At 37.6% G+C, this 144179-nt stretch overlaps 2 protein-coding genes across 8 annotated transcripts; both read left to right on the top strand.

Moving 5' to 3' along the window:
• The first annotated feature begins 33215 nt into the window (after positions 1-33215).
• On the top strand, positions 33216-81417 carry htt (huntingtin). Of its 4 annotated transcripts, none has more exons than XM_084402017.1 (66): positions 33216-33621; positions 36725-36808; positions 38381-38501; positions 38850-38909; positions 39406-39485; positions 39686-39824; positions 41227-41368; positions 41463-41641; positions 42662-42866; positions 44130-44207; positions 44888-45255; positions 46382-46505; positions 46599-46717; positions 46836-46947; positions 47117-47254; positions 48164-48322; positions 48407-48504; positions 48607-48746; positions 48900-48963; positions 49966-50066; positions 50141-50287; positions 51081-51201; positions 51557-51702; positions 51853-52004; positions 53086-53288; positions 53411-53537; positions 53684-53808; positions 54993-55103; positions 55207-55284; positions 55363-55586; positions 55690-55768; positions 56499-56660; positions 56819-56874; positions 57497-57645; positions 58468-58604; positions 58705-58821; positions 59259-59381; positions 59744-59994; positions 61255-61397; positions 61545-61755; positions 63110-63245; positions 64993-65172; positions 65262-65438; positions 66498-66574; positions 66682-66820; positions 66903-67025; positions 67104-67314; positions 68068-68213; positions 69250-69427; positions 70244-70333; positions 70407-70591; positions 70679-70805; positions 71708-71811; positions 71907-72061; positions 72136-72275; positions 72369-72451; positions 72810-72940; positions 73036-73168; positions 74095-74250; positions 74345-74535; positions 76009-76123; positions 77075-77306; positions 77610-77715; positions 77829-77991; positions 79460-79620; positions 79741-81417. In XM_084402017.1, exons 1-66 carry the CDS (start codon positions 33524-33526, stop codon positions 79952-79954), a joined length of 9324 nt encoding a protein of 3107 aa, XP_084258143.1. In that variant the 5' UTR covers positions 33216-33523; the 3' UTR covers positions 79955-81417. The 4 variants fall into 4 exon arrangements, with proteins under 4 accessions (XP_084258143.1, XP_084258144.1, XP_084258142.1 ...); XM_084402018.1 differs by having other exon boundaries at positions 47114-47254; positions 77075-77288; XM_084402016.1 differs by having other exon boundaries at positions 47114-47254.
• A 2831-nt stretch (positions 81418-84248) lies between these two features.
• On the top strand, positions 84249-130620 carry rgs12b (regulator of G protein signaling 12b). 4 transcript variants are annotated; one of them, XR_014625504.1, is made up of 17 exons: positions 84275-84371; positions 85933-88006; positions 96139-96249; positions 117555-117576; positions 121310-121479; positions 121894-121986; positions 123011-123154; positions 124192-124371; positions 125413-125563; positions 125766-125860; positions 126127-126321; positions 126599-126672; positions 126880-127006; positions 127417-127513; positions 127711-127778; positions 128578-128688; positions 128818-128929. XR_014625504.1 is itself a non-coding variant. In XM_084390101.1 (17 exons), exons 2-17 carry the CDS (start codon positions 85997-85999, stop codon positions 129393-129395), a joined length of 4212 nt encoding a protein of 1403 aa, XP_084246227.1. In that variant the 5' UTR covers positions 84275-84371; positions 85933-85996; the 3' UTR covers positions 129396-130620. The 4 variants fall into 4 exon arrangements, 3 of the variants coding, with proteins under 3 accessions (XP_084246229.1, XP_084246227.1, XP_084246228.1); XM_084390101.1 differs by lacking the exon at positions 128578-128688 and adding an exon at positions 128426-128522 and having other exon boundaries at positions 128818-130620; XM_084390102.1 differs by lacking the exons at positions 84275-84371; positions 128578-128688 and adding exons at positions 84536-84558; positions 128426-128522 and having other exon boundaries at positions 128818-130620.
• Positions 130621-144179: the final 13559 nt, after the last annotated feature.

The raw sequence follows: 144179 nt of genomic DNA, 5'->3' as shown, positions 1-144179 counted from the left end.
ATAATTCAGAGCGTGTCAACCCCAAGGGTGCATCCAAAATGACTCATATAGACTGTATATTGGCTTCACTCCCTAAGCCAATATATTCCAATAATAGGAGAAGTTACCCAATCTTCTATGCTCTATAGCAAGGGAAATCCCAGTCTTTAAAACTTTCCTCCCTTCCTTGCAGGACAGGTGTCAGCCTTATAAGGCCCCAAGAGCAGAGCTCAACGAAAAAATGGCTCAGCAATGCAAGCTTCTTCCTTAAGGGGTGTTGATGGACTCAATCTACTCCATCTATGTTTTGATCATCATTCTGAATCCGATCTGGATGTAGTCAGTTGTCAGGTTCTTTGAACATGGATCATACTAGAGAGACTTTACATAGAACCCAACCAAAGGAGAGCAAAAATACCCTACTTAGGGGCCAAAGAACAGATGGGGAGGGAGGGAAATTAAACACAGGAATACAAATAGTCCGCCATACTTAAGGTCACCTTACTCAACCCTAAGGGGTACCCTGAAAAGCAGCTTACCAAAGGGAGCATGCAAGGCGCTAAAACTCAATAGTTAGCAATACTTCAGACAACAACGTTCGATTTTACTGCTCCTCCAAGAGGAGCCTACATCCTTACTCATACTCAAACAAGGATGGAAAATGAAAGCAACACTGTAAAAAATTATCGTAATTTTAACGGTAAAAGACTGTAAAAATGCTACAGTGAAAAACTGTTAATTGGTTAACAGAAAGTTTCCGTACTAAATACGGTAAATAACTGTGATAGATCTAACGGTACATTTAATGTAATTTTACTGTAACATACCGTTAAATTTACAGTTTTTGAAAGTGAAAAAACAACTCATTGTATCATTTACAGTGAAAAAACGTAAATTGACATTCCCACAATTCCCTGTGACACTTCACATTTGATGTATTTTTGTTGAAATAACTATGTTTGTTTCTTCATAGTTTTCTTAGTTTTTTCTAATCAGTTATGTACATTAGGGGTTTATGTTACATTTAATGTTGTTAAATTAATGTTTATTGCATTTTTTAAATTTCATGTGTTACCATGATGGTGTTTAATGTTTGTGTGAATGACACTGTGCAGCTTCTATATATATTAGTATTAACTCTCTTGTGGAAGAACTGCTTGTGTTGAGCTTTGATTGATCATGTGACTCTCATCACTGCTGTGATTGATGGTTATCAGTGTACAAAACAGATATTAATACTTCAATAGGACGGTAAATTAACATTATATCATATTACCAAAATCAAATGGTAAATATACATTTTTTTTCCGTAAAAACAACGGGAAAAAATTACCATTTTTTTACAGTATTTTTCCGTTTTTTAACAGAAATTTTCTGGCGCCCCTGCTGCCAGAAAATTACCGTTTTTTTACGGGTTTTTTTTTTACAGTGAAGGTAATGCAGTGTGCCTAGAAGCTTTCATCACCCTGACTCTAAATCCCAAGGAAGCAACAGGGGAGGGAAGCTTAGGCCCTACCTAAACACCACAGAATACTTGGTGAGAGATGCTCATACACTGCCTTGAGTAATGGCACTCTACCTAAGATCTGCTATAGCTAGTGCTTCGTCTTTTCCTTCTAGCACTAGACCATAGTATGTGACCAATAACAAGGAGGGACACCCCAAAGGCGAACTTCCTCTGCTTGTCTGCATTGTCAAAACAGACCACAGTAGAGCACCCATCAAAGGTGAGTGACCCTTCTTGAAAACCAGACAGCAGTTGGGGAGGGAGGTAAATGAGGTAGAGGAAATCCCTACCTCAAAGTGGCCCTGCATAACTCCATTCACCTAGCATCGATCCTTAGGGCCATCCAAATGGGAGTCCCAGACAAGAGCAAGGCAGTCTGCTCCTTCTTTAGTTTGCCAATAACTCTCATCCAACATAAGCCAACCCCAAGGAGGCCGCAGGGGAGCTTATGCTCTACTTAAAAAAAAAAAAAAACTGTATACTGGGGGAGAGATACAATGTGCACAATATGAAACAAGTGACAGAGAGATTTTAGATTCCTGTTTTTCTTTTAAAGATTCAGCAATGGTTGCTTTTAACTCCTCCCTCAGGAGGGGGGCGATGAATGATAATGTAGAGTCTGCATAGTGAGGTCCTCTACATTCTATCAATCTGACCCTGGACCTAGGCCCCAGAGGAGCAAGCTGAACCTTTATGCTCTTAACGTTAGTCCATACTCTGTGCCAATCACACAGGCCCATGAAGGCAGACCCATCCTCAGCGTAAATTGGAGGGGGCAGGAACACAAACTTCCAGCAGCACTGCTGAGTGTAATTCATGGTGTGCAGGGCCCCACAGGCCTGTCTTTACTCTGCATGTGCCTTGCCATGAGCCACATTGAAAAAGGATGCAGCAGCAGGGGAGAGATGGCTTGCAAGCAGCTCTTCAACTGGGACAACCTTGTTTATTGCTGTTCACATAGCCTCTCCACATGAGAATAGTTTGACTACATGGGAGAGACTGTACGAGCTGAATACAAATTTCTCCATTATCTCGACACCTCGGTGTGGATATCCAGGATTAATAAAAGACTCACAATCTTATATGCGGAACAGCAGAGGAGGCAGATTATCAATAATACCCTCCTCAACTCTCTCTGCATCTCGTTCCTTAAAATGAGAAATGCCACATTAATTAGTTGGAAGCAGCCACACAGTGGTTTTCTGAACCGACATGATAACACCAGAGCTAGCAGGAGAAGCCCAAAAAGTGAAAAACTTCCCATCAGGCTCCTCCCACGCTCTGCCTACAATCCTCAAGATCAATCCCATCCTGCCACTTTGGTGGTCGTGGGACCCGCTTAACTCTCATTCCTCAAGAGAGAGTCAAGCATGCGTTGAGATTCCCACAGCGAACAATCACAAAGAATACATTCAATCTCCCTCGAGAGCGGAACGCGCTCCATGCAAATGCTAGATTCTTATCACTCTATTGAGAATCAAGCGAGAACAGAGCCTCTTACCACAAATGCATCGTCATGAGTGCTTCCAAATCCATCAAGAGCCGAACGTGCTTGTGCAAATAATAGATTTCAAGTCGAACACGCTCCAACAGTATTTATCTCTCACGGGCATACAAATAAGTGGCTTCTGAAGACAAAAAAGCTGATGACGTGTATTACATGCGCCCATTTAGGCCCTGTTTACACGATGGGAAAACGCAGATATTTCCCTGCGTTTTGGCCTGTCATTTACACGAAAACGCCGTTTTTATCCCAGAAAACGAAGATTTCTGAAAACGCCGGTTATGTGTTGCCGTGTCAACTGGGAGAAACGGGGTTTTAGGTTCTCAAACGTCACATTATGCGCCAGAAAACGCTTACGTCATGTGAGCGCCCTATGTTTAGAGTTTGTTTGGCTACTATTTGATCATGGATGCTGTTAAGGTGGTACTCATTTTTACTTTTGTGCAAACGTTTTTGGCCTGTTTGCATTTGCTTCGCTGTCTGTCCACACAAACGAATCTCGCGCCATGTCTGTTGTTTTGAAAGGAACTGGAAGTCGCTCGTGCTATTCGTTGTTGTCGATTTTGAGGATTCTGATTGGCTTGCATGGCTTTATCCTTCTCCCTACACTGCCGCCCATAGGTTTGGCATAGTTATGATGGCGCTCGACGGCGTATTTATGCGGGATGATGTAAACGACAACTTTTTTGAAAACGATGTTGTGTGCACGATGTTATTTTTGAAAACGGAGGGGGAGAAATATTCGTTTCTCTAAATACCCGGCTATGTGTAAATGTGGCCTTATACTTATGGGCGCTCCACTTTCATGGACTGTCGTCAGCCAATAATTTGGAGTGTTTGTCACTCGTGCTTCAGACACCGGTCATGCTGATGGTGTTCCCCATAGCGTCAATCCAAAACACAGTGTCGAAGTTCTACTTTAAAAAGTGAACTTGTTTTTACAACAACAAATTTTTTTTACTTGAACAAATTGATGTTTTCAGGCCACTGGGAGAATGTGTGGTTTCAGTTGGTTCTAGTAATAACTTTCTGAGTGAAAGTGTTCACACACAGTTGGTTTTACATACAAATATGTGATTTAGCATAGTGAATAAGGTCTAATGTCTGTCTCTACAATAACTATCAACAAGGTTACAAGTATTGTTTATTACAGCAGTTTATTACCATGATGTTCTATTCAAATATGGAACTAAGATTTGTTTGAACCAGCTGATAAATATTATGTACACACATTCATGAAGTGAAGTAAAACAACAGATACAACACTATTCAAACACAATATGAGCACTTGTACATGTTTAGTTCCCTATGAATAGATGAAACATGGTGGATGAGGTGCTTCTCTAGTTTGATTTTCATAGTTACAGTATATGCACTTCATAGAACATTTTCTTGACTGATTTTTTTATTTCAAGAATCAAGGTTTTGGTGTGCTAAAACTCTCACTTGACATTTATTTTGAGTTTATTGTCAGTATGGGGTCAGTGTTCATGCAAATAGTCTATTTTGCATGTATGTATTAATATTACAAAAAGGCCATTTATGGCCCAAGACAACCCCTGTTTTGGTCATGTTGTTGTCTCGCAGCTGAAGTTGCAACTGATCCAAATAATGTGGCAATGGTGTTAAATTGAAGATGGCCTGAGAATGTCCTGGAGCTTCATTTTCAGGCATTCCAGCCCTTGAACAAGCACATATTAATGTTCCCTATGACATGAGCTAAAAAACAACAACAACAAAAAACATACTGTAGGCAAACAAATCAGGAGAAAGCACATCTATATTCACCGTTCCTTATGAACAGATGAAACAAAGTGAATGGGGCACTTGTTACTGCTGGCATCAAATGTAACAATTCTTTAGTATATTTTGCAGGTTTTACCATCAGTCCAGGCATGACAATCCCTTCAATCATGTTTCATATACCTTAGTTTTAAGAGTAAAATAACACAGATAGCGCAGTATAACACAATTTGATCCAGAACAATGGGGCCAGGAGGCTAAACCCGCCTCGCCCCAACATCACTTAGGCGTCCCACTCCACCAGAAGAATGGCCTCCTCCTGGGCCTGGTCTAGCAGAATTTCCATGGCTGACATTTGTGCGGCGGTCGGCATGTCCTTGCCGTCCATCTTTATCAGGTTAACCTAGGCATCCTGGTCCTTCAGGCACGGGTTCTGTCTGCCTAAATCAGCCTCTGCCCTCAGGGTTTTTTTCTAAGAGATAGGCTACAATACCATACCATTTCAGGGCATTCTAAGTCCTTGACTCTAGTAGCCTACCTGGGGCCCTCATCACTGAGCGCCCCCCGGGCTACGGCTTCATGGGACGGCTTCTGTTCTGTGCTGGTAGCATGGCGTTTTGCAGTGCGTTCCCCATACGAGTCAGGAACTGACGCAACGAGAGTGAACCGTATCAAAAGGGAACGCTCCGGTTACTGACGTAACCCTGAGATAACGGGAACGAGCAGCATGCTAAAAAGCTATTTGTCTGTGAAAAGCACAGATTTGAACCAATCAGGCTTCAGTATTTGGAGTTTCCCAAACTATATTCCACTATACAATTAAATAGTATTTAATGTTTTGCACAACCCACTGAAAATAATTTGTAATTTAATCTTTGTTTCAACTCTCAAATAGTCAAGATTACTTTAAGTTTATGATTTGAAAACTTGTACTTGATTAAAAATCCAAAACTTGTCACGACAATTCGAGTTAAACAATAGGAATAAGTTCAAATATCTTAATAGGGCTATCATGTTTAACAGGTGAGTTATTCTTGTTTACCGCCCGGTCGTAATCATCTCATGAAGTCTGTGTCTCTACTTTTTTTTTTTCTCAGCTTTGTTTGACGTTCTATCAGTATCTGGTTCTGGGTTTCATTTTATATCCCTTTTGTTTCACTGGCTTAGGTTCACTGAATTCTTGACATATGCCATTAAAAAAATCGGTTTAACTTCAAGTTGGGTTTATTCATACTATTTGAGTTTACTCATGTTACCGGAAATGTTCAGGTTAAAACTTTTTATTCATTTTACATAAAATACATAAATTACACACAGTTGGTTTCTGCTCTGTTAACAAAAGGAAACATGTAAACAGGTAGGGAGGGGGAAAAGACAACAGCTTTCAAAAGAAAAGTAAAATTGTAAAAAAAACAAAAACAAAAAAAACATGAGTTATATGGAAAATAATCAAAAACTTTACAATAGCCTAGCCTTGAACTATTTTAATGTAAGGAATTTATTTTTAAGATGATATAGTGACACATTACTACATACAGTAAGTACATGTAGTAAATTAATATTATTATTTTAGTAAGTACAATGTAACTACGTCACCTTAAAAGAAAGAGTAACCAAAAATTACTATTATATTTGAAAAATACTGAAAATACTACAGCTTTCTTCTAAAATGGTCCAGCCATGAATGCATTCATGAACTGTTAAGTTAAAAAAGTAATATAAAAAAGTATGTCATCAATAAGGCCAGAATACAGGTGTTTTTGTAAATGCACATCATGATTTTCTATTCAAATGTTGCACCAACATTTGTTTGGACCTTCCCATAAGCTGTTGAAAAACAACATTATTTTTAAGAACACATTAATGAAATGACAATTCAATGAAAAAAAACAAAAAAAACAGCACGAGTGGACATTTTTCTTGAAAATGCCATTTAGTATTAGCAGGTATTTAATCAGATCAGGCATAACACAAGATAGCATTAGTCTATTAGGCTACTTTAATTATTAAGGGTCAAGCACTGAAGATGCGTAGGGACCTATTGTAATAGTTGGCGTTCTTATTATTATTCTTCCGCTCTTGGAGTCTATGGCGGCCCATAGAACTACTACTAAAAGTAATTAAATTTGGCACACAGATAGAGGACAGTCTGAACAGTCACCAGAGCAAATTTGGAGTCTCTAACTCAGTCCCTCTAGCGCCACCAACTGTCTAAATTTTTACTTACGTTTATATGATTGCAACCTATGACGTCATTAAAAACTTTCTGCCATTTAGAATTTTCAAACTCCTCGTAGGCCTTTCTCCGATTTTTACAGAAATTGAACCAGATCATCTTCAGAAAATGCAGACAAAATGCTATGGAATTCAAGTTGATTTGTCAAACCATTCTCGAATAACGTGCAAACGAATTTGACGTAGAGCATACAAAAAATGAACTTGAGGCTATATCTCTGCCACGCTTTAATGTATTCTGACCAAACTTGGTGTATGTTATGTCAACCATGGCCTGTGGCCATCTGCACAGTTTAGGCGCAGTGCCACCTAGTGGTCAGGAGATATGAAAAATTGACATTTTTGCTTATAACTTCTAAACTGTCTGGCCAAAAATCCATAAAACTTGTCTCTTTTGATTCTGTGCATCATACCGAGTCAAACGATACCCAATTTTCCCATTTGCCATTTTGGGCATTAGACAAATTGAATTTTGTCATAAAATGCTATATTTTATGAATGTATTGGGGTATCGTTATGAAACTCGGTATTGTCAGGGTTCTGTCACCTCGGTCTAGTGTCTGTATCTGATTATTGGTTCAGTTTCCACACCTGTCCTCCCTCATTACCTGCCTTGTTTGCTGTCTTATTTATTCCCCTTGTGTTTGCTGTCCTGAGTCAGATTGTTGTCGCACGCGGTTGTTACCCTGCCTCTCTGATGATTCCTGTCGTGTATGTTTTCTATCTAGTCAAGTCTAGCCTGTAGTGTTTCCCCCACAGCGGCTCGGGTGAGTTCAAATCTAATTGGACGGCTTGTTTCATCGTGGGGCTACGGTGGAAAAAATGGACACACTGGTTGCTTTGTACATTCTCGCCGTTTAATCGCGCTCAGTGTGAAAGGGCCTTTAGTGTCAGCATTCACACCATGTCGAAGTGACTGACAGATAGAGAAGGCCATTTGCCCAAGACAAACCAAAACAAGTCATGTCACATCGGATGTCGCAACTGATCCAGATAATGTGGCGTTGGAGTTAAATTGAAGATGGACTGAAAATATCCTGGAGCTTAATTTTCATGCTTTGCAGCCCTTGAACAAGCACATATTAATGTTCCCTATGACATGAGCTAAAAAAAACATGGGGCCAAACATACTGTATGCAAAAATAGGAGTGAGCACATATATATTTACAGTTGCTTATGAACAGATGAAACAAAGTGAATGGGGCACTTCTGCTGGCATCAAATATAACAATTATTCAGTATATTTTGCTGGTTGTACCATCAGCCCAGGTAGGACAATCCCTTCAATCAATTTCATATAGCTTAGTTTTAAGAGTAAAATTACACACATAATGCAATATTTATTACAAGATTTGATCCAGAAGTCATTACTACAGTAGGCTATAGAAAGTGCTGATAATTTGAACGAATTTTGCTATTTTTGTAGCTCATAAAATGAAAGAAAACATTATAACAAGTCTTGTGCACACATTCTTTTCTGTTTTCTCAGCTCTCTAGAACCATGTGCAATTCATCCTTCATTATCAACGGTTCAACCGTATTAATCGGTCAGGGTATAAGTTGGTTCTGCATGTGTCAGGACCATTTTGGCCCTTATGTCGTTGTTTCCCTTTCAATATTGTGCTTTATTGTGGGAACGCCGATCCATTGCTGGTCTCTCTGGGTGTTTCTTCGTGGGAATATTAAACCAAACATGGTGTTTCCATTGAACATCACTGTACTGGAGCTACTTTTTTGCATCCAGTGCTTTGCAGACTTCATTGATTTCAAGTATTCAACTATGGCGAGCTACAACTTATCTACATTTCTCATTGGTCTCACCTGGACTTTCAGACCTCTTATCCAGATCTGCATGTGTATGGAACAATATTTGGCAGTGATTCATCCACTAACATTCCTGAGATATAAGGGCATCCAGTACAGGATTGCATCGGTAGCAGTAGCTTGGATTACTGCAGTTGGCAACGGTTTGAGGCTTGTTTCCATCAGGATGACCTATTTTCGAGATCATGTATACTTTGTCATTTTTTGCATTGCAGCGATGATAACCTCATTTTGCTGTGTGTCTGTCCTATGTGCCCTAGAGAGTCCAGGACCAGGTAAACAAAAGAATGTAGAGATGACAGAGAAAGACAGACACAATAAAACTGACAGAGGCAGAGCTGCTGAGAACCAGCAGAAAAGGAAGGCCTTCAGAATCATCTCTCATATTTTAGTGTATATCCTGGTTTGTTATTTACCTAACGTAGTAGCTTATTTCATGTGCATAGCTGAAGTCAGTACACGTATATTTGTGTGTGAAGCTGTTCCATCTGCTCTGTTCATCACTACGATTACTGTATTAATTTCACCACTAGTCAGAATGTATAATGATGGCCAGCTGAAGCACATGTGCTTTTCAAAGCTTAGAGGACAAATAAAAGGAAACTGAAAATCTATTTATTATTTTAGATCTCTTATGTGACGTTATAGAATGTAATATCAATGTTTGTGCGCTCAACCTGAAAATACAATCTTTCGACATAATTGGTATGGTGTGTCTTTTGTGAATTTTAATAGAATAACTAATTTAGTTAAAAGCCCATGTTCTTGTACATTGGAAAATATGTGTTTAATCACTATGCAGTTGATCAATTTAAATTGATTAACAAAGACAACTGTAAATAGTAGGCTAATTTAAATAGTTTTTTTAGCAGATTTATAAACTATTGTTAAGGGGAAACAATCTGGAAGCCTTTTTGATGTCTGCCATACATCTAGTGAAATGAAACAGCACAAATATATTTGAAGAAAGCACACTAACGTAAAATTGCTATAGCACATACTGAACCTTATTCAAATCATTATGTGGACATTTATCAAATGTATTTATCCAATGTACTGTATATGGCATATATATGATATGAGCAAATATGAAAATAAACAGCTTGAATTTAGAACTAAGACTGCTTTAAAGAAAGGAAGCATCAAATATATTCTAAAAGTCAATAACTGAAATTAACGGCACATTTTAATATACGCTGTTCTGCTAAAAAGGCCAAGAATATATATACACTAAGATTTTTAATGTTTAAAAAAAAAGTATCTTCTGAGTTTGATTAAAAATACAAACAAAAACAGTCATATTGTTAAATATTATTACAATTTAAAACAGCTGTTTTCTATGTGAATATATAGTTAAGTGTAATTTATTCTTGTGATTAAAGCTGAATTTTCAGCATCATTACTCCAGTCTTCAGTGTCACATGATTAGGGTTGGGTACCGAAACTCGGTTCCAATAGGGAACCGGTTCCGACGTAAACGGTAGTAACCAGACCGAATAAGAACGAAACTTTCGGTGCCTGATTTCGGTGCCTGACGTTTTTTACCGCCCCCTATAAAACATCTCGCGGCACGAATGATCCAATAATAAAACATCTCCAGTTAACCAGCAGAGCATTCATTTAGTTCGTTTGTTAAATAAGAGATCTAGCGCTGAAATGTGTTTTTTAAATCAAGTGATCAAAGTGCTCGTTGCCGCTGCGATCAGTGGCGCGGATACAGTGTTTTCTCGTGGCTCGCGCACACACCCAACATTCGATCTATTTATGAGGCGCCGTCTATATGATTATGTGCGCGGAGAGTTTGTGTGTGTGTGTGCTCGCGTCTCAGATGAGTAGGCCTATGTGCGCGGAGAGTTTGTGTGTGTGTGTGTGTGTGTGTGTGTGTGTGCGTGCTCGCGTCTCAGATGAGTATGTGCGCGGAGAGTTTGTGTGTGTGTGTGTGTGTGTGTGCTCGCGTCTCAGATGAGTATGTGCGCGGAGAGTTCCGCGCGTCTCATGTGTGTAGAGTTTGCGTGTGTGTGCGTGAGCGACTTTAGAAGTTGTGCATTTCATATGTATTAGTTTGAGCATTCAGTAGTATAGGCTACATGTATGTGTGAGTGACTACCTAGTACATGTGCAAGGGTTTCATATGTGCGTGAATGAAGTTTGATTTAAGCCCTATACGGCGCCTCATATCTATTCGTTCTGGTGAAATCTCAAAATATAATGGACACAAAGTGTCCCTGCTTGATATACAACCATTGATGAGCATAATCGGTTTAAAAAAAAAAAAAAAAAAAAAACTACGAATGCGGATTAGAACCCAAAACCTCTGACACGCTTGACTAAAGTTCAAGTTCAGCTGCCAGTGTTCCTCTTCGGGTAAGTCAAGTATTTTAATGCCAACTGCAAATCTTGAATATCAAGTATGAAGGATCCCAGATAGCAAACTGACATTGAACCAACATGGAAACGACGTCTCTCCTGACATTGAAACAACATCACTTTGCTCATCGAATTAACATTGAATCAACGTCAGACACGCCATTCAACCGCATTTCAACATTGAATCAATGTTTTATTTTCAACGTAATAAATAGTAAAGATTGATCCAACGTTGAAATTTGATTGATGATTGATACTAACCTTTACAACTAAGAATCAACGTTGAATCGACGTCTGCCTGCTATCTGGGATATCAATATCAAGTAGGCCTATATTTATATGGCTATACTGTGTGTTAAATATTTCTGCTCAGTGTCAGATATTTCTCTGTTTTGTAAAAGTCATAATATGAGAAGACAAAATTTTGATCTTAACTCAAGTGTTTTGTGCTACATCAGTAGCCTTTTAAAGGGCACAATTTTTCATTTAATCAGAAATCAGAAAATCTTTTTCAGAAAATCACACACACACACACACACACACACACACACACACACACACACACACACACACACACACACACACACACACAGGTATTATTTTTTTGATAAAGTGTGTGCGGTTTAGTTTTCTTAAGTACCGTTTCAAGAACCGTTTAAGCACCGGAACCGTTTGAAAAATAACGAGTAGGTACTGGTATCGGATAAAACCTAACCAATACCCAACCCTACACATGATCCTTCAGAAATCATTCTAATATGACGATTTGATGCTCAAGAAACATTTATGATTGTTATCAATGTTGAAAACAGTTGTGTACAATTTTTTTTCAAAATTCTTTGATAGAAAGTTCAAAAGTAATTTTAAACAGTAATTTTAAATTGTCTTAATATTTCACAATATTACTGTTTTTTTTTATTATTATTGTTTTTTATCAAATAAATGCAGCCTTGGTGAGCAGAAGAGACTTCTTTTAAAAACATAAAAAACGTACCGATCTAAAACTTTTGACCAGTAGTGTATATATATATATATATATATGTATATTTCCATTGATTTATTGGGGCCGCTTTGCAAAACTTTTTTTTATGGAGACCAAATGATATGTTACTGTTCATTAAAACATTTGTCGAAAACATGCAAAACTCTAAAGCTGCTGAAAGTTTGTGTTAAAATATGTCTGTCTACAATAACATTCAACAAGGTCAGAATTGTATATAATACTACTCCAAGATTGGTGTTTGGACCATTTCACATGTTGAATGTACCAACAATCATAAACACCCAGCTAAAACAACAGGGTCAGTTTTATGCAAACACTAGAGCATTCATAGTTTCCAACGAACATAACATGGTGGATGAGGGGCTTTCTGTTGCTTCGGTATCCTGATTTTCATTTTATGAGGGAAATAGTAAATTCATAGCATTTGTCATATAGAGAGTGTGATTAACTTCCAATTTAACAAAATGTTATGTTACTAATTAAAAATAACATTAAACGCAACCACATTTACTTGCTTTGTTAAATTGTAATTCAAGTCTTAAAGTCAACAGAAGCACTAGGGGACATGTAAAGGAGTTTGATGGGTTTAGATATAGGGTTTAATGCTCAGGTAGTTGGGGAATGCATATAGATAATTGTCTTAAATTTTGTCCCTTTTGTCTCAAAATGTATTGTGCCCCTCTCTGATAAATGTAAATAATTATTATTATCAAAATAAATATTATAATAAATAACAATACACTTATACACCATTGCCACTAACAATAATAATACAAAGATTTTTTAAATACATGTTTTTTTTGGCGGAAGCATTTGGCGGAGGTGAAGTGGTAGGCGGGGTTTCCTTTGCAGCGCTATGTCCGCAGCAGTTCGCCGCGAGTCTTCAAACTGCACCGGCAGCAGGTAACATTAAGCTAATACGGAAAAGTTAAATTTATCCTACCATGGTAGGCCTACTGTTAAAGTTACGGCAGCATGTGAGTTATGCTTAACAATCATAAAAGTATAACTTATTTGCAGCCGCATTCTGAGTCTGACAATGTCATTCGTTTTTGTCCAAGGCCATAGCAAGTGTTATTAGCTTGGGGAAATACATCTAGTGAAAGGAAATTTTAAGTCCATGTCTAGCTCTAAATTGTAAGGAATTTGTATCTTTGATTTCAAAGTACACTTTACAATAAGGTTCATTTGTTTATTATTTATATTAACTAACATTAATCATGAGCAAAACATTCGTTAGGCTATTTTAATCTTAGTTAATAATAATACAACTTTTAATTGTTTGTTCATGTTATGTCACAGTCAGTGCATTAACTAATGTTAACAAATACAACTTTTGATTTTAATAATGTTTTAGTAAATGCTGAAATTAATATTAACTAAGATTAATAAATGGTGTAGAAGTGCAGTTCATTATTAGTTCATGTTAACAAATTTAACTAATGAAACCTTATTGTAAAGTGTTACTGATTTCATGATAGCTAACACTTTAAATACATAGCCTACATACAATTTATAACATCAACATAACTAAACATGAATTCCTCATAATTAGGCTACCTACTTGATTCTCTGTTTTGTTTGGTAAAGTAAATCATATTTAGTAGCCTAATATTATCATAATTTCCCTATTTTTGTTTGATGTGTTATGCATTCTAATTGTATCAACATCTTTTCATTGGTAATGAAGAGAGGCTCTCTGACCTACTGCTGCTCTCCATCGAGCGAGATATTCCAAATAATTGTGAGAAATAATAATGATTAATTGAAATCATTAAAATATATAAAAACACAACAGACAGACGGGTACTACTTTAAATACAGTTTTTAACGTTTTTTAAAAAAGTGCCCTTTTTGGTCCTTCCGCCCCTGCCCTGGAGGAGGTCTGTGCACGCCACTGCTTGTGCGTCAATTAAACAAAGTTACAAAGAGGTCCATAGAGGACAAAAATGTCCATGTCCAAAAACTGTCATAAAAATGTGAAGCTTGGGAGCACAGACTTAAGTTTGGTCTCATTTTTAAAGAAGACCCTTGGTAGATTATTGTTGAAGTTAAAAACTAAACAAAAAAAAAGTTATAGATGTTTAAGTTTATGAAAATGATTTATTAACATTATTATATATAATTATATATATTATATATTTTATAAAACATGTTGAACTCTAAAACTGCTAGAAAATCAAAGCCATAAATCTAAAGTTGTGTTCCAAATTTGAGGTTGATATCTAAAAAATATCCACATTTTCCCAGTAAGGCGATTGGCATCTAGCTCCACTGGTACACACAGGTTTGTGATTTGCAGTATGTTTTTCTCTCTCAAATAGGCCTATTACACACACACAATTTTAATTTAATTTTTTTATTACACACATACAAACCACACTCTGACATCCATACCAACACACCTACAAAATTTTAGCTGCATCATTTCCCCAATTGGCTCAAAAATATGCATAAGCAGAAAACAGGAATAAAGCGAATATTTTTGCTTTATATGCCAGACCTGAGAAAATGGCACCATCTGGTAAAAAACGTAATTTTGAAGCCTTGCCAAATGAATGAAAAGCTATTAACAACGATTGCATAATTTTATAGTTAAATGGCCCTGGGATTAAAAATTTCAGTTTTAATGGGTTTCAATGGGGACATTTTTGCCTTTGAGGACCTGAGTGGAACTATTTTGTGTAGCTAGTGTAAAATAGATTTATTAAAGGAAATGGGGTTGAAATAGTACAATTCCAATAAAAATACACAATTGTGGCAACATTTATAAAAAAATAAAAATAAAAAAAAACACTACTGAAAAAGACAAAAGGGTTTTTCAGTTGTCACACAAGGGTTAAAGGGATAGTTCACTTTTTTTTTCCATGTTGGTGGTGAAAATATGCAAAGCCTTGAAGCTATATGAATCACCATCAACAAAGTTTGGATTGTGTCAAGATTTGTTTGGAATATTTCACAATATGCATATCTTTTGATATAAGCACATGGCAATGACACAAGTAGCCTAATAAAAAACTGTGACGATATGCAAATACAGCAGGCAAGTACATTTATAGTTGCCTAAATGGACAAAACCTGAAGGGACGAGGCATTTTTGGTACGTTTTCACTGCAGGAAACATTTCTTGAAACAATTCTGTATAATTTGCATATCAATCGAAGTATGACATTTCTTTAAATAATTTCTCAATTCAATGAGTACTTCAGTTTTACTTGTATATAACATGCTTTCTGACTTGTTCAGACTCATTTGTTCCTTTTCTTTCTCTAGATCTCTACAACCATGTGCAATTCATCCTTCCAAATGAATGATTCAATCTCTGCATTCGACCTGTCTGTAATGATAGGCTGTCTTTGTAAGGGGCATTTTGGCAGCAGTGTCATTTTAGTTACTTTAGCACTGTACTTCACTGTGGGAACGCCGATCCATTGCTGGTCCCTCTGGGTGTTTCTTCATGGGAACATCAAACCCAACTTGGTCTTTCCACTGAACATCACTATAGCGGAGCTGTTTGTTTGCATCCTTTGTTTTATTGACTTCATTGTTAGAAGCTATCCCACTGTGGCAGGTAAAAATTTCCTTGTCTTTTTCATTGGTCTCTGCTGGACTGTCAGACCTCTTCTCCAGATCTGCATGTCTATTGACCATTACATGGCAGTGATTCATCCACTGACATTCCTGAGATATAAGGGCATCCAGTACAGGATTGCATCGGCAGCGGCAGCTTGGCTAATTGCAACGGGCAACAGCGTGAGGCTCATTCTCATTGGATTGGAATATTTCCCAGATCATGTATTCTTTCTGGTTTTTTACATTGCAGTGATGATAATCTCATTTTGCTGTGTGTCTGTCCTTTATGCCCTGAAGCGTCCAGGACCAGGTGAACAAACGAATGTAGAGAGACACAATAAAACTGACAGAGGCAGAGCTGTTGCGAACCAGCAGAAAAATAGGGCCTTCAAAATAATCTCTCATAGTTTACTATTTATCATGATTTTCTATCTTCCTCAAGGAGGAGCTTATTTTATGCGCATAGCTAAAATCAGTAAACATGCATATATTTGCAATGTTTCTCCGCTGATTCTGTCATTTAGTATGACTGCTATATTAATTTCACCACTGGTCAAGATGTATAATGAAAGCCAGATAAAACAAATAATGTGCTTTTCAAAGCTTAGTGAATAACTAACAGGAAAACTGAAATAATATTTATTGAAGTTTTAATGTTTATTCCATTTAGATTTCTAAATCTATGATGATGATGCATAGATGAGCTATGACATCTAAACCATTTGTCATTTGTAAATTAAGACCAAGAACAAAACATTCTCCTTAATGAATGTTCATAAGAATAAATTCAGTGCACAGCATATTTTTGCAACATAATGTTGTCAGCATAATATTTTGCACAAAAGATTTTTTTCTGTGTGAAACAACACAAAAAATGGATTTACTTCTGAGCATTATTAGGTTTTAAATTGTTTATTTTGAAAACAATTATATGTTTTTGATCAAGACAATTGTGAAGGTTGTGATTAATGTTTTATTTTATTAAAAACAAAAAGCAAGCTTCATTATAGCTTCATTCAAATAGGATTTCAAGAACATTTGCTTCATGATTGTGATTTTGCTTTTGCTTAGATTGCTGGTCTGTTGTCCTGCCCTAATATTTCTTTATGAATTATGATTTTTTTTATGTAACCTGTACATATCTTGAAAACTCCCTTGACCTGCAGCATATAAACAACCAATAATAAAAAAACATTTGGGAGTTTGAATTTGAAACTTAACTTAGGCTTGGCCTTGGAAGACTTGACTCAGACTCATCACAAATTAGTTGCGACTTGACTGTGTGAAAATGCTAGCATATATAGTGCTTATTACACGGCTTGGTTGAATTCTAATAAAGAATGCGGTCTGTTATTTCTTGATTAAGCTGCTAAGTATAACACACCATTGCCATGAAAAACAGAGCGTTGCTACAGTATGGACGCAGGATTCTAACCGTAGAGAGACGGAACGGACTATTTTCTTTAGCGGAAGCAATACAATCGTTTTTAAATCAATAAACTCCTTTTTAAATCAATATTTTGTGTCAAATTATTGATTTATTTGGTAGGTAGCCATGTAATAAGCGGGATAATGTAGAGCGAGGCGGTTGTTATAGCGAATACAACCCCTTCGGGCTGATTCAAGACCCCTCCGCTTTGCATCCGTCCTGATCAGCCTGTCGGGTATATTCGCTATAACAAGCACCTCGCTCTACATTATCCCTTATATGTCTAATGAAAAGTGTTAGTATCTATTGCATTAGTTACTAGTATCTAATGAACTAGCCATTTGAAATACTTGTAACTAAAACTAGATACGTTTTAGCCGGGATAAATGTTTAAACAGCTTGCAGTTTATATTGCACTAGCCTACTCAACAACAGTGGGCGATTTGGTATCTATGAATTATTGGATACAGTCAATAAAACATTTTATAATGTTGTAGTGAGTGAGAGAAAACAAAAGTTACCACAGTTACTAATTATTCCAGTGGGAAGGAAGTGAAGAGAGATTTCCAGTAGATTTCGGTATCAAAGGCAAGTTGTCCAGCATAGCATTAGCAACACCTGCCTGAAGACCACACAGTGAGTATAATTGATTTGTCTACAAGGCTTTAGTCAATTATTATATTTTGTTTTACAGTAGTATACTGAAAAACATGTAGTGAGTTTGTTACACTCAGTTTTAATATGAAATAAAGGTGGAACGGCCAAGACTACAGACGAGTAATTTTAAATCATGATTATTTCTGCTCATTGTACATCTGTTATGTACGTTTTTCTGCTATTTTAAATGTTATCACATTACATTAACATTCATCTAATATTATGCTTTACCAAGCCATAAAAGTGTGAAACCATGTGCTGTTTATCAGTGGCAGGCTGCTTAAATGGATTGAAACTGTGAGAAAATATCTATGAAGATAGTGAAATGAACAGAGCAAATTCAGTCAACTGTATAGCACATCTGTGGCTACATGCAATCAAGAATTCACCAGCAGGATTCCAAAGTCTCAAATCAAGCAGACTGAGTCTCAGGAATCAGGTAAAGGCTGCGAATACAGTAAATTAAATAAATAGGGCATTAATACTACATATCCTATTATGTTTTCTTTTCTATTTAGGTCACCAACATTCTATAAACTCATTCTCATATCTGCAAACATGTATACATAAATTTTGCACTAATAAATTATTATTATTATTTTTAAAACCCTTTGTCTGTCTGTTTTGAGCACATTTTGAGTCACTATATTTTATTGAGAGGAGTAGCCTACCTAACTTAACTCAAGCTGATTGAGCCATCTCTACCATCTGGTTGAGGTATGTTATGCCAAAAAAATCCACTAGATGTCACAGTGTCAATCAATAGCACTAGTTACAACACTTCCTCAAACATGGATTTCAGAAAAAAAGAAAAGAAAAAAATCACTCCTGCCATGTGAACTGTTTTTGGTGAAATCTTGCAAGGTAAGCATATTTTTTTGACATATTACACAGTAAGAGCCCTAACTTTACAAAATTATGTTACTTGGTGCCATGAAAAAACTTTAGTATGTTTTTAATAGATTTTCAAAAACATGCTCAACCAATCGGTTGATTTGTCACATAACGGTTAACTGTCACCCCCCTTTTTGAGAATGGGCATTAAAATGCACTATTAAAACTTGGTTTAAAACACTTGCAGTTGGCAACGGTTTGAGGCTTGTTTCCATCAGGATGACCTATTTTCGAGATCATGTATACTTTTACATTTTTTGCATTGCAGCGATGATAACGTCTCGGTTACTAACGTAACCTCGGTTCCCTGAGAAGAGGGAACGACTATTGCGTAAGTAGCTTACGCTATGGGAAAACTCCTTTTCTCGAGAATATGAAGCCAAATTTTTTTAAACGCAGTGCAGCTGCACGGCATACACAGATGAGCGGCTAGCGCGGTCATTGGCTGCCCAGATAGCAAAATTGGTGTGGCCCAGATCTGGCCCACACTTGACACTTTCATCTGGCCCACATACCGCGCGGAATGATGGCACTTGGGCGGTCCGCTCCTGTTTGCCGGATATGGGACACAATTAAGCCATAGCACTGCCGCATGTCAGCCGTAAACAAAACAAATGAAGCAGAACTGGCCCATATCTGGCCCAGACACCAAAGTTGCTGTGGCCCAGATCCGGCCCACACTTGACACTTTCATCTGGCCCACATACCGCGCGGAATGATGGCACTTGGGCGGTCCGCTCCTGTTTGCCAGATTTGGGCCACAATTAAGCCATAACAATGCCGCATGTCAGCCGTAAACAAAACAAATGAAGCCGAATTGGCCCACATCAGGCCCACACTTGACTGTGGCCCATATCCGGCAAACAGGAGCGGACCGCCCAAGTGCCATCATTCCACACGGTATGTGGGCCAGATGAAAGTGTCAAGTGTGGGCCGGATCTGGGCCATAGCAATGCCACATGTTAACTAATGTTAACAAATACAACTTTTGATTTTAGTAATGCATTAGTAAGCATCACAATTAGCATTAATTACGATTAATAAATACTAGGGGTGAAACGGTACACAGAAGTCATGGTTCGGTTCATGCCTCAGTTCGGACATCACGGTTCGGTACGAGTTCTGTACAATGGAGGGAAAAGCAAAACAAAAATGTAGAAGGCAATTTTTTTTTTTTTCTTGTGCATGTCTGTAGGCTGTACCACCAAAGGAAAATAAATGTCTTAAAGGAGAACTCCGGTCAATTTTAACATTGAGCTCATTTTTTTGTAAATTTGGAGTGCTGTCAATACAGAGAACAACGACAAAAATCGGTGTTGCCTACACCGTGTTATCCTCTTTTTAAAATTTGCACCCTGTTGACTTCAATGGGGCAAGTTTTAAGCCTGCTTTTAGCCTCTACTGTGAGTGATTCTTTCAGAGTGAACACGGTGAATCTGACAGCAGTAGATGTGAAAGATATGAATAAAAGTGATGTAAATTCAGCCAGCGCACATTTATTTACTTCCTGTTTTCGGTCGAAGTCCACAGTAGACGATTCTCCACTGTTTCTTAGTTACCTATGATCACGCGCGTGAACTGGACAATCGACTACTGTGGACTTCGACCGAAAACAGGAAGTAAATACAGGTATGTGCGCTGGCTGAATTAACATCACTTTTATTCATATCTTTCACATCTACTGCAGTCAGATTCACCGTGTTCACTCTGAATAAAATCACTCACATGGCTGGTGCACTTGTAATGACACATCAAGGATGTTAAGAGGCTAAAAGCAGGTTTAAAACTTGCCCCATTGAAGTCAACAGGGTGCAAATTTTAAAGAGGATAACACGGTGTAGGCAACACCGATTTTTGTCGTTGTTCTCTGTACTGACAGCACTCCAAATTTACAAAAAAATGAGCTCAATGTTAAAATTGACCGGAGTTCTCCTTTATTTTTTTTTAAAGTTTTATTAATAAAGTAAAGGCATAGAACCAGTTTATTTGTAGTGCATTGACAATAGTTTTATATAATTAGTTTATTAATTAAATTAATAAAAATACAAAAAGACCTTGAGATGTGTTTTGTAATTGTACCTGAATGAATTTAAAATAAATTTGCTACATTTCAGATCAATATATTTGTTTTCCTTAAAATTTTAATGAACACTAACTTTATTCTCATGTTAATTATACATAATTTATTTCTGTATAAAATAATACTACCATTAAAAACACATTTGATTTTCTTTTTTAATCAATGTAGAATGTGTAACTTAAAAATAAACAAATTAGTGCTCTGTTTATTTTTAGGACAAGAAATGAAAACCAATGCAATATGATGAATGTCCAAAAGATGGCACCCACAGACTGTTTTTAAATGGGGTTGGATAAATATTTTTTGCTTTTAAACAGTGTGTGTGTGTGTGTGTGTGTGTGAGAGAGAGAGAGAGAGAGAGAGAGAGAGAGAGAGAGAGAGAGAGAGAGAGAGAGAGATTTTGGTTGGGTGACAGTTGTAGGTTATAGTTTGACAAGAGTTTACAGTTTGACAAAAGCACAATGTTGTGTTTTATTGCAAGTGTACACAAATATAAGTAAACACTTTTCAGTTTGAATGATGTCCTGTATGAACAAAATGATGGAGTATGTTTTTATGTTTCCACTGTTCGATCGTGCCCGCGCCTCGATCTCTCTCTCACACACGCACGCACACAACATATTCCAGCATTGCAATCTTGACATCGCAGCCTGTTCATTATAGACACAGAGCTTCAGAGCTAAGGCGGAGCTACAGATTAGGTGTCCCTAAAGAACCTGCGTATTTAACAGTAGTCCCGCTTTACATTAATTAATTTGCACGCAAGTTTTATTTATTTTTATACCGTGTATTCTCCGTGTATATTCATGCACCGAACCGTGACACCTGTACCGTTTCGGTTCAATACGAATACATGTACCGTTCCACCCCTAATAAATACTGAAGAAGAATTGTTCATGCCACATGTTAACTAAAGTAGTTAACTAATGTTAACTTGTAAAGTGTTACAAATGGCTAGGCTACACCTTGCAGCCAATCAGAATAAAGTATTCAGACAGACCATGGTATTATACACATCTAGCAAAAACGCAATGTAACTGACTTACTGGTGTCTTGGACCCTCCTCCGTTTCTCTTTCTCTTCTCCCTCCGTCTCGGTCACTTGCAAGATGAAGCCATTTTTTAATAAAAGATTCGATCTCTTGATCGGTGGCCGCAGCTGTCTGTTGTTTCTGACAGTTCCTAAAAAAATATAACATTGTAAATGCAAGGATAGACTACACAACTTTTAAAATCTTAGGACCCAATTAGGTAACACAAGCATTAGCGCATAGTTAATGCATAGTTAGCCAGCGCCAATGTAAAGAACATTTTGGCCATGGCCAAGGACACTCTTTGCTTCCAGATGCCCAAAAGGAATAAGTTTGATGCCTGCTAGGAAGATCGGACTGCGTCAAAAAATGGAAATCACATTATGAAATAAATGTTTATCTCTAAAACACATTGGCCACAATTATTGGCACCTCTAGATTTTGTTTACGAGTAAAATATCTCAGAAGTATATTCCCATTAATATTTATCTTTTTTAGCACACCAGGGTGACTAGGAACATGAAATTGTCCAGCTATGACTTCTTGTTTCACAGGAGTTTAAATATGAGGAAACACAGGCCAAATTCCCTGAATCATCCATCACAATGAGTAAAACCAAAGAATATAGTTCTGATGTGCAGCAAAAGATTGTTGAACATCACAAAATAGAAAAATTTTGACCATCAGGGCAATAATTAAGAAGTTATAATCAACTAATAATGTTACGAATCTGCCAGGAAGAGGACGTGTGTCTATATTGTCTTAATGGACGGTGAGGAGGAGAGTTTGAGTGGCCAAAGACTCTCCAAGGATCACAGATGGAGAATTGCAGAGATTACTGGAGTCTTGGGGTCAGAAAGTCAGACACGAGTGGAACTTGAAAAGGGACCAGATTCTATGGTCAGATGAAACAAAAAAAGGGGCTTTTTGGCAGCAAACCCACTAGATGTGTTTTAAACTGTAGGCTATTTTATTCCCACCAGCAGTTTTCTGTAGCAAATCACATTGACACATGTTATTGAGGTGAAAACATCCTGACTCAAAACAGACCAAAAAAAAAAAAAAAAAAACATAAAGCAGGCCAACTAACGTTAATTTTATAATTACTAGGGTATAATAAAAATGTGAAATACATAGAGGAATAGCCTAATACCTGACCCAACTTTTAAATAGTCTACCTGAACCCAAAACATCTATTATTGTTACTTTGTAATCATCTCATAAAAGCTTTTATTGTAAGAAAAAGCATGTAGTTTTTTTTATTTATTTGTGCATTATTCCTAGGGTTAATGAAACATTGCTGTCACAAAGTAATACAACTAGTGCAGTATTATGTCCAATGTATATAAACATGAATGTCAAATTACACTATATATATATATATATATATATATATATATATATTTTTTTTTTTTTCATTGTTGTGCCAAAATAAGACACGAGTTAAATACTTTAACCGTGCAGAACTGACTAAAGGTTGGGAGAGGGATAGGGAGCAACATGAGCAAATCTAAATGTAACATTAATGGCGCGCCGAGCAATCGATACTTGTTCATTTCGCATTCGTGACAACCATAATAGATCTAGCTTAGAGTTGAACTGCCAAAATAATGTAACTTAGAATAGAAATGATTCCATCGACTCTATATAACACAACATGCAGACTCCAACTTGATATAACGCAGCAATCGCTAACAAAAAGAAACATTTATCGATTATGTCTTACTTACCTTGACTTTTTGCAGTACCGGTATCCGTCCTCCTGACAATCCTCTGACGTTTTGGTTTTGAGCGCCTTTTTCGCGCTTTCCGGCAACGTTTAAATTTAAAGGGCCATGAACTTGAAAATCGTCAGTTAGATTTTTTTTTTTTTTTTTTTCACAGACAACTACAAATGCAGTAAATATTATATTTAAACATAATAGATCTTATCTCTAATCAGCAAAAAAGTGGGAACATTTTGTCATGAATGCAGGGCTTTGAAAAAGTCTTCAAGAAAACATATCAAAATAATATTTTCTCATAGCAGGTTCTGCTGATTTGTCATCTTAATTGTATTTCATCAATTATAGTGTCAATTAGTATTATAATTTTTTAATCTTTAATAAAGATTGTTTATAGCCTAAAGATGACAGTTGTATAAATGTCAATTATATTTAGCCAGAAATGTAAGAAAAATTTAAGGTTTATTTAGAATAAAATATTGTTTATATATATATATATATATATATATATATATATATATATATATATATATATATATATATATATATAATATTTTACATATTTAAATATTCTAAGGGAGTTTAAAATATTACCCTTTGTGGGGTCACTTTGACACACCTAGGAACAGTGAATCGCAACCTTTTTGACTTCAATGTCCCCTTATATTCTCCACAACAAATCCTGTACATTTGTTATAAAAATAGCCAAATAATGAGAAATATCTTGATTTTTGGTGGATTTAGTTTTGTCATAATTTTAAGTCATCTTGAGGCCCCAGTGGAAGTTTGTCCAGGTCTGCTCTAGAAGTTAGATGACACTGCTAGCAAGATAAGCAAGGTTACACCGAGTAGGCTACAACATGTTCCTGGCTCAACATCTTTGTTGATCCTGGAACAGCATTCGACCAATTAGATTTGAAGTTTGCAGTTGTGTCAAGTTTAGGCTTACAACCATGCTTTTAGATCAATGTTATTATCATTTCCCTCTAATTGTAGGTTTAGGGTTAGGGTTAGGGTTAGGGTTAGGACTATTTTTATGGACAGGAATGTTGTTCCAAGATCAACAAAATATATTGATACAGGAGCATGTACTTGGCAAAATCACTGTGCCCCTAGCTTTGCACAAACAGCAACTAAAGTATCTTCTTGCACATCCCAAAACCATAAAAAGTCTTCATAAGTTTGAACCTAGACACTTGAACTTTTCTAGACACTGTACCTACAAAACATATGTTTGCAATAGCATATATGTCATAGATGTAAGTACATGTAGCCTCACATCCAGCCTAAGTGTCTACTCCATCCATACCAAAAAATATTGTTAAATGTTGTTAAAAAAAAGTTTAAAAAAATATTCAGGCCATTACAGGTTCAATCTTTGTCCCTTTTAAGCTAAATTAGCCATTTTCAGAAGTGTGGCATCCAATCCAGAAATGGACTTACCACGTAGGTTTTAATTTTTGGGAAACACAAAGAATATTTGCCACGTCGAATGTGAGCCAAGTTAGACTTACACCCTGCAATATGCTGACTGTGCCGTATATATTTCCCAAACGTGGCCCAAATTGTAATTAATTATTTGGGCAATATTTGCCATGTCAAATGGGGGCCACTTTTGCCTCACATCGAGATGAGATAGTGCTCACTGAGCCATATCTTTGCCAAAACTGGCCCAGATATGTTTTAAGATAAATGGGTCACATTTGCAGCATTATATGTGGGCCACTTTTGGCTCACACCCAGATGAGCCAGTGCTCACTGAGCCATATCTTTGCCCAAACTGGCCCAGATATGTTTTAAGATAACTGGGCCACATTTGGAGCATCATATGTGGGCCACTTTTGGCTCACACCCAGATGAGCCAGTGCTCACTGAGCCATATCTTTGCCCAAACTGGCCCAGATATGTTTTAAGATAACTGGGCCACATTTGGAGCATCATATGTGGGCCACTTTTGGCTCACACCCAGATGAGCCAGTGCTCACAGAGCCATATCTTTGCCAAATCTGGCCCAGATATGTTTTAAGAAAACTGGGCCACATTTGCTGAAACATATGTGGGCCATTTTTGGTTTACATCCAGATCAGTCATTGTCGATTGTGCCACGTTTTTGCCATAGGTGGCCCACATTTGGCTTGTGATATTTGGGCCATATTCATTATTTATCATATGGGCCACTTTAGGCTCACATCCATATGAGCCAGTGCTCACTGAGCCATATCTTTGCCCAAACTGGCCCAGATATGTTTTAAGATAACTGGGCCACATTTGGAGCATCATATGTGGGCCACTTTTGGCTCAAATCCAGATGAGCCAGTGCTCACTGAGCCACATCTTTGCCCAAACTGGCCCAGATATGTTTTAAGATAACTGGGCCACATTTGCTGAAACATATGTGGGCCACTTTTGGTTTACACCCAGATGAGCCAGAGCTCACTGAACCATATCATTGCCAAAACTGGCCCAGATGTGTTTTAAGATAACAGGGCCACATTTGCAGCATTATATGTGGGCCACTTTTGGCTCACATCCAAATGAGACAGTGCCACTGAGCCATATCTTTGCCAAAACTGGCCCAGATGTGTTTTAAGATAAATGGGCCACATTTGCTGAAACATATGTGGGCCACTTTTGGCTCACACCCAAATGAGACAGTGCCACTGAGCCATATCTTTGCCAAAACTGGCCCAGATGTGTTTTAAGATAACTGGGCCACATTTACTGAAACATATGTGGGCCACTTTTGGCTCACACCCAAATGAGCCAGTGCTCACTGAGCCATATCATTGCCAAATCTGACCCAGATGTGTTTTAAGATAACTGGGCCACATTTGCAGCATTATATGTGGGCCACTTTTGGCTCACATCCAGATGAGACAGTGCCACTGAGCCATATCTTTGCCAAAACTGGCCCAGATGTGTTTTAAGATAACTGGGCCACATTTGCTGAAACATATGTGGGCCACTTTTGGCTCACACTCAAATGAGCCAGTGCTCACTGAGCCATGTCATTGCCAAAACTGGCCCAGATGTGTTTTAAGATAACTGGGCCACATTTGGATCATCACATGTGGGCCACTTTTGGCTCACATCCAGATGAGCCAGAGCTCACTGAGCCATATCATTGCCAAAACTGGCCCAGATGTGTTTTAAGATAACTGGGCCACATTTGCAGCATCATATGTGGGCCACTTTTGGTTCACACCCAGATGAGCCAGAGCTCACTGAGCCATATCATTGCCAAAACTGGCCCAGATGTGTTTTAAGATAACTGGGCCACATTTGGATCATCATATGTGGGCCACTTTTGGTTCACACCCAGATGAGCAAGTGCTCACTGAGCCATATCATTGCCAAAACTGGCCCAGATGTGTTTTAAGATATCTGGGCCACATTTGCAACATTATATGTGGGCCACTTTTGGCTCACATCCAGATGAGCCAGTGCCACTGAGCCATGTCTTTGCCAAAACTGGCCCAGATGTGTTTTAAGATAACTGGGCCACATTTGCTGAAACATATGTGGGCCACTTTTGGCTCACACCCAAATGAGCCAGTGCTCACTGAGCCATATCTTTGCCAAAACTGGCCCAGATGTGATTTAAGATAACTGGGCCACATTTGCAGCATCATATGTGGGCCACTTTTGGTTCACACCCAGATGAGACAGTGCCACTGAGCCGTATCTTTGCCAAAACTGGCCCAGATGTGTTTTAAGATAACTGGGCCACATTTGCTGAAACATATGTGGGCCACTTTTGGTTCACACCCAGATGAGCAAGAGCTCACTGAGCCATATCTTTGCCAAAACTGGCCCAGATGTGTTTTAAGATAACTGGGCCACATTTGCTGAAACATATGTGGGCCACTTTTGGTTCACACCCAGATGAGCAAGAGCTCACTGAGCCATATCTTTGCCAAAACTGGCCCAGATGTGTTTTAAGATAACTGGGCCACATTTGGATCATCATATGTGGGCCACTTTTGGCTCACACCCAGATGAGCAAGTGCTCACTGAGCCGTATCTTTGCCAAAACTGGCCCAGATGTGTTTTAAGATAACTGGGCCACATTTGGATCATCATATGTGGGCCACTTTTGGTTCACACCCAGATGAGCAAGAGCTCACTGAGCCATATCTTTGCCAAAACTGGCCCAGATGTGTTTTAAGATAACTGGGCCACATTTGGATCATCATATGTGGGCCACTTTTGGCTCACACCCAGATGAGACAGTGCCACTGAGCCATATCTTTGCCAAAACTGGCCCAGATGTGTTTTAAGATAAATGGGCCACATTTGCTGAAACATATGTGGGCCACTTTTGGCTCACACCCAAATGAGCCAGTGCTCACTGAGCCATATCATTGCCAAAACTGGCCCAGATGTGTTTTAAGATAACTGGGCCACATTTGCAGCATTATATGTGGGCCACTTTTGGCTCACATCCAGATGAGCCAGTGCCACTGAGCCATATCTTTGCCCAAGCTGGCCCAGATGTGTTTTAAGATAACTGGGCCACATTTGGAGAATCAAATGTGGGCCACTTTTGGCTCACACCCAGATGAGCCAGTGCTGACTAAGCCATATCATTGCCAAAACTGGCCCAGATGTGTTTTAAGATAACTGGGCCACATTTGAAGCATCATATGTGGGCCACTTTTGGCTCACATCCAGATGAGACAGTGCCACTGTGCCATATCATTGCCAAAACTGGCCCAGATATGTTTTAAGAAAACTGGGCCACATTTGCTGAAACATATGTGGGCCATTTTTGGTTTACATCCAGATTAGTCATTGGTGAATGTGCCAATTTTTTGCCATAGGTGGCCCACATTTGGTTTGTGATATTTGGGCCATATTCATTATTTATCATATGGGCCACTTTAGGCTCACATTCAGATTACACATTGCCATAAGTGCCGCATCTTTGCCTAAAAAGGCCCACATGTGATTTAAAATATTTGGGCCATATTTGCCATTTTACATGTGGGCCACTTCAGGCTCAGACACATTTCGTCCGGGCCATAAGTAGGCCTGAAGTGCCGCATCATTGCCTGAAGTGGCCCACATCCGTCTGCTATCTGCGGCAGCTGCACAAACCTATGACGGGGCTGCTCAGACGCGCAGTCCAATCAGGGCAATTCGCGCCCTGCTGCGTCAGAGCCCGCCAGAATGGCCGTGGCCAGAGGCTATAAATTCAGCCCATCGAGCTGTCATAGACTAGGTTAAATTGACTGAAGTGATACACCGATTAATGCACAAGCACGGCGGTTTACGCAACAGTCGTTCCCTCTCTTCAGGGAACCGAGGTTACGTTAGTAACTGAGACGTTCCCTTTCGAGAGGTCTCTCCTAATTGCGTAAGTAGCTTACGCTATGGTAACCCCCTTCAAAACGCCATGCGTGCTTGACTTCGCTGTAATTGTTTGAAGCAATTAGTGTGAGAACTTGCTGCTGGTTGTCCTTCATTTTAGTAGCAAGGTTAGTAATCTGGTCACAGTGCTGGGAAGAAGTTACTCTCAGCCCCTGGGTAAGTTCAGAGACTGCTTTCTCCTGTTTCTTTATGAAATCCATCAGTGTATCCCAATTACCTTGAACTTGTGAAGTAAGATGTTGTATTTCTCTACCAGGAGTGGGAAGTACACCGGGCAAATCCTGCTGTGCCACAGAAGAGGGAGTAGAGAGTTCAGTTGATGTGCATAGCTGCATAGGGCCTGGTCCCTGGTCCCAGGTAAGGGTTTGCACTGGAGTGCTTCCAGCCAGTGCTGAAGTGAACTGCACCTGGGCTCCTGGATAGATGGAGCTGGAAGGCGTTTGGATGTATGGGCCATGGAAGACATGAGGTGAAGGAGGTCCAGGGGTAAACCGAGGATGTGATGCAATGGGCCAAATTGGGGTTGCAACATCTGGAGGAGCTTCAATATCCACACACGTGGACAGAGGAGATGGTGTTGTGGTCATGATTCAATAGTATCTCTGGAGATTCAATGAAGTGTGTAAAATGTTATGTAAATGTAATGCGTGTCAGTAACTGGAGAAAAATAAATAAATAAATAATTAGGAAAAATAACAAAATACAATGTTGTTTTGGTGTTCAATAAACAAATTTACCCACTGTTGGGAACTTTTTCCTTCTTCAAAGAAGAGACCAGGAGATGTTGGGATCGCGTTCAAACAGAAGTTATTCTTTATTGAGCGTGGCTGTAGTTCGTCCAACAAAATCTAAAGTACATAACTTTTCATGGTGTCTTATAGGCATTTTAGGAGGAGGGACTTTTGAAGGTGGAGACAAATTCAAACAAAGCATGTAAATGACCCAGACTCCAGCGTGTTACCAGTCTCAATCCAATCAGCATAACCATTCAAACGCATATGTGCTAATCTAATCAGCCTAACGATTCAACGTCTGGAGCTGGGACTTTGGCTCCAAGAGCCATCAAAGACAAAAGGTTAGAGTCTCTGTGATCTGACTCATTTAGAATCATCATAACAGCTGCTAAACTTTCTCAGTTTATATTGGAATCTAAATGAAAACCTCAAATGCTAAAATCAGAATTCTTCACCATGAGGTTTATGTAAGGAAGCATATCTGAAATAGATTCTTAAAATGTGTTATTCTTCACCACAAACACCAATTTACAATTTCTGTTCGAACAAGTATTCAAATACCAAGTCTCATCCTTTAATGACAGTTTGATCAAATTTTTTTTTTTTTTTTTTTTTTTTTAAGAGTTCAAGTTCAGTTCGGGCGCCTTTTTCTGTGACGGTGGTAATCATGAAATTAACCTATCACTCGTTACAGAACTGCACACAGTTATGACATAAAAAATAAAATGATTTATTTAAGTCTTGTAGACTCTTTCAGGTGTTTTTTTTTTCTCTAAAGCACTTAGTCTACCTCAGTAGTGAGTATAAAGACAAATTCAATTTATATTTTGCTGCAAGTCAAGAGAGCCATTTTGTAGTATCATGCTCTGATGATATTTAAGTTTAAATATACCCAGGGGCGGTTCTAGAGGCGGGGCCACAGGGGCCCTGGCCCCTGCTGAAATCTGATTGGCCCCTGATTGGCCCTCGTTCCTAGGGGTGGGGAAAAAAAATCGATTCTTAGATGCATCGCGATGCGGACGTGGACGATTCTGAATCGATTCACAAATGTCAAAAATCGATTTTCTAAAAAAATATATAATTTTTTTTCCTAATAATGTAATATTGACGGAACACAAAAGTCTGAACTCTAAAGCGGACGTGCAGTGCGCGGACAGTCTGTGGCATGCACATAACAGAGACGCGCACATAACAGACGCATGATGGCTGAGCACCAAATTCGAACGGCACCCTCTTCGTTAAAAGCTAACATATGGAAAATTGCCAATTTCATTGTTACCTATTTAGTATTTTTTGTATTAGAGCTGCTTTCTGTATTGTTTAGTTTTCACATCAATATACTGTAAACCGATCTATTATACTGCCCTGCAATATGTGCAATGCCAGTCACAAAAATTACATTTTGACTGTGCTCTCTGCAGATGTTCATTCACTTTTTTTGTATAAGCTGTTTTTCATTGTGGTATACAGCAAACATTTCAAGTCATAACTCTTTATTATTTAGTTGTGTATAAGAGCGGCTTTGTATGTTACTAATTATTCCGAATATGCGTAAGCATATGTTTGAATGAGAGCTGCTGGTTCATAATTCTATATTTTTTAACGAAAACTGTTTGTGAATTTGCTACAGCAAAATGTTTTTTGTTTGTTTTTTTGTCTGAAGGATTATATTGCTCATTGGAAATAACAGGAGGATGTTGGTTAGAAGTCTATTATTAAATGCTAGAGATTCAGAATATGCTGAAGTTTGTATTCATTTACTACAAGTATGCTGCTAGTACAGGCACACATTTATTTTCCTGTTGGTTCTTTGCAATGTTGGGACAAATGCTGGCAAATGTATCCTTACAGTTGACTTGCCAAATCACTTCCATTTGTTTTATTAATAAAATTAATATAGGAAGTATTGGAAGTAAGTTCGTTATGGGTCATCATAAATACTTTGCTTTAAAAGTACCAAGTAGTAAAAAAAAATAATCGATAATCGCTACCCTCTGAATCGAATCGAATCGTGAGGTGCCTAGACTAGATATTCCCACCCATCAATCGTCGACGAGAAGAGCAACTGGAGAATTCTTCACAACGATCACAGATGCAATTCCACCCCCAAACAATTAACAATAATTTACTGTTTATAAGCGACGACATGAATATGAAACTTAAAAGGTGGAATTCAGAAAGAAGTGCATTGTGTCCTTTATGCACAGTATAAATAAATGAAAAAAATCATTAAGAACTTTACTGGCTCATAATTTTTTATTAGAGCGTTTGAAAAAGGAATGACTGCCGAAATGTATTTGCACCATGTGGTGTGCTTGAATGTACCCTGTATTTGGCCCCTGAATGTAACGTGGCCCCTTAATGGCCCCTGTTACAGAAAAATCCTAGAACCGCCACTGAATATACCTCTTTTTAATTTGACATAATTAACTGAGACAACATTCAAAATCATGAATCATTCATTTAAAATTATATGAACAATTTTGTATGTGACTTTTTGTGATTTTTATTTTATTCATGAATACAAATATTCACATGACATCACACCTGCTATATTTACTGAACAAAATTATATATATTTATTTTGTAAATATATATTTTACATTTTTTTTTTTTTACAAAAAATGTATTTTGTAAATATATACATTTTTATATTTGTATTATTTATATATAATTATACACATTTTAAATGCACAGAGATACCGTGACAAGATCACGAGGCCCATTGTTGTGCCATTCATCCATGACCATCACCTTATGTTGCAGCATGATAATGCATGGCCCCATGTTGCAACGATCTGTACACAATTCCTGGAGGCTGAAAACATCCCAGTTCTTGCATGGCCAACATACTCACCGGACATGTCACCCATTGAGCATGTTTGGGATGCTCTGGATCGGCGTATACGACAGCGTGTTCCAAGTCCTGCCAATATCCAGTAACTTCGCACAGCCATTGAAGGAGTGGACCAACATTCCACAGGCCACAATCAACAATCTGATCAACTCTATGCGAAGGAGATGTGTTGCACAGCGTGAGGCAAATGGTGGTCACACCAGATACTGACTGGTTTTCGGATACAACTTTTTTAAAAATGAAAGTGTCCGAGAGCTACTCATGTTATACAGTATTTAAATCTCTTAAATGCTCCTCTTATGGACCTATTGTGAATATGTGTTCCATGTTTTTATGATTCACATTCAAACAATTAAAAAAAAATCTTTGATTTTGCTTTTGAAACTCAATGTATATAAAGTGAGTAAAGTTTCAAGAAACGTCCTTTTTTTTTGTCTTTTTTTTTTTTTACAAACTTTTAGAAGTTATTTATAGACATACATTATGCACAGAATAAAGCATGCAGCGAAGGCAATGACATGTAGCCTAGTTATTGCAGAAAAAGAGATCACACCAGTCAGAACTTAAAATAGCTACATTAATAATGGATCTGGCTTGAGTCAAAATGCATGTCACTCAAAACCCTTATAGATATACATCTTCACAGATTTTATTGTGAATTAGAGGACTTTAATTTTGACAGGAGTTTTATTACCCGGAAATACAGCAGAACCGTTGCTCCCCGAACCCTGCATTAAGATGGCTTTCAGAACTGGACATGTTATCAACTACCTTCTGAACATTTTGTTTGAATACTGGTCATAATCGAATGGTGTGTGGAAATTAAGTCGAATTTTAGGGGGGTTTGGACACTGAAAGCGGTGTCCGAACTCGACGACACCTTCAGTTTCCCTTCGGCATTCTGCACAGCAGCGCTCGCTATCAGCGCTGCTACACTGGCTGAAGTGTTGAGTTTGTAAATATTATCAGCTCTCCTATCAGACTCCATCTAGACCAGTGCTTCTGTTAAAATGGCCACCATGGAGAAATTGATGAAAGCGTTTGAGTCGCTTAAATCATTCCAGCAGCAGCAAGGCCCGCTGTCGGCCGAGGAGCTCGTCCAGAAACAGTGAGTGCTGAACAATCAGTTCAATCAGTTGTTAATGCAGTTTAACGCTTTGATGCTTCATCATTATCATCATCATCAGGGTGCTGACATCACCTGACACAGTCGCCATACTAATGTTATTATCACATGCATGAAGGCTGAGTGTTTTCTCGTATAAGGATGATTGTTGTTGTTGTCTTGGGTTTAAAAATCACATGGTGCTCAACTCGTTAGAAGTGTCACACAGCCTTTTGATAGATTCTGCGCCCATTTCGAGATAAACAGTGCGCACTCCTTTAGAAAACGTAGGAAAAATGCTATTGTATATAAAGGAACCAAGAAATAACTCCTTATTTCTTGAGTACTGTTACAAAACCAGAGACTGAAAAGTGTTTATAAAATATTTATTTTGTATGAAGCTGTAAATCTGTGTTTGAATGCAGCCTCTTGGTTTTTCCATCTTCTTGTCTGTCACTCATTATGAGTCAGCTCCCCAAAATATGCCAGATATTTATTATACACTTTTGACTAATCCACCACAGTCACACTGAATATCTCGCAAAAGCACAATATTTTGTGCCTCACACATGTATAAGATGCAAGAGCCATTTTATTTTTCTGGTGTTGCTAGCTCTTAAGTCGAATATATGTTTTAAATGTTGTGAAGTGTTGAATTATATGGTCTCAGCACAGTTGGTTTTGAAGTGTTGAGGATTAATATGTTGTAATTCTGATAAAGAGAAAATCAAATGAAGAACATTCTAGTGATTATCACTGGTTCATTTCAAAGTGGAAATGCTATTTTAATTAGAAGAGCTTTTTAAAATCATATTTCGAAGTATATTAAACATTGTAAATAACAAACTCTAGGCCTAACGTTACATAAATACTGTGAAAAGTCGTTGGATGGGAATTATTTGTAAATTGAGTGATTTCTTCATTTAGGACACACGAAGCATTGGGATTGTTCACTTTGCATTTTATCAGCACTGAGCATTTGTTAATTAATGAGAATTAATAAATTATTGTTCTGTTAAAGCGAAAATATGTTATTTTTTTCGCTGCTAGGGGTCGCCAACCTCTTTACAGTAACAAAGGCGTAGGTTGATGACGCATAAGCGGAATTATGGAACTTGTCGTCATGCTGATGGATCTAATAATGTTTATGGATGAATGAATACATTGACGTTTTTAACATGACTGTGGTATGAAGAAGGTCGCGATTGCTAATGAGAGACAGATATCAGCGCCACACGCGAGTCCCGCGGATATAAAGGAATAATGACATTTCATTCTACCGAACTACCCGCAAGTGCAGAATTACTACTCACACAGGTCAGTTTATTAGACGAATGAAACTTGTGAGGTAACGCAGCGCTGTTTCACTTGGTCTAACGTTACACTATCACACTATACTGCATTTGGGGTGTTGAAAGTTATAATATTTTTCTATGTGTTAGTTTGTTGGCTGTATGAGACTAGCAGTAAGCTAGATCAACATTAGAATAACATACTGATCATATTCTGACATTTCATCATGTTGAGCTATATAACTATTGATTAGTTTTATGTACATTTGCTCACCTGTCTAAGAAAGTACAAGTTGAAGTTAGTCATGGACGTGGAGCTCTCTCCTCGTTTTAGTTCTCCTTTTGTCCCAAAGTCTGCTTGCCATGGTCCATAATGTTTGAACGAAACAACAACAGTGTGAGTGTGCCGCTAGACGTAACGCAGTTGTCCATGTCTGTCGCCATGGTTACTATGGCAGTACAAGTGGAAACCAGGGATAACGCGTATATTACGTCATTGAGGCGACAATGACCAGGGATGAGCCCAAAAAAGTACATCCATCCATCATAAAAGTAGTCCATACGGCTCCAGGGGGTTAACAAATGGCCTTCTGAAGTGAATCAATGCGTTTTTGTAAGAAAAATATCCATATATAACTTTAGAAACTGGCTTCTAGTAACATCTGTCCGCACATTAACCTAGAGTCTAGTTCTGGCGGAAGAGTGACCTCTGACCCGACGTATGACGTAGGTGTAGCGTAAGCTAGGAGAGAACAGACGCCTCTCACGGTTGGGGCTGGGCAACAAACTCAAGCTCCTCAGACATTTCTCTTTAAAATAGTTTAGACTTCTAATTCATGGTCTGTGTTTTTTGCTCTTTCCCCTGCACTTCCGTGTTCAATATGTCATGCGTCGGGGGGTCAGAGGTCACTCTTCCACCGGAACTCGACTTGTGTACATCCTTTACCGGAAGCCAGTAATTAGTTTATAAAGTAATAAATATAGATATTTTTCTGACAAAAAACGAATCACTTCACTTCAGAAGGTCGTTATAAACCTCCTTGAGCCGTATGGATTATTTTTATGATGGATGGATGCGCTTTTCTGGGCTTCAAAATCTAAGGTACCATTCACTCCCATTATAAAGCTGGGAAGAGCCAGGCTATTTTTTAATATATAACTCTGATTGTGTTTGGCTGAAAAAAGAAAGTCATATAGCCTACACCTAGGATGGCTTGAGGCCGAGTAAATTATGGGATATGTTTTCATTTTTGGGTGAACTATCCCTTTAAGAGCAGCCAAGTGATCAACCACTGTAATATTTGACCTATTACATCGTTTTTAGTGGTTGAAGAACGCTCATCTACTGAAGTCATTTGTTTGTGTTTAAATAAATTCAGATTTGTTGTGGATCACCACCAGTGAAAAGTGATTGATTTAAATGTGCTGCATTCTTGAAGGACATCTTTATTGCTGCTATGTTAGCAAGACTACATTAACCTAATGTATTTAGGTAATCAGCATTGCTGATAAATTTAAACACTCTTTGGCTGACTACTGTGGCCCAACATAATGTACTCCCTTACAGATTAATGTTCGATTTTCAGCTCAATTTCTTCTGTTTAGGTTGAGTTGCATATTATATCTGTGCTGAAGATGTTGTGTTTACATAGGCATTTAATTAATAATACTATATTAATTATTGTTCATCTATCCAAAATGATCTGTTTTACCTTGTAGACAAATAGTGATTCAGATAATGTGATCACATTATTCATGAAATGTTCTTATTCATTTTATTTGGTTTTCATGACTAACACTGTGTTTTCTTACAGAAAAAAAGACCTTGCTACAACCAAAAAGGACAGAGTGACTCATTGCTTGACGATATGTGAAAACATCGTGGCACAGTCGCTGAGGTATGCAACAGTCAATGGACGGGCACGTCAGATTAAGGATAATCAGATTTGGTCACGTCTTATGAGTCATTTGCAAAAGCTTATTGGTGCTGAGGCTAGGTTGGCTTTTTTCATCTTTGGAATGCAAATTCAGTGAAGGTATTTAAAGGGATACTCCACTTTTTTTGGAAATAGGCTCATTTTACAACTCCCCCAGAGTTTAATAGTTTACTTTTACCGTTTTCGAATCCATTCAGCCGATCCCCCGGTCTGGCTGTACCACTTTTAGCATAGCTTAGCATAGATCATTGAATCGGACAGGACCATTAGCATCTCTCTCAAAAAAATGACCAAAGAGTTTCGATATTTTTCCTATTTAAAACTTGACTCTTCTGTAGTTACATCGTGTACTAAGACCGACGGAAAATTTAAAATTGCGATTTTCTAGGCTGATATTGCTAGGAACTATACTCTCATTCCTGCGTAATAATCAAGAAACTTTGCTGCCGTACCATGAGTGCAGCAGGCGTAATGATATGACGCAGCGTCTGAAAATAGTCCCCAGCTCGGTAACTTCCAACGTGACCGGGACTAAGTTTGTCTAACCTATTAGACCTATTTTCAGACACTGCGTCATATCATTACGCCTGCTGCACTCATGGTATGGCAGCAAAGTTTATTGATTATTACGCAGGAATGAGAGTATAGTTCCTAGCCATATCAGCCTAGAAAATCGCAACTTTTCATTTTCCGTCGGTCTTAGTACACGATGTAACTACAGAAGAGTCAAGTTTTAAATAGGAAAAATATCGAAACTCTTTGGTCATTTTTTTGAGAGAGATGCTAATGGTCTTGTCCGATTCAATGATCTATACTAAGCTATGCTAAAAGTGGTACCGCCAGACCTGGGGATCGGCTGAATGGATTCGAAAACGGTAAAACTCAACTGTTTAACTCTGGGGGAGTTGTAAAATGAGCCTATTTCCAAAAAAAGTGGAGTATCCCTTTAAGATGAAAAACCCTCTTTTATCACAGGTCACCTAGCAAAGTTTAACGTGAATGCTAGCAGTTTTCAAAGCCCAGTTCTTTCAGCTTGAATGCACTTGTAAAAACAGCAAAAAATATTGGATTATTGTATACTTTTAAAAAGCCAAATCAGACGTGTTTGAGTCGCATTAGAAATGTGCTGTCATTCACGTCAGCATGTGTTTAAAAGTCTCTTATGCTCACCAAGGCTGCATTTATTTGATCAAAAACATATTAAAACCAGTAATATAGTGAAATATTATTACAATTTATAATAACTCTTTTCTATTTGAATATATTTTAAAATGTAATTTAACCCTGTGATGGCAATTCAAAATTTTCAGCTGCCATTATTCCAGTCTTCAGTGTCACATGATCCTTCTAATATGCTGATTTGCTATAAACTCAATCAAATGGCTAAAATAAATGGACAAATTGGGACCTAATGTACATAATGACCATATTTTAACCAGGCCAGTGCTAATTTAAGAGCTTTAGCCCATCATGTTTAGCACACTAGTATTGTTAGCTGTGTGTGTAATGTATGTTATTGCCTTTTGTTATTAGGACGTCTCCAGAGTTCCAGAAACTGCTCGGAATTGCTATGGAAATGTTCTTGCTGTGCAGCGATGACAAGGAGTCTGACGTCAGGATGGTGGCAGATGAGTGCCTAAACAAAATCATCAAAGTAAGTCATGCATTGTTTGAACGTCATATATTTGTATTTAATTATAATATCATTTCTTTTTGTTTTTCAATTCACTTCAGTTCAATTCATGTTTATTTGTATAGCGCTTTTCACAATACACATCATTTCAAAGCAGCTTTACAGAAAAAAGAAAGTCCATATTACAATTTAGTGTTCTGTTATCAGAGGTAACTTGCTAAGTTATGTATTTCAGAAATGTACATATACAAAAATCACAGTTAGCTAAAATTTTTATAATTTTAAAAATGTAGTAATTGAATGCAGATACAATGAGTTTGTTAACAAATGATTATGACATTTAGAAAATATATATGTTTTTCTTTTCAGGCATTGATGGATTCCAACTTGCCTAGACTGCAGCTTGAACTGTACAAAGAGATTAAAAAGGTGAATCAGATTGCATTCTCTTTATGGGTTTGGATGTATTCTCACCTGGAACAAAAGTTTGTCTGGCTTTTTTTAGGGATGCACTGAAATTTCGGCTGCGGAAAATGGTGTTTTTGGCTCAAAGAGAAAACTGCTGAAAATATGAGCAGCAATAATAACATAACACTAATAATAATTTATAAATGAGCACTAAATCGGCATGTTATGAATTCTGACAGATCATGTGACACTGAAGACTGATGTAACAGCTGCAGAAAATTCAGCTCACATAAATTCAAATAGAAAACATTTATTTTAAATGGTAATATTTCACAATATTACTGTTTTTTGATCAAATAAATTCAGCCTTGGTGAGCAGAAGAAACTTGATTCAGAAACATTAAAGTCTTAACTATTCCAAACTTTTGACTGGCAGAGTAGACTTTATAGATAGTCTTGTTCTCTCTAATGACCTGTACTGATCGCTAACCGAGCATTACTCTGTCTATTGTCACAGAACGCTGCCTCTCGGAGTCTGCGGGCAGCCCTGTGGAGGTTTGCTGAGCTTGCTCACCTGGTGCGTCCACAGAAATGCAGGTATGCTTATTGACTTAAAGTCAGTTACTTCCATTGGTCTGTTCAGAAACAAGTGAAACTGATCCTGGGTTATTCATTACAAAGTGAAATTCAGATTTAGAATAAGCTGTAACATGCTTCTAATTGTATCGATCAGCAAATATACAGGAATGTATCCTCAGTCACTCTTATCTTTATCTTTCGTTTCTTTCTTTTTTTAGGCCGTACCTTGTGAATCTGCTGCCATGTCTGACACGGATCACAAAACGTCAGGAGGAGACTGTGCAGGAAACTCTTTCTTCTTCAATTCCTAAAATCATGTCTGCCCTTGGACACTTCGCCAATGACGGAGAGATCAAGGTATTTAATGCGGTCTGTGAGTTCAGTACTAATGAAACATTGTGCTAGTTTTTTTAAAAAACCCAAAGGAAACCACTGTAACCTAAGCCCAAACATGTTTGTCAAAGTAAAAGGTTTCCAAAGAGCACATCACCTGATTTTCAGGTAGAAATGTACCTTCAAAGGTCATGCCACAGCAAAATGAACCATTCAGGGTGGCCTCATTCATTTGACATGTCAGTTAGATTCCCCTGGCCTGAATTCTGTGATTTGGCACTTCAGTGCGGGATTTCCCTCACTGTTATCTCCTCTCACTGTCTGAAGCTGTAAATGCGCAGTGGTGACATCATCTTCTCAATATGGAATGTGACTCAGTCAGATTGGATTTAATTATCCATGAGCCTCCGCTTCCTCACATCAGTAAGAGCCAGAAACTGTCTGTTCCCTTTCCAAGAACAAATTCACATTTAAAGATAGGGGAATTGTCATTTTAGTGCTGTTTTCTGATGTTCTCATTTCATATGCAAGGACGTGTGAAGGTCCTTGGGAAGACAGGAAACAAAGACAAATCAATTTGCGTAGCTATGCAAACACTTTAGGCGTGCTTAAACGGTTAACCACAGTTTAAAAATGATACAGAATACACAACTATTGACAAGTTTAGATGTTTTTGAAAGAAAAGGTTCTTGTGCTCACCAAGGCTGCATTTATTTGATCAAAAATACAGTAAATAACAGTAACATTGTGAAATATTGTCATCGTTTAAAATATAATTTATTCCTGTGATGGCAAAGCTGATTTTTCATCAGCCATTACTCCAATCTTCAGTGTCACATGATCTTTCAGATATCATTCTAAAATGCTCAATTATTATTGGTGCTTAATTATTAATAATGATTATTATAATTCTCAATGTAAACAGCATTTAATTGAAATAGAAACTGAGTCCAGGGAGTGAATTTGGAGGTGGGACAGAGTTCCAGTTAAAAAAAATAGAGGAATTCCATCTTTTATCCATGTAATACTGTAGCCTCCAGATGCAAATAATTGAATACATAAATATAGTGGGATTTTCTGCATCTATTAAAAATAATAAATATGTCCTCAACTAAGGTCCCCCCAATGAATCTCGGCCACTTCCACCACTGATTATATCCTTATAATGCAATCTTTTGCAGAAGAGGGATCACAAATTCACAAGGGAACACACGAATAAAAAATTCAAAGTGTGTGCGTAAGCAATCGTGTTCCTAGACTTGCATAAAAACCTAAACTATATTTGAAGTATTATTTATATATAAAGCAGTGTTATAATTAATAAAGCAATTTAATAGGATTTCAGAAATGTATAAATCTCACTTTTTAAATTACTCTTATTCATATGCAGTCATTTTAAATGTTGCACTTATGAATATGTATTTAGATGCTGCTGAAGGCCTTTGTTGCCAACCTGAAGTCCAGTTCTCCCACTATTCGCCGAACGGCGGCCAGCTCGGCTGTCAGCGTGTGTCAGCACTCACGCAGAACACACTACTTCTACACCTGGCTCCTCAACGTGCTGCTCGGTAGGACCTCCCACACACCGGACAAACAGACTCCGGCAAAACCGCGTGCTTCAAATGTCTTCATTCAGTCGCCTGTTTTCTTCCTCTCTCTCAGGTTTGGTAGTGCCGGTGGATGAGGAGCATTCCAGTCACCTGATTCTGGGTGTGTTACTGACGTTGCGCTACCTGATGCCCCTTGTTCAGCAGCAGTCTCCTAACAGCAGTCTGAAGGGCAGCTTTGGGCTCGTTCGTAAAGAGGCAGACATCACTCCTGCACCTGAGCAACTCATACAGGTACCAGAGCTGATAAACGTCATTGTATCTTTGTGATTTAACATATTGATATAATGGAAAACAGGATTTTCCTTTCTCCCCCTTAACCATTTATTGAAAATTATATACTACCGTTCAAAAGTTTGGAGCCTGTGAGATTTTTTACAAATGTTTTTGATAAAAAATACTGTAGTTTTGTGAAATAATATTTTAAATATTAACTTTTTATTTGAATATTTTTTTAAATGTAATTTATTCCTGTGATGGTAAGGCTGAATTTTCAACATTACTCCATTCTTCAGTGTCACACTATCCTTCAAAAATCAATCTAATATGCTGATTTGTTGCTCAAGAAACATTTTTTAGAATGAATGTATAATCCTATTATTATATAAAAACAGTTGCGCTGCTTATATTTTTATGGAAACAATCATACAATTATAAATTTTTTTCTTTGCTGTAGAATCCTCAAAATATTAACTACTTTTATTTGAAATAGAAATCTTTTGTAACAACTTAAATGTCTTTTGGATCAATTTAATGTATCCTTGCTGAATAAAAGTATTAATTTCTTTGAAAAACCTTACTGACCCCAATCTTTTGGTACTGTATGTAAAAACATGTAGTTCAGAAATCATGTTTGTGATAATGTCATAACTGTTATGACATGACCACCAACATTTATATATCATGCCCATTCAGTAACTTAGCAGGGTTGCCGTTATTTTTTTTTTTAGGCAATCAAGACATTTACAATAATGAGTCACTTACATATTAACATTTTTAAGGTACAATAGCAAAAGCACGCTTTTTAATTCTTAGGGTTTATAGAGAGGGTTAAAATTATTATGTAACTAAATTCGAACTGTTTTTAATGCACAAAACCCAACATTATAATTGGAAAATTTTTATGATAACTTCTAGTTGTACAGATAAGTTTAGATTTTGTTGTTTTATTATGTTTATCTATGTGTGTTGGAGTGATTTATTGTATGTGGCTGTGTATTTGTGCACGTGTAAAGCCTTATCTCGTGTTCTTAGGTCTATGAACTGACCCTGCACTACACGCAACACTGGGATCATAATGTGGTGACGGCATCTCTGGAGCTTCTGCAGCAGGTGTTTCGCACTCCTCCCCCTGAGCTCCTAAACGCACTCATCACACGCGGCAAAATCACACACACCAGTGTCTTCAGAGAAGAGACAGAGTGCCGCGCGCGCAGTGGCAGCATCCTCGAGCTTATAGGTAAATATTGCATCATACAGACCGTTGCGTTTATCCTATTAGTGGTCATGCCACAATAGTTTGGACAGTCGTCTTTGTTAAACTGTCAGTGGAAAAGCATCTTGTGGGAAAATAAGGGTTGCTTTGGGTATATAAGGGACTTTAATAAGTAGTAGTCGACCAATATTGGATTTTGTTTATACCGATAACTAAAATCGGAGAACATGGCTGATAACCGATTAATCAGCCAATAGTTTTTAAAATCAATAATATGAAAGAAATCTTTCCACTTCATGTAAAATGTTACTGAATCTTATTATAAAATAAACAATGATGACAGAACCATAATAATTTTTGTAGTTATTAGAATAAATTAAAATTGGTGACTACTGACACAGACACTTTTTTTTAACTTATATAACTTATATGCTTATATAAATAATGTACAAGGAAGGGAGAGAGGAAAAAATTGAACGGAAATGGATGGAAAAATATTATGAAATTTTACATATTGCATATCACATGAAAGTTATACCGTGCTCACATTTTAGATGTATATATTTTACCTTGTTCGCACGTTATTTTGTGCATAACCACTTCATAAACTTTATTTTGTAAGAACAGCACAGAGGAACGTGGAGCAGTTAAAAACTCTTTCAAACTATTGCATACATTTTTACTGATAACCGATAGTTCAGTGCAGATTAATTGGTAAAAACGATATAAACGAGTTATCTTTATAAGTTGTTAAATTGTTAAAGTTTTCTTTTTTCAGTTAAATTGATTTTACCTGGTAAAGTTATTTGCTACTCACTATTACTAATAACAACTCTTAATAATTCAGCTCTTAATATTTCTCACACTGCTTATTAATATTTTCTATCCTGTTTGATAACTAATCATGAATCTGTATCTTCAAGATTGAGTGCACCACTGCAATCCAATTTTTCACCATGCATGTGCTTTTCATTCTCTGCTTATTCCTTCCTCTAACCCTCCAAATGACTTTTTGGGCGTTTTCTTCTCTCTTCGCTTCCTGTTTCCTGCATACAGCCGGTGGGTCAACATGCAGTCCTCTCCTCCTCAGGAAGCAGAAAGGTGACTTCTTGTCTGCCCTTCTTTTGCGTCTAACCTACTGACATATTTCTCGGCTGTCTGTGGCATGTTGGTAGAACTTCACTAGTTTTAATAATGAATGTGTAATCTGAGTTTTAGGAATGTGCTTGGAATAGAAAATGTTTATTGTATTATAATGATATGCCTTGAATCTTGTGATTGTCTTAGGTAAGCTGTTGTCAGGTGAAGAAGAGGGTTTGGAGGATGACCCTGAGAGGGCAGAGGTCACCACTGGATCCTTCACAGGTAAGTTGAGGAGAGGTGTGCTGTTATGTTTCAGACATTCTCCTGACAGATGAAAACCAAATCCCATAAACTTATTTTAAAGGAAGGAGCAGAGGCATATTTAGGAACCTGAATATCATATACACTATTGTTCAAAAGTCTGGGGTCAGTAAGATTACCTTTAATTAACCAAAATTAATACTTTTTTCTAATAGGACAGAAAAGCCATTTACAATAGTACAAAAGATTTCAGTTTCAAATAAATCCTTTTGTTTTGAATGTTCTATTCATCAAAGAATACAGGACAAATGAATTACTGTTTGCATACAAATATTAAGCAGCACAACTGTTTTTAACATTGATAATAATAAGTGTTTCTTAAGCAGCAAATCAGCATATTAGAACGATTTCTGAAGGATCATGTGACACTGAAGACTGGAGTGATGATGCTGAAAAATTCTGCTTTGCCATCAAAAGAATACAGCATATTTTAAAATATAGTCAAACGGAAAGCAGTGACACAAAACACCTTCACCATGGCAACTACTCAGAGTATCATAGCCATGAATTTTGCATTTTTCATAAAATGTAAAAATCGAGTTAAATTTCAATTTTACATACTCATTGGATTCAAACAAATACATTACATGTATTGTGTGGCAGAAATAATGCATTGTTGCACTCTTTCACATTTCCTTAAGCCTCGGTCGGTGGCGACAGCTCCAGTGAAGCTCCCTCCTCATCAGGCGTTTCGTCTCTTGGCACATCTGACATCATCACAGAGCAGCCACGGTCCTCCCAGCATACCCTGCAGCCGGGGGACTCAGTGGACCTGAGTGCATCAGAGCAGGGTGTAGGGCCTGATACTCCAGATGAGGAAGACGAGGAGGACATGCTAAGCCGCAGCTCAAGCGGGGGCGCTGGGGTCGTCAGCACGTCCGGCGACTTGATAGCGGATGGCAACCAGATGTCAGTGGGAGCCGTGTCATCGTCGCCCCCTAGTGACAGTTCCCAGACGACTACGGAGGGGCCGGACTCCGCTGTGACGCCTTCAGACTGCGCCGAGCTCGTAAGTGTCACCAGCAGGCGCAATCGGAACCATTCACCACCTTCCCCAACTCCCACCGAAGGGCCGGACACACACTCCGAAAGCGAGACATCTATCTACAGGCCATCCTCTTCCTCCTTCTCTACCTCGTCTTCTTCCTCCACATTTTCTGCCATCTCTTCCTCTAGCAGTAGTGACCAGGTCAGCAGAGGACAGGGGGTGAGGTTATTGTTGCTCGTCCCCGCCCCTGATAGGACCCCGCCCCTTATTTGCCCCGCCCCCACATGCACGACCTCTCTCCTGAGGTGTTCAAACGCCTTTATTTACCTCATTCTGCACCAATGATTAAAAACCAAGTCCCAACAACAATGATGCTGATGTCATATCAGTTTTAAGGGCGTCATTTGAAGATGAATCGGTGTTGTTATTGTTAATTAAAATGATATTTAAAACAAAGTTTTAATAAAATAAAATGTGTTTAGATTAATAAAAAAATGTAAATGAAAATTAGATATGTAGCTTTGGCTACTAGCTGAAATAAATTAGTTTAAGTTGGAGTATTACGATTAACTAAAGCTGAAATAAAAATAAAATAAAATAGAAATATTTGAGGAAAACAAAAACGAATAAAAACAACAAAAGCACATAAACTTACTGAAGTGAAAATAAAAACTGAAAGTATGTAAATATAAGGCTATTCAAAATATGAATACATACTAAAATAGTATATAAATAAAACTAAAATAACACTAGATAGTTTTTTTTTTTTTTTGCCGTTTCCCTGTTTTGATTAATCGATGAACCGCAAGCCACGGGCCACAAGCTCCTTTCAGCCAAATTAGAAGACTGAAACTTACCACTGTATAAATGAATAACTAATGAATCAGTCATTCAATTCTCAATCAGTAGTGCAACTGCGAGTTGGTGAGGCCCAAAAAATGTCTTGACATGCATATGATTAAGCTGTGATCAAACAATATTTGTATGAGTTCCCCAAAGTGATGCTGCATGTTCGACTGTTGTTTGTGTACCTTTGCATGAATGAGTTGTTGTGAATGTTTATGCTTGTTTGTGAGTTTAGTTCATTTTTATTGGCACATATATAATATATATCTATATCTGTACTGTATATGTGTGTGATATGTAGGTGCTGGATGGCAGTGAGAGTCAGTACTCAGGGATGCAGATCGGCACACTGCAGGATGAAGAAGAGGAGGGAGCAGCTCCACAACCTGACAAACCTCCAGAGCCTTTCTCCCAGTCGGCACTGGGTACACATGCTCACTTGTACACTTGCTCAGTTATACACCCTGCTTTATTAGTTATCCTTTTGGCTCACAGTTCTGTTTTCTCTTGTCGCATAGCTTTAAGTAAGCCCCATCTTCTGGAGGGAAAAGGTCACAACAGGCAATCATCTGACAGCAGTGTGGATCGATTCATACCAAAGGAAGAGGTTCTGGAACCTGCAGAACTTGACAACAAGGTGAACATGCACATACCATATTATGTTGTACATCTCAAGTCCTCACAGATCCTTTACAGAGAATTCAAAGTTAAACTGTACAGTCTGTGAATCTTTTGTATATGTTCTGTGTGTTTAGCCATCTAGGATTAAAGGAAATATTGGTCACTATACTGATCCAAAGGAAGAGCCTCTTGTGCATTGTGTCCGGCTGCTGTCTGCCTCCTTCCTGCTCACCGGCCAAAGAAATGGTGAGAAACATGACTGTAGCTTCACATGGACTCTCATGTGTTGCTTGAATCTGTTGCTTGTCACAATATCATACAAGGCTCTTGGGTGTTGGTGTTTGCTATTTGAACATTAAAGTGTGTTTCTTCATTAAATATTATGCATGCATGTATGTATGTTTGTATGTAGTAGGGCTGGTTCCTGATAATGAGGTGCGTGTGAGCGTTAAGGCGTTAGCCGTTAGCTGTGTGGGGGCAGCAGCAGCTCTTCTACCTGAAGCCTTCTTCAACAAACTCTACCTGCAGCCACTAGATGGACAACAACCAGATGGTGAGAAATACACTGACAATAATCCTGTTCATCCATCGGTCTCCCGCTCTGTGTTTTTTTGTTTTGTTTTGACATCTATTTTTTTGTTGTGTTTTTGTTTCGACAACTATTTAGTTTTTTGATCTCTGTTTTGTTTTGATGTGTGTCTTTTGTCAGTTTTGTGTTTTGACATCTATCTTTTGTTTTGTCTTGACATCTGTTTTGTTATCTATTTTTGTTTTGTTTAGTTTTTTATTCTATTTAGGGTTTGACATGTTTTGTTTTGATATCTATTTTTTGTTTCGACATATATTTAGTTAGTTAGTTTGACATCTGTTTTGTTTTCACATCTATCTTTTGTTTTGTCTTGACATCTGTTTTGTTATCTATTTTTGTTTTGTTTAGTTTTTTATTCTATTTAGGGTTTGACATGTTTTGGTTTGATATCTATTTTTTGTTTCGACATATATATAGTTAGTTAGTTTGACATCTGTTTTGTTTTCACATCTATCTTTTGTTTTGTCTTGACATCCATTTCGTTTTTTTGACATCTGTTTTGTTTTGACATCTATTTTTTTTTACATCTGCTTGGGTTTTCATTTAATATAATTTGTTTTGTCTTGACATCTGTTTTTTGTTTTGACATCTATCTAGTTTTTTGACACCTTTTTTGTTTTTGACAACTTATTTTTTTTATTTTGACTGTTTTTTATCTGTTTTTTGTTATTCTTTGACATCTATATGATTTTGTTTTTATACATCTATTTTTTTCTGTTTTGACATTTGTGTTTTTCTGTTGTGTTATGTGTTTTAGTGTCTGTTTTGTTTTTGTTTTCTTGTCTTTTTTGTAAATATATTAAAAGTAAAAAAACAAAACAAGCTGTGACTTCAACTGCTGGTGTGTGAATATGTTGTTGTGTTTGTCAACAGAGCAACAGTACATCAGTGATATACTGCAGTACATTGAACACGGGGATCCTCAGATCAGAGGAGCCACTGCCATCCTGTGTGGGGCTTTAATCCAAGCTATCCAGCTCAAGACACGCTACAACACGGAGACATGGCTGTCCCAAATCCACTCGGTCACAGGTTAGAGCTACAGCTACAGCTCGATCAAATGATTTACAAAATCTAAGGCTTGTCTTCACATTCTCTGTCTTTCTGTTTTCTCAGGAAACTCTGTGACAATCGAAAACGTTGTTCCTCTGCTGCAGCGAAGTCTAAAAGATGAATCTTCAGTCACGTGTAAAATGGCCTGTGCTGCTGTTAGGGTGAGAATATACTGTACATAAACATATAAAGAATGCTAGTTTATGCTTGTCTGTCAGTTTTGGAAGATTATAATTGTATTGAGTGTGTTTACTCAACCACAGCACTGTATCATGGCGTTGTGCAATGGCAGTCTCAGTGAACTTGGCCTCCAACTGCTCATTGATCTGTTGACCCTGAAGGACTGCTCTTATTGGCTGGTTCGCACTGAGCTCTTAGAGACGCTTGCTGAGATAGATTTCCGGTGAGAGGACACAAACTTTACTTAGTACTATTTGATTGAATATCAAAGCACATTTTGATAAAATCTTTTATTAGGCACATATATGCGTAATGACTATAACTGCTGAACGTAATCTAAATGTTAAAATCGCCTGCTTTTTTTTGTGTTTGTCAGGTTAGTAAGTTTTTTGGAGAGAAAAACTGAGAAGTTGCACAAAGGAGAGCATCACTACACTGGGGTATGCCATCTCTAATATCTCTTTTCTCAATTTAAGATGAAGGATTCATTTGTCATGTTTTATTTATCTAGTACAAAATAATAATAATAAAAATTCTGTCATTATTTACTCGCCTTTATGTTGTTTTCATATGACTTTCTTTCGTAAATTCATTTCTGAAGAATATACTGGTCATTTTTTTTTTTTAGACAAAATCATCACAAAACATTATCTAACACACTTTACCCCATATACAAATGCTTAATTGTAATAATTCATGGATCATCTTTCTCTAAATAATGTTATGTGTTTTTTATTTATTTTTTATGATTTTATATATTGGCAGTTCAGCATAAATATGATTGTACCTGAGATGTAAAATTAATTTTGAACTGCAAAAAAAGCTGCACTTCCTGAATATATTTTTGTAATGAACAGTATTTTTTATTTATATTATATAACATATATTTTAGTGCTGTCAAGTCGATTAATCGCATCTAACATAAGTTTGTTTACGTAATATATGTGTGTGTACATATATTATTAAATTGATATATATCTATATCTATCTATATCTATATCTATATATATATATATATATATATATATATATATATATATATATGTATATATATATATATATATATATATGTATATATATATATATATATATATATATATATATATATATATATATATATATATATATATATATCTGTGTGTCTGTGTGTGTATATGCTGTATACACACAAGTATATATGTGTATGTATACAGTATATACACACAAACAGACATATTTACTATATATATATATATATATATATATATATATATATATATATATATATATGTCTGTGTAAATTTAAACTTAATAATATATGCCCACATATTATGTAAACACAAACTTTTATGTTAGATGCGATTAATCGATTTGACAGCACTAATATATTTATAAAATATTTTACAGTATAAGAAATGTAATCAATATTTAATTAATATAACATTTTTATTTTTATATTTCAGTTGTTGAGACTGCAGGACAGAGTTCTGAATGATGTTGTGCTTTTTCTACTGGGCGATGATGACCCACGTGTGAGACATGTGGCAGCAAACACCATCGGCAGGTATTTACACGTTTAATCTCCCAGCTACACATCACAAATCTCACACTCTGACTTTGATCGATCTCTCTCCTCAGGTTGGTGCCCAGGTTGTTCTACGACTGTGACCAGGCTCAAACAGACCCGGTTGTGGCAATAGCACGAGATCAGAGCAGTGTGTACCTGCAGCTGCTAATGCACGAGACCCAGCCTCCATCACAGTTCACTGTCAGCACCATCACACGGTACACTATAGACATACTCCATTTACATGACACCAGTGTTGTGTTTAAAGGGATAGTTCACCCAAAAATCATAATTTACTCACCCTCAAATTGTTCCAAACCTGTATACATTTCCTTGTTCTGCTGAACAAAGAAAGATATTTTGAAGAAAGTTTGTAACCAGGCCGCTTTGGGGCACCATTGACTTACATAGAAGGGAAAAAAAAAACTATGGAAATCAGTGGTGCCCCAGAACTGTTCAGTTTCCCACATTCTTTAAAATATCTTTCTTTGTGTTCAACAGAACTGTATACAGGTTTGGAACAACATGTTCCAAACCTACAGGGTGAGTAAATGATGACAGAATTTTCATTTTTGGGTGAACTATCCCTTTAATTAGTGTTTAACTAATTGGCAGCTTTCATTTGCTTGTTTTTTTGAAAGAAAGAAATACTGTTATTCATTAAGGGCACATTAAGTTCCATTTCAAATGAATGTGGTTCTTTTAAACTTTCTATTAATCAAACAATCCTGAAAAAATGTATTATGGTTTCCACAAACATACTAGGCAACACAACTGTTTTCAACAATAGTAATAAGAAGAAATGTTTCTTGGGTTGATGTAATAGAAAACAGTTGTTTTAAATTGTAATAAAATTTCACAATATTACTATTTTACTGTATTTTTATCAAATAAATGCAGCCTAGGTGAGCATAAAAGACTTTTTTCAAAAGCATTACTGACCTAACAAACGTTTGAATGGTAGTGTACTTGGCTTTAATCTTATTCTTTATATGATCTGTTTTATTGCAGAACATACCGTGGCTACAATCTGTGTCAGAACGCACCAGATGTTACCGTAGAGAACAACCTCTCTCGGGTCATCACTGCCATCTCTCATGCCCTCACCTCCTCCACTTCCAGAGCCATGACTGTGAGTGCCTCAACTCTGACCTTTTAGTACATTTGATTTAAAGGCCACCCTTTGTTTTATATTAAAAAAAATTATATATATATCTTTAACTGTCTCTAAATACCAAGACTCCACAGAGGTTACATTTTTTTGGTGTTTTAGAGGATCATAACTTATTTTTCTTATATTTCACTTACTTTTTCTCAACATACTATAACAAAACAAGGCAGAAAAATGTATAATAATGAAAGGCCTCTGTGGGGTTCTGTATGGTTGGAAATAGTTCAGTTTGGTGTTGCAGAAATAACTTTATGTATTATGAATGGTCTTATTTGAACCTAATGTCTAATCTCTTTACTTAATGTCATCTCTCCAGTTTGGCTGTTGTGAGGCTCTATTCCTTTTGTCCAGCACGTTCCCAGTGTGCACCTGGAGCACAGGCTGGCACTGTGGCTTTGTGAGCTCTTCTGTCTTTCATCTCAACCGCTCCAGCCAGTACCGCAGCCGAGGACGCTCCTTTAGGTACATGCTCACAAAATAAACTGAACCTTAGGGCAATAATTTCTTCCTTCAGGACCAAGAATAAAACCTGCTTAGATTTGATGTCTTGATCTTGATGTTTTATCTGTCTGTTTCACTCTGCAAAGGTATAAATGAGCTCTTTTTCTTTAGTCTCTCTCAGTCTGGCAGTAGTGAGGAGGTGCGCAGGTCTCTGACGGTTGGCGTGGCCGGTATAGTTTTGTCTCTCCTCTCCTCTGCTTGGTTCCCTCTTGATCTCTCCGCCCATCAGTCTGCTCTTCTACTGGCTGGAAACCTTCTTGCTGGTATAAACTTATTTAGATTAGATTAGCCACAGTTTAACCCGCCTGGGCTGTTCAAAAATAGTCACACTTCGGCTGTTCACGGTCATTTTTGAGAAGAGTGTAACTTTTTTTTGAAGTAACAATAAAATTATATATTCTATAAATATACATTTATAAATAAATTCTATGTTGGAATTTTTCTGGATTCTTGGCAAATTTTAGGTTAGAGAAGTTTTAAGGGGATTTTAGGTTATTCAGATCTTATTTACCCCCTTAAGCTGTGAAAAAATTGTGCCCTCCCTTGTCTGTTGGGGGCCTTTTTTGACCAGGAACAGTAAAAGTGTAATTTGTTTTTATGAAATGATATAAAACTAATTTCCCTTATGTCTTGACAATAGAAGTATGCATATATAATTAATTTGTTCTAATTTGCATGCAAATTTCTCAATTTCACTGTTATTAAGCAAATAAACAAACATTTGGAACTTTACTACAGTAAAAATCTATGCTTCTGTAAGTGAATCTTAACTCTGGATGTTTTGTAGTCTAACTCTTTTATTTCTGTGTGTTTGTTTGTGGCTTATATGTAGATTTTATTCAACACATATTTGGAAAAAAAAGTTCTCTGCATTATGGTCTTTCTCATTAGTTTCCTATGGTCGGTCAATTTTGACCGCGACCAGCCAAGATGCGACTTTTTTATATCCACTCATTAGCTAGAAAAAAATTCATCAAGTTTTGAACCTCAATGATTACAGAAACGGTACTATACGGTTATCAGGACCACACGTGACCACACGTAAAGTCGGTTTACACGTGTGGTCCGGATAACCCGGATAAATTATTTACGTGTGGTCACGTGTGGTCCGGATAACCATATAGTACCACAGAAACTTAATTGTTTTTATAACATAAAGAAAAATAAAATCTGCCAAAAATGAGCGAACAGCCTAAGAGGGTTAAGTGTGATTTTATACCGTTTATCCAAAGCTGATAGACGTATCACCTGTGGAGCACACATTTTTTTTGTATTATTTATATATATATATATTTTTTTACATCTGTTTGAATTTAAAATGTTGTTGTCTGCCTGTTTTTAAAGCTATTGCACCAAAGTGCATGAAGAGTCCATGGGCAGGAGAGGAGGAGTCTAACCCCGCCCCCTCTAAGGTGGAGGAGGCGTGGCCTGCTCTTAATGATCGCTCTCTGGTTGTTATGGTGGAGCAGCTGTTCTCGCACCTGCTGAAGATCCTCAACATCTGTGCCCATGTGCTGGATGACACACCCCCAGGCCCTGCAGTCAAGGTAAAAATGCATTCAATACAGTCTGATTATAATAATACTATAAATGCACAACACATCAGTAATATTTCATATTTTCTCACTATATTAAAAGCTTAATTATTTCTGTTAATCCTTCCTGCCAGGCTACTTTACCATCATTGGCCAACACTCCCTCTCTCAGTCCAATCAGACGGAAGGGTAAAGAGAAGGAGATGACGGAACCAAGCAACACCCCCATGAGCCCAAAGAAAGGAGGAGAAACCAACACGGGTACAGTTACACCTACAGAGCCACCTGTTGAAGCCGTACAGATAAATTATATTGCTTTGAGTACACAAGGGAAATCGATCTCATTGTGTGGTTCATTATTTATTAATTGAATATTTACGGTTGTTTTGCACTGTGTTTTCATACAGGCAGAGCAGCAGACAGCACCGCAATAGCAGCAGTTAACAAGTCCACCACTATGGGCAGCTTTTATCACCTTCCTCCGTATCTGAAGCTTTATGATGCACTGAGAGCTACACACGCTAACTACAAAGTAAGTCTGCAGTCATAAGCATGTTGATTTGTCTTTTATATATATACTACTGTTCAAATTTTTTTTTTTTTTTTTTTTGTAAGAAATGTATACATTTATGCAGCAAGGATGCATTAAATGTGACAGTAAAGACATTTTATAATGTTTCAAAAGATTTCTAAACTCAGCAAATAAAGAAATGCCCCTTTTTTCAGGATGCTATATTTCAAAGATAATTTTTGTACAATCCAAATAAGCTTTACAGATCTCTTTTGGAAAGTGTTTAAACAATGTTTATCATGCTTGTTCGATGAACCATAAACAATTATTGGACATGTGGAACAGTCCTTAAGACACTAACAGTTTACAGGTAGTAGACAATAAAAGTCATAGTTCCAATAATTTAGGACACTAAAGAGACCTATCTACTGACTCTGAAAAAACGCAAGGAAAAACGCTCTGTTCACCTGTGTGAACATGGCATAGACCTGCTGCAGGAGGCAGGAGAACTGCAGATGTGGCCAGAACAATTAACTGCAATGTCCATAATGTAAGATGCCGAAGACAGTGCTACAGGGAGACTGGGAGGACAGCTTGCAGTGCCAAACCACATATGTCCCCCCAGACATGTTCGAGATCTCACAGCAAGAATGGGAAAATATGGCTCAGTCCATGAGAATGAGATGCTCGGTAGTACTTAAAGGCATAGTTCACCCAAAAATGAAAATTAGCCCATGATTTACTCACCCTGAAGTCATCCTAGGTGTATATGACATTCTAGAAAACTATAAATACTGGCTTCCGACAGACGGCCTTACGCATCGATTTACGGTGGAAGACTAACCCCTGACCCGACACACAACGTAATGTCGGAGGGTTTATATATAATAGAAGAAGAGCTACAGTTTGTTGCACAGCCCTATGTGTTTAAACCGCGAGAGGCGTCTAAGCTTACGATTCTCCTACATCCTACGTCATACATGCGTCATGGGTTACTCTTGTGGCGCAAGTCGACTTGCGTAGTATGCGTACGGTCGTCTGGCGGAAGCTAGTTATTTTACATTCTAAAGTTATAATATGGGTATTTTTCGTACAACAAAGCACCGCTTCCCTTCAGAAGGCCTATATTAACCTTCTGTACTCAATTCGAAATGTCCGTCCCAACTGGATTTATCTTGCTTACAATTTTTCTTTTCTTTTCCAAGGTCACATTAGACCTTCACAACACCAATGAGAAGTTTGGGGGTTTCCTGAGGTCAGCGCTTGATGTCCTTTCACAGCTGCTTGAGTTGACCACCCTGCATGATATTGGCAAAGTATGATGTCAAAGCCTAATTATATCTTGTCAATGAACAAAGTATGATATCTGCGCAAAAGTAATATTAAGAACAAACTTTCCCCCTGTATTTATCTTTCTAGTCTGTTGAAGAGATCCTGGGTTACCTCAAGTCCTGTTTCTCACGGGAACCTACTATGGCCACAGTGTGTGTTCAGCAGGTTAGACGTGCGCATTTCTAACTCTTCTGTTTTAAACCATGAATTTCCGGGGCTTCACCGTTTGCTCTTTGCTTACAGCTTTTGAAGTCGTTATTTGGGACCAATCTTGCATCTCAGTATGAGGGGGCCTCATCTCACCCATGTCGGTCCCAGGGCAAGGCCCTGCGGCTTGGCTCGACCAGCGTCAGACCCGGCCTCTACCATTACTGCTTCATGGCCCCTTACACTCACTTTACCCAGGCCCTCGCAGACGCCAGCCTCAGAAACATGGTGCAAGCCGAACAAGAACAGGACGCCTCTGGGTGAGTGAGAGAGTGTTTGTGAACAACATTTCCGCAAAGAGATTTATCTGTAGATATAAAGAGGCCCATTATGAGTACACATGTCCTTTCTGTGATCCTATAGGTGGTTTGATGTCATGCAAAAAGTCTCCAATCAACTGAGGTCAAGTATCACCAATGTCACCCGCCATCGAGGAGACAAGGTAAATTACCCGATAATATGTGACTATAATAATAAAAAAAACTAAAAATATCCCAACATTTTAAAGATGTTGACTGACATAATTATATATTTATTGTGGTAGATGAGGAATATACTAAAATGGATATATTTTTGGTGTCGTACATTTGTTGAAGTTTTTTTTTTTTTGATGGGTCTGTTTGTTTGATAAGGTATTGTTTAGTTAACAGTAGTTCCATATTATTGTTATTGTTATTATTATGTGTATTATTATTTATTATTAGTCGTTGTTGTAGGCTATATGGTTTTATTATTTGTTGCTCTTATTTATTTAATGATTTTTTACAATGCTTTGGGTATGTGTATATCACCAGTCGAATGTCCCATCTGGTACAGTAAATTTATTTTAAATCAATACCTTGCAGTGTTATTTTATTATTACTTGTGTCCTATTATTGTAATTATTCATATTTTCATTTTAGTAATTTTATGTACTTTTGTCATTTTTATTAGGTTTTTTATATTTCTATTTCGCTTTAATTTTAAAATGTAAAACTTTATCTTAAACTTTTTATAACTTTTTAAGTTTCTAAGTTGAAGTTTTTATCTATTTTTTTGGTTTATTTTTATAAATATACTTTTTAAATATAATTTTTTATATTTGTATAGCTTTTTTACAGTTACAACACTGATATCTTGACCCCTCACTACAGTAAAAGTGGCTAATAGTTGACTTGTTGTGTGTGTTTCAGAATGCCATTCATAATCACATCCGTTTGTTTGAGCCGCTGGTGATCAAAGCTCTGAAGCAGTACACCACCAGCACCTCAGTGGGCCTGCAAAGACAGGTGCTGGACCTACTGTCCCAACTTGTGCAGCTCCGGGTCAACTACTGTTTGCTTGATTCAGACCAGGCGAGTCATTTTAACCTGTGGATCAAACTCCCACTGGGTCAACATGCAATGTTCCATTTTTCTCCACTAATTGGGCTCAAAACAAATCTTGGTATTATTTTATTTTTATAATTATACTTGCACAGTGCTAATATTTTACTACCCTGTGTTTGTTTCAGGTGTTCATTGGTTTCGTTCTGAAGCAGTTTGAGTATATTGAAGTGGGGCAGTTCAAGTAAGACCTTGTGACATAGTCATACCAACATACATTGCCATACAACAGTTTGGGGTTGATAAGATTTTTAATGTTTTTGAAAGAAGTCTGTTATGCGCACAAAGGCTGCATCAAAAATACACTAAAACCATTAATGATATAGTGAAATGTTATTACAATTTAAAAGAACTGTTTACTATTTTAATATATTTTAAAATGTAACATTGCTGTGATGAAAAAACAAAGCCCAGTTTTCAGTGTCACATGATCCTTCAAAATTCATTCTAACATGCTGATTTGCTCAGGTAACATTTATTATTATTATCAATGTTGAAAACACATGTGCGGCTTAATTTGTTTTTGGAAACATTATACACCTGAAGTTTCTATTCATTAAAGATTCCTGAAAAAAAAAAGAAAGAACAGCATTTATTTTAAATATATTTTTTTGTAATATTATAAATGTCTTTTTTAAAAATCATTTTAATGTGTCCTTGCCCAATAAATGCATTAATTAAAAAAACAAAAACAAATCTTACTTACCCCAAACTTTTGAACAGTAGTGTACATTCAATTGCACATGCTCAGATTTGCTAATATTCATTAGTTTTCACTAAACCAATGTTTTTTTTTTTCCATGTAGGGACTCTGAAGAGATTGTGCCCAACATTTTCTTCTTCCTGGTTCTGCTGTCCTATGAGCGCTACCACTCCAAACAGATCATCAGCATCCCAAAGATCATTCAGCTGTGTGACGGCATCATGGCCAGTGGCAGGAAGGCAGTAACACATGGTGTGTAGAATCACAACACGCATATATATTCACATCCTCAAGCAGAATATGTAACAACTGTAAACCGAAAACCGACAATTTTTTAAAACCATGTTTCCATATTTCCTTATTTTCTAATACTGAACAGACAGTTACATTTTCAACTTTCTTTAGTGTGTCATTTTACTGTTTTAGCATAAAAGAGGTCTGCAAAGTTACAAAGCACAAAGTCCACTCCAATGGGAGTTATTTTCTATATCATTAATCACTTTTTCTGAACTCCCTGAAACGCTTTGATTTCTTGAGTTTTCTTCCAAGAACATACACGTCACATTATTCCTCATTCAAATAATTTCCGCCCCAAAGCATATGCAAAATATTGAGGATGATGCCTGGTTGATTTGTGTTAGTAGTGTGTTGTTGCCATGTCTAGAGACGTTGTTGTTTCCACCCTGCTTCTAACTATGTTATGGTAGGGGTCGTGACGTTTCGGAAACACGCTCAAAGCGGTTGACCAATCACAACACACTTATCCAGTCGACCAATCAGAGCTCTTTTTCGAAAGGATGGGCTTTATAGTTACAGGAACTAAACAGAACGTTACTGACAGACTGGGAAGAGAGGTGTTGCAACAATGTAAAACGTGAAAAATTTGTTTTTTGAACATTCATGCATGAAAACCTATTCTAGTAGACCGCAAAAACAAAATCAAGACTTTGGAAAAGGGCATAATAGGTCTTCCTTAAACAAACTTCATATTTTTATTCAGAAATGGTTGCATATCATGTATAATTAGCTTTTATCTAATCAATTGAAAAAGTTATCCTCCTCTTCATTTCTCAGCAATCCCTGCACTGCAGCCCATAGTGCACGACCTCTTTGTGCTGAGAGGCTCCAATAAAGCAGATGCAGGAAAAGAGCTGGAAACTCAAAAGGAAGTGGTGGTGTCCATGCTGCTACGCCTCGTACAACACCATCAGGTAACGCTCCGTTTTGGTGTGTGTGTGTGTTTGTTTTGGAAAAACGTACTCTTTACATTCATGGATTTATGTGTAAAATCATTCATGTTTGTGTTTGTAGGTGCTGGAGATGTTTATTCTGATCCTACAGCAGTGCCATAAAGAAAATGAAGATAAGTGGAAGAGGCTTTCACGACAGATCGCTGACATCATCCTGCCAATGATCGGCAAACAGCAAGTGCGGCTCTGTTTCGACTTTGTGTCTTGATAGCATTAAGGCCTCATTATACTTCTGCGTCGGACCTACGCCGGAGCCTATACGCCGTAGGCAACGTGTTGGTTTTAATTTATACTTCTGTGTCGTTGTCCGCGTTGACGCGCACCTAGGGAGCATGTGAAACCCCGAGGGAGGGGTTCTGGCAGACCAATCACAGCGCTTGTGTCCGCGTAGAATTGACGCGGCGTTACATTTTTGGAGAGGTGCACGTCACGGTACGCCGTAGGGTACGCGCGCTACACACAGCCTACGACGTAGCTACGGCGGCAGTTCGACGCAGAAGTATAAATAGGCCTTTAGTTTTCAAGCACCAGATTCATCTCAGATTCCGAATTCAAGCTAACAAACAGTTTTTAAGTAAATGCACTTTACATATTTTGCTTCTGTGTGCTTGACAGATGCACCTGGACTCCCATGAGGCATTGGGCGTGTTAAACACACTGTTTGAGACAGTGGCTCCCTCCTCTCTGCGGCCTGTGGACATGCTACTGAAGAGCATGTTCATCACACCATCTACCCTCGTGAGAATCAGTCACATATTACTTTCCTGATGTTATAGATATTATTATCAGTTGAATAGGATGAAGAGTGGCGGTCAAAAAGCAAGAAAATGTAAACTTTGTTGGCAAAAGGGTTCATTGTCTATTGTCAATAGTGTAGTGATGCATGAAGCACATCTCACATAGAAGTCACTTTCAAACCAAGCAGCTTTCTATTTGTAATCCCAGTGAATTCTTGTGACAAACTTGCCTAAGGAAATTTGCGCCCTCATTCCAAATTCTCAATTGTGCGGATTCTTATTGAAATGACAAATATTTTCTGAACAATGGTAATTCTGACTGCATATTAACCCTGTATCTTGTGTCCCTGTTCTTTTCTGTAGGCATCAGTGGGTACGGGGCAGTTGTGGGTGTCTGGGATTCTCGCCATCCTGCGTGTTCTAATCTCGCAGTCCACAGAGGACATCATTCTGTCTCGTATTCAGGAGCTTTCACTGTCCCCATACCTCCTTTCCTGTCCCACCATCCGTCGATTGTGTGACGATGACTCCTCCCCACCTGAAGCTCCGCCTGCTAACATGGAAGACTCCAATGAAGAGCCGCAGCGTTTTCCTCCTGAGGAAACATTTGCTAGGTAATTGTTGGTTGCTGTCTATTAAAGTCAGTCTGTGATTGTGGCAAAACAAATGCATGCTACGGCACTGCTAAATATGAAATATTAATTTGATAAAAAAAATTGTTAATGTATTTCCTGAAAAGTAAATCCGAGAAAAAATTGCTAGGTTTTTGAACACATTTTAAATACATTTATTCCATGCATGGTTAGTTTCCGACAGCGGCTGTGTGCGAGACACCCTTAGCACCTCAGCTAGGGTGCAGAATTAACTTTAGTTAACAACTGCCAAGTGCAAAATGCGAGGCATTGGCGAGTATATAAAACGGTGTTATTTGTCGGTAACGTTTTTATTAAATCGAACAGTGCATGGTTGTGAAAACGTTACATGGCTTGGTGCAATTAAAGGGCAATTGCAAAAGCTGCAATTTAAAGATATGATATGATGATAAAGAAAAATTTGCTGATTTGCAAAAACAGCCTAATATTACCTATTTTGATGATGCTGAGTTTGAAAATATCAATATTCAAAATGTATCATTTAACTTACAATGTGCAAAGGAGTGGAAAATATGTTCAAATGCTCCATTTAATGTCAAAGAACTTTAAATAAACACAAGTTTATAAATATACAAACCTTATTCACAAAATCTGTATTTTTCTGATGCTGTTTGGATGTAGTAAAAACACCCACAAAATTATCAGAAATCATATGGGTAAGGTTTGCATTTTCTTCTGTCACTGGCCATAATTCTAACCTTGAATTCAGGATTAGGCATAATGTTGTAAATATGAAAATTGCCTGGCTCAGAGAAAGACAGGGTCATGTCTTTTCTGGTGATTATGGGATAATACAAGACTTTTTCAAATGGTTGTTGAAAGCAAAAATGCTACGAAATGCACATCATATTTTGTGAGAAAGTATGACGTGCTAGAGCAAAACACACTTTTTTTGGAATCACCACCCCAACATTTTGGATTTCGTTCGGCTAATAAAATGCAGGGCGGTTTCTTCATTCATTTATCATTTTTATAATCGAAATTATATTATATATTAAATAATAGGAGTGATAATAATAATTGTTGTTGTTGTTGTATAGTCATATTTCCACTTTTGTCTTTAGTTGATCACTTTCCTATTGAAGATTAGCTGAATAAAGCTAGAACATTTTCTATGTATTACAATATTACACAGAAAACAGTCAGCATAACAACAAGACAAACGCAGCAACAATATTAATAATTAATTAACGCAATTATGAATCTCTTTTTATTTGTCAGGTTCTTATTGCAGTTGGTGGGGGTGTTGCTGGATGATATCGCCACGAAGCAGGTGAAAGTTGACATGAGCGAGCAGCAGCACACGTTCTACTGTCAGCAGCTGGGCACACTGCTCATGTGTTTGATCCACATTTTCAAATCAGGTATGCACACCCACAGAGCCCACATCTCATATGTCTCCACTCATAAACAGGACCCTTTACCAGCTTAGCATACTTCATGATCTCGGTAAAGGGCAAAATTGTTCCTCTTGGTTTGAATGATCACATTATTTCCCGTAAACCTACCAGGAATGTTCCGGCGGATCACTGCAGCGGGCAGCAGGCTGCTGAAGGCGGAGGGGGGGGAAGGGGGTCATTTTTATACCCTGGAGGGTCTGAACAGCCTGGTGCTCCAGCTCATCACCACGCACCCATCTCTGGTCCTGCTCTGGTGTCAGGTCCTTCTCATCATCAACTACACCAACTACACCTGGTGGTCCGAGGTGCATCAGACTCCCAAGTAAGACTACATACCAGCAGTGTAAATTAGGAAAGCCGGTTTAATTGATCCCACAGTTACAACCAGCCTAAGCAAAATTCTTGGTAGTTTTAGGAAATCAAATGCTGTTTGTAATGGCAAATAATGGCCTTTCACTGGTTGCAAGTGATTATATTTATATGCTGGTTATATTCGCTTTGTAACAATAAGATTCCAGCGACAAGCAATTTGTCTGTACAGACCAGATGCGACACTACTACAAGACCTGACAAAATCAGAAAAAAAAACGGCCAATCAGAAGAGCATGTGGGCGGGCTCTCTCTGCAAGTGCAAAATGGATATGCGCATAGTCAAATTAATACAGAAGACTGCACCATTGACCAACTGAAACCTGGTCTAAAGTCATTGGCGCAATATTTTTTTTGTTAATGAGCGCGTTAGTAATGTGCGCCTATAGGCGGGTCCACAACGCGTGTACACTCTGCTAATTAAACACACAGGGACGCACAGCAGCACACAAACATGCCAAATATTTAAAATAAAAGGATTACAATGTAAAAGATTATTATTGTGTGCATAAAGATATGGTGGAATCCGGCTTGTCCCGTAGATGGTCTGCTTGCGCACTTTTACCTCGCGCACGAGCAGTTCCGTTTGCGCTCTGGAGACGGCTTCGGTCTTTCCACTATCAAATTCCGTCATGTAAATAGCGAATCTGCCATGGTGCGAGCGCAACTGGCATTTAAAGGGAATGGGAGATGAGACTCTGATTGGTTTAACGCACTTAAATCCCAAAACACACCCATTACTCATGAGAATAGGGACAACCCTTTTAGACCATGCGCCGGGCGCGCCGACCATTTTTCCCGTTGTTAAACTAGCAAAAGTGGATTCGGACACAACCTAATTGAACTTACGGCGTGCGCTTTAGACCATGCGCTTGGATCGTTAAATTAGGGCCCATTGTGTGACTGAAACAGTCTTTGTGATAAATACACTTGTTTATTCACTATTCACAGTTTGGAAGTTCTTGTTTCCTTTAATACATTTTTAATATCTGAGGTGAATTATTCATTGTCACTCTCCATATGGCTATAAAAGTCACATTACTCATATTAAATGTAATAAATCACATAAACAGTACCTGAGATTAACATGGTCATACTTTGTATGTTGTTGTTCCAGCCATAAAGTCGCATAAATAGATATCATTTTTAAAATAGAATCCCCTGTTGCTCGTAGTGTATCTGGTTAGGACAAAAACTCTGATTAACATGGAAAAGATACCTTTTATCACGTCACGGTGTTGTCACTTCTGGTTAGGACACGGTGTGAGAGGCAAATAAATCAAATCATGTTTTCATTACTCCATTAGGAGGAACAGTCTATCCAGCACTAAGCTGCTGAGCCCGCACTCATCTGGAGAGGAGGAGAGGCCAGAGGGGAAGCTTGCTGTGTGTAACCGAGAGATTGTCCGACGAGGAGCCCTTATCCTCTTCTGTGACTATGTGGTGAGATTTCTCAAGCTATTTTAAAGCTGTGTCCGAGCTCCTAAGGAGTTTTATTTTACTTACCATAACGGCTCCATCCCCTAGCCTTGCCGGGCCACTAATACTGATAAACCGGTTAATTACCTGTTAATAAAACAAAATGTTAATTAGCACTAAACTGCACACTTCTAAAGATTATTTTTGAACATATTTGTTAACTCTGAAGCCACCTTGGTAGCACCCCCAAGAACCCACATTTCTGTTTTTAACATATTTTTCTCTACAAAGACACATTGAATTGTTCAAAAGTGACAGTAAAGGTATTTGTAATGTTACAGAAAGATTTCTATTTCAAATAAATGCTTTTTTAAAACTTCTGTTGATTAAAGAATCCTAAGTAAAAAAACAATCATGGTTTTCACATAATATTAAAGGAACACTCCACCGTTTTTTGAAATAGGGCTTATTCACCTTCTTTCCTACATTTAGATAGGTGGGCAAATGCATTTTTGTCTCAGTGCATGCATTGTTTTAGTTTGACAGGGTCAGCGCTAGCTTAGCTTAGCATAATGAATGGAATCCTTTGTTGCCAGCTAGCATGTCCTGAGTAAAAGTGATAAAAAAATAAATAAAAAAAACCTAATTACTTCTTGTGGCCTGCGTATTCACAACGAGTACAAATAGTGATGCAGATTAACACTAGGCGATTTCCTAGGAAGATATTGACTTATATATTAAGGACTATATTAGGGGGAAGCACAGGCGAAGCACTGCTACTTGGGCGTGATATCTCTGCACCCAAGTAGCAGTGCTTCGCCTGTGCTTCCCCCTAATATAGTCCCAAGTCAATATCTGCATAGGAAATCGCCTAGTGTTAATCTGCATCACTATTTGTACTTGTTGTGAATACGCAGGCCACAAGAAATAATTAGGTGGGGTTTTTTTATTTTATATATTACTTTTACTCATGACATGCTAGCTGGCAACAAAGGATTCCATTCATTATGCTAAGCTAAGCTAGGGCCGACCCTGTCAAACTAAAACAATGCATGCACTGAGACAAAAATGCATTTGCCCACCTATCTAAATGTAGGAAAGAAGGTGAATAAGCCCTATTTCAAAAAACGGTGGAGTGTTCCTTTAAGCAAAAATGTTTTCAACATTGATAATAAAAGAAAAAAAAAAGATATATTAGCATAATAGAAGGATTTCTGAAGGATCATGTGAAACTAAGTAATGCCTGCTGAAAATTCAACAATCCTATCACAGAAATAAATTACATTTATTTATATATATATATATATATATATATATATATATATATATATATATATATATATATATATATATAAAAACTTTTATATTAAATTGTAATAATATTTCACAGCATTACTGTACTTTTTATTTTGGTGAGCATAAGAGACTTATTTAAAAACAAAACAAAAAAACTGACCACAAACTTTTGAACAAATAAATTAAAAACTAAAAACACACTCAAGGTAGAGGTGAATTTATACACTAACTCTTTCTAATTAAAAAAAAATATTATTTTGAGATTTTTCTATATATAGTATTACATTTATATTTAAGTATTTATACATTATTATTTATTTTAAAAATGAACTTTAAGTGATTGTCCCGGCCAATATATATCCAATATCGCCTGACACTGATAATAAAAAAATAAAACTATGTGGTACCATATATTATACATACTATCTGTTTGCCAACCATACAAAATTGTCATCTTTGTATTTTATCCTCTCAGTGTCAGAACCTGCATGACTCTGAGCATCTGACGTGGCTGACGGTGAATCATGTGAGCGATCTGATCAGTCTTTCCCATGAGCCTCCAGTGCAGGATCTCATCAGTGCTGTGCACCGAAATTCAGCAGCCAGCGGACTCTTCATACAGGCCATACAATCACGCTGCGACAACCTTTCTACTGTATGTATATGCACACTCACCGCTTCTTTTTCATTTCATGCTGTGCTTATCTTTTCAGCCACTTATGTATTAAATGTGTAAATGTGCAGCCGGTGATGCTGAAGAAGACCCTGCAGTGTCTGGAGGGCATTCATCTAAGCCAGTCTGGGGCTCTGCTCATGCTATACGTAGACAAACTACTCAACACGCCGTTCCGTGTGCTGGCTCGCATGGTGGACACACTCGCCTGCAGACGTGTGGAGATGCTGCTTGCCGAGACCCTGCAGGTAAAACACTTCCACACACACAATAATGACTCACTACCAGTTTATTTCACTTTCTGTGCCATTCGTTGTAATAAACTGTTAATAAATAAACCTAAAATCAATGCAACTGAAACACAAAAACTAAATCGAATTAAAATGAAAGAGTTTGATACATCTCCCAGTGGATCGTCTACCACTGTAATAGACTGAGAGAATTGACGAGTGAACAACCATCTATATTGAGCGATTTTGTACTATGGCAACTAGAGTAATTTGACTCCTAAATTATTGTTTTTAGGATCCAGTTTCTTCCTAGTAATCTTTTAGTTAGAATCAAGATATATTCTTTTGTCTAACTTGATCAAATACCACTAAATTAAAGTTTATTAACCGTTCTGACTCTGAGGCCCCTCATTGTCAAAGACATTGCCCCAAATATATTTCTGGTACTAATGCTGTAATGACAAAGCTACTTATTTTCAGACTTTTCTATTTACAGAAACTAGAAGCAGTTTAATTTAGTTTAATTACTTATATAAATATTATGAATTAAATTTATAATAATATAAATGAATTACTTAAATAAAATAATGAATAATTCAAATAACTATGTATAATTGTGTGATTTTAAAATCCAGAATTCCAGAATATCCAATAACAATTGTGATTACAATGGTTTAAAGGGTTAGTTCACCCAAAACAATTGTCATTATTTACTCATCCTTATGTTGTTCCAAACCTGTATGAATTTCTTTGTTCTGCTGAACACAAAAGATGATATTTTGAAAAATATGGGTAATCAAACAGTTGATGGCCCCCATTGACTTCCACAGTATGGAAAAAAAAATGCTATGGAAGTCAGTGTTTACCGACATCCTTCAGAATATCTTCTTTTGTGTTCAGCAGCAGAAAGAAATTCATACAGGTTTGGAACAACTTGAGGGTTAGTAAATTATGACAATTTTTGAGTGAACTATCCATTTAAACCATCTTGCGTTTGAGATGATGAAACCACCCCTGATTGAGAAAATCACTGCACTAAATGATTATTGAGAATTATGTTTTCTCTTCCTACTGTAGAATAGTATCGCTCAACTACCACTGGAGGAGCTGGACAGGATTCAGCAGTACCTGCAGACCAGTGGCCTTGCGCAAAGGTAAGGCGGCTTGCCGTTTCCGGTCTCATCGATCTGTTTGTTTTGTCGCTGTTTATGAAAATCTCCCAATCCTGCTTTTTAAAATGATTGTCTCTCTCTTATGTCAGGCATCAGCGGTTCTTCTCCCTGCTGGACAGGTTCAGAGCCACAGTTGCTGAAGATACCACAAGCCCTGTCGCCCCCATTACCACACACCCACTGGATGGGGACCCGCCCCCTCCCCCTGAAAAAGTGGAACCCAATAAGGTATGACTTACAACGGTGGTTGTAAGCTGGAAACATCTTAGCTAAAACATAACATTATTGCTATTGTGTGTGTGTGTTGCAGGAGTGGTATGTTGCTCTGGTGAAATCTCAGTGTTGTTTGAGAGGTGAAGGAGCTCTGTATGAAACTACTGAGCTGCTGACAAAACTTCCCCAATCTGACCTAAACACAATCATGACCTGCAAGGTAAAGGCCAAAAACATGCATATCTCTTATTTTTTTTAAACTCAAACAGACACTGATGTTGTATTATTGTATTTGCAGGACTTCAACCTGTGTCTGCTGGCATCATGTCTGAGTGTTGGGGTACAGAGGGTATGTAAGGATCATGGGGTGGTTTTATTTGACACTGCTCAAGAGGTGGCCTTTGAGAGATTGGCTGGTGTCGTAGAGCTCCTCCCCTCGCCTCATCAGCCCCTCCTTCCCTCCGCTAAGACGTGCGCGGACTACTTGCAGAAGCTTAATCAAGTATACGGTGAGTCAAAATCAGAATTAAGCTTATTTTCTGCAAATTAAATGCCTGTTCACACACAAAAAAAGTATTAGTTTGGCTTAATCAGGGTTTCTTTCAAATTAATATTTTAATGACACAAAAGTGTTGAAAATTATACAAATGTGTAAATAAAGTTAAGCTATTACACATTGCATTACCACTCACAGAAAACACAAAATCACGAGGTGCTTGCGTGTAAATGAACACAGCGCCACGCTTCACTCTGAAACATGTAGCACAACAGAATGCTTATTTAAATCACAGCCTTTGATATGATTATTGCACTAAGCTATATCGCGATTTCAGATTTTATTATTTTATTTGTTTTCATTTTACATTCACTTCAATTAAATATTAACCAAACCCCCAGCAATTCCCTCATGAACCCCTGTTTGGGAAACCCTCAACTAAATGACAAGCAAATCCCCTCCTGTACGTTAGGTGGTGCTGATCAACATACAAATGTCTACGGTACTGTAATCAAGACAAGGGTTATTTTGTTTAGCATTGCTGTGGTTACTGCAAAATTCCCATTCTTCTATTTGTGTTATCTCATGGTTTTGATGGCGTTATTGTTATTATTCCAGCATAGTGAAAATAGTAATAATAAATAACGAGTAGGTATGTCTAAACTTTCGTAGGTGTAAGTACATGGAAATTATCCTTTGTGCTGTAAATTATGGTGAAGTTGTAATGAACACACAGTCATTGCATGTGTTTATGTGTGTGTTGCAGGTGAGCCTGGGTTTTATCAGACAGTGTTGAGTCTGTGTGGCGTGTTGAGTCAGTACCTGCTGTCTCTGTCCAAATTGCCATCCTCACTACACATTCCCAAAGACAGAGAGACACTTATTACCACCTTCAGCACCCTCGCTATAGAGGTAAGACTGATGCATCCTTCCCAAATAAAATGATTTTATAGGGAACATTCTAGTAGTTGACCGATATGGATCATTTGATGGCAGATGTCAATATCTTGGAGAGTGGGATGGCCCATTGCCAATACAAAGTCGATTCGGGCCTATATGGTATCACAATACTTAATTTAAAGATAGTAAATAACACATGGCGCTGCTATGTAAGTTATATTTACTAAACTTGAAATAAGTAATTTGAAAATGAATGGAATTCATAAATAACAATAAACAAATATATACATGTATGTCTTCTTATGTAATCCTGTAATAGTATTATTGTAATTTTTCTTACAAATAAAGAAATTGTTAAAAACACTGTCCACTAACAGCGCACTCAGTTATCTGGTAAGTCTGTGTACGCTAGGAATAGACAGAGTCCGTAAACTAATGTAGAGGGAGAATGAATCTAGCAAAGTTTTTATTATATTTAATTTAATGTACATTTATTACACTATACTTTTTGTTATATTACCTTGACATTAAATTACATATTTAAATTAGTGTTTCTAATATAATGGCTGAGGGGGTGACGGCAAATTTGACATCGTTCTCCTGTTCTGACCAACATTATAAATCTATCGCTAATTTTTCCCTCGTTTGTAGAGTCATAGAAAGTCTATCGTAGATTGTTTTTCTTTTGTTATTGGAGCAAATGGGAACGCAAAAATTATATTTGCTGTCGTCTCCCATTCACCACTATAGAATTTTCCCAAGTATGACGACTTTCGCTTCTGAGAACCCCAGAAATGGGTCCATGGGAGCTCTGGGGTGACTGCACTCAGGCGATGCTTTTCTCAGTGCTGTCAAAATAAAAGTCCATTATTGACCCCCAAAAAAAAAAAAACGTATTGGCTGATAAGTAAAAAATATCAGCTGATAGATCGACCTTTGTGATATATTGACATTGATTGAAAGATGGTAAAATGGTAATATTTTAGAAAGTTTTAGCGGCATATCTGTAAATACCACTCAGCTCATGTTTCTCTTTCTGTCTCTGTAGGTGGTGGTTTGGCGTTTGCTGCAGGATCAGCTGCCTCTGAGTGTGGACATGCAGATGAGTCTGTCGTGTCTGTGTCTGGCTCTCCAGCAGCCGGCGGTGTGGACACACTTTGCCTCTCACTCCTACCTCACACACACCTGCTCAATCATCCAATGTATACAGCTCCTCATCCATGCAGGTTTGTGTTACAAAGCTCTAGGGAGCGCAGCCAAAGACTACGATATACAAAGATAGTGCATTCATATTATTTATGAATGGGAGAAAGTGCAACGTGCAATAAGTCTTGCCTTCTAAATAAAAGATTGCCGATTGGTAAAACAAATGACAGCGATTCGCCTGTGTCTATTAAACCTTTGACAAAATCACACCAGAACATTCAAATCTCCATTGCCGCTGACCCAGAGAATGGCGTTATCAGGTATAGGTATGAAATAAAACAGTCTTTCATAAACTGTCTTTTCAAGCACACCGTTTCGTTATTTCTGTGTTGTAAAGATTCAAATCTTATTCAATTCAGTACTTATCACAGAAGTACTGGGATGAAAATGTATATTTGGGATATAAACACTGATGTCTACGGAAATGATCAAAAATAGAGCAAATCATCTTTGGAAAGTGACTTGCGACAGACGAAAGACGACAGTAGATGGCGACAAGTGTTAAAAAAATTATTTGTCATTGAATCATTGTTTCAAGAGATTTGTTCAAAAAGGCTGATTCATCCAGTTATTATTATTATTTTTTTTTTATATTTCATTAATATTAATTAAACATTTTAAATACTGCAGCAATTGACATTTTGTCAGAACCTAAATTACATGTTATTTTGTTTAGTTTTTTTTGTTTAGAAAATTGTGATCTCTATAAAAAAAAAAAGAAAAAAAAGGCGAATCTCAATTTATCCATAATCGTGCAGCTCAACTTAAACCTAATAAAAATGCAATTGAAATTTATATTAATCTTGTAATTATGATTATGTGTGTGTGTTACGCAGTCTCTGTTGGTCCTGGTGACCAACTTCTGAGGCCGGAGCGGAAAACTTCAAACACAGAGCAGTCAGAAGACCAGTTGGACTCTGCAGACAGTGAGTCAATGCACACGTTACACACATCGATGATGAACACAACAACAAGCGTTAATGATTCTGTAATTTTCAGACCAGCGTGAATGGCGGTGTTGTGAGATCATGGCTGAGCTGGTTGAAGGTCTACAGAGTGTGTTGGCTCTGGGTCACCATAGAAACAAGAACATCCCAGCATTCCTAACGCCCACCCTACAGAACGTCATCATCAGCCTGGCCAGGCTTCCCCTTGTGAACAGCTACACCCGAATCCCACCACTGGTGAGAGAGTGATTGAGTGTGTATTCATACATTGTGTGCAAGTGTGTCTAAAACTGTATGAAAATATTCATGTGTTTGAATGAACAGGTCTGGAAGCTGGGCTGGTCCCCCAGGCCGAGTGGAGATTTTGGCACAGCATTGCCAGAGATCCCTGTGGAGTTCCTGCAGGAGAAAGATGTCTTCAGAGAGTTCCTCTACCGCATTAACACTCTGGGTATGACATGAGAGACTCATTTCAGAGTTGTTTGTCTATTGTCTAAAAGTAGTCATGAAATGGGATTTTGAGTTACCTTACAGAATTTGGGAAGCAGATGCAGAGGAAAAATTAAATATATACTTTACCGGTCAAAAGTTTGGAAAATTACTATTTTTAATGTTAAAAAAAAAAAGAGTATCTTATGCTCATCAAGCCTGCATTTATTTGTATTAAAAATACAGAAAACAAAACCGTAATATTGTGAAATATTATTACAATTTAAAACAAAAAAATTCTATTTGAATATACTTTAAAATATTGTTTATTTCTCTGATGCAAAGCTGAATTTTCATCAGCCATTACTCCAGTCTTCAGTGTCACGTGATCCTTCAGAAATCATTCTAATATGCTGAATTGTCAATGTTGGAAACAGTAATGCTGCTTAATATTTTTTTATAACCTGTGATACTTTTTTCAGGATTCTTTGATGAATAAAAAGTAAAAAAAAGAGCAGCATTTATTATTATATACACACACATGTGACGTGTGTGTGTGTGTGTGTGTGTGTATATATATTAGATAGATAGATACATTTATGAAACTCTTTATGCATTTTAATATTAGAAATTCATATAGTGATTAATATGAAGCCTCATAGCATAATTGCCTAAGTCATTTTTAGTTTTTTCTTGTTTTCCAAAGAAATTGAAATATGACTTAGGCAATTATGCTATGAGGCTAACGATATGAAATTAGTTGGCTAGGTTTTTCCTTCAGTTATTTAACAAAAGTTAGATGAAAATTATGCTTTATGATCTATCACTGTGTGTTGACATCAGGCAAACCTCATGTATAGTCCAGCCTTTTGTATAGTACATGATTATTGAACCGCTTGATTTGCTCTTGCGGTCTCCTTGCAGGCTGGAGTAGTCGGACACAGTTTGAGGAGACGTGGGCCACTCTTTTGGGGGTGCTGGTCACTCAGCCAATCACGATGGACCAAGAGGAGGAAACCCAGCAAGAGGTAAATCATTGAATTTTTGCCAAAAAGACTGGAAGCACTCGTCCAGGTTTTGGAGACTGTGTGTGACAGATGAGACGTGTCTGTTTGTGGCGCAGGAGGATCTGGAGAGGACTCAGATAAATGTACTGGCGGTTCAGGCCATCACCTCTCTAGTGCTGAGTGCCATGACTCTGCCCACAGCAGGAAATCCAGCCGTTAGCTGCCTTGAACAGCAACCCCGCAACAAAATCCTTAAAGCTCTGGACACCAGGTATGTACACATTTATTATATCGTGCTTGTTCTTCTAGGTTTAGAAGTGGATAAGAAGTCTGGGTGTTTTGCAGGTTTGGTCGTAAGCTGAGTGTGATTAGAGGTATGGTTGAGCGTGAGATTCAAGCCATGGTGTCAAAGAGAGACAACATTGCCACACACTTCCCCTATCAAGCCTGGGACCCTGTGCCCTCTTTATCATCTTCAACGGCAGGTAAGTGGTCAGCTAAAGATCCTGTTGAGATGCAAAATGTATTTTTTGTTGTATTTATGACGTTTGCGTATGCGTGTATATCTGCATATTCAGGCACCCTCATCAGCCATGAGAAACTCCTGCTGCAGATTAACACAGAGAGGGAGATGGGCAACATGGACTACAAACTGGGTCAAGTTAGTAAACTGACTACTTTGAAACACTTCACTTCATCATTTAGCATTTATTGAAAGGATAGTTCATAATATGGCCTCTTTAATTATTCCAAACTTTTGACTGTGTATGTGTGAATAATATAACGTGATAGTATCTTGACTTGTACGATGTCTTTATAATCTTTTAGAAGTGTCAAAGTTTTGGTTGGGTGGACTTTCAATGAATGAACAAAAATGATAAGAGAATATTGAAAAATATCTTAATTTGGGTTTTAAAAGAAGAAAGTCTTATGGGTTTAGAAGAATTTTCCTTTTTGGGTGAACTTACCCTTTAAGGGTTATATCTGCATGTTACTAACAATGTACAACAACAATGCAGGTGTCGATTCACTCAGTGTGGTTGGGTAATAACATCACCCCTCTGAGGGAGGAGGAGTGGGGTGAGGATGAGGAAGATGAGACGGATGCTCCAGCACCTGCCTCACCACCATTATCACCAATCAACTCCAGGTGAGACTTACAGAGTTACTGGCAAAACAAGCTCCTTAAAACCAGCATCCTCCAGACTTCACACCCTGCATTGTCTTTCTACTTGCCCTTTCCAGGAAGCACCGTGCAGGGGTTGACATCCACTCCTGCTCTCAGTTCCTCCTGGAGCTCTACAGCCAGTGGATCCTCCCTGGAAGCCCCAGCAGCAGGAAGACTCCTGTTGTGCTAATCAGTGAGGTTGTCAGATCGGTGAGTGCATGCTTAGATGTTTTCATAGCGATCCATCAGCCATTATGCTATATAGTGCAGGTGTTCTCAATCCTTTTGATTTAATTGACCCCAATTATGTCAATGTCAAGTTTATTTCTATAGCACAGTTTAAAAGTGCTTTACACTACTACAAATTATAACACCATTCACACAAAGAACAAACAAAAACAATAAAAAAGATTATATTAATCACTATAATACATTAAAAGCCAAAGAAAACAGATACGTTTTTAGCTTAGATTTAAAATCAGAGAGTGTTTGAGCAGTTCTAATACACAGTGGGAGGCTATTCCACAATTTGGGGGCAATAACAGAGAAAGCCCGATCCCCTCTCATTTTTAGTCTTGCCCTAGGAACAGTCAGCAGCCTGTGATCTGAAGATCTGAGAGATCTCAATGGCTTGTGTATGGACAAAAGGCTTGACAAATAAGTAGGTGCCAGTCCAGCAGATCGCACTCCAGCACATATAGAACTCCATGAAGAGCACCGATCCGACTGGGCAGATGAGTGCTGCCAGTCCGTTTAAGGATTAAAAACCAATAAAAGGTTTTTTAAAATCGATTCTATAACGAACAGGAAGCCAATGAAGAGATATTAAAATTGGGTTAATATGTTCATGCTTACGTACACCCAACAAAAGTCTAGCCGCAGAGTTTTGCACCATTTGAAATCGAGAAATAGATCGTTGGTTTATTCCTACATAGAGAGAATTGCAATAATCAAGTCGGGTAGAGACAAATGCATGATTCATTGAATTATCCAAGTTAGAATTGTGAGATAAAAAGTCGCAATTACCTTTTATATTTTTTATTCTGTGGTGGAAACAAGCTTTCATAAAAAAGCCTTTGACAAAAAGTGTTTTAAGAATTTATCTTAGGACAATCTATGTTCTCTATGTGTTTAAGCTGCTGGCAGTGTCTGATCTGTTCACCGAGAGGAATCAGTTTGATATGATGTTTTCCACCCTGACTGAGCTGCAGAAAGTCCATCCACCAGAAGATGAGATCCTCAGCCAGTACCTTGTTCCAGCTATCTGCAAAGCAGCCGCAGTGCTTGGCATGGTGAGTGTGTATATGCACTTCTGATGCACTGGCTATATAAATAAGCAGTTACAGCTATTTAACAGTGTGGACTAATGTATCTACGGTATGTCAGGATAAAGCCATTGCAGAGCCTGTGTGTCGTCTGCTGGAGAGCACCTTGCGCAGCACTCATCTGCCCAGTCGGATCGGTGCTCTTCATGGAGTTCTATACGTGCTGGAGTGCGATCTGCTGGACGATACAGCACGGCAGCTTATCCCTACTGTCAGTGAATACCTGCTCTCTAACCTTAGAGCCATAGCACAGTGAGTACAACTAAAACCTGGCACACTTTATGGTCTGACTAACCTTAAACCTTCAACGGGGCAGTAGTTAGTACAAACTAGATGTTTACATTTTCTGAAGAAAAAATTACTGCAAACGTTGCTACCACAATGCTAGTGTGTCGCAGATGTTTGCCAGGGAGTTGCTATGTGGTTCTCTAAGGTGTTCCAAGTGGTTGCGACATGGTTTCTTACTGGTCCAAGTTAAAATAGCCCACTAGTCGATTCAAAGAGTCGATTCCAGACTCATTTTCTTTATTCTTAAAAAAGATGAGGTGAATTCTTATAACAGTGCAATGAAAAGTATAATTTACACCATTATAATTAATTGATCTTTAATGTCCTAATAAAAATACCTATATTATTTTATTAGTACACCGTTTACATATTTTAAAGGGCTAGTTCACCCAAAAAAGAAAATTCTGTCATCAATTACTCAACCTCACGTCGTTCCAAATCTATAAGACTTTTGGTTATCTTTGAAACACAAATGAAGATATTTTTTATGAAACTTAAGAGATTTCTGTTCTTCCTTTTAAAAGTCCATTACAACAAAACTTTGACTCTTCATAAAGTGATCAGAATTAATCCATATGTATCGAGCGGTTTATTCGGTTTATCTCTTCAGAAGACTTTGATTAAAACGTTCGATTTGTTTTCAACGTTCAACGTTTTTATGAACTTTTTCAAGCTTTAATTTGTGGTGGAATGGCCTTTCAGTGGAGAGACCGAAATCATTTAAGGTTTATTAAAAATATCATCATTTGTGTTTCGAAGATGAACGAAAGTCATTTTCATTTTTGGGTGAACTAACTGTATAACACATTTTAACATGTTTAAATAAATTATGCATAATTCCACCAATTGCGGAAAATACTGAAAAAGCCTACAGATGTCTACTAGGCCTTCTAATAACTAGTCATTTTAGCAGACATTTTAATCCCTGCTCAATCCCAATGATGAAGACTCATAGCTCACATTTTGCAAGGACTGAATCAGCAACCTTCCTATTACCAGCTTTGACCTTTAACCCCTCCACCACACCTCTCCCAGCGGCAGGCGAGGGCAGTCCAATCATTAGTGTTACACTAACTCTTAGTGTTTGCCGTTTCATTTAAGAGAATATGGGATGAGAGGTTAATGGTTTGCGTCCTGCATTGAATGAAAGATTTCACACTGTTTGAATCTCTCTTAAGAGGTTATGCCTCATGCAGTCAAAGCTAATGCCAAAGTCTCTGTGGCATGCTGGGAGACTCAATAATAGGTTAGCATAGGCAATCACAACACACTCCCGCACACTGCATGGTCATCAGCTCCTCATTAGCTGTAATGTATGGTGTCTTACTGAGATCTGAGATCCCTCATTAAAGACCAGGGCTAGAATTAGCATCAGATAGCCTCACTGAAAATAGATGAGCGTGTTTGGGCCTAACACTGTTTGTGTGTCTCTCTCAGCTGTGTGAATCTACACAACCAGCAGCATGTGTTGGTGATGTGCGCCGTGGCATTCTACATGATGGAGAACTACCCACTGGATGTAGGGCCTGAGTTCAATGCCGGGATCATTCAGGTGGGAAGAGGCCACAATTTGAAAAAAAGATCATTGGTGTTTTAATATTATTTGATCAGTCTTGATTCTGGACTTCTGTTTTGCTGAGAAATGTACAATACACAATCTTCCAACCTAGGGTGAAATCATTATGTACATTAAGAATGATTTGGGAGAAATATAATGTAATTTAAAGGAAGATTGTGGGTGGCGTTCTGTGGCACAGCAGGATTTTAAATAGCCTCTGGGCGCCGATGTATAGAAAACTGTGTTCGACGTGACGTGACACTGTGCTTTTCACCCTGTGTGACCCCCTTTAAGATGTTTGGCATACTCTTATTATGATTTCTTAGAAAACAAAACTATTTCATTAAATCACAGTTCGAACAACATGCAGAAAAAAACATACATTTTCTTAATCTGACATCATAATTTGCCCTTTTTCTGGCAAGGCAAGGCAAGCTCAGGTTGTAAAATGTCATGTGGTGTAATTTACTATAGACTGAATGATATTTAAGAAACAACATGAATGCAAAGAGTACATTTATAAAAACTTGACATGTTTCAAGCTATAAAGATTTGGTAACACTTTATTTTAGTGTCCTTGTTACATATGTTACATGTACTTACCATAATAATAACAACAGTAAATTATGGATAATTACATGCAACTAACCCTCAACCAAATCCTAATCCTACCCTATACCTATAGTAAGTACATGTAGTTGCTTAATATTACTCAGTACTTAAATATACAATTACACTGTAACAGTGACACCTTTAAATAAAGTGTAACCAAAGATTTTTCCTTTTAAAAAAAAATCATGGACACACTTAAATGTCATTGAGTCTTCTCTCAAATTCAAAATTGCTTTATTGGCGTGACTGTAAATAATACAATATTGCCAAAGCTTGGAATACATAGAATAATAGTCTTCTCTCTCTACTATTGTTTCTCCTTTACATTTCCAGCTGTGCTGTATGATGCTGTCTGCTAGCGAGGAGGCCACACCATCCATCATCTACCACTGCGTCCTGCGGGGTATGGAGCGGTTGCTTCTGTCCGAGCAGCTGTCGCGCATGGACGCGGAGACACTGGTCAAGCTGAGCGTTGACCGTGTGAACATGCCCAGCCCACACCGTGCCATGGCTGCCCTGGGTCTCATGCTCACCTGCATGTACACAGGTGTGGCTGGAGAGGAAGGCAGGACACATTTCAGCTTCATCTTTAATCCTGACTCACCTACTAACACCAACCCCTAAGAACAGTCTCACCTTAGATGCTTACCCTACTAACTAAGCACATAGCAGCAGAGTCCTCAGTATGATTTTAAGAAAGTGTCTTATGCGAGAGGTTTAATTTTGTTCTTGTAAAACTAAGTGAAAATTCTATATAAGAAGATTAACATTTATGATGTTTAGTCAAGATGTAGTAACCTAGTTTAATCTGAATTGGATCCATTACGGAACTGTTCTTCTTACTGATGTCCATAAATTTACATTACAGGGAAGGAGAAGGGAAGTCCTGGCCGCCCTGCTGATGCTGACCCAACAGCTCCTGACAGCGAGTCAGTCATTGTCGCAATGGAGCGTGTATCTGTTCTGTTTGACAGGTACATATGTCTGTTTTTGAAGAAACTGAATGCAAAAGGCATTTTTCCTGAAGGTACAGTGTTTTTTTTTTTTACTTTTCCACTAATTTGTCTGTGAAAAATTCTTGCCGCAGGATTCGTAAAGGCTTTCCGAGTGAGGCACGAGTGGTAGCCCGGATCCTTCCTCAGTTCCTGGATGACTTTTTCCCACTGCAAGACGTCATGAACAAAGTCATCGGGGAGTTCCTGTCCAATCAGCAGCCTTACCCACAATTCATGGCTACAGTTGTGTACAAGGCAAGTGCCACTTTTTTTTATATCTTATATTATGCTTTGGATACTCTGTGATCTTAAATGTTTAACTATTAAGATTCATTCACATTAGCAACATTTTGGTGAAATTTTGCAGGTAAAATAGGTCAGTTGTCTATTGTCAATAATATAGCGATATATGATGCACAGCTTACACAGGAGCTACTTTCAAACTAAGTGGTCAACACGGCAAACACGTAAAATCTGCTTCGGGAAATTGTTTGCCTTCACTCAAGATTCCTATTGAAATAACTTGATTTCGCCAGCAAAAAAAACACTGAACAATGGTAAATGTGTCTGCACCTTTAGTCTTAGAATTATGTCATAATTCACTCATTCTCATGTTGTTCCAAACCTGTATGATTTTCTTTCCTCTTTGGAACATAATAGATGATATTTAGAAAAAAAAATGTAAACATGTTTTGTGCATACAATGAAATCAATGGCGATTTGGACCCGTATACTTTCATTGTATTGACAAAAGCTGTTAAAGCATTCTTTGTGAGCTATCCTTACTTTAATATGGTCATTTAAAGTGGAAATCAGTTAAAGGGATACTCCACTTTTTTCGGAAATAAGCTCATTTTACAACTCCCCCAGAGTTAAACAGATGAGTTTTACCGTTTTAGAATCCATTCAGCCGAACTCCGGGTCTGACGGTACCACTTTTAGCATAGCTTAGCACAGATCATTGATTCTGATGAGTCCAGTAGCATTTCTTTCAAAATGACCAAAGAGTTTCAATATTTTTCCTATTTAAAACTTGACTCTTCTGTAGTTAAACCGTGTACTAAGATCGACGGAAAATGAAAAGTTGCGATTTTCTAAGCCTATATGACTAGGAACTACTCTCATTCCAGCGTAATAATCAAGGAACTATGTGGCTGTACCATGAGTGCAGCAGGCGTAATGATATGACGCAGCGCCTGAAAATAGTCCCCAGCTCGGTAACTTCTTCCAACGTGACCGGGACTAAGTTTGTCTAACCTATTAGACCTATTTTCAGGCGCTGCGTCATATCATTACGCCTGCTGCACTCATGGTACAGCCGCACAGTTCCTTGATTATTACGCCGGAATGAGAGTAGTTCCTAGTCATATAGGCTTAGAAAATCGCAACTTTTCATTTTCCGTCGATCTTAGTACACGGTTTAACTACAGAAGAGTCAAGTTTTAAATAGGAAAAATATTGAAACTCTTTGGTCATTTTGAAAGAAATGCTACTGGACTCATCAGAATCAATGATCTGTGCTAAGCTATGCTAAAAGTGGTACCGTCAGACCCGGAGTTCGGCTGAATGGATTCTAAAACGGTAAAACTCAACTGTTTAACTCTGGGGGAGATGTAAAATGAGCATATTTCCGAAAAAAGTGGAGTATCCCTTTAACTAAATAATGTAAACTTGACTGACCGCTTCATTTCCACTTTAATGCATGTATTTCTTGCAACAACAGGTATTTCAAACACTTCACGCAACTGGGCAGTCCTCCATGGTCCGTGATTGGGTGCTACTCTCGCTGTCGAACTTCACACAGAGAACACCTGTCGCCATGGCAATGTGGAGCCTGTCCTGTTTCTTTGTCAGTGCCTCGACCAGCCAGTGGATCTCTGCCCTGTATCCTTAAATGCATATTGGTGCACCCCTTGTACTAGAAACATCACACTTCCTGTTCCTTGCTTTCCTTTTCTTTTCCTCTTCATCCTTGTTTTCCTTAACTTCTCCCTTCCCCTTTAGCCTCCCTCATGTCATCAGTCGCATGGGGAAGTCTGACACAGTGGACATTAGCCTCTTTTGCCTGGTCGCAATGGATTTCTACCGACACCAGATCGATGAGGAGTTGGACCGCAGGGCCTTCCAGTCTGTCTTTGAGATGGTGGCTTCACCTGGCAGTCCGTATTACCAACTACTGTGCTGTTTGCAGAGCATTCACCAAGACACGTCACTATAATACAGACCATATGATACCGAACAATAATGTGTAACAATACATGTATATGAATAACAATAATGTATCTACAATGCAAATTAGGCATCAAAAAATGGTAATATAATATCAGAGCAGAAGACATCGCATTTATAAGAACGTTACACACCAGGATGCATGTATGGCAACAATGTATGGGATGGGATTGGCTGCTATGATGCTGTCCGTGATAACCAGTGGACATTAATACAAATAGTTCATTGTTATTAGAGACAGTGGAACCAATCCAAGCAAGACTGCAGATCCACTGAAGTATGTGGCCACAATGCACCAGAACATCAGTAATCTGTAATTAAAAAAAGAATAGTAGTACTACCATCACAATATATGCCTGGTGTCACGGTATGTCACTTAACATCTCAAAAGTCAATATGGATGCAGGCTTGTCTTCTCCATATTTTGTATGCATAAATGCTCTTTATCTGGTTTCAGAGAATGTTACTGTGGGAAAACTGTGAGGCTGATCACAAAAGTTTTTTTGTAATGCAGTCAAAACTGACGACGCGTCTCAATCATTAGAAACGTAATATCCGAAGAGAATTTTCAGCTATAAACAAACTGACGGAAGAACATATTGTATTGAATGTTCTTACAGACATCATGCAAACACTGTTAAAATATCTCCTGCACTTCCAGAATTCAACCGATCCAAGATTAGATCTTTTAGTCCGCAGACGTCCCAAGATGGCTAAAATCAGTACATCCGGGTATTTTCTACGATGCCCGTCTCTACCCTCTTCTCCAGCTGTCCGTACTCTCCTGCTCCCTTAGAAATGAAAGACGCACTCTTTCATACACCCACAACTCCCTCAGTTTAAAATCATTCCTTTTGCATGGGCAATGCATTGCTTTGCTCTGTGTTTGCTGGCACTTGAAGCGAAAATGAATTGTAAATCGAATTTGTATATCCCCTCTAATGTGGAAGACGTATTGGTATGATACGATTTTTTGTGTATTTAAATGTAAAATGTGTTTGACTTACTGAGTAAGAGGGGTGAATTGCCTGAAACAAAGTTTATTTTTCTTCTAAAAATTTAGCTGTCTATATTTGTTGTTTTTAAGATGGAGAAAAAAAAAAAAAAAAAACAGATCACAAATGTGAATCACTGAGGTCCCTTTTGTATGGGCAGGGCTTGAAATAGCCATAGCAGTTACTGTAGAGAGGTTTTTAGATGAGGGTTTCTGCATATGAAAATTACAGCTCAAATCTACATACTGTGTCCCTTGCAACACATCTGCAGTTATTTGTTAAATTTCTTTTAAAAGCTCAGGACGTAAGATATGATTATTGATCTAGTGTAATGACTGGAAGTATGTATTTTAATCTATAGAGTGTTTACATTAATGTACAATTTGTGTAATAGAAATAATATTTGTGATTAAACGAATAAATTGTGGTGCATGACAACACCCATCGGTGGACATGAGATGGTGTCAAGTGAAAGGTCATTGTAACCGAATATGCGCAATAACCCAGTCTTCACTGTAAATATAAGCCTAGCTGACCAGCTGAACATGCCTTGTATATTAACTTAAAGCATGCTTTAGTTTGCTTTCAATATTGACTCAATATTTTATGTCACAACAAAAAGGGCTGACTTTTGATTGTTAGTCGACTCAGTCTACACGGACATCGCGTAATGGTATCTACCAACGACAGAAGAATTTGGCAAATTCACACAACTTATGGCATATTTGCAACCATGGAGACAGACAGATGGTCATGTCCATTAGATATCTGTTTATTCTGATTCAATAAGATGTTTGTTTTGACTTAGTGAAGCCGAATATGTAAATAGCAATTTATACTTGATATTTTCACTCCTCTGTGAAAAGCCTTTACTTCTCTAAAATGTATTGGCACATTCATTTTACACCAACATTGCCCCATGCCTACATCATTTCTTGCCGTTTTACAGATTGTAGAACCATTCAAAATGGTGGATTTCCATAAAAAAAAATTGGTTTTTGATCTTTCAATTTCAAAAAGAAGAATATCTTTCAATTTCAATCTTAACTTGGAATGCCTTTTACAAAGACCACCAATGTGACAATACTGCAGAATCATAATGTTAATAGTGCGCCACTGACAATTTCTTAAAAATCAGAGAGTAAATACTAATATTATCTTTAGTTTGTGTGCTTAGGAAGCTTCACTTGAGAAAGAGGTTAATAATTCTGTTAAGAGGTTAATAATGCATCTTAGGTGGGAATGATTTTTCTTCCCTTGCATTATATTTCAATTTCAATAGTCAATTTCTAGCAAATTCTGATTTTTCATTTTTTTAACCTTTTTATTAAAATTTCCCCTCTTTAATGATCGTGTCAGATCTCAGTTCAGCGTTTACTTCAGCTTTTTATGTTTTATTTGAGATATACATAAAGTTAAAACTTAGCTGGAGTTGAGTGGATAGCAGCAGTATGTCCCTTAAGTATCACAGTAATGCCACGATGGTCTTGCACCAGAGCCACCTTTAAAAAAAGAAGAAAATAAACTTATACCCTTTTTGACAGATATTTAGCTCACTTCTGCAAACTATGGCTGGTAAAAAAATGACAAAAATGTATGTATTTATTTTATGGACTGTTTTAACATCAACCATGAAAATACTACAGTATAGAAATGAATAAAATACGTTAAGTGGTCCATTTGGTTTATTGTAAAAAAAAAAAAGTACACATATTGCAGGGCTTGTCAAGTGACTAGCAAAATCCAGCCTGTTGTTTTTTACTTTTGTATTTCACACTGAATGGGAGTTTTCATAGCAAGCTAACTTTGAAAGCATTAGATCCCACCTCCTCCAAAACACATGAACACACTCAGCCAGAACAGAGTCAGCACCTCATGTCTCAAAGCACATAATATTATACGATAAAAATGAACGTAAACTTGCAGAGCTCTGGATTGTACCACATGACTGCTGCAGATTCATTTTAGCGTTAAACGGCTCTGGGTTGAATGTCATGGGTTGCCATCTTGTATTAACGGTTAAGACATGGCGTGAACACAGCATAAGCTTGTTGTTGTGTTTCAGGAGGAACTGTAAGGTGGATGCTGTTTGTTTGCGGCGCTCTGTGACTGTCTGTCGACAGCTCTGCATATCCTCATGGAACGCGCTGATGACGTGTGATGTCTGCGCGAGCAGGGTGTGCGGAGGTATGCAAATAAATAAGTTGACAGGCAGGTACAACATCCTATGATTGCATTCGGGCTGATTGCAATGATTGGACAAACATTTTTTGGTCCTGAGACTTCCACAGACTATGTAATTTTTTTAAATATTAGGACCACTTCTATTATTTATTGCTATCAGGATGTGAAGAGAGTTTCAACCCGTACAACAAGCTACCTTTAAGGGGGAAAGTGGAGAAACAATCTTGTTTTTTTGTTTTTATTTTATTATTTTTATAAAGTGACAGTTGGCTATTTGGCGCTTATGTTAGTTCTCAAATTATAGTGCTAAGATTTGATAATTACTTCATATGTTCCTCACTCTGGTCCTTAAATGAAAGTAGTTGAAGAGCCTTGAAATATTGTGATTCTACTTTTTTTTTCTTTCTTTTTCTTTTTCTAAAAACATGTTTTGTATAGGTTTACTCCAAGAGCAAGGCTTTGCACATTTTCTACTCCAAGGTGAGATGTTTTATGATGAGCTTGATAATGGATTGTAGAAGTTTACACTGTTAATCCTCTGAAAAGTGCAGGTTATTAACTTGGAGCAGAACGAATGGTGGAATCCCAAGCCGGCGTGTGTGTGTCAGTAATGTAACTATGAACTAATTTTAAGAGTTATCAATGTAATCTTTGAAAAAGTTAAATTTAACATAATTTATGTTTATGTTGGGTCAACAGCAGTGTCTAAACAGGAAGCATTCACTGCTAATAAAACTTTTACTGTAGCGTAATTACTAGTAATGAACTTAGAATGACCAAGAGAGATTGTTCATTTCATGTTTTATGTGGAAAGGGCTTCCAAAAAATCTCAATATTCACTTTCTATAGACCAAAATAACAACTTCAAGAATTAAAAAACTATTTTTTAAATTGCCTTAAATTGTTGTTCTTGCTTGAACTTGGGAGGATATTTTTACTTTATGACATTCAAATATCTCTTTTACCCCTGCATTTATATAAAACTTCAGGATAAACTTGATTATACATCTAAATTCATTGTCATGTAAAGGAAAAGCCCTATACCGGTGTTGTCCTTAAAGAAGAAAAGAAAAGGAAAAAAAAAAAAAACTCTGAGATGTAGATTCCTCCTCCTCCTGCTTCTGCTGTCCACACACCAGCTGCCCTCTCCTTTTGTTTACTCCTTATACAGCACTAAGGTTACCATGTCATTAAACTTCACATCAGGTTGGGACACATCCGTCACAAGTAAGAGCACTAAATTACTGAATATATAACTATGATTTATAACGCATCATTATTCTCTGTACTGTAATTGTAGGAATTTATGTATTCCTCACAGGAAAGTTTTTGGGAAGTGGCGGCTAATGTTAGCAATGTAGCCATTGGAAATTCATGAGCTTTCTGCGGATATTAAAACTTCCAGACTTTTTAGGTAAATAATACTATTATTTAACTGTATGCGTATCCATATGAGGTTGTCGTTTTATATATTTTTACAAGTTGTTGTGTCTCAATAGATGTTAACGTTACTCTTGTCAGTATCTGGCTACTGATGCCGATAATTCAATACCGTTAGATGTTACTCACTGCCCAGCTGTTCCTCGCGAAAACCAATACCGAGGCAGCTCGGCTCTCTAGAGCTATTAAATATTAAATTAATCTGGAACTTAATAAGTATTAAGATGTGTACGGTGATTAACTTTTTGTAGTTTTTCGCTCGTGTTGTTTTGGACACCTGTAGCATAAATTTTGTGGTCAGTTTGGGAGAGTCAGAGTGAGTCTCTGTCGAACAGGGTTTGGGTCGTTATGGAGACGATTGACAGCCGTGGAAACCAATGAACGATGAGAACTATCTAGATACAGCTCCATTGTCATGGATACATACGTTGACGCGTGAGCATTCCAACCAGATTCCAACAATGGGGAAAAGAAGGCGGGACCGTTAGCAAGAGTGGAGTCTACTTAGGAAAGTCTTGCGAAGTTGCGAACAATAAGGAAAAATATCGAAGATAAACACTATTAAATTTGTGAGTTTATGTATCCTATCAGTTTTTAAGCGTGTTGTTCCTGGTGCATGTTTATTATTATAAAATGCGAACTATTTTTTTTAAATATTCGATAAGGATTGTAACTTATATGTTTTTGATTTCACGTGTAGAATATTGTTAGTTCTATATTGTTATATTTTACATATATTATATTCAGTTATGTAGGTCAATGCCAAATGAGGATGAAAATTATATTTTGAAAACACGTTCCATAGAAATCTTTGTAACTTAGTTATGTTGGTTTCATATATTTATTTGATAACACACCACCTAGACATTTAATGACTGATTGAAGCCACACTAAAAATACGAAAAATCATTTAAAATAAACAATTGAAAACATGTTGATCATGGAAGATGTGAAATCATATAGGGGTGAATTCAGGTTGATCTGGACATTTTCTTTTAGTATTCTCAATATCAATGGCATATTTTTTGTATGTATTTTTTAATAGATCCAGAAAAAATAGTCTTGTCATTGACCCAGACAGCGAGGGGATGGGTAAAAATGTTATATCTGTACGAAAGCCTATTCTAGACTGACACTATAATCATGACTAAGAATTACAAAAATGTGTTACGCAATTCTCAACGTTTTAATGAATCTCTTAATATTTTAATCAACCTCAAATGCATTTTTTTTTTTTTTTTTTACATTGAACAACTGAAATCACCTGTTCACATTTTCCATATAAATTTCTCTTAATATGATGATTCATTTGTGAATTAATTAACTTTTCCCTCTCTCCTTTGTAAAGGTAAGCATGCACCACGTTAGTGCCTTAGACTGGGGCTCTGGAGTTCTGATATCTGGATGATATCATGAATCTCTCTGCATTTGTGAAGCCCTTGTCAGAAGAGGTTGAAACAGGGACTAAAAGAAGAATGTTCAGACAATCAGAGCAAGGCAGGAGGCGTGTGAATGCCCAGTCGTCTGCACGCATAAGAGGGGTGGAGGTTGCAAGGGGAAGAACAGGCTATGGCTTCACTCTCTCTGGTCAGTCTCCATGTTTGCTGAATTGCATCCTGAAGGGTAGTCCGGCTGACTATGTGGGCCTTCGCTCTGGAGATCAGATCCTGAGTGTGAACGACATCAATGTGTCCAAAGCATCTCACGAGGATGTTGTTAAGCTGATTGGTCGCTGCACAGGTGTCCTACACTTGGTCGTTGCCGAAGGCAGTCATAAAAGTGCACACCTAGATTCATGTTCAAGCGACGAAGAATTGGGGTTCCATGACCACAAGAGCCACTGGTTAAGGCCAAAGATAGACTCAAAGACACTAGGCATAAACCGCGCAGAACGCGTTGTAGCGGAAATGCAGTCTGGTGGAATCTTTAACATGATCTTTGAAAATTCTAGCCATTCATCCAGCAGCTCAGAGAAAGCAGTAGCTTGTGCCTCTACTTCCAAAACAAGGGCTCTCTCAGAGCCAGACTTTCCTTACTGTAACACTGGCACCCGACAGAGTGATCCCAGCTTGCTCACTGAAGAGGAGATGGCCAAAGTGCTCAATGATGACTCTGTGTTCATTGACATGTTTGAACAGCAAGATGAATTTCCCCTCTTGCAAACTGCAGACTCTGCGGGAATACTCAACGTTGGGATGATTGTAGGTTACCTGGGATCCATTGAATTAGCTTCTACAAGTGCTAATCTGGAAAGTGACAGCCTTCAGGCAATTCGTGGCTGTATGCGACGTCTACGTGCCGAACAAAAAGTGCACTCATTGGTCCTGCTCAAAGTCATGCATGATTGTGTACAGCTATGCAACGACCGAGGTGCTGTCCTAGCCACTTACCCTGCAGAGAAGTTAGCTTTCAGTGCAGTGAGTCCAGATGACCGCCGCTTCTTTGGCCTTGTCACCATGCAGGCCACAAACGACCACGGCATACATAGACACGGTGAGGAGGAGCAAGGGTTGCGTACGTCTTGTCACGTCTTTATTGTAGACCCGGAACTCTGTCATCATAAGATCCACCAAGGTGTTGCTCGACGCTTTGGCTTCGACTGCACTCCAGACCCAGATACCAGTGGATGCTTGGAATTCCCACCGACTTCCCAGCCCCTTCTACAGTTTGTGTCCGTGCTCTACCGCGATATGGGAGAATCTATCGAGGGTATGCGAGCTCGAGCATTCCTTGATGGAGACCTAGATGCTCAGCAGAACAACAGCACAAGCAGCAACAGTGACAGTGGCATTGGCAACTTCTTGCCGGAGGAGAAAAGCAACCGAGTCCTCTTGGTTGACTTGGGTGCAAACCCTGGTCGGCATGTTCCCACGGGACTATGGGAAAACCCTCCAGGATCTCGTAGCCAAAGTGTCCTAGGAGGTCTTCCACCACCACCGCCACCACCAATCTCGCATCGTAATGGCTACCGCCCTGACCAGTTCGTAGATCACCCTCAGCCTCATCCACATCCCCACGCGGACCCACCTCTGCTTTCTGGCAGGCATCTGAACTCCTCACGGCTGGATGTGTCAGGCCTTCCTACACGCTCCCACTATTCCGCCCATGGCAAGAAGGTGACGGGGGCATCAGGCCAACGTTGGCTGCCAGTTCACGTCCTGAGAGATTGGCGTCAAGGTCACAGCAGTGATCAGGAGTCTTATGCAGAGTCTACAGACGGATGGTCCAGTGCTAACTGTAGCACCCTGCCACCACCCATGAGTAAGATTCCAGCCGACAGATACCGTGCTGCAGGCGAGATCGCCTCACAGCCTCACCGGCTCCATGCACAGAAGGACGAGTGGGCTAAGAAGCTGTTTGGGGAGAAGAACCTACGAGAGAAACTGAACGATGGCAAAAGGACGAAAGATTCAGAGAAAAAGGTAAGAGAAACATCAAATGTCTTCAATGTAAGTTTGTGTTTCACATCTGTGAAATACTTGTTTGGGGTCACAATCAGTAAGGCTACTTAATTCCAGTGGAGTTGACCGCAAATTGAAGTGCATTCAAAATTACAACTGTAATTGATACTAAGGATTAGGAGGAATTATTAAGTAATGGTTTTAAATTTGATACCAGTGCAGTACACTGGTTAATGAGCCAGGGAATGTGTTATTCAATCCACTGTTGTTTGTGAAAAGAAAAAAAAGCTTGCAGACATAAACTTATGTGCCTGGAATGGATAGCACTTTTCCCCTCGTTCTTATTATCAGGCACGGCATGATCCTTTACTTTGCTGTTTTCAATTGTGCTAGGAATTTTATCCTTTCCAACACACACGCAAATATGAATCGCAACATTTAACTCCAACTGATATTCTCAATTGTGTTATGTTTAAAATGTGTGGTCGCTTTTATACTTTTGCATTGTCTCTCAGTAAAACTGCACAAACAATTTACTGTCAAAAAGAATTCTGTCAGATAGGTGACATGCATAGCCAGGCTGAAAATACCTCATTCCCATTTGCTGCTTCAGCTGTGGCTCCTTGCTTGGAGGGAACATGTTAAAACTGACCCTGAGATGAGAAGATTGAGATACAAAGCGGGGTACGTATCATTCTCCCAATGGAAAATTTTCAGTTCAAATGGCCGTGAGCTCCCTCTGCTCTGACTGCCACGACTGCCACTGATGGGCCTCTAGTAGCTGACAGCAGATCACTCATATTGAAGTCTTGAATCTAGATGTCAAACCACTGAAACTGATCTGAATGAGATACTTTCAGAAATAGTTTACCCGAACAGAAAAATTCTGTCATCATCATTTCATGTTGTTCCAAAAAGTTTAGTAGAATGTTGATGTACTCTTTTCCATCAAACGAAAGCAGATAAGGACCAAGGGGCAGTAAATTGCCATAAATTATTTTCCTATGATTCGTGCAAAACTGTGTTCTACAGATGAAATGAAATAATACAAAATAATTTGTTACATATATAGCGCTTTTCTAGGTACTCAAAGCGCTTTACATTTGGAAGGGGGAATCTCCTCAATGTTTTGGATCGGCATGAGAAAGAAATAGGCCTATCAGTATTCTTCTGTTGGCTATATTATGCGTGCACTACTAAGCTCTCTAAATACACACACTGTAAAAAAAGTTCTAACCTCCACAACTCAACATTTTCTAGTGACTGGTCACATCTAAATTTTTCAATTGGCCCAAGTGAAATTCTGTAAATTTATAATTTACAGATTTTCACTTGGGCCAATTGAACAATTTAGATGTGACCAGTCACTAGAAAATGTTGAGTTGTGGTGGTTAGAATTTTTTACAGTGTGTGTATTCAAAAATCAAATATGAATAATATCTTTGTTCCACTCCATTTAAACCAGGCTACATGTACAGTTGTCTTCATTATTCGTTTAAAAACGCATTTATTAGGAATTGAGTAAAGCTCAGAATCACTCCACGGGAGCCAACAATGATGTCCACAGGCCCAAAGCAACAAAACAGACTGCATTGATTGGATTTCCCTGAATAGCACTGTGGCTGTTATATGCATCATCATCTGTGCTTTGACAATAGCTTCAGGGTCTACTAAATACAGAATAAGACATGTCAGGCGTCAGTGGTCTGTGTTCATTGCTTTAAGGAATCGTTTTTCAGTTCATTCTCTGTTTGTTTTATTCAAGCTCCACTTAATGTGTGTATCAACATAATGTGGATATCAACATTTTATGTCCAAATGTATATATTGTATTTATATGGGAATGTGGTATTTTGATGCTGTAGCATTTCTTTAAGTTTTTAAGATTTCTGTAAGTTTTGCACAAATTTGAATCGCCTCTTTGCCTAAACTAATACATTTTAAATAGTGTGACATGAATATTTCAAATATTACATGTAGTCTCTGAATTAATGAGGTAATAAAAACTGCATGCATAACATGGAATCATAAAATTTGCTTATTTAAAATGTGCCTTTTCTGTTAATTACGTACATAATTGTTGTTACGACATTTGCCTTAACCTTAAAACACAACACATTGAAATATGTAATTAAAAATACTGGGAAAACACTGGAAAACTGTATTAACAACAGTACATTGGGCCTTGTTTTTTACAGACTTTACTTAGAGTGTAGGGATGTATTCACAGTGGTTCCTTTCAATATTTTAGTTTAAACTTTCTTGTCTGTTTTGTGACATCATGAAAGAGATAGACACTTGCTTGGCATCCACATGAGGTCATGAGTTGATCTCCTAGTCGCCAAGAGGTGGCACTGTTCCTCTGTCTGTGCCAATTACAGGTCAAATGTTGTTGCAGAATAATACCAGAGCCCGTCTACGGAGAGCCTGTCCACTCCCTATTAAGCCCTATTGTACCGAATTTTGGCTGTAGTACCACCAGCGTTCCACTGGGGGCGATCGCCATGAGTGCAGAATGAATGGGAGTCAATGGGGCTAGACGGCTAAATTTGTCTCTTTCACCCGATTGCCGTTGAGAAATCTCAGATCTGATTGTAGATTTTGCAAGTTCAACATGGGTTTTAGGTCGAAAGTTGAATGAACGAGTACTTATGTCCTATTGATTTCTTACAGGTTGAGTTATTGTTGCCCATAACACGCTAGCATTCTGCTAATGACGTCAGCATTCTGACGTCACTGACATTTTGAAAGACTTTTTAAAGCAAATAAGTGACTCTAAAAAATCTAACACCCAGTAATGTGTAATTTCTTTGCATCTCCTTTCGAATACAACATTCAAATTACTAGACAAAAAATTATATCATGAGAAAAGTGGATTTTGAGGGGTATACCGCCATTGACCTCCATTCATTCTGCACTCGTCCTGTGAGCGCCCTCATATGGAATCAGAGTGGAACTGCAACCAGTTCAGAAGCCGGAAGTGTAGTGAGAGTGAAACTTCTCGCCATATTAGACATTCTCTGATAATACGATGATTCTTCTCCTTCATCTATTTTGACTCCTAAATGCGTATTCATTTTCAAATGATTATTCAGTGGTTTAAAGGTATACTGATCTATAGGTTATAAAACAAAATAGCAAAGTATCGAAGTTGGCTGTTATTTTATTTTAATGTTTTTTTTTTTATTTATTTTTTTTTTATTCCATATAAAGTAAAACGATTTTCTTTTATTGCACAATCATTGTTTGGTTTCATATTATTATAAAATAGATGAAAAAATTGTTTTGACACCTTCTTGTCTATGGTTAATGTAGTGAAACAACTTAATACATCCATTAAAAATCACCATGACACCATTTGGCTAAAAGTCATTACAAAAATGGGCCCACTGTATGTACCATATATAAGAATTGTTCACTATTTTATGTTCATAGTATTTGTAAACTACCCACCTTCAATGAGTAGCCTACTGAGCATGTGCAGAACAATGCTGAGTCTGATGTATGGCGAATTCCACTTAAGTCATGTCAAGACTTGAGGAGAGCGGTACAGAAAAGTTGTCAAAGAACACACTTTCTTCTGAATCATGACCGAAAATAGACTCTAAAGGCCAGTTACATCAAGCACGATACCATAACCATACGATATATTTCTATATGTAAAAGAGTAGCAGAGTCCGCACCTCAAATATAACGATAACATTCACGATAGAGCATTTAAAGCGGCAGACGACAAAACTGCAGCGCACACTTATAATAATCAGAACATGCTGTATATCGTCCGTTATAGTTATCTTTGTTGGTGTGAACGGGCCTTAATACTTAAACGTCCCTGTGGAGTGTTGTTTCATCATAAAAGATTGAGATGGTTATGGTTTTGATTATATGAATACTGCAGTGTCTGAATTGTAATCTTACTGTGAAAGCTTTGCTTCACAGTCCTATAGAGCGGGACAGTTTTGCCATGGTTATGAAACCGATAAACAGATAGATGGTGTTTTTAGTAACATTTCTTGGTACGGTTTGTCATCCCCTCCTCATGGATGAAGTAAACAGGAAAGATAGCTCCTCAGAGCTCCTCAAAGATAGCTCCTCCCTGATAAGTCTAAAAGGTCTATGCAGCTCACTGTACGTCCCTGCTCCCCACAGGAATCCATGATGTTATCTCAACCCTGAGACTGACACAACTGCACCTTAGGAGGGGAGAGAGATTGAGAAAGAAAGAAATTACAAATAGTAACAGTTATAGAATATATAAATCAATACATTTTGATATGAAATGAACTAAAAAAGAGGGCAGAATGTGGTACTTTGAGACTTTTCAGCTTGTATACCATTCACCCTTTGGCAACCTAAAAAAAGAGCTTTAGGCTGTGTAAGCATAGTCATATGAGCCTCATGCTTTTTTCTCTTTATTAGTCTTTGAAGTATATAAATATGAAAAAAAAAAAAAAAAACTAAAACACTTTTTTTTCTCCAAGGATTCAACTCCCAAGTACTACATACATACAAAAACAAAAAAACAAAAAAAAAAACCAGCTCCTGTTAACATCTGGAACATTTAATGTTTTGTTCTAAACCCATGTTGACAGCTTTATGCTTATGCTTTTCAGCAACCGCCTGAACAATTCATTCAAGGGACATAGTATAGTCTACAATATTTCCTTTAGTTTAGTTGCTGCTCAATGGCCATGGAAACCGCTGGGGTGATGAAGAGTCGGCCACTTGTGTCTGGCTCCCCTATTCCTCTGTCCCATGACTGATGGCGTTTTTAATGATACGCAATATGGGTGTTTATGCAGGCAGCCAGAAAGGATGCAAAATGTTGGAACATTTGCTGCACTACAAGAGCAGTCTTTTTGTTTCCATTGAATGTTTGGTCGATCCTTTAGTTTTTCCTCTACTTTAAAATCGGCATGAATCTTTTCTTCCACATTGTGACGTGTATTTGAGTGAAACGGCTTCTCGACCTAGAAAAATGTACGGCAGGATTTTTTATTTCATTGGATGGTTGTGGCTTGTTATTGCTGTGATGTCATGTGAGTGACAGGTTGTCCCGCCCTCTCACCAGTAAACTCATCATCAGATAAAGGTTGCTGCAAGAGGAAAGGGAAGTTATTTTGATTAAAAATCACGAGGGCACATTAATTTGAAAAATGATTTGCACAGATAAATCATTTATAAAACGAACAGCAATGTTCCATTAAATACAAAAAACAAGAATTGCCAATTTTGTCATATAGTGACTTAAGTTCATAATTACATGCTTCACATTAACTGTCATATCCTTTATTAAAGGCCCCGTGTTTCATATGTTTCGAGTGCACTGATCATTTGTCGTCTCTTGATTCTCTAAGGTTTCCTGTTATGGTTCGTGCGTCATGTGAGCGTGTGTGTATGTGTGTGATCACGGTGTCTTTGCATGCTTGTGATCGAGAGAGATATTATGTAAATGCCTCTTCTTGTTAGCCTTAAAGGGATAGTTCACCAACAATTTAAATTCGGTCATTGTGTACTCGCAGTCATTCCATACCTGAATGGCTTTCTTTTTTCTGGGGAACACAAAAGAAAATATTTTGAGGACTTCCATTTCCCAAATTGGAAGTCAATGGTCACTGTGTTCTGCAGAAGAAAGAAAGTCAAACATGTTTGGAACAACATGGGTGAACAGTTTTGGGTGAACTGTCCCTTTAAATGTGGAAACATATATGCATATCTAGCTAAAGTATGTACTTCACTGACCCTCATGCGTATGTAGTGCACTTGTGTTGGCATATTTGTGTGTGTGTGTGCATATGTTTGTTTGCACTTAATGTGTCATAATGATGATCCTGAACACAGAGTTCTCAGTGTTTCTAGGCAACACAGCAGACCATTTGATTATGCTGCTCTTGTCATCTGCACAATCAGTCTCTAAACTTTAGCCTATGAAAATGATCCCTCTCTGTCTGCGTCTCTGTCTGACCGCCTGAGAAATAGTTTGCCCATCTTTGTACATTTGTCCTCCTGTTTCTCTGTCTGGTGTTGCTGTTGGGCTTTCTCTGAACACAAAACATAACATGGTGTCACGTCTTTGAGTATTTGCAGAAATGATTATGGTTAATGCTGATGTGTGTATGTTTTAAAATACTTTCTTTTATACCAGTTGAATGTGTTGATAATGTGTAAATACTGTTCTTATGAGGCTTTGCACCTGGTAATTACATAATAAAATGGGCAAAACTCAAGTACTTAAAGGAATAGAACACCCAAAAAAGAAAATTCTTTCATCATTTACTCACCCTCATTTTGTTCCAAACTTGAATGACTTTTGTTATGTCTCAGTATTTGTTATGACTCCCATCGTTATGTCCATACATTGGGAGTCAGTAGTCACCAAAACATTTTGAATACCAAGATTTTTCTAAATATCTTCTTTTGTGTTTCACAGAAGAAAGTAAGTCATACAGGTTTGGAATGACATGAGGGATAGTAAATTAAAATAGAATTGTACATTTTAAGATGGAGGATGCTTTTAAGGTGCAATCACATTTTCCGTTGTTTGGCACATTTTCTTTGGCGGAATTCAGTAATTTTAGTAGGAATGCAGCAATGCACGCTATCAAAAATTTTGCACAAGGGCAAAAGATTTCACCTTGAAGATTACGAGTTCAGGTTGGTCACACAAATTCGCTGCATTGACCAAAAGATAACTGCTTCAAATGTCACTATATTATTGACAAATAGATAAATGACCCTTTTTGCCCATTAAGTCTCACTGAAATAGAAATTTTGATTGCACTTTTATATTGAAAAAAAAGAAGTTTTTGGCCAACAAAGAAAACCGTAACAACCATTCACAGCACCTTAGTGGCACATGTGATGATAATTAGGCTACTCAAATGTTCTCTCAAAAGTTATAGAAATCTTAATATTTTATAGCAATACTGTGTGGTGATGCTAGTGGCACAAACATCGCATTTAAATTAAAAACCTCAGTGGGAAATCCACATAAAAATCACTTTGGTGACAAAAGAAACATTAGTATTGTGACCTTCACACGGCTGAGTTTTTGCATGCACACAAAAGCACATACTCATTTCCCTAAGGGAGTGAGTAAACACTGTGTCTGTTCATGTGACCCTGTGCTATCACCATAATGAAATCAAACAGTGCGAGTGTATTTCTGTCATGACAACTCTCTTGAGTGTTTGGCATGTAATGGATATGACAGTGTTGATATGTTATATATATATATAGGCTAATCTTTCAGGAATCATGCTAATATGCTGATTTGTTGCTCAAGAAACATTCATTATCATTGACTTTTTTGGGATTATTTGGATGACTAGAAAGTTTAAAAGAACAGCATTTATTTAAAATAAATTGTTTGTAATAATGTAACAGACTTCCTGTCACTTTTGATCAATTTAAAGGAGAACTCCAGTCAATTTTAACATTGAGCTCATTTTTTTGTAAATTTGGAGTGCTGTCAGTACAGAGAACAACGCCAAAAATCGGTGTTGCCTACACCGTGTTATCCTCGTTTTAAAATGTGCACCCTGTTGACTTAAATGGGGCAAGTTTTAAACCTGCTTTTAGCCTCTTAACATCCTTGATGTGTCATTACAAGTGCACAGGTCATGTGAGTGATTCCTTCAGAGTGAACACGGTGAATCTGACTGCAGTAGATGTGAAAGATATGAATAAAAGTGATGTTAATTCAGCCAGCGCACATACCTGTATTTACTTCCTGTTTTCGGCCGAAGTCCACAGTAGTCGATTGTTGAGTTCACGCGCATGAATATTGGATCGTATGAGTTTGACAATCGACTACTGTGGACTTCGACCGAAAACAGGAAGTAAATACAGGTATGTGCACTCCAAATGTACAAAAAAAAAAGAGCTCAATGTTAAAATTGACCGGAGTTCTCCTTTAATGCATCCTTGCTAAATAAAAGAATTTGGTTGAATCTTGCTGACCCTAAACTATATATTCTCTCTCTTGTATCTGGTGGAAATTGTCATGATGCATTGTAACAGTAAATCTTGACGTATGCATCGCAATATGTATTGTATAATATGTATTGCAACTGCATTGTAGAAATTTTGGTCAAACACAGTAAATTTTTTGAAATTGTCGTGTATGTGTTACTAATGTCTTTCTCTCACAGGGTGGAAGGTTCAAAGGCATCACTATGGGCTTTCCTCAGCGTTCCTCTGGCAGACGATCTTTCGGACGTTCCAAGCGTCTCAGCATGGCTCGCTCACTCGATGACCTTGAGGTGAGGTTCCCTAAATGCTTCTCTTTTTCTCTAGACTTTTCTCTCTCTGTCTCTCTCTCATTCTCACTTATAAAACTTCCCAGCATTCCGATCCTATCACCCGGATGGTCGGGAATGATTACATAACGAATGAGTAACCTACGCAGTACTTCAGAGACAAGAGACATGCATGCAAACTGAAACAAACACACACAATCAACCCTCTGGAGGTTAGAACTGTCGGGGCCTTATTTATGAAATGGCGGTTGTAGAACAGATTTGACACCGCAGCGAGGGGATTCCAGTGTGTTAATGGCTCTGGTCACACTTGCACACGTGAGTTTAATTATAGACCCAGCAGTCAAAGAGATAGAGTGCATCTGTGTAGTGACGGCAGATTACCATGGCAACGGAGGAGACGGTGAAACGTGAATGGTGTAATTCTCAGACCGAAGCGCTCAGGGGGAATGAAAAAACTGACAGCGCGTCACATCTCAGTCTGGCCTGATAGCCAGCATGCCAGTGGTTATGGTTTTATATATATTTTTTTGTGTGTAATTAGAGGCTTAATTTGGAACATATTGACATATTTTCTTCTATTTCAGCTTGATTTGCAGAGACAACTATAAGTAAGCCATTTGTACACTGATTTGCCTGGAAATTGTAAACACTGTTGATCTGTGGTGCTGTGAAAACATTGCTTGTTTTGTTGGCGCATGCTGACCTGCTTGATTTGAGGGGGAACTGTTATTTTTGCTTGACCAACGGCGGTGATAAGTTTTATATGTTTGAAAAATCATCATTTTTGCAATTGCGTTCAGTAATGCTAGCGGTGGAGAAATTGCACACTTCAGATTTAACTTATTTTAAATGAACATCAATCTGTGGTTAACGTTCACTAATCATTTATTATCAGAAGCAAAGCAAGGATTAGTGCTGCTTGCCAAGGCAAATATCACTATTAACATTTCTCCATTGTCAAGTGGGACAGCCATGAGCACTGTAACCCCTCTGATGAGGGGCTCACTAAAGTCCTCTTTGGTATACATTTACATTTACATTTACATTTATTCATTTAGCTGACGCTTTTATCCAAAGCGACTTACAATTGCTATATATGTCAGAGGTCGCACACCTCTGGAGCAACTAGGGGTTAAGTGTCTTGCTCAGGGACACATTGGTGTCTCACAGTGGATTCGAACCCGGGTCTCTCACACCAAAGGCATGTGTCTTATCCATTGCGCCACCACCACCCCCATATAGGGGGTATAGCATAATGATTGAGTAAAATAAGGGGATACATACCCATACAATCTTTGTTCTGGGCCAATGAATTTAACCCCTAAGTATTTAACTTTGTTACATAACTCATTGTGTTATATATGTAAATGTTGTTGCGATGAAGTGGCCGGCAGGCAAAACAGACCCTAAAAACACTAAAGGATGGACCAGAGCTATATCAACGCCAAAGTCATGGATTCAGTTTCCTGGCCATGAAACATTTACCATTGTCCAAAGCCACTTACATTTAATTCAAGTTATATTTTATTAGTTCATGCATTCCATGGAAATTAAACCCATGACTTTGTATTGCTATAGTGCCATCTAAACATAGTAAGTAGCTTTGGATAAAACCTCTTCCATATTAAAATATTATTAGTTTAATACAATTAATTTCTCAATTGTGATGAAAAATTACTCCAGTCTTCAGTGTCAACATGATCCTTCAGAAATCCTGCTCAATAAACATGTATTATTATGATCAATGTCGAAAACTGTTGTGCTGCTGCTTAATATTTTTGTGGAAATTATGATGAAAAGAAAGTTCTGAAGAAAATTCTGTTTCAACTTTATTATCATTGTTGGTTTAATTAATAATTGCTTACATACCAAATTGCTTACAATTAATCTTACATACTTCATCTTAAATATTACTATATTTATTAAATATTACTGTTATTATTAAATATCCTGTATATTATTTGAATCAAATCATTATTGTTAAATAAATAACTACACTTAAAAAAAAGTCATCTCTATTTTCCAAAGGTAATCAGTTGGTAATTATTATTATACCCATGTCCACTATTGTAAATGATCTCTCAATAATGAGTAACTGATCCCAGAAAACAGTTACTCTTAAACTTGTTTTGTCTCATGATCAAATCCTTTCTCCTTTAAAGAGCAGAAATATCCCTCTTTACCGGCTGAGTTACATAGCGTGAAAGTGAGTGCCACTCTGACGGGACAGTCACACTGTTGATCGGACGTGATAAGATAAAAGTATGAAACGCTTCCTCTAGTGAGCGGCTGGAACAAACACTGGCCTGATTGCATAAAGCGGGTTGTATTCGGTGAAGAAGAGAGAAAACAACTGTCTTAAGAACAGGAAGGTTTTCATGCTGGTCAAATGCTAACACATGTATTGATATTTCTGTAATAATGCTGTGTATGGAAATGAAGGTTGAATGTTTTATATGTTTTCCCCTTGCTTCTATTATTTTCCTCAGATCTTTGTCTTGTCTTCCGGTGGCTTCGTCTCTTTTCTCAGAGCTGTACATATGCAGGGTGGCGACACTTGTGTGTGAACAGAGCTCGCTTTGTGAAGCAGCACCGTAATTAGTGTGAGAGAGTGTGTGTGTGTGTGTGCTAATGAGCATTGAGCAGCATTATTCTCGTTAGCAGAGACTCTGCTACGAACTCACACACTTTCTGCAGTGAGGCATAAACATGCATACACACTCTTAAATCACACGCTAATTGAATACTATCCTTAAATGCTGTGACACACACTCTCAAGCTCTGAGATGAACATACACAAACAACCTCAGGAAAGGCACTAATTATCAGCTTCTCCAGCACACACACACACACATTTCCTCTGGCTGGCCTATCATGTAAGAGAAAGCGAGCTATGCAGTTATCTTGTCAGCGAGTGTTTACCCGGTGAGATGGCATTTCTCTTCATGCCCACAAACACTGTGTGACATCATGCCAGCCCTTCGAGCCTTTAGTTTGCTCACTGAGCCAACAAATTCCACCCTCCCCCCCCCGATTCAAAGCGGATCGTGACTGTCGTTGAGAGTCACGAATGCGGTTTATTTTTAAATGCAAAGGATAATTTAAACTGAATGGCACTCCTGAGACTGACTTCTTCCTAAACATGGAAGTGAACTTGAAATACACATTTCTGGCCTTATGATGAATGATTTTAAAGAAAATTGTTATCTTAATCTCTCATCAAAGATGAATAACTTTGGTTCTGTATGACTTTTTGGCTGATGTCATCAAACCTTTTTATTTATCTTTTTCAAAATATTCCCTTCCATCCACCATATAAAGCAAGGACGTTCTCGTTATTTATGACTCCAAGGTCCCCCATTGTCCACAACAATATTTAAAGACCTGACACTCCTAGTTTCTGTAAATTACATTTTAGGATTCCAGAAGTTTTAAGCACTAAATGTTTCCCTCTCTTTTTAACAAATGTACAAATTTGAATGGCTTTTCGAGTCATTTGTGATTTACTGGATTAAAGTATTTGGTTACACTTTAGTTTAAGGTCCAATTCTCACTTTTTCAGGTAATTTGCCTCAATAAACTACTAATTTCTGATTATTAATAGTTAGTAAGGTAGTTGTTAAAGGCAGGGTAGGTAATCCTTTTTCTAAAAAAAAAACATTCCAAATTTGTTTAAACTGTCTTTATATACCAATACATAATTAAAATGTAAGTACTCTGAAAAAGAAAATATAAAAATCGAGTGACTGTAGACCTTTTAATCTGCAATAAACACAGCTCATTATTTCCATTCACTCCCACCCCCTCCCTTCTGAGCTCCTTCCAAAGCCACGCCCCCAAAACACATGAACGCGCGACGCCAAACGCTCAGGCTCAGCTGGAAGACGCATTTATTACCTGAGACGAGTGGAGAGGAAGGAGCGCAGTACATACAGTGACATCATGTCAGAATCACATGTAATAAAATACCTAACTTTATCACTATGAATATAAACAAATAAGATTTCTTTTAGTACTCACTATCAAGCTAGCATATCGATACTGGTAAAGTTTCATTCGGTAACGAGCTATATTTATAAGGCAAAACTAAAAACAGGTTGCATTGATACACGTTTTTCCATTACCATCAGTTACACTGTGATGAAGGTGAATTTCGTGTAAGATTCATAACATATACGGTGTTTTGCATGTAAGAGTTTCCATGATGAAAACATTGTTGACTCTAATGAAGACTAACATACACTCCGAGTCCGGAGACAAGTAACGTTACCGCATCGTCGGTTCGAGGACAGGTCCGGGGTTGAGGGCGAAGCAGAGGAGGTCGTTCAAGAGTGCGGGCAGGGTCCGAGGAAGTAGTGTTTGCCTTGTTTGCCTTCGCTGACTGCATATGCAGGTGCTTTGAGCTGAATATTTCCGGGAACGGTGACATGTGATGAGTGCGCGCAGTGGGGCTCGGGCACGAGACATGAAGGCATCTGATTGGTTCTTTACATTCGCACCGAATGGCAGTGATTGGTCAGAGTTTTTACTGTCCTGCAGCTGCTACAGAGGTCTGATTGTTTTCATTCCTTTTTCTGAACACATAATGTATTGACTACTCTCAGGATGGAAGGACCATTTCACCCAGTATAAAAAAAAGTGTTTCTGAACAGGATTACCTACCCTACCTTTAAGTTTAGATATTGGGTAGGATTAAGGGATGTAGAATATGGTCATGCAGAATAAGGCATTAATATGTGCTTTATAAGTACTAATAAACAGCCAATATAATATGCATGCTAATAAGCAACTAGTTAATGGGAATTGGACCCTAAACTCAAGTGTTGCCAAGTATTTTTGTTTTCTCAATTTTTTTCTGATGAATTTTTTAAACTAGAAAATATATTTATTGTAAAAGTGCCTATGTAGTTTTAAGTACGACTTCCAGGTCTGTAAATCATACTTCTTATATTAGGCTATACTTCAGCTTTTCCAAGAGATTGTTTCTGATGGGGTGAATTAAAATAAGTGAAATCTTTATCTTATTTTAATGCTTATTTTATCTTTTTTAAGCTATCTTGAGACCCCTTAGGCATTTAGAGACAGCTTTTTTTTTTACACTTCAAACTATTTCCGATGTGTTTCAGTACAGTTCATGTTAAATATTTGGTTTAACTCATTACACTTCAGAAGTAAAAAGTGCCATTTCATGTAGTCTCAGAATAAGGTTTTTGAAGAAATTGACCACTTTACTGATTTGAACATCTTAGTCTAAATAATCTTGACTATATAAATAATGCTGTTTTTGTTGTTGTTGCATAATCGGATATGCTGTATACAGGCTTTGCTCAACCAACTTGAAGACAGGGAAGTTGGTTCATGAGTAGTTGAATCCGCGCTGTAGTCTGAGGCAATGGGCCTGAATGATTGCAAAAATCTGAATCACTTTGAGATTCTTGAGAAGTTTTCAGCATACATGAAGTCATGCATGTGTGAAAACACCCATGAACGACAAGGCTCTTGATGATTAAATCATCATAAGATTACACACTGTTCATAGAACATTAGAATTAGAACATTAGAATAGAAAATAAATCAGAAAATTGGAACCTAAATACTTTTTTGTTGTGCAGCGCAAGGCTTAAATAAATATTAATGACACAGCATTTGAAAATTATTTCCTGTAGTTGAAAAGCTTGATTATAAAATAAGGTAGAATCCTAATAATTATGCAACCCAGAAAGCAACTTGTCTCAACTCTCGGTCTTGTGACTGCCTGATTTAGACGTTTTTTTTTTCAGTATCACTCTGTTTGTACGTGTTTGTTTTTGGTTGTGTTTCTATATATGAGTGTATTTTCTCACCTATAATGTTTGTAAAATATCGATGCGTCTAGATGGGTGGTATAATCTCATGTTAGGGCATTGTATAATCAATAAAATGAGATATACGGTGCATTTTTAACTCTCTACGGCCAAGTCAAATACACTCCGCTGCATGTGCCATCATATCAGTCACAAATTCTGACTGAATTATCGTAGTGATGATACTACTTTGCTCCAGGGTCCAAAAAAACCCAGACCCCTCAGATTCTCAAACACCACTTTCGGAGATAACAGGGTTGGGACTTGTTGAAGAATGTAGCTCTTCATACCAGACTTATGTTTTAATAGTGCCTGTCAAACAAGACAAATCCACACACAAACACACTTTTTGTTCTTTTTGTTGTGCACATCGACTGCAATTTTACACACACTGAAATAAGCACATGCCAGGAAGCTGAACCCCCTTAATTGTTCTCTCTCACACACACACACACACACACACACACACACACACACACTCACACACTGATTCTTTCACGCTCTCTTCTTTAAGCAGATGCTGTGCTCAAGGCATACTAAGTAGGTGACACAACACATTGTGTAAATAACATGAAGAATCCCACTGTGAAGCACTTACATTTCAGTGTGTGTGTGCGACTGTTTCTCACGCCTCTGTGAAGTATATGAGTGTGAATGCACACACACTCACTCCCACTTGCGAGCGTGTCTCTGCATCTCTGTCTGTGAGCCCTGGGCTCTGTGGGCGGAATAGGAATTACAGCAGAGTGGGTGGAAAGACAGAGAGAGAGAGAGAGAGAGAGAGAGAGAGAATCAAACGACACAAGACGCAGAGATAGTGACAGGGACAGACTGTGAACACGGACTGTTTGCAGACTTGCATGCCGTATTGGACGCAGCCAGTGGATGGATGTGTTTACAGAGCGTGGAGTCATTTAACGCCCAACTGTGGAGTCTAACGCTGCCATACATGGAGCCAACTTTGAGCGTCAATCCTGATGGAGTGAGTACCTGTACATGCACATTTGTACGGACTAGTGTGCTTGTTTGATCTGTCAAGTCATGTTGTGTTTAGAGGCAGAGTGTTTTAGTGGTGGCGGAGGTCGTGGATGCTCTGTCAGTTCTCTGTCGCAGGAGTCTGTGTTTGCTGTTAATATTTAAGAGTAAGGTTGTGATCAGGAGGCACTCTTTGGATTTTAACACCACTTGCACAAGTACTTGTGCGATCTTGCTTTGGAATGCAGGTCCTTGTCTGTTGTAACCTCAAATTAGTTTAAAAACTGTGCTGAGGGACAGGTTATCAAGTGATTTTGCATATCGAATGCTCATTTGATGCCATTCATTGACAAGTGTGTACATATATTATCTAACTGTATGCTTAAGCAATTAGCAAGATATTTGTACATGCAAATTTAATTATATAATTTACCTTTTATGGTTTGATCACGAATCATCTTGCATATGATAATCATGTGACCTGATTTGTCCAATCAGGTGTCATCAAATTCTTAAGAGCTACTGATGAAAGATTTCTGTATTTGCCATAATTTTTGGGGAATTTTATTTTTGCATAATTTGAGTTTTTTGTGGTTATTCAGGTGTCATCTGTGAATTTTAAAGCAAACCTTGTCTTCAGTCTCATGTATCTCAATTGCGTGAGTGTGTTAGAGTGTTTTATTGTTGAAATTGTACAGGCTTAGACAAAACAAACATTTCATATGAAGCTGCCCTCCCCTTCGAGAAAGAAGAACACTAATCAAAAAGTGTCAGCTAATTTAATCAGATCTCATAAAGGAAGCTGCGTGAAACATTAATACTTTGGGAGTGAAATCATTTGGGATTTGAAATTAAGTTGTGTGCTATTTAAGTTTGGGGAAAATGGCTTTTTTTTCCCCTTCTATTTCTTTGGAAGGGAAGCATTTCACCCAAAACTAGAACAGAAGTTTATAAGATTTGTATTTATTTTTTTGCTTGTTTAAAATTGATCTTCTAAATTTCACTAAATATAATTTAGATCCATCTTGGATTCCTTGTAAAGCATTTGCAAGCATTATGTAATAAACTATTTAATTTTTTTTTTTTTTTTTATTCATATCATTTTGTGTACGATTGAGTGAGTGTGTGCCTGTGTTGGAAGAAACAGCAGAGGGCAGTATTGAGACAATATTGTCTTTTAATGACGAAATCAGCTTTAAACTTTACTTTGTGTAAATAACAAGTAGCCTATATCTACATTATGCATTGTTGAACAGTGTCCCCATCATCAATATTGTTTGTGCTATTTATCTTTCTTCTAGCCAATTGTAATTTTTGTGTTTTGCAATGTTGATCAGGCTTGCCATCCATGTTTATGTATAAAGGAATTATTTTGGATGAATGAAAAAAACTTAATATAAATTTAGTCAAATCTAGCATTCACTACAGTACTTAGATTAGTTAAGACTAAAGGGTGTATTCAGGCTTGTTTTTAGCACAGTTGACATGGTTGTGTGTTTAATTATTTAAAACCATAAAAACTCACCAGAGCATATGTGGGCAATGCCGTGAAACTTTATAATTATAATATATTATAATATAGAACTGAATATTATATAAAATATTTTCGTAATGGCCACTTACATTCCCAGATGAGATATCTTTCTATATAGACCTCCGTCTATATGCCAGCCCGCTTAGCTCACACAAGCCTCATTGGAAGAGAGAACCACTGTTAATGCCTTCATGCCCACTGGGAACAGCCAGAGAGGATGGTCATGAGAACCAAAAAGAATGTGGATCTGCATTAAAATGACTTGATTTGATTAAGAATTATTGGTTTTCTCTTGAGAGCACCAGGACTTCCCCTGATTCAGAGAGCTAATCTCCATTTGAAATGTGTGCCACATACTAGAGTATAGGCCTAGCAATGCGTTTGAATATGCAGTGCTGTCAGCTGTGATCTAAAGCACTGTCATACCTCTATTCATTACCAACTTCCCTCAGAACCTTGTATTTTCCTAATGTGAAACTTGAATACACTATATGTTAGAGCTGCACGATTCTGGATAAATTGAGAATGATTTTTTTGGTTTCAAGGCGAGATCACGATTCTGAAAAGACAACTACACAAAATAACATATAATTTACTAGTGGTTCTTACAAATGTTAATTGCTGCAGTCCATTTAAAATGATTCTGAACAATTTTTTTTTTTTTTTTAATCATTGATTCATTGATTTGAATGAATGATTCAGTGACTCACTCATATAATCTTCACTTATTTTATTATGGATGAATCAAGGTTTTTTGAACAAATCTTTTGAATGAATGATTCAATAAAAAAAAACATTATTCACTCATATGTTCAGTCACTTGTTGCTGTGGCGTATAATGAATGACGCAATCGTTATTTGAAGTGCCTCATGATCGCTTCTGTATATACATCAGTGTTTATATGAACTTTTATCCCAGTTCTTCTGTTATAATATAAATATTTGTAACACAAAATTAACGATGCTGTGGTTGAAAAGGCTGTTAAGTTGTTTCATACATAGCCAGGCTTGGGAGGATTACTTTAAAAATGTATTCCGTTACAGTTACAAATTACTTCATAAAAAAAAGTATTCAGTAACGTAATCCAAGTACTATAATATGAAAGTAATGTAACTGATTACTTTTGGATTACTTCAAGGTCACGTATATAAATAAAGTCAAGCAAGAAGAAATATTATAAAAAAAAAATATTAAAAAACTTTTATTTATTAAGAATTTGGCTCAGTGTACATTACAATATTTTCAAAATATACTCACAGGCCTGAATATATATTTATGTAAAGGGCTATACAGACATCTAGTGGCTAATGTATGGTATTACTGATTATTTTGTTTTATTTGTAACTAATTTTTAACTAAAAAATAAAAACACACCATTTAAATTTTTTACACAATCTACATATTAGTTTATTTTAAAATAGGCCTACATGTTGACTAAAGCCGTGATCTTTCTTAATTTGCCTGACTGAACTTGTGGCGTTGGCAGTGGGAGTTCCCCTACGTTACCTAGACAGCGAACATCCCGTTACGTGAGAAAAGATTAAGAAAGGACATTTTGAGTACTAAAAAAGATACTCTCCTAATTTCTACAAAATAGCAGCGGAATTTCCATGAATTAAAAGCGATTTTACCCGCAGGCAGCATCGTTTCTACTAGCAGCAGTGATTCAATCTGCGTCTGAGGAGATTGTAGAAAGCTGTTATTTGCGCATTCACCAGCGCGTGGCACACGTGAGTCATTACTGGCAACAGAACCAGGAACTACTGTATAATCAAGCAGCGCTTAATATAGTGTTATTATGCCAGTTTTTTTATTTAGTTTTTAATTAAACCATTGTAATCCTGAAAGTATTCCCCCTTTTTTTTAAATGTAACTATAATCTGATTACTACGTTTTTTGACGTAACTGTAACGGATTACAGTTACTGGATTTTTGTATCCTGATTACGTAACGCCGTTACATGTATTCCGTTACTCCCCAACCCTGTACATAGCCTACATGACAACTGCTTTCTCTGGCTCAGCGGCAGCGCCGACGTAGATCTGAATGATCCGGTTTTGTTATTTCGAAATGTGATCGCGTTGGGTGTTTGAATCGAGATCGAGATCTTTTAACAATTAATCGTGCAGCTCTAATAGGCTACATGTCTACTACACACGCCTCATTGCTTGGAGATTATGGAGGGATTATTGGGTCAGATTTGAAACTAAAAGTCTAAGTAGAAAACTAAAAGTCTAAGTCGAAAATGAATTTGGTATTTAGGATTGGGCATTTGGTCATTTAGCCATTTAGGATTTAGGATTGGGCATTTAGGGATTTAGGATTGGGAATTTGGTATTTAGGATCCTCGCTCCAGCCCTGCTCACTCGCTCTGTTTGGTTTCATTACAGTGTGCTCCTTAGCACTGGGAGCTCCCTCTGCTGTCCATAAGGTGCCTCTGTGCACCAGCCATTTCAAACCCAGCCTCCAGTATTTGGGCCACGCCTCCTTATTTGCATACACTCCTCAATCCTCAATCCTCAAATGCCCAATCCTAAATCCCCAAATGGCTAAATGATTAAATGCCCAATCCTAAATACCAAATTCCCAATCCTAAATCCCTAAATATCCAATCCTAAATCCTAAATGGCTAAATGACCAAATGCCCAATCCTAAATACCAAATGCCCAATCCTAAATACAAAATGCCCAATCCTAAATACCAAATTCATTTTCGACTTAGACTTTTAGTTTCAAATTTAGACTTTTAGTTTTCGTTTAAGACTGTTAGTTTTAGACTTTTAGTTTTAAATCTGACCCAATAATCCCTCCTTTGGGAGATAGGCCTACGCAACAAATGTAAACAATATGAGTTCTAAAATCGGCTCAAAATATCAGGACATTTCATCTTGCAACTGGATTGGAATCAGAGTCTGAAGCTAAAAAATCTGAGTCTGTCCCCAGACTCCCCACCATAAACTACATGATTACTGTTGTAGTTGGGAAACTCCGCTTGCCCAAAATCTAACTAGTGTTGACACGTCCATACTGCACATGGGGGCAAAAATAATGGCAAAAGTCATGTAGAGTATTCCAGCCTCATTCCAGAGCTCATTACCAACTCATTCAAAGCAAATCAATTTCTGATGCTGTGACATTGCTATTTACCCCAGCATACCCAGTCGAGAACTTAAAAAAGAGAATTCTTTTTTAAATAGTTTTAAAATTATAAATATATTTTAAATGTTTTAAAATTATATTTGTATTAACTATTTATTATATTTTTATTTATTAGAATTCATTAACAAATATTCTGTATATATTCTAGTTGAAATTGAATATTTTGATTTATGAGACGCGAATCCGATTTTTGAGAGGCAGCTTTAGTTTGAAAGATTTTTTTTTTTTTTTTTACAGAGGGCTATATGCAAGTGTTCCATATTTATAGTATAGTAATAAACGTATAGATCATAAATCATATAAAGATAATTTTAATGGATTCAAACTGTGTTTTGGCTTTCGTGACGGGAGATAAAATAAACAGCCCACCCAAAATACTAAAAATAAAGCTCTCAAACCTCCTTTAAAGATCTCTCGCCAGCAGCCAAACAGAATAATTTTAATGGTCCTCTATATTGTTTTTTTGTTCTCTGAAATACATTTGCCAAGATCTTTCTTTTTTCACCCTTCTACTCAGGAAATTGCCAATTTTGCCGCTCATATTTTTGAATCGAGCTCATGAGGTTTGTATCAAACACTGCCTTTGTACCTCCAGCTCTGGGATATTTTTATTACTTTCTCTCTCTGTTCTGATATGACCCGCTCCAGAACCTGCCTTTCATTAACATCCACTCTCACGGCATGGTCATTCACCTTACGTCATTCTCCAACTACACTTTCCTCCAAAAACACGCCATTCAGCAGGACGTTCCAGAGGCCTGTCCATCCTCTTGGATTCCACTTTTTTTTTTACAGCACTAAGAAACTCAGCAGAGCCTGGCTGGCGAGTTCCCCGGGTGTGTTTTTAGACGTTGGGAAATTAAGACGGATGATTATTTGAAGTGGCAGTGCCGTTGGAGGCCCGGAGTGAGTGCTTTCTTTTGTCTTGAATGGAGGATTTATTTGAGTTGTGGCAGAGCCAGGGATGGTGAAACGGTCGAGTAAGCATTTCTTGATTCCTCTAAGGGAGAGAAAGAGAGAGGCGCTAGTCTGCGTTGAAAAAGATCACCAAGTCTGACATCTGTTTTTTTAGTTACTACACAGGTCAAGCAAAGAGAGCAAGAGCGGAACGAGAGAATCCCGTCGGATTCTTCTCCATCTGAATTTCTCGCAACCCAGGCGCTTTCTGCAGGTTGACATAGTAACAGCACAGAATCAGAATGGAACTTCCTCGTCAGTAAGACTGAGTGTCTGTCCTGCGCTCGGAAAGCATGTCGGCTCTTGCTCTAGAGGAATGAAATCAGTGCAGTGTAAGGCGTAAGAGAGGAATGGATTCGTTAGTCAATGCGTTGGGTCTCTACACGTTGGGAGCTGCGCTATATGAGCGGACATACGTCGCGGAAAGACCATGAGTCTGATAAAGAGGCTGTCGTTTAAAAGGGTCTGCTACCTATATACGGTGAGTGGCAAAAAGTTGTTACCTTTTGTTTTCTTTCTCTGCTATATTCCATGTTTCTTGGTGTCTCTTTATCTGTCTCTAGACCGTGACTTGTCTCTCCGTGAGTCGTTGTAAGATGTTGGAGATGTCTTTTTTGTTAGTCCCCATTCAGTGGCTCTGTAAACATCCTCCAGACCTGCTGTCTGAAAGGGAGAAGAGACAGAACACAACTGGGCTACATTAGCTCAGTTATCCCCCCATAAAACTACATCCAAATGTGTGCAGATTGATTAGACGTGGGTATTTTGTATGGTAGTATTGTCAGATACTGCCGCTCATATGTCTGTCCTAAAGAGTTTGTGCGGTAAGTGAGCTTGAGCATTCGCAAAGCCAAAGCAAATAGGCAAGTGCTGGATACTCTCCTCAATTTGTATTTTGTAGACACACACAACTCACTCTTTCTATTCCAGGGAATTTAGCACTCAATGCGAGGCGCTATTCATTTCAGATTCAAATGTAAACACTGGAATCTGTTTGTCCGTTAGCTGTTAGTCCCACAGTTTCCTGCCTCTTCTCAAACCACAGTGTGTTAGGCTTGGAAAAAACCCTGTCTGTTACTTTTCAAACACCTTATTGGAATGTGTGTTTGTGGGAGAGGGAGTGTGGTCATCAAACATGTTTTTTGACCAACATTACAGAGAACACAACTGACGTCCTTCATTTCCCTTCAGGTTTTCCTTCTGTCTCAGTCTGAGCACACACCTACTAGCCTATACATGCATGTATACTGTATATATAGATTTTTCGATACATATCAAATAGATACACGATACCAAATGCATGCGCTTTCTCACTCTCTCATCTCTCCGACAGCAAGTTGACACTCAAACCCACCTCCCCTCACTCGTTTCATTTGCTACTGATGAATATTGTTGGTGTTACGGGGCATGGGATTTTGCATATTGCACATCATTTTACTCATTCCCGCTGATTTTTTTATGCTCACTCCTAAAGTGCGCGCACATAAAGTCGTGTCTCAGTACTAAATTGAGTTCTTTTTCGCTGCTTATTGCGCTTAAACAGTCAAATATACACACGATAATGTCAAAATGCCAGTCTTGGCGAGGATTCACGTAAACACAATCAGTTATGTTGAGAAAGAAAACACACATGTAACAGTATATCGGATCCGTGTGTCAGGTCTTAAAGTGACAGCAGCCCAATATACCTGCTGCCATATTATGAGATAATATTAAAAATATCTTTATGGCAGTTTTTCCCCATGGTATCGATGTCAAAATTGTGGCCAATGAAAATGGTGAGTGGCTATTAACTTTGGAAAAGCACTAGCCACAGTGGCTGGTGAGCAAAAAAGTTAATGTCAAGCCCTCTAAATGTATGTATGTATGTATGTATGTATGTATGTATGAAGAGTTCAGATGCAAAAGCCTCTAAGTGACATCTGAAATTTTCTTCTAGAATGATCATTTTTATCAAGCTTGTATATTTAAGTTCAGTAATTTCACTTAAATGACAATTAATAGGTTATTTTCATTGCCATTTAAGTGAAATTGCTGAACTTAAATATACGAGCTGGATAAAAATGATCATTGTAGAAGAAAATTTCAGATGTCACTTAGAGGCTTTTGCATCTGAACTCGTCATGTATATGTATATATGTATGTATGTATGTATGTATGTATGTATGTATGTACAGTGCAATGCATAAGTTAATACACCCATGCTAAAGTTGACTAAAAAGAGGAATAAAAAATCATATTTTGGAAATTGAACTTAATGCCTTAATTTAAAAAATTAGGAAAAATCCAACCTTTAAGGACACCAATTTTCTTTGTGAATGAATAATGTATCGTAAATAAATAAATGTTCTTCCTTAAAATACATGGTGCATAAGTTAGTACACCCCTATGTTAAATTCCCATAGAGGCAGGCAGATTTTTATTTTTAAAGGCCAGTTACTTCATGGATCCAGGATACTATGATAAAGTTCCCTTGGCCTTTGGAATTAAAATAGCCCCACATCATCACATAGCCTTCACCATACCTAGAGATTGGCATGGTTTTATTTCAGTTAGCCTAAAAGCTAGTTTGATTTGCATTGCTCTCAATTAGAGCCAGTAACTGGCCTTTAAAAATAAAAATCTGCCTGCCTGGATATACATATATACAGTTGTGCTGCTGATGTCAAACCATGATATGACATTTTTTCATGATTATTGGATGAAGTTCAAAAGAACTTTCTAAAAAACCATGTTCCCAGTAACAGAACCATTGAATGGGCTGTGTGAAGTGTGTGACTGCAACTCCCTCCACCCCTTGTTGAATGTCCAGATTCACTCAGAAATGCGTGACATTATAGAAATACTTTGAAATAGCTTGCATGCAAATTCTGTTTCATGGCAGGCCTCCCTTTGTGAGGTTATATGTATACAAACATCATGCCTTTGTGAGTGTGAACTAGCTATTCTTTCACACTCTGTCATAAAGTCGTCCATATGTCAGCTGGTGCTTCACCCTTGCTAACATAGCATTGAGGTGTTGTGTGTGTGTGTGTGTGTGTGTGTGTGTTACCCACAGCCTTGTGTAAACAAACACACTTGGACATACAAGTGATGTTTGGTACATGCATGTTTAGTTCGCACTTAAAACTCTCAAATCTCATTCACGTTTGTGGATATTCATGTAAATGTTTGACTTGGTTTGAGGTATATCAACTTCATCGTTCGCAAATGAGTTTTGAAAGCAAGTGATGCAAGTTATTTTTAGTTGACCTATCCCTATCCACCCTACAACTGACCAGACCTGTCGTAACACATAGAACATTCTTATCATTTTTTGTGGGATGATGTCTACAACAGCATGCATGCTCAATAAACAACCTCTTCTTGCATTTTGTTGTTGAAGCATCACTGTCAACCAAGCTATCATAACCCATCTATGTTGATTCTGTCAGTCACAGTCTTTGTGTTTGCAGATCCTACAGGTTTTGACTCAGCAGGAACATCAGGAATGTATCTCACAGCAAGAAACTCATACATCCACACATCTTTGTGTGTGTGTGTGTGTGTGTGTGTGAGAGAGAGAGAGAGAGAGAGAGAGAGAGAGAGAGAGAGAGAGAGAGAGAGAGAGAGAGAGAGAGAGAGAGAGAGAGAGAGAGAGAGAGAGAGAGAGAGAGATCACAGGCCATCCAGCTGCATAGAGTTGAAAGTATATGTAAACCCTGAGGTATTTATGGATCTCTCCACAGCCTGTCACACCAGGGTCATCAGACTAAGAGAGATGCTGAGATGAAAGCAAGATGGGGCTGAACTTACGTGTTCTTGATGCTTTGATAACTCATCTGAAATAATTCATTTATTTTTCTGGGCTGTTATTAGACTGTAGTGTGAACAACTCCGTGCAGTGGTTCTCAACCGGGTTTTTTTTTTTTTTTTGCCTCAGAACCCAGATGTTACATTGGACATCAAGTGGTGACCTAACTTGATTTATTAATCAATATTTCCAAAAAGATTCAAAAATATCTTTAAATATTCAAAATATTAAAGTTGCCATGAAATAGAAATTCACCCTATTTACTTCTTAAATGCATGTTATAGATTAATTGTGAACAATTTATATGTTTGTTTATTGAATTAAAATTTATTTTATTTTTTGTTCTAATTGTACACTGTTCCCCTGAGCAGCCTCAGGTTCTTCCTGACTTTCCTAACGCAGTGACAATCTATGCTTGCGTCACATGGAATTCTTGGGGAAAAACTACACCGGCTTGTGGTGATAAATAGATTTATAGATTTTATTCTGCTAAAAATATAGATATTGTTTTACATCAACTAGGGTTGTGCCGATAGACGATAGTATCGTGTATCGACGATAGACAGAGATATCGCCGATGGCAGATGCCTTTGACGATATCAATACGATAATTGGCTCGTTTTCCTATTAATGTATTAAATCATTATTATTATTATTATGAAGCTAGTATAGTTACAATTATATTTGCCTTGCCTAAATTCATAACGACATCTCACCACATAACCACACTTGCGACATCACCGACGCGCGCGTATGAGGACTCCTCAAAGAAAATATTTTTAAAACAGAAAAAAATTACATCCCACAACGAAATTGAATTGCAAGGTGATCCATTCACAAATTGCCAAGAGTGCTTGTTTTAACAGACGCATCATTCTTATACAGAGCCAAGATGAAGACGCGGCATCGTTGTTCGTCAGTATTTTGTTTCCATAGCACATTAACAAAATATTTAATGACAGTAAAAACACTAAAAACAGTACAATTACAAAATATTAATTATTATAATAATAATATCAATAAAATTATATAGGCCGCCTAGGCCTAATAAAGTCTTTAGTAGGCTACACGAAGCATCTGTGAAACTCTGCCTGTGAAAATCACAAGCAACTTCAAACTTGTTTAACAAGAAATATTCTTCTATTTTTTTCGCTGTCAATAATGTAAGTCCACAAGAGAAATATTAAGCCAGTAAATTAAGATGCTGTAGCCTACCGTTATATCCACCGTCGTCTCTGAGAGAACGCGCAGTTAATGCAGTGAAAGCGCAGTCCGTTTCTGCTTTCGTTTTCAGGGAATGATCGCGTTTACATGCACGTTATTAACTCGATTATGCTGAATAAACTGACAATGCATGTGGTCATGTAAACGGATTAACCCATTTTCCTTTATCAGAGTCAATAGTCATAAGTAAGTACCGATCGACTTTTAGATTTTTGCCTCTGATTTCTCCCGGCATTTAAAACCCGCGTTATTTCGGTTTATTGAAGTGCGGTGCGCATAAGTGAAGTGCATCCAGACAGAGAGAGCACTGGTAGGAGGACATATCGCAGACTCCGACTCTTTCTTGACCCAATAAATTAAAACATGTTCTCATGATCTCGTGCAGAAGCAGCCTACAGTCAAAATGCTGCATCAGTAACGGCATGAGGGGATCATGTGTGTCCGTAAATTTCCCGCTGACATGTTGAAATATACAAGAATGGTCAGATACAAGAATGATTAGGATCTTTTTTTTTACCTCACTATACCAGGAAACAACCTGATTTAGCCTATTAATAAACACTCCACCTTTGCTAGCAAAATAGAAAAAGATTCTCATTTAAAACGAAGTAATAAAACAAGCAAATTGATGAGTAAATAAGCAAGTTAATAATCAAATAAGTAAGCCCCGCCCCCCTCACGATAATATCGTGTATCGCCGATCTCACAGGCTGACGATAGGACGATATGAAAATGGAGCATATCGCGCAACCCTAACATCAACCTCATTAACTGTGAACAATGAGCACCATCAGCCCTGTTAGCAGCTTCTGTGAGCCACGATCTTCTACGTTACATTAAGAAGGCAGAAAGGGATTTGGGGTAGAAAGAGTCAGGAATGTGAGGGGTGGAGAGGTTGAATTATGGGGGCTTGGAAAAGGCCACTTATATTTCAATATGTGGTTACAAGCAGCTCCACTGCCAAAAAATGAAGGGAACCCACTGGAATGAGAAGAGGAGGGAGGGAAACAGAAGGAGTTAGATGGTGCAGGATTGAGAAGAATATGTCTCAATATGCTTAGCGCTTTGCTTTCTCGTGTTCGTGACGTTTCATCCGGACAGGTTCTGAGGAATTATCAATTCAACATTATCTTGATCTGCAGTAGCTGTCTTCCCATTGTTATACTTAAAGCCTGATTTTCCGGTTTCAGATGTTGTTTTCAAATAGTGTATTAGTACTTGGTTTTACCAGGTTAGTTAAAGAGCAGCTCTTTCCAAAAGTGACTCAATCTACACGGTGGTGGGAAACAGATCAATCCTGCATTAAACCTACTGTGTTTAATTAGTTTTATCTCCTTTCTCATTTCATTCAAGGTCACACTAAATAATTGTAGAGTTAAGAAAAATTATTTAACATTGGCTGCCCTGATCTTTTGTAACTCCTAGTTAGCACCACTGCACCACTGACATGATTTTTAATTTGATTAATTTGATTAATTTGCAACAAATAGTTTTTATTTTATTTTTATATTTTGGTTTCGTTTTAAATGCCTCATGCAGTCCTTTGACAACATACTAAAAATGAAAGCATAACTGAATGAGACATATAGGACCTCACTGTGTGAGAGTGACCATGTTTCTATTACACTAATGTAAATGAAGGATATGTGATAAACTGTATAGTGTGAAAACAAATATTTAACACCGTTGTGTTTATATAGTAAAGATATCTAGCTTTCAGCAAGGCTCAGCAGTCAATGATTTACACCTCACAGTCATCCGTAATGTTAATATAGTTGATGTTAGACAGTGTAGAATGTGTCCCTGATGTCATTAGACCAATATAGTGAAGTTACAGGCTGTGCTGATGTCATCTCCAACATGTTGACCAAGGACAGAGTCAGCTTTTGAGCCAAGTCTTCCACATTCTCCACATTTTCTAGGATTTTTTTTTTCTTTTCTTCCAATTTGTAGTTTGAAAATCCCACTTATTTTCCAAATGCAGTAATAAATAACACCAGGGTCAGTTATGGCTTAATTACAAGGTTGTGTTGGGAGAGGACATGTTGTAGTTCCAGCACGTTTGTTTGTACAGACTGTTCAATGGAAACTCCATCCATCTTTCTGTTTATCCGTCCTGGTACCAGCTGCCTGACGTGGTTCTTTTTTTTTCTCTCTTCCCCACGACTGTTTCTGGATGATGTACATGATCAGACTCCTCTTTTACTGTCCTATAATATTTTAATAACCATTTCTAGGCCTGTGTATATGGAAACGAATTTCTTGTCGTAGGAATATGCATTTAGCTTGAGAAGGCTTAGATCAATTTTGAGTGAGTAAACAAGGCGTGAGTCAGTTCTTTTGGAGATCAACTGCTATTTTATTTGAGATGATTGACATGGTAATTTTAATAGTCATATGTCTTCTGAATTCCCTGCACATCCCTGTTTTTGTTTGTTTAGGCCCGTTTTTATACGAGTATTATTGGATCAATGTTGTTTGAATAAAATGTGAAGTTGGAATATTTAGGGCTAGTTTTATAATGTTTTCAGCTCTTAACGGCCTTGTTTGCATCCATTCATCATAATTCTGGAGATTTTTCTTCACCATTTTCACAGATGTAGAAAAACATTCACAGATTCATTGTAATTCTTGCTACTTTTATTCTTTTATAGATTACTCTAGTTCATTACATGTTGTGCTGTGTGATCTTTAGTTGAATATATTTTATATAATAAAAAAAAAGATTTATTTAAATATACATACACTACCGTTCAAATGTTTGAGGTCATTATGATTTTTTTATATTTAAGGCTCTTATGCTTACCAAGGCTGCATTTGTTTAATCAAATATACAGTACAAACAGAAATATTGTGAATGTTCAGCAGCCATTACTTCAGTCTTCAGTGTCACATGATCCTTCAGAAATCATTCTAATATGCTGATTTGCTGCTCAAGAAACATTTCTTATTTATCATCACAGTTGAAAACAGTTATGCTGGTTAATATTTTTGTGGAAACTGTGATACATTTTTTTATGATTCTTTGATGATCTTTTGTAACATTCTAAATGTCTTAACTGTCACTTTTAATTCATTTGAATGCACCCTTGATGAATACAAATGACATTTTTTGTCAAAAAAACTATTTCACTGACCTAAAAATGTTGAGCCGCTGTGTATACTAATAAAATAAAAAGGCCCAAATCGAAATCAAAGTATTTGCTCCCAGTTTTATTAGTATACTATTTGTAGATAAAGTGCTACTATTTAAGCACACCCTGGGTATTTCATCACTTACTGACCTTTGAACCCACATTTAAAGGAAATCACTCATTTGGCCCCCATCCCACACATCCACTGAATTCCTGAATGCCTCTGTTATGACAGTAACATGCATCATTTGAGCTTGCAATAAATGGGTCATTATACTGTGAAAAAATCACTTATGCAATGCTTTATCGAAATATAGGTTTGATGCAATTAACCAAGAATCTGCTTTGAATATTTGTGTAAAAATTCTATGACTCAATATTTGTAATATAAAGAAAGTTTCAGTCTCTTGCTTAATCTCTTACTAAACCACTAAGTGACATGCCCAGGCAAATCAAACTGGGCGGTACCGATGTGTCACAGTGGGCGGGGTCTGGAATGTGCCTGATGCATCTCATTATCTCTGAATGAGTGAGGAGGTGTGTGTGTGAAAGACTGTAGCAGTAAAACAGGAAGAGCTGGTGTGTGTATCATGCCACCAGAGTACCCTGCTATGTTGCAGACTTCAGTGTGTATTTGTGTTGGTGAAGAGAGTCACTCACACATGTCTTTCTGTGTTCTCTTGCAGTCTGCGGCTGTCTCCGATGGTGGTGAGTAATCAATGTTTCGATATCAAAACCTCAAATCACATCTGATCCTCTTGATCAATTGTCTGTTTTTCGGTATTCCATTTCATTCCACTTTTCTATCACAGTTTATTTTTACTTCATAAGATCTGTCATATTTTCTAAACATCTTGGTCTCTTTGGGATCTAATTACTTTTACATTCTTCATATATCCATTACTTTCACCATCTTGTGCTTTTTTCCTAAACTACTCACATTTCCTCAATTACTCACAGCTCTTTTCTAATATCTCGTATCAGGCTTGCTGTTGTTTTCAATGTTAATGTAGTTTGTATATGTAGATCTGAAACAGAGAGCTCTAACCAAATGAAGGAGAAAGCAAACACCATTTTGGCTGTCTTTTAGTCGCCTGATCTCTTGATAAGATTGGTTCTCTGTTCCGTCTGCCATCCATCCCCCCAATTTTTACTCTATAAGTGCTTGTTGGATGAATATAGACAAATCAAGGCAAAGTCTTTGTGCCATTTTATCAGTGTAAACAATGTAATTGAAGTTCTTTTGGCTATTTTTGAGATCAGTTGCCAACATTATTTGTGATCGGGTTTCCTTTCGAATCACCATAAATGTATTGTATCAGAACAGTATAATGTGCCAAAGCAAATTCTAATGTTTCATTACGTGCTTTAAACCTTCAGTCAAACTTCCTCTTTTTGTACAAAGCCATTAATGAGGAACAGCACCAATGGTTGTACCATAAGTAGTGTGTTGTCTGTGATCCTTCATGCCAGAGCGAGTTACTGTTTTGGCCTAAATCTCTGCATTGCAAATCCAACTGCACTGGGAGTGAACAAGCCCTAACTACCTCCCGAATCCCCCTTCGATGTCCCAATTAGCATGTGTGAATGTGCCAGGGTTTCTGTGGATGTTTGCTTAACGCTGCCAGTCAGAGCCATATATCTTTCAACCTTATGCATAACAAAAGGCACATAGGGACAAATGTATGAATGCAAAACTGTGAGGAATTTACTTCAGTGGGCTGTTACATTTACAATCCTGTAGTATCGTTTTTAATGTCTGTGTTGTTATCAAGTTGCCTTTCAAACACAACGACCGTGAGAGGATCTGAATTGAGATCAGCTTGTTGTTAACCAGGACAGGCAGGCTAGATCAGTGTTCAGATCCCGGGGCCAGATTTATCCCTTAGAAACTGCTCCAGGATCAATTATCAGCATAGCAGGATGTCGTAAATTTGCCTGTGAAAGCGAAGAGAGAGTGAGTTAAGGGGAACCACTTCAAATGTCAGTAATACCCATCCATCTTGAGATCAAAGTGCAAATCTCAGCAACCTTTTCATTTTCTTCATTTTTCTGCTGTCTTTAGACTTCTTGAGCTGTGTTCTTGTAGACGCCTCGGTGTGAGTTTTACAGTCTGGACCTCTCCTTGTGCAAGACTAGTTAGTTTACAGGAATCTGCATCTATAGGGGTCAATGACATGCTGCAGATTTTTTTGGTCTTCATCTATTAATTTATTCAAAGAGCAATTTATAAATACAAATACCTGAATGAACCTTCTCTATGATAAACATGTTTTTAATATCTAAATTAAAATTCATTTTGATATTTTTTTGGGAGAAGCATAAAGAATAAAAAATGCATCAAAATGTGAGGGTGATAGAGATGCGCGGATGGGCTATTATTTCATCTGCAACCGCATCACAAAACTCATCATCCGTCCGCAATCCATCCGCACTAACGTTTTTGACCAATTTTCAAAACCGCACCCGCCCGCCATCCGCTGATTGGTGTATACATATATTTTTCATTTGATTGGTTCAACCGCCCGCCACCCGCCCGAATTTAATTAAAATATTATTTTTCGTCACGTCATCCGCCCGAGTCCGCGGCTGTAACCGCCAACCGCGCATCTATTTTTAAGGGGAAAAAACCTAACAAAACTAACAAAAATCACTGCATATTAATATTCAAAAAACTTCCGCCCAAAAAAAAATCACGTGGTTCGGCCAACGATAAGGCAATCCCCCCCCCCAAAATTTAAAATAGGAAATTATATCATAAGAAACCTCTGCAGTCTCTCATGACTGTGAAAGGGTTAGTAAAGTGTCTTATATCAAATATATTTATATCAAACCTTTTTTTGATAAGACACGGGTAGTTACAGTTGTAAAATGTCATGTGGTGTGACTCCTAAAAAACTAGCTATATTTTTAATAAATTTGTATTACATATATATTTAAATCTATGAATTAATGAATCATAATAACAAAAAAAGAAATTACCTTGAAAATATATATACATTTAAAAAAAAAATTGAGAATGAGTAAGGTGCATATTTATTTGTGGGCACTCTTTATTTGTCATTGACCCCTTTTTACAAAAGGACCAATGGGCATTTTATGCAGTGCAGTGAAATGTAAATCCTCTCATCTGTTTGTGTCTTCAGTTATGGTGCTACCGGTTGGCTGTGCTGGTTCAACATTAATATTGCAGGTTCCTGTTACCTCTACCTTCTAAGTTTCCCTCCTCTCTCTGCTTTCAATAATTTATCATCTACCCGTTCAGAGCTTTGTGCGCAGGCTACTATCTGTTTACCACAATACATGCATGTAGGCTCGTCACCGTGTCTGTGTTGTTTAGATAGTTCCTAGTTGCTGATAAAGTTAGCTTCCAGCGTGTACGTTAGCTCTATGGACAGTTTGATGGCTCTTCACCGTGGCAGTGTGTGTGTGTAATGTGGGGTGATGGATGTCAAAGCCAATTGGCGTCCAATTGGCATGAAATACCTGGTGAAGTGGCATCACACAGGCTCGTACCAGCTTTACCCAGGTAAGAGGTCATGCTGATAGTGACCCGTGGTCTGTTGAAGTTCTTTCAGAGGGAGTCCATCTGAAAATTGAGTGTTTGTTTTTTAGTGTAGGTTTGGGCTAAAGCAGTTTTTGCCTTGCTTAGCCTTTACAGTATGACTATTTTTTGTTGTTGACTACGTTGCTGAATGCTTATTGATGTTCCTTTCAGTGTTTTTGAGGATTATTTAAGAAAGAGTTATCTCAAGGCATTATTCCTCACCTTGTGCGTACAAGTAACAGTTCATAGTGACATGGAATAAAGTCATATGGATGACTTTTATGCTACTTTTTGTTGTTTATGCAGCATGACAACTCCTGTTCACTATGACCTGTTTGATTTTTCGAGTTCCACAGATAAAATTACAGCATATGAGTTTGGAACAACACGTGGGCGGGTAAATAAGGACTTTTTTCATTTTTTAGCGAACTGTGCCTTTAAAGAAGAATGTGCTTTGTAACTTTAATCGATAGTATTTGATTACAAGAGCTCACCGACCACATCAGAATCACCCAGAAACTAAAAGGAGAGCATCTAATCTAACAGCAGCAGCAGAAGTGTCAGGTGATTTAAGAAATCAGGTTAAGGACTGATGATATAATTTAATATCTCACATCTAGCTCTGACGTTTCTGTTGTTTATTTTCAAACGCAGGTCTATTTTAAGAGTATGGTCTTAATTTAGAACACCCTGACTTTTTTTTTCAGGCCGTCCCATTGGGCATTTCTGGGTTTTGAAGGATTCTTTTGTATGAGTGTCATATGCAAAATGTGAAATAAAATGGAAAAAAAAAAACGTTCATGTTATTATAAGCTTCCTCTTAACAAAAATTAGTGTGCCTCTTGTGTTTGGTGTGAATAATACGTACATTGTTATCTCATTGTTTGTGCCTAGAGCTGAACAGTGTGGACCTGAAAGGCTGCGGCAGTGATAACAGTCTGAACAGCAATGCCAGCCTACCTAGCGTGCAATGCCATAGACGCCACACTGAACGGCGTGTTGCATCATGGGCTGTCTGCTTCGAGCGCCTGCTACAGGATCCTGTTGGAGTCCGATATTTCTCGGTACGTCGAATCAGTCCATGTAATCCTTTTGCAAAGCAGCCGCACTGCGTTAAAGATTCCTCTAGCAATGTCGTCTGAGAATACAAGTTATGCTTTATGCATTTTAATTGAAAATGTGAAGTCCTCAGATACTTTCTTATCAAAACTTGCATAGGTAGTAAAGTTTTTTTGAGTTACTCATTGAATTCAAGGTTTCAAACAAAACCACAAGAAAGTGTTTGGAAAGGATTTTCCTTATCTCTAAAACAAGTAATGCCTAGAGAATTTAATGTAGCCAGTGAGTAGATACTGAGACTTTTATTAAGGTTTTTAATGAAAGACAGAACATGTAAAGAACCATTTTACTCAAACAATTTTTTGTATGTTTTGCAGATTAATTACTTGATCTTATTTCTTTTTCTCTTCATCCTGCAGGAGTTTCTGAAGAAAGAGTTCAGTGAGGAGAATATTTTATTTTGGCAAGCGTGTGAATATTTCAGCCATGTACCTGAAACAGACAAGAAACAGGTATAAAGTCATCATATTTACAGTATTTCTTTAACCTGGGTACTTGATCACAAAACATATGCTGTTTATAAGATATTTTGGTAACACTTTACAATAAGGTTTCATTAGTTAGCATTAGTCAACTACGTTAGTTAACATAAACTAAGAATGAACAATACTTCTGCAACATTTATTAATCTTTGTTATTACATGGCTCTGTTGAATACTTGAGTACTGAATACTAGGACCGGTATTTCTTCGTGGAAGTTTTGCATTTTGCAATATTTTGTGTACAGTTATTTAATTATGCCATCCAGTATCGTGGACTCGCCCTCTCTTGTTTCATACAAACACAGCTGCTGCCATTTTGTGACTATTGTTTTGTACACTGTTGTATTATAAGTAAAAAACAGGTACGATTTTAAAACAGTTTAATCTGAAATCAATATCTCCATAATTATTTATGTGGCGAAATGCTGTGTAATGAGTGGTATGACTCTTAAATATCCGTCTAGTTTGAACTTGCCACGCTAGCAACTGCTCTCTCCGCGGAAGCTTTGTGTTTAAAGACCTAATAAAATATTTCAACTCAGATCAATATTTCGTGTCTAATTATTTACTTTTGTGGCAAGTAAACGTTTAATTAGCCGGACAATAAGAATAAACCCCCTTCAGGCTGATGCAAGACCCCTTATTCTGCGATAACAACCGTCTGGATGTACATTATCCCTTACTTAATGTTAATTTCAACATTTACTAATACATTATTAAAATCAAAAGTTGTGTTTGTTAACATTAGTTAATGCACTGAGCTAACATGAACTAACAATAAACAACTGTATTTTTATTAACTAACATTTACAAAGATAATTGCTCATGGTTAGTTCATGTTAACGAATGAAACCTTATTGTAAAGTGTTACCGATATTTTATGTCCATAGCAGTCCATTGAGGATACTAAACACACCCTTAATGTGGACAGGATGAAATAAATGTTTGTTATTGGCTGTTTGATTGTGACCTTGTCATAACTTTTGGCCTCCAGCTGTCCCAGAGGGCTAGAGAGATCTACAACAGCTTCCTGTCGAGTAAGGCCACCACACCCGTCAACATTGATAGTCAGGCTCAGCTGGCTGATGACATACTCAACGCACCAAGGCCAGACATGTTTAAAGAGCAACAGATACAGGTGAGACAGGAAGTGTTCAAATTAGGATATTAACTGAAAACCTGGGGGGTATAACATTGTATTTCTGAGTAAAAAGCATCATAAAAGTATTAACAGAGCTTACAAAGTGCACTGCACATCATAAAGTTTATATCAGGCTGTGTGGGTGTCAAGTCCACCCTGAAGATTTTGAAATTGTGGAAAATCTCTTTACATGCCTTGACCTGTTTTGTTTTTTAACGCGTGTCTGCTTGATATCTTTCCCAGACTAATTCATGTAGAATAATCAGCAAATGATTTAAGTTACTGTTCATGACACATGACAGCATAAAAAAAATTCCCAGAAGTATACAACAGTTGCTTTTTAAAATGACCGTGTTCCCTCCACTGCATGTCTATAAGGCTTTACCATCGCATCCCCATCTTTGAGGGCTGCAGGCAAGATGTCTAATAATAAAGTATTTTCGGCACTGTGATGTCATAAGAACATGAATGTAGCATCCTGTACACTCCAATCCCATGATAACCGTTAGGAAACCTTCGGGCGACCTTTGTGCAGAATGTGTTCTTATAAAGTGTCTTTGAAGGCAAAGAATCACGTAGCAGCATTTAGAGGCTCCTGTCTGGCTGTCACCTCTTTATCCAAGATCTCTGTAATACACAGATTCACAGAAACATTATATTGGCCACATTTTACAGTGTCAGATACTGTAGCTGTTCAGGATTCTTTGATGAGTAGTTTAAAAGAACAGCATTTATTTAAATCTAAATAAAAAAAAGTACTACTGACCTCAAACTTTGAATGGAAGTGTATGTCATCCCAGCTGAGAAGACCCACATTGCTGGTCATCAGCATTTGTTTTTGTTAAGGATGCCGGTCCCAGCATGATATGCTTGTGCCCCCACCAGTTTACTTAAGCAGCTTAACCAGCAAGGCTAGAAAAAAATATGCTAGTTGACAAACTATGCTATGCTATGCAGGCTATGCTGGACCAATATGGATTTTCAGAATGCTGATTTTACAGTGCCACTCTTATTTTTTTTTTTTTACTCAATAGATCTTCAACTTGATGAAGTTTGACAGTTACACACGCTTCCTAAAGTCCTACCTGTATCAAGAATGTATGCTTGCAGAGGTGGAGGGGCGTCCTCTTCCAGACCCCTACCAGGTCCCCAGTAGCCCCACATCTAAACATAGCACAAGCTCTGACCGCTCTAACCTCTCTACACCTAAAAAGGTAACACACACACACACACACGTCTGGTTCGCTATCTTTTTGGGGACTCTACGTAGACGTAATGGTTTTTATACTTTACAAACTGTATATTCTATCCCCTTTCACTAACCCTGCCCCTAAACCTACCCATCACAGATTTTCAGAAAAACTCATTCTGTATGATTAATAAGCTTGTTTCCTCATGGGGACCTCAATTTTTGTCCCCACAGTGACACGGGTCCCACACACACACACACAGTGATGTTTGTTTTGTCTCACACCCTTCATTAGAAAGATGATGGTCTGTTTGCAGTTGACACATTGACTTCCTTTTAACATAATCACAAAATCAAACAATCTGTGAAGCACATCAAATAACGATACCTCCAATTATCTCTCAGTGGAAGGTTTAGTTATGCCTTCAGTAGTTTATGTACATTCATATGTGATTATGTATGAACATTTATGAATCATGGATTCAACGATGCATAATGTAATAATGTTTAATTTATCAGGAAGATTAAGCAAATGCTTCACATCATTTGGCTTAAATGTCTTTAAGTTATTTGGCAATGGCTTCACACTCATGAGTATTATCTTGTTGTTTTTCAGGTGTGAGATTAAAGCCATTGTTAGCATTCTGTTCTTGTTTGCATAGTCAAGTATTAGTATAGTTATCATGGAAGAATAGAGAATCATCTCATTTATCATCCCACCATGTCTTCCAGTCAGATCTAATTAGTAGTTATTAGTAGTATTTATTAATCTTTGTTAATGTTAGTTAATAAAAATACAGTTGTTTATTGTTAGTTCATGTTAGCTCAGTGCATTAACTAATGTTAACAAACACAACTTTTGATTTTAATAAAGTATTAGTAAATGTTGAAATTAACAGTAACTATGATTAATAAATTCTGTAGGAATATTGGTCATTCTTAGTTCATGTTAACTAAACTAAACTAATGAAACCTTATTGTAAAGTGTTACAACGTTTTTCTTTTGGATCTTTGTGTAACACCTTTATTTTTGAGTATGGAAAATAATTTACCACTTTTTTTGAAGGTGCAGGACGACAAGAAAAGTAAATCGGGAAGGTCACTGAATGAAGACAGCAGAGATGAACATAGCGATAAAAAGAAAAGCATTTTCTTCTCTTGGTCCAGAAATAGAAGTTTCGGAAAAGGATCTAAGAAGAAGGACCTTGGAGACTACAGTAAGTGGAGGACATCAGTGACGATTTTGTTCAATTTACCTTTATTTAGTTTCGTTACATTTACAGTGCAATTACGATGCTTATAAACTTTTGCATTTTTGTTTATGTTCTTCTCATCTCCTTGAATTTTTCCTCCAGTTTCTCCAATTCCCCTGCATTTTCCAGGTTGTCATTTATGAATGTTGTTTGTCTCTCACTACAGGCTTTACAGGAAGTAACGGACGGAGAGAATCACAGGGCTCTTTGTCATCTGGTGCGAGTTTGGAACTTGCTACGTCTGGTTCTGGTAAAAACGAGGTGGGTCAAAAGCATCTGACTCGAGCTGATGTTGGTCTGTCTATGATTATTAGTATTTTGTTAAAATAACCAAATATATATATTTTTTAATTAAAACAACCCAATCAATTCATAATAATGATGTTATTATTAAAATGCTTATATTATGTAGTTTTCTTGTATATTTATATCCTCCAATTCTTTTCTCCAATTTAATATAATTTTTTTATTTTTTATTATTTCATTTATTTGCATTGTTCATTCATTTGTGTTCCTCTGTCTGACAGGGTGAGGTGTCACGTAACTCCATGTCGTTGTCCGAGCGTACGGTGCGTCACTGTAACATTAACCTTCCGGATGGCTCATGCTGCTCAGTACCCATCAGGCCTGGCATCTCCATCAGAGAGCTGCTCTTAGGCTTGTGCGAGAAGCTCAGTATTAATCTGGCTGCTGTGGATCTGTTCCTAGTGGGAGGGGAAAAGGTAACATGCACATTAAACTGTAGTTCAGATAACCAATGCAGGGTGCTAATTGTGTTTTGTGGTAAAACTATTCTATAATGATCAATAATTAAGGTACCTTCAGTTTTGCTTTTGATTTTGTCTTGTCTACCTTTAAAGGTAACAAGGTGGTTTCAGTATGTGTGTTTTTGTGCTGAGTGCTGCATTTACGTGTGCGTGTGCGCATGTGTGTGCATCTGCATCATTTGATACTGCAATGCTGTAATAGACTATAATAGCATGTATTGTCCTTGTAAAGCCTTTAGTGTTGGACCAGGACTGCATGACACTGTGCTCCAGAGATCTGCGGCTGGAGAAACGTACGCTATTCCGGTACACACCCGTTTATCTGTTTTTATCTCTGTCTGTCCATTCATTCATTCCTTCATCTATATTTTTTTTTATCTGTCTTTATGTATTCATTTCTTTTTTTACATTTCAAACCTAACTGAAGTCATTCATTATCTAACATTCATCAGGATTCAGTTTATTAAAGTTTATTTTCCTTAACTTCTCTCTCTCTCCATCTCTCCCTCACAGATTGGATCTGGTGCCTATAAATCGTTCTGTTGGGCTGAAAGCGAAACCTACTAAGCCGGTTACAGAAGTGCTGAGACCGGTGGTGGCCAAATATGGCCTGAACTTAGGAGACCTGGTGGCCAGGATAGTGAGTTAAACATTTGCTTATTGTTTACATGAGGAAAATATAGTTTAATGGATGTATCCTTCGTTATTATATGGGCATGTATCAATATTGTGCATAGAACAATTTATATTTATGTTCCTGGGAGAGCCCTTCTTATAAAGTAACTTTTTTTTTAATTTACACAAGCTGAACTGGTTTATCATGGCAGTGTGCACAGAATTCTCATCAAAAACATGAAGCATGTTGGGTTATCAGGTTACACAGTAGTGTGCAAATTTTGTTTCCATCATGTTGCTATTTGGAGGATGAAGTTAGTGGACTAGAGTGCAAGATGGAGGAAATTAGACTATTGCATCATAACATGTGAAATGTGTTTTGTGATTTTATGAAACGGATATTAATTAAATATGTTGGTCTTCTTGTGTGGGCAGAGTGGAGAGAAAGAGCCACTGGATCTTGGGCTTCCTATATCTAATCTAGATGGACTGAGGGTGGTTCTGGAATTGGGAGACCACGTTCAAGGAAAAGGCAAGATGCTCACACACATATAGGACAGACATCATTCCCACCATCCAATTTGATTATTTGATTTCAAAGAAAAGAATTTGACACCAAAGAAAAAATCCAGTAAAATAGGTTGTAAATACTTTACCGTGTAGTCTTTAAAATAGTTTGCTTGTAATTAACTTGAACAGAATGAGTTAACGCTCTCCCTCTCTGAACAGACAAACAAAAGCTGGTGTCATCTAAAAGTCATGGCCCACCTCTGTCTACGCGAAGCCAGTCTGCCACAGTAAGACCTCAATCTCCAGAACATTCACTTCAATCTCCTCTCTTTCTTTTTTTGTGTTTTCTGGCCTGTGTGTGGGGAGTCTGTGCATGGCTGGCTCCCCTATTCTTTCCTATGGTCTGAAGGCTATGTGTATCTGTGCATTTCTGGGCATTTGGATGATCTAACCCATCTTCTCGAATCACAGCAACCCATCTCTTACCACTTCTTTCCTTCAACACACCACACCGTTGTGAGGGGATAGCAGCCTCTGTTCACCAAGAGTTCCTTGGTTCAAGGGTTCCTCCCTTGTACAGACTCTCTAGTATTTATAGTTACTGATAGCTGTGTGATATGTTGAGAGAAGTGCTGGAAAGACAAGAGAAAGTGAAGCGTGGATGTTCACCGATGTTGGGTGTTGTGGTGGCATGCTTTGCTGGTGGTGGTTTTTCTGCAGTGAGATGCTGTGCTGTATGGAGATTGACTTTAGTATGTTTGCACAAGTAGAGTGAGTATGTACACTCACTTTAGTGGTAGTTACTAGAGACCCACCCAGTGCCCCTACGATGCCCCTGTAGTTTTAGCCCTGTTCCCCTAGAGAAAGCCTCGCAGAAGAGGCGGTTCTCATCCACGCACCCTTAATGTGCCCCATTCTCATTGTCGCTACCCAGGGGGAGGACAAAGCGGCAGGAAAGGCTTCGGCTGTGAAAACCAGGGCCCAAGTGGAAAAGCAAAAACAGAAAAAGCTTAATATAGATGAAGCTGAAGGTAAAAAACTATTCCCCTTTCACTTTCTTGAATAATCTCTTTTTCTTTGACCTAGTTAAGCGCAGATGTTGATCCTGGCTACATCTTATGCTAACAAAGTCTCTGTAGCAACACTGGCTGATGTAGCTAATGCTAACACAAGCACACTTTGAACTGACAGCTGCAGGTAATCTGTTGCCGAGGTCTTGCAAGAATGCTTTCTATCTCACGCTTGCTGTAATGTGTCAAAAGTGTGTTGATTGTCACATTTCAACAAATAAACTGGTTTAAAATTGTGTGTGTGTTGTCCAACCAGAATTCTTCGAGCTCATATCCAAAGCACAGAGCAACAGAGCTGACGACCAGCGGGGCTTGCTGAACAAATCCGACCTTGTCCTTCCTGACTTCTTGCGCCTTGACACGGAAGCAGACGCCAACAATCTCAGCTCCACCCCCGTCTCCCACAAGAACCGGCCCCGATCCAAGGAGAATGGCTCCGCCCTCAGCGCCAGCCACCAATCGCAGAGCTTAGATTCAACAGTGGAGGGTAAAGTGCCTAGACGAGCCCTAATGCCTCCCAATAGAGCTCTCAGAAACGCCACAGACCGAAATCCAACACCATTCAGTTCCTCACTATCCCCGATTCCGCACTCGCAAAAAGGGGGCTCGTCCGGGGTCACAGACTGGAGGAGCGACGGAGGGGTCCGGGTGCTGGAGGAAGAGGAGAGCGGCGCGGACCTGACATTTGTCGCCGAAGGCGACATCACAAGCCCTAACAGCTCTCTCCTTCACCAGTCCCCCTATCCTCTCCCTGCTTCCCCAGAACGGCAGTACATCCTAAGGGAGGGCACTTACCAGGAAAGCTGGGCTCGATCAGGTACCTCTCCTGTGTGAACAATCTACTCTCGCATGTGTTATCCTCACCTCTTTCTGGTCCCTCATGAAGACGTGTGTGATTTCTGAGTGCTGTGGATTTGCTGTGCTTTTCATCGTGAGCCCTGTGCCAAACCCTGGCAAAACCACCTCCTTACCATGTACATTTGACACCCTTTAAGCACTTTAACGAAGAATCGGAAAAAAAAGACTTCTACCTACAAAGCATTCGATGGTTTATTTTCTTCCCTGAAAGTATTTTAAAACAACTAGCCACACACAATCTTGACAATCATTAACTTCCATGGCTTTTTTTCCTCTGAGGGAAACAATATAATTATTGTAGCCAGTCGGACTTATTTGAGGTCAGTAGTGAACTGAAGCGATCTTGCTCGTCTTCTGCATATCTCTGCCCTGTGGCTCATCACATGAAGGCCTTAACAGGAGCCATAACTGACGGAACTAAACATGTGATAATTCTTCTTTGACACTAAATATAAACTACATACCGGACGTGGAGTGTTTGATGTGTCAAGCACCCTCGTTTACGCATGAATATATTTATCTGTTGTTCAAAAAGGTTTTCAAATGATGTGAATACACAAATGGATAAAAACATAAATAAGCACAATCAGTTTTAGTACGACGGAGGCCTCGCCTTACCTCTCTGTGGTGACCAGTAGCGTGCCTTCCATGAACCTGTCCAAGAAACCTAAATATTGACAAAGAGTCTTCAGTAACTCCTCATGACCTCACATTTCTACATTTCAATCTTAAATGGAGACCTCAGAGCTTATTTTTGTTTTCTTTATTCCATCGCATTCTTACAAAAATGCAATTCAACAATGTGTAGCTACGCAGATCACTTCCTTTGTATCACCGTTCCTTCCAAGTTTTTTTTTTAAGCTACGGTATCATATGTTATGTATTTAATCGTGTAATATAATCCTAAGAAAGGATTAATTTATCCCAGATGAAACTTAAGTATATCTTCCTGAATGACAAAATACTAAATGTGTACATAGTTTCTGTTACAGCTGTGTGATTTATTGCTATGTTGAGTTGCCAACATTGTTGAATTGCCCTCCATTCTGTTCATTCTGACACTGAAATCATTTTCAGTTTTCTGTAGCAGTCTTTTTTGTAGAAGACCGATATCTCTGCTCAGATTGATATTTCTGCAAACTTGTAAATAGAGTTAAATAAATGTTAGGGGTGAGATCTCTCTCCCTTCCTCTCGTTGTTCATTTCTTGTTCCGATCTCTTTCCAATACCTGTTTTACATTTTTACAATCTTTTAGCCTGAAACGTACTACAAGTACATAAACAAATGCTTTCATCTACACAAGTTTGATGTTAGGCCTATTCATTGTTGTATAATTCAAAAGCAGCGCAAGTGCATGTTACATTCTCAGACTTACCACTAGGGATGCTATAATGGCCGTTAACTTACACTGTATGCTTCAGGTCAGCTACTGTCATGGCGGAGCATTCGTTTGAAAGGAATCTTGCTGTGAAAGTTTGATCATACTCCATAAACGTGTTTAATGCCACAAAAATTTAATTTACTGTACGAATGTAGACAGTAAACTTAACTCTACAATTGCAATTTGATGGCTAAGCATTGATGTTTATGTACTTCTGTAGAGGATGTTTAGGGTCTTCATGATGTCACATACACACTTACAAACTGAAGTATGGATTAGTACATAATACTTTCTGGCATATTTTGGTAGTGTTATATGAAATCACACCTCAAGAACGTGGAGAACTAATCTGGGGAGGCTAAATCACAAGGAAACCAAGTTTATAACTTTAAACTTTATCACAAGTACACTACATTATTTTATTTTGTGGTCAATACGGTTTTTTTCTCTGCAAAGGCACATTCAATTGATCAAAAGTGACAGTAAAGACTTACATTTTATTTTTATTTTTCAAATAAATGCTGTTTTTTCCCCACAAAATAATCAATAATTCTACTGTTTGATAATGATAAGAAATGTTTCTTGAGCCATCTCAGGGGTAAATTACATTTGTTATATAAAACGAATTAAAATAGAAAAAAATTGTAATAATAATATTTCACAATATCACTGTTTTTACTTTATTTCTGATCAAATACTGTAAATGCAGCCTTGGTGAGCTTAAGACACTTCTTTCAAAAGCATTACAAAAATAGTTAATTTGTGTTTAGTATCATACAAGTGTAAACAGTACCACATCCTTCAGAGTTCAAGGAAAGACAGAAGCCCAAATCATTCTCAGATAAGATAGTTTATCGTTTCCTTTTCCTGTTATTGAATGAAGAATACAACGATTAGGAGTTCTGCACACAATGCAGACATAAAGCATGGACGGCACATCTGATTGCATGATGAAACTCTCCGCTCTCAGAAGCGTTCTTTAATAACTCCTTCACATTCCCCTCACCCCACTTCCCCCACCCTCTGTTTTGTGCTGTTTGAGTGAAGCCGTTCTCAGTGCATTAGCTATGCACAGAGGCCCAGTTAAAGTGAATGGCTGGTTAGGCAGGCTTTGTGTTGTTTGGATGCCGGTTCTGGGCTCAGACAAAACCAGCCTCTGTTTCCCTTCACTGCTCCCTCTCTCATCCTCCACCAGAGGAAGTGTCCTAATTCTGCATTGTCTCCCTCGGTACTTTTTCACGCTCCAAAAGAAGGGAAGCCCTCTATAGACAGAAATCATAATGCTGTCGTAATTTGACCATGAAGCCAAATTGTTGCGCGATTCCTCCTCCTGGTGCTTTCTTGTTTTATATATTCTAATATCTTTAGACATTTTATCATGTGAGAACTGCTATGTTCTCTCCTTTTTTGTTTTATTGCATTAATGTCAGCAAGGACTGTTCGCTTTGTGGTTTGCTAGACAAATTTTCAACTCTGGACTTGACTTTAGTGTTGTGATTACAGGTGATTAAGAGAAGAAATCGACATGTTCTGAGTGATGAACACTTTTATTGAAGATGCATTCATAGGTCCTGATGACTCATGTTTGGCCAGACAGCCTGAAAATAATAGGAGCTACTTATAGACCAATAAAACATGAGTTTCATGATGTATGTGACAAAGAATAAGGTGTTTAAAGCTATGAGTAAGAAATTCATTGTAAGAACACATCTTCCAATTTCCATCATGCTTCCAATATCCCAACGTTTTGAAATGAGGTAATAAGTGGGGTTATTTGTAGGATAGTTAATATGTTTTTATGTTAAAAATATAATTATTCAATGATATAATGTATCATTTAAACAGATTTAATAAGTCAAATATTTTTGACCAAAAACAATGAGGGGTTTTAAATAGATTAGCAATTTCGATAATTTCACATTATAGCAAACTTTAACAGGTAAGTTTCAGCTACTAAATGAAAAAAAGTTGAGTTGAAAACAATAGTCTAGGGACTTGAAGTAATAAATCCTTTTTGTGAATCTATTCGTTTAAATTAATTGTCCAAGCGATCCAAATTTTCCAACGCTACAGCTGAGCTGAGACATTAAGGTTCACACACACACACAAAAATGACAGAAAATGATACATTTAGTCTGGTTCGCTTAGCTTTCACACTGCCATTTCTAACACAATGGCTGCGTCCGAAATCGCATACTCTCTTGGCTAGGTACTTATTTTGAATAGGTGATTACTTAAAACCGCTAAAAAAGTATGCTCTATATATGAATGTAATCTTGATGCACTTCATTTGTCATGTTGTCCTAATCACGTGACCAACCAGCGTCAATTGTCTCGTGTCACCACCATTAACAAATCCTCTCCCATGGCCTCATGGAATAGTAGTGTCCATCGGATGCACACTTCAGAATCTCGCCGAAAGTAGGTCATCTAGACCCCAGCTGGGTACTTTTTGCATACTTACATTGTATGCTTATTGTGAATTCAGACATACTTCTCTCATCACATAGTCTACTGTTTTTCGCCTACAATGTATATAGTAGGAAAGTATGTGATTTCGGATGCAGCCCAAACCTGAAGATACAAAACAAACAAAACAACATATTTTATGAAGTGTATTTTGCTATGGAACTTACCAAACATCCAAAACAATGGTGTGTGCTGGGCTAAATACACATATTGTATGTGTGATTTTTACCAGCTGAAAACTCACATAGAGATATAAAATGTGGAAAGGAGTTAAAACAGCATCAGGAGTTCCCCCGTTGCACACGAACAAAGATCTGCGGCTGACGTCTGTACCGAACTGTGAAGGGTAACGTAGCTCCTATGACGAGTTGAACTGCACCAGAGTTTGCTCTGTTAGTGCGGTTCAATTGAATAAGTGTGAAAGCCTCCATCTAAAGCTGGTGCGCACCAAACAAACGGACAGATACACAGCTTGTTTGGTGCGCGTTCACACTTATTCAAACGAACCGCACTAACGAAGCAATCACATCAGAGTTCATATCAGGGTGTTTTCACACTCGATTGACATCAGCGTTCGGTTCATTTGGATGTGAACGCTGTTTTCTGAACTCAGGTGTGAACCTGCGAAATGTACCCGAGTCCACATAAAAAGGGTGGTCCGGGGTAGCTAAGAGTCCACTGCTGGTATGAATGCAATCGTACTAAATCTTGGAAGTGAAACGTAATTGTTCAGCGCATGCATTCAAAGTGTTTTTTGCTAGTTTCAGCCTGACGCAGTTATCATTTTCAAGTCCTGCGCCACATTGTTTAAATAGCAAATGCATTTGTACCCATGGGTGTGCTGGTCTGAAAACGAGGTGTGTTCAGGCGCATTGTTGGCGCGTTGCTATTTTGTTATTTAAACAGTGCGTTAGTAATATGTGCCTAGGCGGGGTCCACAACGCGCGTACACTTTGTCCCGTAGAAGGTCTGTTCGCACGCTTTAACCTCACGTACAAGCAGATCCGTTTCCTCGCTAGAGAAGTGTTCAGTTTTTCCGCTTGCAAATTCCACCATGTAAATAGCGAATCCGCCATGGCGCAAGCGCAACTGGCTTTTAAAGGGAATGGGAGATTGGGAGACTCTGATTGGTTTATTTCGCACGTTAGGACCAAAACACACCCCTTACTCATTAAGAGAATATAGTGACAACCCTTTTAGACCATGCCCTGGGTGCGCCGACCATTTTTTCCCATCATTAAACTAGCAAAAGTGGATTCGGACATGCCCTTAGTGCACTTCAGCTGTGCGCTTTAGACATAGACTGTAAAAAATAGGCTTTAGACCATGTGCTTAGATAATTAAAATAGAGCCCTTTGAGTGTGTTCTCACTCACTTTCCTGACAAGCATGACTGACACACTGCAAACAGAGAGAATGTAGGCTATATATATATGCCGTTATGTGCTGAACTTTGAAAACGAATCCAAAGGTAAATGTATATATATATATACCAAAGGTGTGTGTGTGTATATATATATATATATATATATATATATATATATATATATATATATATAATGAGGTGAGCAATGCTATTTTGACGCCTTCTCCTGCATTGACGATTTGAAGCAACAAGCTGCTGCTTTTATGATGCAAACACACTAGGTGTGAACACGGTTTGAACCTAAATAATATAATGTGAACACAGATTCCAGCAGGGGAGAGGGAGCAATTGAACTCTGATTCAGACCAGACAATCGAACCAAGTGTGAAAGCACATTAATTGAACCCAACCTGCCAAGTGCGAACACACCTTAAAACAGAGATGTAGCATTTGGCTGCAATTTCTAATAGGCTAGCCTACTAACTGAACTAAAATGTTTCTGAAAAATATTAGTAGCCTATCGCTACATTTACTAGCCTAATATTCTTACCAAACACCTATTTAAATGCTTGGTACTGTCAGATGTTTTGGGATATTAGGAAGATTGACAACACTTTGAAATTAAATTATATTTAGTATATGTAGTTATGTTTTTTTAGTTTGTTTTTTTAGATGTTTTAAAGAAATTAAACAGATTATAGGCTACCATCCTTTGCTACTTACTGAAATTGATATTTAAAAACAAATTTGAACGTGGGAATTTTACTTCAATTTTAACTGTAAAGAAACAGCTATTTTTGTTGGCCAAAGAATCCCATCTGGACACTAATCTCTACTCAGTTCACAGCATGTGAAGGACCCAATAAATCCACAAGACTTTTCAATCCGACAAAACTTAAGCTTCAAACAGGAATAATTTTTTTTTTTTTTTTTTTTTTTTTAGCAGAAGTTTTACAATGTTTGTAAAGCAAGTCTTAGGGGGGTTGTAAATTGCACAAATATGGCCAAGACAGAAGCTATCGGCAATTCAGCACTCGCATCAATACTGGGAGGGTAACTTTGGCCATCATCACAAGTGAGATCCTGAAAAGAGATGGTGCTCCATCTAGTGGCCGAGGCAGATAAATTATTATTGAATTACTGCCTGTAAAACGCATGACAGTAATGTGCTAATAACGTGACAGTTTAGACTTGGATTAGTTCATTTGAAGATAAGTGCAATTGATTGATCATCAGTGTTATTGTAACATGAAGAGCTTTTTTTTCACTTCCTTGAAGATATATGATCTTAATGCTTGTAAGGAAGACTAATAATGACCAATACAGGGTTTGCAAATAGGAATAGCATAGTGCCACAAGGGGGCAGTGTGTAACTCTAATCACTCAACAATAAAAAACGGCTCAAATTCAGTAGCCTACACCCTGATGTGCACAACCAAACTCAGTTCTGTCTTCATCAGCCACAGTTTTCCCTCTAACGCATATCTGTAACAATTAGCAGTTTGTATTGACAATGACAGTCTTTCTAATTTACCGTATCTTCCTTTATCTATATGAATGTCATTCCCAATCTGGTGAAAGACCATAGAGACTAATGATAATCGATGGACACACTTGTGGGGATAGTTTTGAGCATGTTTAATGAGTTTGCATTTGGTCTGAATGAGACTTAGTGAACATTAACAGATTTAAATCAAGCTAACAAGTCATGGCTACTCATCTCATCATCTGCACTTTCTTCTAGTCCAACTCAATTGCATGTCGCTTAGCAACGCATGTGTTAGTGTTTTGTATCTGTTCTTCTGAACAAAAACGAGCTTGCTGGTTGGCTTTTTTATTTTTTTTATGATGCATTAATGCGCAGAAGAGCAGAAACCAAAATCTCAGTCTTGAATTAGTTTTAATTGGTCAAACATACAAGATAAGTACCTCTAAATCAACAGAATGATGCAAAATTAAGGTTGCCCCTATATGTCTCATTAGGGCTATACCAGCTGCACTGACCTCTACAAAACACAGCACTTTAGATCCAAACCAAGCCTGCTTTTCTGCTTTTCTTTTCTGAATTCTCAATAGCGTGTAAGTATGTTAGGCCTACACTATACCGTTCACTAATATTTTATTTGAAGAAATTAATATTTTTCATTGAATGTGCAAGGATGCATTCAATTGATCAAAAGTGACAGCAGACATTTAAAATGTTACAAAATATTTCTATCTGAAAGAAATGCTGTTCATCAAAGAATCCTGAAAAAAAGTAACACTGTTACACAAATATTAAGTAACACAATTATTAATCATGGGCACCAAATCAGCAATATTAGAATGATTTCTGAAGGATTGTGAGACACTGAAAATTTGAGAAATTGCTGTGGAGAATTCAGCTTCGCTATCACACCGATAAATTACATTTTAAAATATATTAAAAAAGAAAACCACAATACCACAATATTACAATATTTTTGATCAAATAAATCCTTCCTTGGTGAGCATAAGAGATTTCTAAAGCATTAAAAAAGTCTTACAGACCCTAAACTTTTGAGCAATAGTTTAAGTCAGATATGAAATTTGGGTAACACTTTAATTCTCACTATTAACTAGCTGTTTATTATCATGCATATTAGGATATTGGCTGTTTATTAGTAGTCTACTTATAAAACACATATTACTGCCGTATTCTGCATGACTATATCTAAACTAAACTAATATCTAAACTTAACAACTAACTTACTAACTATTAATAAGTAGTAGTTAGGGGTTTATTAAGGCAAAAGTCGTATAGTTAGGTAATAGTGAGACTTGGACCCTAAACTAAAGTGTGACTGAAATTTCAATTTCACTCTGATAAATCGAAACCACATGAGTCTCATGCTGCACCACCATAACATGCGTGTCACCCTTGTGGCAATCAGTCTGGAAGATTCTGTCAAAAAAAAAAAAAAATCTGTCAGATCTGTCGCGTCAGATCTTAAATTCGGCATAAAATGGACGTTGCGATAGTCTTTTCATCCCTATGGTGACATATATCCGAGTGAAAAGGCTTCTCGAACAAGAAATAATGTAGCATTTAATAAAATAATAATAATAATAATAATTTAGGGCTGGACTTGATTTAGTCCATAGGGAATTGATTAGATCGTTGGATGGTTGTGGTTTACCATTGCTGTGATCTCGTGAGTGACGGGTTGCCCTGCCCTCATCATCAGGACTAAGAAGACTTCTATCTTCTCTTCCCTGATGATAGGCCTATATTCTATTAGAAGATACAGACAGTCGTTGTAAGAGGGAGAAGTTACTTTGTTTAAAGATTACAAGGGCACATGAATTAAAATAATTAATGATGTGCATGGATAAATCATTTATAATAAATACGGAAATATTACATAAATAATAAGAATGGTCAATTTTGATTTCATGGTGACTTTAAGTCAAGTCCTATACAATAGCCTGTCAGGATGAGTATGCTTTTTCTTATATATTTTCATGCTCTTCAGTTTGTTGTTTGTTATTTATTACCATTATACAAAAACAATCAATTAACTATCTTAATATTTGCTCCTCTCCCCGTTTGACTATCATTCCTTAGTGAAAAATGAAAGACGTCAGAGAGAAAGGACCACTGTTTCCAAATATTCCCACAGGAGGGCGCCCTCCGCCCCACCTCCTGCTCCTCCACCTCCACCTCCACCACCCCGGGTCAGAGGGGGAGGCAAGCGGTCTCCTCTCCACGTGAGAGGTGCTCTTGATGTGGATGGGATCAGGTGCGATGACCTTGGTGGTCAGAATGGAGGCATGGAGAGAGTGCTTGACGATCTGAAAACCCACAAAGGAAGAATGAGAACAGGAGTTTACCAGACCTCAGGTCAAGGTGAAATGCTGCCTGCGAAAAAGCGTATTGATCCATCTACAAAAACAGCAACTAAACCTTCAATGAAATCTTCAAGGAAGAAGAATAACCACATCAAGAACAATGCCACTTTTGTCTGATAATAAAGAGCATGGTATAATTGATAATCTTAATAGCTTTCCCAAAACAGCAGACAACTATAACAATTTACAATAAGGTCCCATTAGTTAAAAATAGTTAATGCATTATCTAACATTAACTAACAATGAGCAATATTTTTGTTACAGTTTTTAGTAATGTTTGTTAAAGTTAGTTAATAAAGAATACAACTTTTCATTGTTAGTTCATATCAGGTCCATTAAATAATATTAACAGACAGAAATGGATTTTAAAATAATAATAATGTATTAGAAAATGTTGAAATTAACAAAAAACAAAAATTAATAAATGCTTAAGAAGTATTTTTAACTGTTAGTTTGTTTAACTAATTTAGTTTAGTTAACTTATGTTAAAAAATGGAACCATACGGGTACCACTTTACAATAAGGCATTAGTTAGCATAGTAAATGCATTAACAAAGAGCAATTTGTTGCAGGATTTATTAAAGAAGAACTCCGGTCAATTTTAACATTGAGCTCATTTTTTTGTACATTTGGAGTGCTGTCAATACAGAGAACAACGACAAAAATCGGTGTTGCCTACACCGAGTTATTCTATTTTTAAAATTTGCACCCTATTGACTTCAATGGGGCAAGTTAGTAAGCCTGCTTTTTAGCCTCTAAACATCCTTTAAGTGTCATTACAAGTGCACAGAAAATGTGAGTGATTCCTTCCGAGCGCTCATACCTTTGTTTACATCCTGTTTTCGGTGGAAGGCCATAGTAATCGATTGTCGAGTTCACGCGCATAGGTTTAGTACCTATGATCACGCGCGTGAACTCGACAATCGATTACTATGGCCTTCCACCGAAAACAGGATGTAAACAAAGGTATGAGCGCTGGCTGAATTAACTTCATTTTTATTAATATCTCTAACATCTACTGCAGTCAGATCCACTCGTGTTCACTCGGAAGGAATCACTCACATTTTCTGTGCACTTGTAATGACACTTAAAGGATGTTAAGAGGCTAAAAAGCAGGCTTACTACTTGCCCCATTGAAGTCAATAGGGTGCAAATTTTAAAAATAGAATAACTCGGTGTAGGCAACACCGATTTTTGTCGTTGTTCTCTGTATTGACAGCACTCCAAATGTACAAAAAAAATGAGCTCAATGTTAAAATTGACCGGAGTTCTCCTTTAATCTTTGTTAGTATTAGTTGTTAACAATACAACTGTTCATTGTTAGTTCTTATTAGCTCAGGTCCATTAAATAATGTGACAGGCGCAACTTTTGATTTTAATAGTGGAAATTAAGATTAAGAAATGCTTTAAAATTATTTTGAATTGTTAGTTCATGTTAATGTAGTGAACTAATTGTTAACAAATGGAACCTTACTGTAAAGTGTTGCCCATAAAACAGATGATGCTCAAGCTTGTGCTGGTTTACATTCGGTTTGAGATAATACTGCAACATTTTTAAATAAACAACTTCTAAAATGGAGCTTGAAGTGGATTTTCCGGTTAGTTTTTGCTCTCACTGCTGCTATTATACAGAACATTACCATATAAATGTCACCCCGTGAGGACTCGGAGCTGTTGGGAACAATGAGCTGGACTAACAGTGTGGGACTCCATCTATTTTACTTATGTCAGGTCTAATGTGGCAGCGCTTATAATAAATGTAGTAACACTCAAAAATCATGTGTCATACTTTAATTGTACTAATATGTTTATTGCTTGATGTCTCCTCCAGTCTTATGCTACTGTCTCAGTGGACAAGGTTGCGTTATCTTGCATCTCTAAAGTTTACAGGGAATTTTAATAGTTAATGTTGAGCGCTAGACAAGTCTCATTGACCTGAGGATGTGAAGGCACTGCTTTCTGCCAAGACGTATTTCAGGGATAATTGCGAGGAAGAAGGAGAGACTGAAAGGGAAAGACATCAATACAAAATGCTGCAGGTATTTTAAGGACATGCAGTGTTTTCATTTGCTAAACCACAAGATAATGCATTGGTGATTTCTGTATTTTGACACAGCAACTGTCTTCAATAAATATGAATACATATTTCAATGATTTGAATGATTCCCTGTTCAATGATTTGAATTTCTTAATGTTTGTTGCCCTCATCAGAAGGCTATGTGAGCATTTAGAAATGTAAACTTCATTCCTGAAACCGTTATAAACAGGTCTGTGCAACAAAAGTAGCCTGCTGGCCAGTCAAAAATAGCCCAATGTGATTTTCTCCATCTGAGGCTGAATTCTCCACTGAATTATTTCACGTCTGGTCAGGTGTTTTGGGGACGTTGGAGTGCCGGAATCATACTTACGCACTGGAAAAAAAAACAATAAGTCAAATTTACTTAATTTTTCTTTAGCAAGTTTTTGCACGCAGAAGTAAATTTCACATATGAAATTAAGCAAACTCTACTTAACTAAGTTAAGTAAAATTAACGAAGAAAATAAGCAACTTTAACTTGGCCAGTAAAAGTTTGCTGAGTAATTTCTATGTAGTTGAAGTCTACTTTGCTATACTTTTTACTCAACAATACAACACTGAAATAAACCACACTTTTAAAGTGTATGCTTAACTTAGATATTTATGTAAATAATACAATAGAAATTGTTCATCTACATGAAACATGACATGAAACATGAAATATGCAGCTGTACCCACCCGTACTACGGAAGCGTATTGCATTCACTTGAGGAAAAAAAAATCTACTCTGTTTTTCTGAATTAACGAGTTAATTATCTCAGAATTACAGGATCATTTTTCATGATTTTTTTTTGCTATGTTTTTCTGAATTAACGAGTTAATTATCTCAGAATTACGAGATAATTTTTCATGAATAAAAATGTTTTGCTCTGTTTTTCTGAATTAATGACTTAATTATCTCAGAATTCTGAGATAATTTTTTCTTGAAATAAAAATATTTGCTCTGTTTTTCTGAATTAATGACTTAATTATCTCAGAATTATGAGATAATTTTTCATAAAAAAATATTTTGTTCTGTTTTTCTGAATTAACGACTTAATTATCTCAGAATTATGTGATAATTTTTCATTAAAAAAAATTTGCTCTGTTTTTCTGAATTAATGACTTAATTATCTCAGAATTCTGAGATAATTTTTTCTTGAAATAAAAATATTTGCTCTGTTTTTCTGAATTAATGACTTAATTATCTCAGAATTATGAGATAATTTTTCATAAAAAAATATTTTGTTCTGTTTTTCTGAATTAACGACTTAATTATCTCAGAATTATGTGATAATTTTTCATTAAAAAAAATTTGCTCTGTTTTTCTGAATTAATGACTTAATTATCTCAGAATTCTGAGATAATTAAGTCATTAATTCAGAAAAACAGAGCAAATATTTTTATTTCAAGAAAACATTATCTCATAATTTTGAGATAATTAAGTCATTAATTCAGAAAAACAGAGCAAAACCTTTTTTTTTTCATGAAAAATTATCTCGTAATTCTGAGATAATTAACTCATTAATTCAGAAAAACAGAGTAGATTTTTTTTTTCTCAAGTGAATGCAATACGCTTCCGTATCCGAACAGACCTCAATTGGTACACAATACACAATGACGGTAACATGGATCGTTTTTGTCATTTTGAGTTGAAAAGTAACTCCAGATGTCACAAAATGGCAAGTTACTAAACCTAACAATAAAAGCAATGATATAAAACAGTGTAAATACAGCTGGAAAACAGTGAAAATTCAACTTTATTAATTATTCATGCCCCTTACATGGGTGGAGACTGGGAGGACCAGTATCAAAAGTTGAGTAGGTTTTATTTAATTTTATAATGTTGATATTTACACTTTAATTTATACAAGCTTGAATTGAGTGCTAATATTGAATTTACTTTTTACTTGCCTGAACTAACATTTTCATGTAGAATTTTTATTTTATTTTTCTGTAGTATTTACTTCACCACAGAATAATTTTTATCAGGGGTGGGAATCAACCCACAGAAGAAGAAGAAATTACCCGCAGCAACAAGTTATAAGTAGTCCAATAGGCTATACTGGTTATAAACAAGAAAAAAGGAGCTGAGTGGCAACTTCTGACTGGCATTGGTTTGTCCTTGAGCAAAATCGAATGAAACCCAAGTTTCCCCAGGGGTGCCTGCCCCGTAACGTAATTGCAACACACTCTCTATTTTTTGAACTATTTTACGTTTTGGCAAATTGGTGGCTAATTCAGATGAATTCATATCTCATTCATGCAATCTACTTACACCCCACTGAAGGTTAGATTTAGGCTGGACCTTCATGCTTTTTCCCCCTAAAATGTTTTCATGCAAATCACATCATACGAATTCATACAAAATTGCCACCTCTTAAAATTATTATATTTTCTCATGAAATCATGGTAACTCAAATACCTTGTTATTTAGTGAACTGTTGAATAAAAACAATATCACAAAGATAGTTACTTTCATTTGCTTTGTCTATTTGCACTGCCAATTAAAGTTCCAAACAAAGCCGCAGTAGAACTTACTGCTGTGTCTCAGAAATATACTGGCGTTCCCGAATATCCTGTGTGTTTGAACAAATAAGTTGTGCAAATGATTCAATGACTCAATCATAAAGATATTTTCTGTGTCCGAATATGCCTCCTTCCCTACTAAAACACTGTGAAAATGCAGATTGTCCGAATTCATATACTCATAAAACAGTATACGTGAAAAGTACCCGCATGATAACTTCCAATGAGATTCAGTAGTGTGCATTTAATAAACAATTTACTATCCCTTGACGACATGGAAGAGTAGTTATGAATGGCATTGAAGCAATGCAACTGATACCATAAGTCACATGACAATGGTAACATGGCAAAAGTAGTCTGGATTTCATTCTACACACATTCATACTATATAGAACATTCTTTTTAATAGTTGCAAAGCAATTACTTATTCAAAAGAGGAACCTAATCAGAGAGTATGCAACTTTGAAAAGCAGCCAGCCATTTATTTATCACCTAAATGAATGTGTGTGTTTTATTTGAACTAATCAGTTCTGTGAATGATCTGATATCTAACTAATAAAGAAAATCATTTGTCACCACATGCTGGAGTATCATGTAACCTGCAGAGAAACTGTTGCATGAGTGTAAATTGACATTTACTTAGATTAATAAATGGTGTAAAATGTTTGTTTATTGTTACTTCATGATAGCTAATGCATTTACTAATATGAACGAATGGAACGATATTGTAAAGAGCTACCCATATACAAAATGCATTTAGCAGTGTTGTTTAGCACAATATATTCTAAGGGTGTAAAATGCTTGGCATCCGTGTGTTCAACTGGCCATGCTGCTTCACGCTCCACAAAGGACAATAAGACTTCCTTAACCACTAGTTTTCTCAGCTCCTTATACCCGGACTGTAGACATTTTACACCCTCACTCCGTTTACCAGCATCTGCTATTTGTCCTCTGGAGTGCATTCAAAATGCTTCAGCTTGACTTGTCTTTAACCTCTGGAATTCTCTCATGTTACGCCTCTGCTGCCTGCCAATACGACGCCATTTCTGACTTTTACACCACTGCCAATGGCCTGACGCCCACTACCTT

The sequence above is a fragment of the Rutilus rutilus genome (genome assembly GCF_951802725.1).
Source record: "Rutilus rutilus genome assembly, chromosome: 2".
Taxonomy (NCBI): Eukaryota; Metazoa; Chordata; class Actinopteri; order Cypriniformes; family Leuciscidae; genus Rutilus; species Rutilus rutilus.
This window is presented reverse-complemented; position numbering and strand designations above follow the sequence as displayed.

Coding starts and splice junctions, on each gene's coding strand:
- htt (XM_084402016.1), top strand. CDS start 33,524: ATGGCCACCATGGAGAAATTGATGAAAGCGTTTGAGTCGCTTAAATCA. Junction 51,202..51,556: donor CCACTTCCAGAGCCATGACT/GTGAGTGCCTCA, acceptor TCATCTCTCCAG/TTTGGCTGTTGTGAGGCTCT. Junction 56,875..57,496: donor ATTGAAGTGGGGCAGTTCAA/GTAAGACCTTGT, acceptor TTTTCCATGTAG/GGACTCTGAAGAGATTGTGC.
- rgs12b (XM_084390101.1), top strand. CDS start 85,997: ATGAATCTCTCTGCATTTGTGAAGCCCTTGTCAGAAGAGGTTGAAACA. Junction 96,250..117,554: donor GCTCACTCGATGACCTTGAG/GTGAGGTTCCCT, acceptor GTTCTCTTGCAG/TCTGCGGCTGTCTCCGATGG. Junction 127,007..127,416: donor GAGACCTGGTGGCCAGGATA/GTGAGTTAAACA, acceptor TTGTGTGGGCAG/AGTGGAGAGAAAGAGCCACT.